General features: G+C 45.8%; 4 protein-coding genes and 2 long non-coding RNA genes across 7 annotated transcripts; 3 read left to right on the plus strand and 3 right to left on the minus strand.

Annotated features, from left to right (window-relative positions):
• Window positions 1-8,361: 8,361 nt before the first annotated feature.
• On the plus strand, window positions 8,362-30,978 carry LOC128822401 (serine/threonine-protein kinase PAK 3-like). Its single transcript, XM_054004101.1, has 13 exons — window positions 8,362-8,382; window positions 23,172-23,303; window positions 23,783-23,917; window positions 24,336-24,452; window positions 24,826-24,991; window positions 25,298-25,361; window positions 26,069-26,117; window positions 26,868-26,980; window positions 27,609-27,726; window positions 28,571-28,670; window positions 29,112-29,308; window positions 29,443-29,600; window positions 30,966-30,978. Exons 2-13 carry the CDS (start codon window positions 23,214-23,216, stop codon window positions 30,976-30,978), a joined length of 1,320 nt encoding a protein of 439 aa, XP_053860076.1. The 5' UTR covers window positions 8,362-8,382; window positions 23,172-23,213.
• Window positions 30,979-31,035: 57 nt separating this feature from the next.
• LOC128821623 (uncharacterized) lies at window positions 31,036-32,703 on the plus strand. Its single transcript, XR_008441165.1, has 2 exons — window positions 31,036-31,103; window positions 32,476-32,703. It is a non-coding gene; the product is annotated as an uncharacterized LOC128821623 (long non-coding RNA).
• A 9,851-nt stretch (window positions 32,704-42,554) lies between these two features.
• On the plus strand, window positions 42,555-64,962 carry LOC128822402 (3'-5' RNA helicase YTHDC2-like). The gene is made up of 25 exons (XM_054004102.1): window positions 42,555-42,833; window positions 43,203-43,396; window positions 45,013-45,212; window positions 45,791-45,957; window positions 47,701-47,803; window positions 49,004-49,160; window positions 51,340-51,447; window positions 52,541-52,689; window positions 53,071-53,206; window positions 53,563-53,689; window positions 54,658-54,723; window positions 55,493-55,671; window positions 55,823-55,919; window positions 55,996-56,083; window positions 56,184-56,264; window positions 57,221-57,303; window positions 58,188-58,293; window positions 58,429-58,548; window positions 58,902-59,174; window positions 59,672-59,798; window positions 60,246-60,451; window positions 61,138-61,333; window positions 62,440-62,549; window positions 64,003-64,292; window positions 64,692-64,962. Exons 1-25 carry the CDS (start codon window positions 42,745-42,747, stop codon window positions 64,960-64,962), a joined length of 3,723 nt encoding a protein of 1,240 aa, XP_053860077.1. The 5' UTR covers window positions 42,555-42,744.
• Window positions 64,963-66,431: 1,469 nt separating this feature from the next.
• LOC128822403 (serine/threonine-protein kinase PAK 3-like) lies at window positions 66,432-79,034 on the minus strand. Its single transcript, XM_054004103.1, has 6 exons — window positions 78,999-79,034; window positions 78,551-78,660; window positions 78,089-78,124; window positions 76,450-76,618; window positions 75,985-76,119; window positions 66,432-66,473 (listed from the first exon to the last, which is right to left on the minus strand). The coding sequence occupies exons 1-6, from the start codon at window positions 79,032-79,034 to the stop codon at window positions 66,432-66,434; spliced, it is 528 nt and encodes a 175-aa protein (XP_053860078.1).
• A 6,014-nt stretch (window positions 79,035-85,048) lies between these two features.
• LOC128821633 (uncharacterized) lies at window positions 85,049-86,853 on the minus strand. Its single transcript, XR_008441175.1, has 3 exons — window positions 86,794-86,853; window positions 86,449-86,642; window positions 85,049-85,090 (listed from the first exon to the last, which is right to left on the minus strand). It is a non-coding gene; the product is annotated as an uncharacterized LOC128821633 (long non-coding RNA).
• Window positions 86,854-138,463: 51,610 nt separating this feature from the next.
• On the minus strand, window positions 138,464-139,586 carry LOC128822239 (3'-5' RNA helicase YTHDC2-like). Of its 2 annotated transcripts, none has more exons than XM_054003890.1 (2): window positions 139,075-139,586; window positions 138,464-138,628 (listed from the first exon to the last, which is right to left on the minus strand). In XM_054003890.1, the coding sequence occupies exons 1-2, from the start codon at window positions 139,445-139,447 to the stop codon at window positions 138,534-138,536; spliced, it is 468 nt and encodes a 155-aa protein (XP_053859865.1). In that variant the 5' UTR covers window positions 139,448-139,586; the 3' UTR covers window positions 138,464-138,533. The 2 variants fall into 2 exon arrangements, with proteins under 2 accessions (XP_053859865.1, XP_053859866.1); XM_054003891.1 differs by having other exon boundaries at window positions 138,469-138,628; window positions 139,273-139,586.
• Between the last annotated feature and the right edge of the window lie 1,127 nt (window positions 139,587-140,713).

Raw genomic sequence — 140,713 nt, forward strand, 5'->3', positions numbered from 1 at the left:
TGTGGAAGTGTTCTGCAGTTTTCTGCAGCAGTTCTTCACTTGTACAGTCTCTTTTGGCTTTTGATAAGCGGCAAGGAGATGATTGCGTTGTCCATGAAGCTGGGGCAGGCCATTCTTGTGGGGTGAGGCCAAAGGAAGCAAGTGCCTTTTAGGGAAGGCTTCTTGCCTGGCAAAAAGCAGAAGGGGCGAGTTTCTGTGGTTGTGTTTTGGGATGAAGCCTGCAGCTTTGGAAATGGCATTAGTGGCTCGGGTGGGGGTGAAGCTGCAAGTCCTTGACTGCTGTCTTGTGTTGCTGAGAAGAGGAAGGACATCTTGGAATTGTGGGTGCTGTATTTGACGTCAAAGGGGCAAGTTTGTGGTGGGGGAGCTGCGTGGGCCCAAAGGACCCAGGGGTGCCGGTCAAGAGCAGCTGAAGGTGGGCCAGCGCATGGCCAGGGAGCCAAGAAGGCCAAGGGCGTCCTGGCCTGTGTCAGCAAGAGTGGGGCAGCAGGAGCAGGGCAGTGAGCGTCCCCCTGGGCTGGGCAGCGCTGCGGCCACAGCTGGGAGTGCTGTGCCCAGTTGTGGGCCCTTGTGAAGCAGAAAGTCCTTGAGGGGCTGGAGCGTGTGCAGAGGAGGACACGGGAGCTGGGGAAGGCTGTGGAGCGCAAGGCCAAGGAGGAGGTGCTGAGGGAGCTTTAGCCTGGACAACGGGAGGCTCGTCAGGGCCCTTCAGGCACACTTCCATAGATCCATAGAGGACAGCGCTCACCCCAAGGCCTGCTTCCCTGCCAAACCTCCCCGCTCTGCATCCATGTGCTTTAGCCACCTGAGCAGGTGACACTTCCAATTTGTGGTTTCTTGGCTTGCTAGGAGGAGAAGCCCTGCTCATTTTCTCTCTTCCCAGCAAGCAAAGATGCTTCTGCACAGGCTTTCCTGCCCTTTTCCTGCACCGAATGGGATTCTGATCCACTTTTAGTTTTCCATGTCTGACGCAGCAATAGCAAAGGCCTTGCTGGCTATTTCCTACTTTTCCATTTCACAGCTTTCAAGAGCTAAAAGCTCCCTTGTGCAGAGGCACTGTGCCTTGCAGATAGCAGCCATGGAGGACTATCAAATTCCTAGGCAAACAGAGTTCTCTTGAATTAGCCCATTTTAATCTGGCCGGAGTGACTTAGAATGCCGTTGCTAAGAATGCTGATGATTTCTCCTTCAAAGAGGTGGTTGTAGATGCCAGGAGAAAGGAGGTGCTAAACGATAGGTAACGGCCTGTCCCTCATGTTTCTCTCTTGCCACAGATGACAGAAGCAGCAGCAGTCTCCGCCCCGGCTCCCTCTGCTCCTGGAGAAGAAGCCAAAGAGGAGCAAAAGGAGCAAGACGACCACGAGCCTGCAGCTGTGGTCACAGCAGAGCCTGATGCTTCCAAGAGAGTAAGTGCCAGTTGTGGCTGGTGCTGTCTTTAGTGCAAGGCAGAGCTGCAAGTTTCTGAGCAGCCAGCACTTGCTGTTGCTGGCTGAGGATGCTGAGTGCTGGAATCCCGCAGGACGCGGCCATTTCCTGCAGGCAGGGACAGCTAGAAATTGGCCCTTGGCCTGTCACCTTGAGGCACCCAAGAGCTGGGGGCTGCGGCTCAGCTTCTGCCTGCTTGGCTCAGTGAAGCTCTGTCTCTGGGCTTCTGCAGGGCCGTGGCCAAGGGCACAGGTGCTCGTGCTGGAGGTCACGGGGCTTTCTTTAGTTGTTTTCCCTTTGTGCAAAGGTGTGTTTGGCTTGTGGAAGTGTTCTGCAGTTTTCTGCAGCAGTTCTTCACTTGTACAGTCTCTTTTGGCTTTTGATAAGCGGCAAGGAGATGATTGCGTTGTCCATGAAGCTGGGGCAGGCCATTCTTGTGGGGTGAGGCCAAAGGAAGCAAGTGCCTTTTAGGGAAGGCTTCTTGCCTGGCAAAAAGCAGAAGGGGCGAGTTTCTGTGGTTGTGTTTTGGGATGAAGCCTGCAGCTTTGGAAATGGCATTAGTGGCTCGGGTGGGGGTGAAGCTGCAAGTCCTTGACTGCTGTCTTGTGTTGCTGAGAAGAGGAAGGACATCTTGGAATTGTGGGTGCTGTATTTGACGTCAAAGGGGCAAGTTTGTGGTGGGGGAGCTGCGTGGGCCCAAAGGACCCAGGGGTGCCGGTCAAGAGCAGCTGAAGGTGGGCCAGCGCGTGGTCAGGGTGCCAAGAAGGCCAAGGGTGTCCTGGCCTGTGTCAGCAAGAGTGGGGCAGCAGGAGCAGGGCAGTGAGCGTCCCCCTGGGCTGGGCAGCGCTGCGGCCACAGCTGGGAGTGCTGTGCCCAGTTGTGGGCCCCTGTGAGCAGAAAGTCCTTGAGGGGCTGGAGCGTGTGCAGAGGAGGACACGGGAGCTGGGGAAGGCTGTGGAGCGCAAGGCCAAGGAGGAGGTGCTGAGGGAGCTTTAGCCTGGACAACGGGAGGCTCGTCAGGGCCCTTCAGGCACACTTCCATAGATCCATAGAGGACAGCGCTCACCCCAAGGCCTGCTTCCCTGCCAAACACCCCCGCTCTGCATCCATGTGCTTTAGCAACCTGAGGAGGTGACACTTCCAATTTGTGGTTTCTTGGCTTGCTAGGAGGAGAAGCCCTGCTGATTTTCTCTCTTCCCAGCAAGCAAAGATGCTTCTGCACAAGCTTTCCTGCCCTTTTCCTGCACCGAATGGGATTCTGATCCACTTTTACTTTTCCATGTCTGCCGCAGCAGCAGCAAAGGCCTTGCTGGCTATTTCCTACTTTTCCATTTCACAGCTTTCAAGAGCTAAAAGCTCCCTTGTGCAGAGGCACTGTGCCTTGCAGTTAGCAGCCATGGAGGACTATCAAATTCCTAGGCAAACAGAGTTCTCTTGAATTAGCCCATTTTAATCTGGCCGGAGTGACTTAGAATGCCATTGCTAAGAATGCTGATGATTTCTCCTTCAAAGAGGTCGTTGTAGATGCCAGGAGAAAGGAGGTGCTAAACGATAGGTAACGGCCTGTCCCTCATGTTTCTCTCTTGCCACAGATGACAGAAGCAGCAGCAGTCTCTGCCCCAGCTCCCTGTGCTCCTGGAGAAGAAGCCAAAGAGGAGCAAAAGGAGCAAGACGACCACGAGCCTGCAGCTGTGGTCACAGCAGAGCCTGATGCTTCCAAGAGAGTAAGTGCCAGTTGTGGCTGGTGCTGTCTTTAGTGCAAGGCAGAGCTGCAAGTTTCTGAGCAGCCAGCACTTGCTGTTGCTGGCTGAGGATGCTGAGTGCTGGAATCCCGCAGGACGCGGCCATTTCCTGCAGGCAGGGACAGCTAGAAATTGGCCTTTGGCCTGTCACCTTGAGGCACCCAAGAGCTGGGGGCTGCGGCTCAGCTTCTGCCTGCTTGGCTCAGTGAAGCTCTGTCTCTGGGCTTCTGCAGGGCCGTGGCCAAGGGCACAGGTGCTCGTGCTGGAGGTTACGGGGCTTTCTTTAGTTGTTTTCCCTTTGTGCAAAGGTGTGTTTGGCTTGTGGAAGTGTTCTGCAGTTTTCTGGAGCAGTTCTTCACTTGTACAGTCTCTTTTGGCTTTTGATAAGCGGCAAGGAGATATTTGCGTTGTCCATGAAGCTGGGGCAGGCCATTCTTGTGTGGGTGAGGCCAAAGGAACCAAGTGCATTTTAGGGAAGGCTTCTTGCCTGGCAAAAAGCAGAAGGGGCGAGTTTCTGTGGTTGCGTTTTGGGATGAAGCCTGCAGCTTTGGAAATGGCATTAGTGGCTCGGGTGGGGGTGAAGCTGCAAGTCCTTGACTGCTGTCTTGTGTTGCTGAGAAGAGGAAGGACATCTTGGAATTGTGGGTGCTGTATTTGACGTCAAAGGGGCAAGTTTGTGGTGGGGGAGCTGCGTGGGCCCAAAGGACCCAGGGGTGCCGGTCAAGAGCAGCTGAAGGTGGGCCAGCGCATGGCCAGGGAGCCAAGAAGGCCAAGGGCGTCCTGGCCTGTGTCAGCAAGAGTGGGGCAGCAGGAGCAGGGCAGTGAGCGTCCCCCTGGGCTGGGCAGCGCTGCGGCCACAGCTGGGAGTGCTGTGCCCAGTTGTGGGCCCTTGTGAAGCAGAAAGTCCTTGAGGGGCTGGAGCGTGTGCAGAGGAGGACACGGGAGCTGGGGAAGGCTGTGGAGCGCAAGGCCAAGGAGGAGGTGCTGAGGGAGCTTTAGCCTGGACAACGGGAGGCTCGTCAGGGCCCTTCAGGCACACTTCCATAGATCCATAGAGGACAGCGCTCACCCCAAGGCCTGCTTCCCTGCCAAACCTCCCCGCTCTGCATCCATGTGCTTTAGCCACCTGAGCAGGTGACACTTCCAATTTGTGGTTTCTTGGCTTGCTAGGAGGAGAAGCCCTGCTCATTTTCTCTCTTCCCAGCAAGCAAAGATGCTTCTGCACAGGCTTTCCTGCCCTTTTCCTGCACCGAATGGGATTCTGATCCACTTTTAGTTTTCCATGTCTGACGCAGCAATAGCAAAGGCCTTGCTGGCTATTTCCTACTTTTCCATTTCACAGCTTTCAAGAGCTAAAAGCTCCCTTGTGCAGAGGCACTGTGCCTTGCAGATAGCAGCCATGGAGGACTATCAAATTCCTAGGCAAACAGAGTTCTCTTGAATTAGCCCATTTTAATCTGGCCGGAGTGACTTAGAATGCCGTTGCTAAGAATGCTGATGATTTCTCCTTCAAAGAGGTGGTTGTAGATGCCAGGAGAAAGGAGGTGCTAAACGATAGGTAACGGCCTGTCCCTCATGTTTCTCTCTTGCCACAGATGACAGAAGCAGCAGCAGTCTCCGCCCCGGCTCCCTCTGCTCCTGGAGAAGAAGCCAAAGAGGAGCAAAAGGAGCAAGACGACCACGAGCCTGCAGCTGTGGTCACAGCAGAGCCTGATGCTTCCAAGAGAGTAAGTGCCAGTTGTGGCTGGTGCTGTCTTTAGTGCAAGGCAGAGCTGCAAGTTTCTGAGCAGCCAGCACTTGCTGTTGCTGGCTGAGGATGCTGAGTGCTGGAATCCCGCAGGACGCGGCCATTTCCTGCAGGCAGGGACAGCTAGAAATTGGCCTTTGGCCTGTCACCTTGAGGCACCCAAGAGCTGGGGGCTGCGGCTCAGCTTCTGCCTGCTTGGCTCAGTGAAGCTCTGTCTCTGGGCTTCTGCAGGGCCGTGGCCAAGGGCACAGGTGCTCGTGCTGGAGGTCACAGGGCTTTCTTTAGTTGTTTTCCCTTTGTGCAAAGGTGTGTTTGGCTTGTGGAAGTGTTCTGCAGTTTTCTGCAGCAGTTCTTCACTTGTACAGTCTCTTTTGGCTTTTGATAAGCGGCAAGGAGATGATTGCGTTGTCCATGAAGCTGGGGCAGGCCATTCTTGTGGGGTGAGGCCAAAGGAAGCAAGTGCCTTGTAGGGAAGGCTTCTTGCCTGGCAAAAAGCAGAAGGGGCAAGTTTCTGTGCTTGCGTTTTGGGATGAAGCCTGCAGCTTTGGAAATGGCATTAGTGCCTCGGGTGGGGGTGAAGCTGCAAGTCCTTGACTGCTGTCTTGTGTTGCTGAGAAGAGGAAGGACATCTTGGAATTGTGGCTGCTGTATTTGACGTCAAAGGGGCAAATTTGTGGTGGGGGAGCTGCGTGGGCCCAAAGGACCCAGGGGTGCCGGTCAAGAGCAGCTGAAGGTGGGCCAGTGCGTGGCCAGGGAGCCAAGAATGCCAAGGGCGTCCTGGCCTGTGTCAGCAAGAGTGGGGCAGCAGGAGCAGGGCAGTGAGCGTCCCCCTGGGCTGGGCAGCGCTGCGGCCACAGCTGGGAGTGCTGTGCCCAGTTCTGGGCCCCTGTGAAGCAGAAAGTCCTTGAGGGGCTGGAGCGTGTGCAGAGGAGGACACGGGAGCTGGGGAAGGCTGTGGAGTGCAAGGCCAAGGAGGAGGTGCTGAGGGAGCTTTAGCCTGGACAACGGGAGGCTCGTCAGGGCCCTTCAGGCACACTTCCATAGATCCATAGAGGACAGCACTCACCCCAAGGCCTGCTTCCCTGCCAAACATCCCCGCTCTGCATCCATGTGCTTTAGCCACCTGAGGAGGTGACACTTCCAATTTGTGGTTTCTTGGCTTGCTAGGAGGAGAAGCCCTGCTGATTTTCTCTCTTCCCAGCAAGCAAAGATGCTTCTGCACAAGCTTTCCTGCCCTTTTCCTGCACCGAATGGGATTCTGATCCACTTTTACTTTTCCATGTCTGCCGCAGCAATAGCAAAGGCCTTGCTGGCTATTTCCTACTTCTCAATTTCACAGCTTTCAAGAGCTAAAAGCTCCCTTGTGCAGAGGCACTGTGCCTTGCAGATAGCAGCCATGGAGGACTATCAAATTCCTAGGCAAACAGAGTTCTCTTGAATTAGCCCATTTTAATCTGGCCGGAGTGACTTAGAATGCCATTGCTAAGAATGCTGATGATTTCTCCTTCAAAGAGGTCGTTGTAGATGCCAGGAGAAAGGAGGTGCTAAACGATAGGTAACGGCCTGTCCCTCATGTTTCTCTCTTGCCACAGATGACAGAAGCAGCAGCAGTCTCCGCCCCGGCTCCCTCTGCTCCTGGAGAAGAAGCCAAAGAGGAGCAAAAGGAGCAAGACGACCACGAGCCTGCAGCTGTGGTCACAGCAGAGCCTGATGCTTCCAAGAGAGTAAGTGCCAGTTGTGGGTGGTGCTGTCTTTAGTGCAAGGCAGAGCTGCAAGTTTCTGAGCAGCCAGCACTTGCTGTTGCTGGCTGAGGATGCTGAGTGCTGGAATCCCGCAGGACGCGGCCATTTCCTGCAGGCAGGGACAGCTAGAAATTGGCCTTTGGCCTGTCACCTTGAGGCACCCAAGAGCTGGGGGCTGCGGCTCAGCTTCTGCCTGCTTGGCTCAGTGAAGCTCTGTCTCTGGGCTTCTGCAGGGCCGTGGCCAAGGGCACAGGTGCTCGTGCTGGAGGTTACGGGGCTTTCTTTAGTTGTTTTCCCTTTGTGCAAAGGTGTGTTTGGCTTGTGGAAGTGTTCTGCAGTTTTCTGGAGCAGTTCTTCACTTGTACAGTCTCTTTTGGCTTTTGATAAGCTGCAAGGAGATGATTGCGTTGTCCATGAAGCTGGGGCAGGCCATTCTTGTGGGGAGTGGCCAAAGGAAGCAAGTGCCTCGTTGGGAAGGCTTCTTGCCTGGCAAAAAGCAGAAGGGGCAAGTTTCTGTGGGTGCGTTTTGGGATGAAGCCTGCAGCTTTGGAAATGGCATTAGTGGCTCGGGTGGGGGTGAAGCTGCAAGTCCTTGACTGCTGTCTTGTGTTGCTGAGAAGAGGAAGGACATCTTGGAATTGTGGGTGCTGTATTTGACGTCAAAGGGGCAAGTTTGTGGTGGGGGAGCTGCGTGGGCCCAAAGCACCCAGGGGTGCCGGTCAAGAGCAGCTGAAGGTGGGCCAGCGCGTGGCCAGGGAGCCAAGAAGGCCAAGGGCGTCCTGGCCTGTGTCAGCAAGAGTGGGGCAGCAGGAGCAGGGCAGTGAGCGTCCCCCTGGGCTGGGCAGCGCTGCGGCCACAGCTGGGAGTGCTGTGCCCAGTTGTGGGCCCCTGTGAAGCAGAAAGTCCTTGAGGGGCTGGAGCGTGTGCAGAGGAGGACACGGGAGCTGGGGAAGGCTGTGGAGCGCAAGGCCAAGGAGGAGGTGCTGAGGGAGCTTTAGCCTGGACAACGGGAGGCTCGTCAGGGCCCTTCAGGCACACTTCCATAGATCCATAGAGGACAGCGCTCACCCCAAGGCCTGCTTCCCTGCCAAACATCCCCGCTCTGCATCCATGTGCTTTAGCCACCTGAGCAGGTGACACTTCCAATTTGTGGTTTCTTGGCTTGCTAGGAGGAGAAGCCCTGCTGATTTTCTCTCTTCCCAGCAAGCAAAGATGCTTCTGCACAAGCTTTCCTGCCCTTTTCCTGCACCGAATGGGATTCTGATCCACTTTTACTTTTCCATGTCTGCCGCAGCAATAGCAAAGGCCTTGCTGGCTATTTCCTACTTCTCCATTTCACAGCTTTCAAGAGCTAAAAGCTCCCTTGTGCAGAGGCACTGTGCCTTGCAGATAGCAGCCATGGAGGACTATCAAATTCCTAGGCAAACAGAGTTCTCTTGAATTAGCCCATTTTAATCTGGCCGGAGTGACTTAGAATGCCGTTGCTAAGAATGCTGATGATTTCTCCTTCAAAGAGGTGGAGGTAGATGCCAGGAGAAAGGAGGTGCTAAACGATAGGTAACGGCCTGTCCCTCATGTTTCTCTCTTGCCACAGATGACAGAAGCAGCAGCAGTCTCCGCCCCGGCTCCCTCTGCTCCTGGAGAAGAAGCCAAAGAGGAGCAAAAGGAGCAAGACGACCACGGGCCTGCAGCTGTGGTCACAGCAGAGCCTGATTCTTCCAAGAGAGTAAGTGCCAGTTGTGGGTGGTGCTGTCTTTAGTGCAAGGCAGAGCTGCAAGTTTCTGAGCAGCCAGCACTTGCTGTTGCTGGCTGAGGATGCTGAGTGCTGGAATCCCGCAGGACGCGGCCATTTCCTGCAGGCAGGGACAGCTAGAAATTGGCCTTTGGCCTGTCACCTTGAGGCACCCAAGAGCTGGGGGCTGCGGCTCAGCTTCTGCCTGCTTGGTTCAGTGAAGCTCTGTCTCTGGGCTTCTGCAGGGCCGTGGCCAAGGGCACAGGTGCTCGTGCTGGAGGTCACGGGGCTTTCTTTAGTTGTTTTCCCTTTGTGCAAAGGTGTGTTTGGCTTGTGGAAGTGTTCTGCAGTTTTCTGCAGCAGTTCTTCACTTGTACAGTCTCTTTTGGCTTTTGATAAGCTGCAAGGAGATGATTGCGTTGTCCATGAAGCTGGGGCAGGCCATTCTTGTGGGGAGTGGCCAAAGGAAGCAAGTGCCTCGTTGGGAAGGCTTCTTGCCTGGCAAAAAGCAGAAGGGGCAAGTTTCTGTGGGTGCGTTTTGGGATGAAGCCTGCAGCTTTGGAAATGGCATTAGTGGCTCGGGTGGGGGTGAAGCTGCAAGTCCTTGACTGCTGTCTTGTGTTGCTGAGAAGAGGAAGGACATCTTGGAATTGTGAGTGCTGTATTTGACGTCAAAGGGGCAAGTTTGTGGTGGGGGAGCTGCGTGGGCCCAAAGCACCCAGGGGTGCCGGTCAAGAGCAGCTGAAGGTGGGCCAGCGCGTGGCCAGGGAGCCAAGAAGGCCAAGGGCGTCCTGGCCTGTGTCAGCAAGAGTGGGGCAGCAGGAGCAGGGCAGGGAGCGTCCCCCTGGGCTGGGCAGCGCTGCGGCCACAGCTGGGAGTGCTGTGCCCAGTTGTGGGCCCCTGTGAAGCAGAAAGTCCTTGAGGGGCTGGAGCGTGTGCAGAGGAGGACACGGGAGCTGGGGAAGGCTGTGGAGCGCAAGGCCAAGGAGGAGGTGCTGAGGGAGCTTTAGCCTGGACAACGGGAGGCTCGTCAGGGCCCTTCAGGCACACTTCCATAGATCCATAGAGGACAGCGCTCACCCCAAGGCCTGCTTCCCTGCCAAACATCCCCGCTCTGCATCCAAGTGCTTTAGCCACCTGAGGAGGTGACACTTCCAATTTGTGGTTTCTTGGCTTGCTAGGAGGAGAAGCCCTGCTGATTTTCTCTCTTCCCAGCAAGCAAAGATGCTTCTGCACAAGCTTTCCTGCCCTTTTCCTGCACCGAATGGGATTCTGATCCACTTTTAGTTTTCCATGTCTGCCGCAGCAATAGCAAAGGCCTTGCTGGCTATTTCCTACTTCTCCATTTCACAGCTTTCAAGAGCTAAAAGCTCCCTTGTGCAGAGGCACTGTGCCTTGCAGATAGCAGCCATGGAGGACTATCAAATTCCTAGGCAAACAGAGTTCTCTTGAATTAGCCCATTTTAATCTGGCCGGAGTGACTTAGAATGCCGTTGCTAAGAATGCTGATGATTTCTCCTTCAAAGAGGTGGAGGTAGATGCCAGGAGAAAGGAGGTGCTAAACGATAGGTAACGGCCTGTCCCTCATGTTTCTCTCTTGCCACAGATGACAGAAGCAGCAGCAGTCTCTGCCCCGGCTCCCTCTGCTCCTGGAGAAGAAGCCAAAGAGGAGCAAAAGGAGCAAGACGACCACGGGCCTGCAGCTGTGGTCAAAGCAGAGCCTGATGCTTCCAAGAGAGTAAGTGCCAGTTGTGGCTGGTGCTGTCTTTAGTGCAAGGCAGAGCTGCAAGTTTCTGAGCAGCCAGCACTTGCTGTTGCTGGCTGAGGATGCTGAGTGCTGGAATCCCGCAGGACGCGGCCATTTCCTGCAGGCAGGGACAGCTAGAAATTGGCCTTTGGCCTGTCACCTTGAGGCACCCAAGAGCTGGGGGCTGCGGCTCAGCTTCTGCCTGCTTGGCTCAGTGAAGCTCTGTCTCTGGGCTTCTGCAGGGCCGTGGCCAAGGGCACAGGTGCTCGTGCTGGAGGTCACGGGGCTTTCTTTAGTTGTTTTCCCTTTGTGCAAAGGTGTGTTTGGCTTGTGGAAGTGTTCTGCAGTTTTCTGGAGCAGTTCTTCACTTGTACAGTCTCTTTTGGCTTTTGATAAGCTGCAAGGAGATGATTGCGTTGTCCATGAAGCTGGGGCAGGCCATTCTTGTGGGGAGTGGCCAAAGGAAGCAAGTGCCTCGTTGGGAAGGCTTCTTGCCTGGCAAAAAGCAGAAGGGGCAAGTTTCTGTGGGTGCGTTTTGGGATGAAGCCTGCAGCTTTGGAAATGGCATTAGTGGCTCGGGTGGGGGTGAAGCTGCAAGTCCTTGACTGCTGTCTTGTGTTGCTGAGAAGAGGAAGGACATCTTGGAATTGTGAGTGCTGTATTTGACGTCAAAGGGGCAAGTTTGTGGTGGGGGAGCTGCGTGGGCCCAAAGCACCCAGGGGTGCCGGTCAAGAGCAGCTGAAGGTGGGCCAGCGCGTGGCCAGGGAGCCAAGAAGGCCAAGGGCGTCCTGGCCTGTGTCAGCAAGAGTGGGGCAGCAGGAGCAGGGCAGTGAGCGTCCCCCTGGGCTGGGCAGCGCTGCGGCCACAGCTGGGAGTGCTGTGCCCAGTTGTGGGCCCCTGTGAAGCAGAAAGTCCTTGAGGGGCTGGAGCGTGTGCAGAGGAGGACACGGGAGCTGGGGAAGGCTGTGGAGCGCAAGGCCAAGGAGGAGGTGCTGAGGGAGCTTTAGCCTGGACAACGGGAGGCTCGTCAGGGCCCTTCAGGCACACTTCCATAGATCCATAGAGGACAGCGCTCACCCCAAGGCCTGCTTCCCTGCCAAACATCCCCGCTCTGCATCCAAGTGCTTTAGCCACCTGAGGAGGTGACACTTCCAATTTGTGGTTTCTTGGCTTGCTAGGAGGAGAAGCCCTGCTGATTTTCTCTCTTCCCAGCAAGCAAAGATGCTTCTGCACAAGCTTTCCTGCCCTTTTCCTGCACCGAATGGGATTCTGATCCACTTTTAGTTTTCCATGTCTGCCGCAGCAATAGCAAAGGCCTTGCTGGCTATTTCCTACTTCTCCATTTCACAGCTTTCAAGAGCTAAAAGCTCCCTTGTGCAGAGGCACTGTGCCTTGCAGATAGCAGCCATGGAGGACTATCAAATTCCTAGGCAAACAGAGTTCTCTTGAATTAGCCCATTTTAATCTGGCCGGAGTGACTTAGAATGCCGTTGCTAAGAATGCTGATGATTTCTCCTTCAAAGAGGTGGTTGTAGATGCCAGGAGAAAGGAGGTGCTAAACGATAGGTAACGGCCTGTCCCTCATGTTTCTCTCTTGCCACAGATGACAGAAGCAGCAGCAGTCTCTGCCCCGGCTCCCTCTGCTCCTGGAGAAGAAGCCAAAGAGGAGCAAAAGGAGCAAGACGACCACGGGCCTGCAGCTGTGGTCACAGCAGAGCCTGATGCTTCCAAGAGAGTAAGTGCCAGTTGTGGGTGGTGCTGTCTTTAGTGCAAGGCAGAGCTGCAAGTTTCTGAGCAGCCAGCACTTGCTGTTGCTGGCTGAGGATGCTGAGTGCTGGAATCCCGCAGGACGCGGCCATTTCCTGCAGGCAGGGACAGCTAGAAATTGGCCTTTGGCCTGTCACCTTGAGGCACCCAAGAGCTGGGGGCTGCGGCTCAGCTTCTGCCTGCTTGGCTCAGTGAAGCTCTGTCTCTGGGCTTCTGCAGGGCCGTGGCCAAGGGCACAGGTGCTCGTGCTGGAGGTCACGGGGCTTTCTTTAGTTGTTTTCCCTTTCTGCAAAGGTGTGTTTGGCTTGTGGAAGTGTTCTGCAGTTTTCTGCAGCAGTTCTTCACTTGTACAGTCTCTTTTGGCTTTTGATAAGCTGCAAGGAGATGATTGCGTTGTCCATGAAGCTGGGGCAGGCCATTCTTGTGGGGTGTGGCCAAAGAAAGCAAGTGCCTCGTTGGGAAGGCTTCTTGTCAGGCAAAAAGCAGAAGGGGCAAGTTGCTCTGGGTGCGTTTTGGGATGAAGCCTGCAGCTTTGGAAATGGCATTAGTGGCTCGGGTGGGGGTGAAGCTGCAAGTCCTTGACTGCTGTCTTGTGTTGCTGAGAAGAGGAATGACATCTTGGAATTGTGGGTGCTGTATTTGACGTCAAAGGGGCAAGTTTGTGATGGGGGAGCTGCGTGGGCCCAAAGGACCCAGGGGTGCCGGTCAAGAGCAGCTGAAGGTGGGCCAGCGCGTGGCCAGGGAGCCAAGATGGCCAAGGGCGTCCTGGCCTGTGTCAGCAAGAGTGGGGCAGCAGGAGCAGGGCAGTGAGCGTCCCCCTGGGCTGGGCAGCGCTGCGGCCACAGCTGGGAGTGCTGTGCCCAGTTGTGGGCCCCTGTGAAGCAGAAAGTCCTTGAGGGGCTGGAGCGTGTGCAGAGGAGGACACGGGAGCTGGGGAAGGCTGTGGAGCGCAAGGCCAAGGAGGAGGTGCTGAGGGAGCTTTAGCCTGGACAACGGGAGGCTCGTCAGGGCCCTTCAGGCACACTTCCATAGATCCATAGAGGACAGCGCTCACCCCAAGGCCTGCTTCCCTGCCAAACATCCCCGCTCTGCATCCATGTGCTTTAGCCACCTGAGGAGGTGACACTTCCAATTTGTGGTTTCTTGGCTTGCTAGGAGGAGAAGCCCTGCTGATTTTCTCTCTTCCCAGCAAGCAAAGATGCTTCTGCACAGGCTTTCCTGCCCTTTTCCTGCACCGAATGGGATTCTGATCCACTTTTACTTTTCCATGTCTGCCGCAGCAATAGCAAAGGCCTTGCTGGCTATTTCCTACTTCTCCATTTCACAGCTTTCAAGAGCTAAAAGCTCCCTTGTGCAGAGGCACTGTGCCTTGCAGATAGCAGCCATGGAGGACTATCAAATTCCTAGGCAAACAGAGTTCTCTTGAATTAGCCCATTTTAATCTGGCCGGAGTGACTTAGAATGCCGTTGCTAAGAATGCTGATGATTTCTCCTTCAAAGAGGTGGAGGTAGATGCCAGGAGAAAGGAGGTGCCAAACGATAGGTAACGGCCTGTCCCTCATGTTTCTCTCTTGCCACAGATGACAGAAGCAGCAGCAGTCTCCGCCCCGGCTCCCTCTGCTCCTGGAGAAGAAGCCAAAGAGGAGCAAAAGGAGCAAGACGACCACGAGCCTGCAGCTGTGGTCACAGCAGAGCCTGATGCTTCCAAGGGAGTAAGTGCCAGTTGTGGGTGGTGCTGTCTTTAGTGCAAGGCAGAGCTGCAAGTTTCTGAGCAGCCAGCACTTGCTGTTGCTGGCTGAGGATGCTGAGTGCTGGAATCCCGCAGGACGCGGCCATTTCCTGCAGGCAGGGACAGCTAGAAATTGGCCTTTGGCCTGTCACCTTGAGGCACCCAAGAGCTGGGGGCTGCGGCTCAGCTTCTGCCTGCTTGGCTCAGTGAAGCTCTGTCTCTGGGCTTCTGCAGGGCCGTGGCCAAGGGCACAGGTGCTCGTGCTGGAGGTCACAGGGCTTTCTTTAGTTGTTTTCCCTTTGTGCAAAGGTGTGTTTGGCTTGTGGAAGTGTTCTGCAGTTTTCTGCAGCAGTTCTTCACTTGTACAGTCTCTTTTGGCTTTTGATAAGCTGCAAGGAGATGATTGCGTTGTCCATGAAGCTGGGGCAGGCCATTCTTGTGGGGTGAGGCCAAAGGAAGCAAGTGCCTCGTTGGGAAGGCTTCTTGCCAGGCAAAAAGCAGAAGGGGCAAGTTGCTGTGGGTGCGTTTTGGTATGAAGCCTGCAGCTTTGGAAATGGCATTAGTGGCTCGGGTGGGGGTGAAGCTGCAAGTCCTTGACTGCTGTCTTGTGTTGCTGAGAAGGGGAAGGACATCTTGGAATTGTGGGTGCTGTATTTGACGTCAAAGGGGCAAGTTTGTGGTGGGGGAGCTGCGTGGGCCCAAAGGACCCAGGGGTGCCGGTCAAGAGCAGCTGAAGGTGGGCCAGCGCGTGGCCAGGGAGCCAAGAAGGCCAAGGGCATCCTGGCCTGTGTCAGCAAGAGTGGGGCAGCAGGAGCAGGGCAGTGAGCGTCCCCCTGGGCTGGGCAGCGCTGCGGCCACAGCTGGGAGTGCTGTGCCCAGTTGTGGGCCCCTGTGAAGCAGAAAGTCCTTGAGGGGCTGGAGCGTGTGCAGAGGAGGACACGGGAGCTGGGGAAGGCTGTGGAGCGCAAGGCCAAGGAGGAGGTGCTGAGGGAGCTTTAGCCTGGACAACGGGAGGCTCGTCAGGGCCCTTCAGGCACACTTCCATAGATCCATAGAGGACAGCGCTCACCCCAAGGCCTGCTTCCCTGCCAAACATCCCCGCTCTGCATCCATGTGCTTTAGCCACCTGAGGAGGTGACACTTCCAATTTGTGGTTTCTTGGCTTGCTAGGAGGAGAAGCCCTGCTGATTTTCTCTCTTCCCAGCAAGCAAAGATGCTTCTGCACAAGCTTTCCTGCCCTTTTCCTGCACCGGATGGGATTCTGATCCACTTTTACTTTTCCATGTCTGCCGCAGCAATAGCAAAGGCCTTGCTGGCTATTTCCTACTTTTCCATTTCACAGCTTTCAAGAGCTAAAAGCTCCCTTGTGCAGAGGCACTGTGCCTTGCAGATAGCAGTCATGGAGGACTATCAAATTCCTAGGCAAACAGAGTTCTCTTGAATTAGCCCATTTTAATCTGGCCGGAGTGACTTAGAATGCCGTTGCTAAGAATGCTGATGATTTCTCCTTCAAAGAGGTGGTTGTAGATGCCAGGAGAAAGGAGGTGCTAAACGATAGGTAACGGCCTGTCCCTCATGTTTCTCTCTTGCCACAGATGACAGAAGCAGCAGCAGTCTCCGCCCCGGCTCCCTCTGCTCCTGGAGAAGAAGCCAAAGAGGAGCAAAAGGAGCAAGACGACCACGAGCCTGCAGCTGTGGTCACAGCAGAGCCTGATGGTTCCAAGAGAGTAAGTGCCAGTTGTGGCTGGTGCTGTCTTTAGTGCAAGGCAGAGCTGAAAGTTTCTGAGCAGCCAGCACTTGCTGTTGCTGGCTGAGGATGCTGAGTGCTGGAATCCCGCAGGACGCGGCCATTTCCTGCAGGCAGGGACAGCTAGAAATTGGCCCTTGGCCTGTCACCTTCAGGCACCCAAGAGCTGGGGGCTGCGGCTCAGCTTCTGCCTGCTTGGCTCAGTGAAGCCCTGTCTCTGGGCTTCTGCAGGGCCGTGGCCAAGGGCACAGGTGCTCGTGCTGGAGGTCACGGGGCTTTCTTTAGTTGTTTTCCCTTTGTGCAAAGGTGTGTTTGGCTTGTGGAAGTGTTCTGCAGTTTTCTGGAGCAGTTCTTCACTTGTACAGTCTCTTTTGGCTTTTGATAAGCTGCAAGGAGATGATTGCGTTGTCCATGAAGCTGGGGCAGGCCATTCTTGTGGGGAGTGGCCAAAGGAAGCAAGTGCCTCGTTGGGAAGGCTTCTTGCCTGGCAAAAAGCAGAAGGGGCAAGTTTCTGTGGGTGCGTTTTGGGATGAAGCCTGCAGCTTTGGAAATGGCATTAGTGGCTCGGGTGGGGGTGAAGCTGCAAGTCCTTGACTGCTGTCTTGTGTTGCTGAGAAGAGGAAGGACATCTTGGAATTGTGGGTGCTGTATTTGACGTCAAAGGGGCAAGTTTGTGGTGGGGGAGCTGCGTGGGCCCAAAGCACCCAGGGGTGCCGGTCAAGAGCAGCTGAAGGTGGGCCAGCGCGTGGCCAGGGAGCCAAGAAGGCCAAGGGCGTCCTGGCCTGTGTCAGCAAGAGTGGGGCAGCAGGAGCAGGGCAGTGAGCGTCCCCCTGGGCTGGGCAGCGCTGCGGCCACAGCTGGGAGTGCTGTGCCCAGTTGTGGGCCCCTGTGAAGCAGAAAGTCCTTGAGGGGCTGGAGCGTGTGCAGAGGAGGACACGGGAGCTGGGGAAGGCTGTGGAGCGCAAGGCCAAGGAGGAGGTGCTGAGGGAGCTTTAGCCTGGACAACGGGAGGCTCGTCAGGGCCCTTCAGGCACACTTCCATAGATCCATAGAGGACAGCGCTCACCCCAAGGCCTGCTTCCCTGCCAAACATCCCCGCTCTGCATCCATGTGCTTTAGCCACCTGAGCAGGTGACACTTCCAATTTGTGGTTTCTTGGCTTGCTAGGAGGAGAAGCCCTGCTGATTTTCTCTCTTCCCAGCAAGCAAAGATGCTTCTGCACAAGCTTTCCTGCCCTTTTCCTGCACCGAATGGGATTCTGATCCACTTTTAGTTTTCCATGTCTGCCGCAGCAATAGCAAAGGCCTTGCTGGCTATTTCCTACTTCTCCATTTCACAGCTTTCAAGAGCTAAAAGCTCCCTTGTGCAGAGGCACTGTGCCTTGCAGATAGCAGCCATGGAGGACTATCAAATTCCTAGGCAAACAGAGTTCTCTTGAATTAGCCCATTTTAATCTGGCCGGAGTGACTTAGAATGCCGTTGCTAAGAATGCTGATGATTTCTCCTTCAAAGAGGTGGAGGTAGATGCCAGGAGAAAGGAGGTGCTAAACGATAGGTAACGGCCTGTCCCTCATGTTTCTCTCTTGCCACAGATGACAGAAGCAGCAGCAGTCTCCGCCCCGGCTCCCTCTGCTCCTGGAGAAGAAGCCAAAGAGGAGCAAAAGGAGCAAGACGACCACGGGCCTGCAGCTGTGGTCACAGCAGAGCCTGATGCTTCCAAGAGAGTAAGTGCCAGTTGTGGGTGGTGCTGTCTTTAGTGCAAGGCAGAGCTGCAAGTTTCTGAGCAGCCAGCACTTGCTGTTGCTGGCTGAGGATGCTGAGTGCTGGAATCCCGCAGGACGCGGCCATTTCCTGCAGGCAGGGACAGCTAGAAATTGGCCTTTGGCCTGTCACCTTGAGGCACCCAAGAGCTGGGGGCTGCGGCTCAGCTTCTGCCTGCTTGGTTCAGTGAAGCTCTGTCTCTGGGCTTCTGCAGGGCCGTGGCCAAGGGCACAGGTGCTCGTGCTGGAGGTCACAGGGCTTTCTTTAGTTGTTTTCCCTTTGTGCAAAGGTGTGTTTGGCTTGTGGAAGTGTTCTGCAGTTTTCTGCAGCAGTTCTTCACTTGTACAGTCTCTTTTGGCTTTTGATAAGCGGCAAGGAGATGATTGCGTTGTCCATGAAGCTGGGGCAGGCCATTCTTGTGGGGTGAGGCCAAAGGAAGCAAGTGCCTTGTAGGGAAGGCTTCTTGTCAGGCAAAAAGCAGAAGGGGCAAGTTGCTCTGGGTGCGTTTTGGGATGAAGCCTGCAGCTTTGGAAATGGCATTAGTGGCTCGGGTGGGGGTGAAGCTGCAAGTCCTTGACTGCTGTCTTGTGTTGCTGAGAAGAGGAATGACATCTTGGAATTGTGGGTGCTGTATTTGACGTCAAAGGGGCAAGTTTGTGGTGGGGGAGCTGCGTGGGCCCAAAGGACCCAGGGGTGCCGGTCAAGAGCAGCTGAAGGTGGGCCAGCGCGTGGCCAGGGAGCCAAGAATGCCAAGGGCGTCCTGGCCTGTGTCAGCAAGAGTGGGGCAGCAGGAGCAGGGCAGTGAGCGTCCCCCTGGGCTGGGCAGCGCTGCGGCCACAGCTGGGAGTGCTGTGCCCAGTTGTGGGCCCTTGTGAAGCAGAAAGTCCTTGAGGGGCTGGAGCGTGTGCAGAGGAGGACACGGGAGCTGGGGAAGGCTGTGGAGCGCAAGGCCAAGGAGGAGGTGCTGAGGGAGCTTTAGCCTGGACAACGGGAGGCTCGTCAGGGCCCTTCAGGCACACTTCCATAGATCCATAGAGGACAGCGCTCACCCCAAGGCCTGCTTCCCTGCCAAACATCCCCGCTCTGCATCCATGTGCTTTAGCCACCTGAGCAGGTGACACTTCCAATTTGTGGTTTCTTGGCTTGCTAGGAGGAGAAGCCCTGCTGATTTTCTCTCTTCCCAGCAAGCAAAGATGCTTCTGCACAAGCTTTCCTGCCCTTTTCCTGCACCGGATGGGATTCTGATCCACTTTTACTTTTCCATGTCTGCCGCAGCAATAGCAAAGGCCTTGCTGGCTATTTCCTACTTTTCCATTTCACAGCTTTCAAGAGCTAAAAGCTCCCTTGTGCAGAGGCACTGTGCCTTGCAGATAGCAGCCATGGAGGACTATCAAATTCCTAGGCAAACAGAGTTCTCTTGAATTAGCCCATTTTAATCTGGCCGGAGTGACTTAGAATGCCGTTGCTAAGAATGCTGATGATTTCTCCTTCAAAGAGGTGGTTGTAGATGCCAGGAGAAAGGAGGTGCCAAACGATAGGTAACGGCCTGTCCCTCATGTTTCTCTCTTGCCACAGATGACAGAAGCAGCAGCAGTCTCCGCCCCGGCTCCCTCTGCTCCTGGAGAAGAAGCCAAAGAGGAGCAAAAGGAGCAAGACGACCACGAGCCTGCAGCTGTGGTCACAGCAGAGCCTGATGCTTCCAAGGGAGTAAGTGCCAGTTGTGGGTGGTGCTGTCTTTAGTGCAAGGCAGAGCTGCAAGTTTCTGAGCAGCCAGCACTTGCTGTTGCTGGCTGAGGATGCTGAGTGCTGGAATCCCGCAGGACGCGGCCATTTCCTGCAGGCAGGGACAGCTAGAAATTGGCCTTTGGCCTGTCACCTTCAGGCACCCAAGAGCTGGGGGCTGCGGCTCAGCTTCTGCCTGCTTGGCTCAGTGAAGCTCTGTCTCTGGGCTTCTGCAGGGCCGTGGCCAAGGGCACAGGTGCTCGTGCTGGGGGTCACAGGGCTTTCTTTAGTTGTTTTCCCTTTGTGCAAAGGTGTGTTTGGCTTGTGGAAGTGTTCTGCAGTTTTCTGGAGCAGTTCTTCGCTTGTACAGTCTCTTTTGGCTTTTGAAAAGCGGCAAGGAGATGATTGCGTTGTCCATGAAGCTGGGGCAGGCCATTCTTGTGGGGTGAGGCCAAAGGAAGCAAGTGCCTCGTAGGGAAGGCTTCTTGCCAGGCAAAAAGCAGAAGGGGCAAGTTTCTGTGGGTGCGTTTTGGTATGAAGCCTGCAGCTTTGGAAATGGCATTAGTGGCTCGGGTGGGGGTGAAGCTGCAAGTCCTTGACTGCTGTCTTGTGTTGCTGAGAAGGGGAAGGATATCTTGGAATTGTGGCTGCTGTATTTGACGTCAAAGGGGCAAGTTTGTGGTGGGGGAGCTGCGTGGGCCCAAAGGACCCAGGGGTGCCGGTCAAGAGCAGCTGAAGGTGGGCCAGCGCGTGGCCAGGGAGCCAAGAATGCCAAGGGCATCCTGGCCTGTGTCAGCAAGAGTGGGGCAGCAGGAGCAGGGCAGTGAGCGTCCCCCTGGGCTGGGCAGCGCTGCAGGCACAGCTGGGAGTGCTGTGCCCAGTTGTGGGCCCCTGTGAAGCAGAAAGTCCTTGAGGGGCTGGAGCGTGTGCAGAGGAGGACACGGGAGCTGGGGAAGGCTGTGGAGTGCAAGGCCAAGGAGGAGGTGCTGAGGGAGCTTTAGCCTGGACAACGGGAGGCTCGTCAGGGCCCTTCAGGCACACTTCCATAGATCCATAGAGGACAGCGCTCACCCCAAGGCCTGCTTCCCTGCCAAACATCCCCGCTCTGCATCCATGTGCTTTAGCCACCTGAGCAGGTGACACTTCCAATTTGTGGTTTCTTGGCTTGCTAGGAGGAGAAGCACTGCTGATTTTCTCTCTTCCCAGCAAGCAAAGATGCTTCTGCACAAGCTTTCCTGCCCTTTTCCTGCACCGAATGGGATTCTGATCCACTTTTAGTTTTCCATGTCTGACGCAGCAATAGCAAAGGCCTTGCTGGCTATTTCCTACTTTTCCATTTCACAGCTTTCAAGAGCTAAAAGCTCCCTTGTGCAGAGGCACTGTGCCTGGCAGATAGCAGCCATGGAGGACTATCAAATTCCTAGGCAAACAGAGTTCTCTTGAATTAGCCCATTTTAATCTGGCCGGAGTGACTTAGAATGCCATTGCTAAGAAAGCTGATGATTTCTCCTTCGAAGTGGTGGTTGTAGATGCGAAGAGAAAGGAGGTTCTAAACCATAGGTAACGGCCTGTCCCTCATGTTTCTCTCTTGCCACAGATGACAGAAGCAGCAGCAGTCTCCGCCCCGGCTCCCTCTGCTCTTGGAGAAGAAGCCAAAGAGGAGCAAAAGGAGCAAGACGACCACGAGCCTGCAGCTGTGGTCACAGCAGAGCCTGATGCTTCCAAGAGAGTAAGTGCCAGTTGTGGCTGGTGCTGTCTTTAGTGCAAGGCAGAGCTGCAAGTTTCTGAGCAGCCAGCACTTGCTGTTGCTGGCTGAGGATGCTGAGTGCTGGAATCCCGCAGGACGCGGCCATTTCCTGCAGGCAGGGACAGCTAGAAATTGGCCTTTGGCCTGTCACCTTCAGGCACCCAAGAGCTGGGGGCTGCGGCTCAGCTTCTGCCTGCTTGGCTCGGTGAAGCTCTGTCTCTGGGCTTCTGCAGGGCCGTGGCCAAGGGCACAGGTGCTCGTGCTGGAGGTCACAGGGCTTTCTTTGGTTGTTTTCCCTTTGTGCAAAGGTGTGTTTGGCTTGTGGAAGTGTTCTGCAGTTTTCTGCAGCAGTTCTTCACTTGTACACTCTCTTAAGACACAGTGGTCTTTTGGCTTTTGATAAGCTGCAAGGAGATGATTGCGTTGTCCATGAAGCTGGGGCAGGCCATTCTTGTGGGGTGAGGCCAAAGGAAGCAAGTGCCTTGTAGGGAAGGCTTCTTGCCAGGCAAAAAGCAGAAGGGGCAAGTTTCTGTGGATGCGTTTTGGGATGAAGCCTGCAGCTTTGGAAATGGCATTAGTGGCTCGGGTGGGGGTGAAGCTGCAAGTCCTTGACTGCTGTCTTGTGTTGCTGAGAAGAGGAAGGACATCTTGGAATTGTGGCTGCTGTATTTGACGTCAAAGGGGCAAGTTTGTGGTGGGGGAGCTGCGTGGGCCCAAAGGACCCAGGGGTGCCGGTCAAGAGCAGCTGAAGGTGGGCCAGCGCGTGGCCAGGGAGCCAAGAAGGCCAAGGGCGTCCTGGCCTGTGTCAGCAAGAGTGGGGCAGCAGGAGCAGGGCAGGGAGCGTCCCCCTGGGCTGGGCAGCGCTGCGGCCACAGCTGGGAGTGCTGTGCCCAGTTGTGGGCCCCTGTGAAGCAGAAAGTCCTTGAGGGGCTGGAGCGTGTGCAGAGGAGGACACGGGAGCTGGGGAAGGCTGTGGAGCGCAAGGCCAAGGAGGAGGTGCTGAGGGAGCTTTAGCCTGGACAACGGGAGGCTCGTCAGGGCCCTTCAGGCACACTTCCATAGATCCATATGGGACAGTGCTGACTACAAATGCTATTTCTTCTGCAAATATCCTCTCACAGCATCCAAGTGCTTTTGACACTTTTTTTGGTGACTCTTTCATCTTGTGGTTTCTTCCTTTTTTAGGAGGAGATTTCCTGTTCAGGTTCTCATTTTTCAGCAAGGCCAGGTGGTTTTCCTCCATCTTTTCTGCCCTTTTCCGTGACTTGTCAAGATTCTGCTAGGTTTTTCTTTTTTAAAAGGTGACATTTCTGGAGGATGCATTATATTTGCATGAGAACACATTGTTTGGGGCTGCGAGCTCGGTGCAGAAGGAGCTGTTCTGGTGCCAGGCCAGTCAATAGGGCCTTTCACTTTGCGTTCATATTGACAGTACCTCTGCCTTTTTGCAGCCCAGGGAATCAGTAAATGTGGTGTTTTGAAATTGAGCGGGAAATCAATGCTCTTGCATTCCAGCTTGTCCTCAGAGATCAGAGGAGCTGGGAGGGGCTGGGCTTTATTTCTGATTACAGCCCCTTTAGCACTCTCAGTGTTGTCAAGTCAAAGAGAAGCACTTGGCCAAGCACAGATGCTGCAAGAATGCCATTCCCAGTGCAATGCTCTGGATCTGGTTGCATTCCATAAGGACCTAAATGCTCCAGATTCCCCGGGAGTGTGGTTTATTGAAGCAATAGGAGAGCAATCTCAGGATTGCTGCTGATCAGGGCAATGGCTACCAAGTGTGTGTAGCAACAGAAACTATAGTTAAGAGAGATTATAAGAGTGAGTTCTATCTTTCTATCTATCTATCTATCTATCTATCTATCTATCTATCTATCTATCTAATCTATCTATCATTTGCATAATTGAATCTTCTTGGCTCTGGTCCAAAGCAGTTGGAGGTGCAAACTTCACCTAAAGCATCCCTTTCAGGAGAGGATTAGAGACACGTTCTGTTGACCGATTCTGAGCAGGCAGAGCTGTTTCCCCCTCCAGATATGGTGGTTTTTTTCCCCCTCAGAGCTGTTTTCCTCCTCCGGCCTCTTCTTCCTGAAGCCCCCAGTTAATTCTTTGATTTTCTGCCTGTCCCAGAGAGGTGGAAGAATTCCATGTTTTAGGTGGTGAAGAGAACATGAACTCCAGAAGTGTCTCTCATAAAGGGTGAGCTCACCCAGGAAGCCACCTGCAGAGGCAGGATGGAGCTGTGGGACTGGGCTGGGTGTCAGTCACTACTGAAAGACAAACAGGACATGGCAGGAGCAGAGGGAGGCCCTCACCAGATCCCTGAGAAATGCCACACCTTCCCTGTCAGCTGCCTGAGAGGCTGTTGGAGCTTCAGCCCCAGATGGCCCCTGATTGTAGTGCCAGGGTCACTTTGGAATCTGTGCCTCCCCACGGGCAGAGAATGACCCAGGAGAGCAGCAGCACAGTGCTCTGGGAACGTGTGAGCCCATCAGTCCTTGAGTCTTAGCCCACAAATGTCCTATGGAAAGTTGAAACCCATCTTCTCTTGCTTTCTGTGCAGATCCTTCCAGAGAAAGAGCAGGAGCAGATTGAGTTATCAGAGATGCCATGCCAGACTCAGGGAGAGCTGAGAGCCCGAGAGCAGGAAGAGCAGCTCAGGCAGCAGGTGGAAGAGCCACAGGAGAATGGCCAGGTAAGCCTGACTCGCCAGGTGTCAGAGGGAAAGGGCAGGAAGAAGGGCATAAAACAGAGCTCTTGGGAGTGAGGAGGCCAGGAGTCCCAGAGGCACTGAAAGCACAGAGCCTTGGAATCTGCAGGGATCAGCACTGAGACAAGAGGGTTCCATTAGAAGCAGGTGTGGGTAGGGAAGCAGAAAGAAGGGGCTGAATAAATGTGATTTTGAGGCTGCAAGAGGAAAAAGCTGAGCCTTATGGCAGCTCCCAGTCACTTGCTCTGCATTTGTGTGTACAGAATATCAAGGCAGAGCCACAAGCAGAGCTGCCCGAAGCTCAGAGTGCCATCAGAGAAGTGAAGAAGAGGAACCAGGAAGAGACAAGAAGAATTCAAAAGGAGATGAATCTCCATCAGCAGAGGGGTGATCAACAAAACCAGGTGACTGAAAGAGTGGCAGTCACTCCACTTGTGAAAGATCCTCTCTCTCGTATTTTAGAGAACTTGAAGGAACAGCTGGACACAGACTTTCAGAAAGCTCACGCTAAGATCATGGCAAGGGAGAAGAGGCAGGAGGAAGAAATGAAAATCATCAGAGAAAAACTTAATCCCCTCCCTCAGGCTCTACAAAAGCAAGTGAGTGAAAGAGGGATAGCCACTGCAGTCACCAAACTGGTGGTTTCTGCCCTTCTGGCCTTCCCAGTGCAGAGCAGCAGGGAGCGGGGTGATGCCTCTGAGTGCCATCCTGCTCTAGTGTGTATCACAGTCACTCAGAAGGACATTTCCTGGTGTGCTGAATCTCAGCTGCTGCCCTGGACAGTGGGACTTGTCCTTTGGCCTTTTGGCCAGCAGTCATCCAAATTGATTCCTGCTGGCCTGTTCCTGCTCTCCTTGTTTCTTGAGGTGTTTTTACAGGGGAATATGGTGACCCAGATGGAGGATTGAAACAAGCTGTCTGTATCCCTTGTAAATCTGTTCTTTCCTCACAGTCAGTGACTCTTGACTGACAGGGACAAGCTGTAGTCTCTGACTGCTTTGTTCTGTTTGACTCGAGGTGCAAGTGTTGACATCTCACCGGGCAGCCGGCAAAGACTTCCGGCAAATGAGTGGCAATGAAGAGCCCCGAGGCGAGCGTGAGGCACAGGAACTGTCCCCACCAAAGGTGCTACAGGTTGGGCATGACCTGAAGATGGTGCAGGAAAAGAAGACACAGTGGGGGGAGGACGAACACTTGAACAAGGAGCTGCACGTGTGTCTGAAGCCCTTGGAGGGGGAAAGGAATCCTTGAGAGGAAGTAGAATGGTCATTGTGGCAGTGATCCTTCAGAAAATCCATTAAAATGGACCATGAATCTGGCCATCCACTCGAGTAGAACTAGCCTTTGGTTTTGACCCATCCAGTCTGAGAAGTGGACATCAGAAAAAACCCACTTAAGAGCGCTGCATGTTGCTGACAGCACCTTCCTAAGGGCTTGCATTTGAAATGGAATCTCAGGCTAATCTCTGCCAGCCACCTTTCTGACATAAACTCATTTCTTGTCCCAGATCTACAAGGGCTTTGTCACCAAACCTGCTGCAGCAGCAGCATGGTCTAAAGGAGCCTTTGCTCTCCACCCTGAGAAGCGGAGCCGGGGCGGTTTGTTCATCTCCAGTGCTGACCCAGCTGCTGCTCAGCAACAGGAGATCAAGGATGACTCCCTGGAGCTACGGAGTACGTCTGCTGTATTTCTTGTCTGAGGGACAGTCTATTGTGTGCAGGTGTCAGCATAGCTGTACCAAATGTTTTTCCTGAGTTTGGTGTCCCAGGGACATTTAGAGACATTTCCCCACAGGAACTGCTGTAGAAAAGCAGTCTCTGTGCTGGCCACCTGTGCTGCAGAGCTGTCTGCCTGGTTGTTGTTGTTACCCAGCCGAACACAAAGGGTTCAAAGCTTCAGGCTCTGGGTCTGTCTTTTGAATCTCCTGGAAGCTGGGATCTCTGCTTTAAAGTGAGCATCTTGCATTTTGTTTCCCTCAGGGAAAATAGTGAACATGGAAAATCCTGTGATGAAATACACGGAACTGGAACATATTGGCAGAGGGTGAGTCCAACCACAGTTACTTCTATATAACCATGGGCCAGGTGTTTTTCTGGTGGAATATCTATGCAGTGTGAAGTCAGAACAGCTGCAAACAGACATCTATCCCCATGTTCAGACACTGGGGATAGATTGTCCCATCTCTCAGTGCTGCTCCGAATTTGTGAGTGTGCCCAGAAGGCATTGGCAGAGACACCTCCATGCTGCCAAGTTCCTGCCTGCAGCAAGGAACAGGACCTGGAAGATCTCCTTGTCTCACAAGTGTGGGACAGTTCTGTGTTGATTTCCTGAGCATTTTTGTATATCTCCAAATCATACAGCCACACTAATAAAAGGGGAAGAAACGTGCTTGCCTGAAAGAGCAACCTACTCCCTGATAGCTGTCAGATAACAGTTCTCAGGAACATTTCTTTCCAAAAGATTGCTGAAGGAAATACTCCATGGTCAGGATAAAAACTGCACAGTTTAGAACCTGAAACCCAAGGTGAAAGAAGGAGCTCTCCTTAGGAGCTGAGGCAGAAAACAGCAACACTTCAGGGACAGGCCCAGTGCCCATGCACTTGAGAGGAAAATGCATCATCTGCCTTCGGGCAGAGCCCGCCTGCATCCAGCAGGTTTTAGGCATTTGCAGCAGAGATCTCCTCTGTGGACTGGCTTTCACTGCAAGATCTAAATGTCTTCTCCTTTCTTTGCTGCTTTTTTGTTTCTAGGACTTTTGGAGATGTTTGCATAGCACTTGACAATGCCACAGGAGAACAGGTAAATGTCAACATCTCCCGCAGGTCCTCTGGTGTGAGCAGCTGTGGCTGGAGCTTTGAGTAGAGCTGTGCTGAAAAGGCACAAGAAGCACAGACTGCTACCAGCCTGCAAAATACATTTGGGACAGTCTTTGTCCTTCTCAGCTGCCAGAAGGAAGGCAAGGAGGGCAGCAGTTCCTTTCAGAGAAGGATGTGCTCATTCGCTCTCCATTGCTAAAACAAAGGTGGTGCCTTTGAGCATCTCACTGCTCTTTGGGGCTACGGCTTCAGAGTCCTGAATTCTCACTTCTGGCTGCCAGGAAATGCATCTGAAAGTTACTGGTAGTTCCTTAGCCACCTGCAGTGCCGCACTTGGCAACTGCACGTAGGGAGAGATCTGCACAGCATCCCTAAAAGCCCTAAGTCCTGCCCATAGCCCAAGATGTATCCACAGAGTATTAAGGCATGGATTACTTCTTCTGAATCCCAGACAAAGCAGCAGGGAGTGTGCTCAGAGCTTTGTGGGTGATAGCTGAGACACCACAGTTACCAAGTGGACAAGGCAAAACCTCAGTGGCCACGTGTCCTGTAAGTGGCCTCCAAGGGAGCAGAGAAATGGGCTGTTGCAATGTCAGTTCCTAATTACTGCAATGCCCAATCACAAGGCAGTTTGGCACAGCTCGGCTGTGGCATTGCAAAATCACTCGCTCCATGTGCCTTGCGGTCTTGTGCCGCCAACTTCTCAAGTTACTCATTTTCAATGTCATTTTAGGTGGCCATAAAGAAAATAAATCTCCAAGAACTGAGGAAGAAGGAACTAAAAGTCAATGAACTCACGGTCATGAAGCCAAATAAGAATCCCAACCTGGTCAACTATTTAGACAGGTGAGTTGTTGTGAATGTTTGTTTACATATTGCAAACATGCATGGTAAAATTCCACTTTGTTCACTGGCAGAAAATAGAGCTGTAATTATTGGTTAAATATTACTGCTCTGCTCATCTCCAGTGGATGGGAAGAGAGTGCATCTTGTCTGCATGAGTCTTCCCTGGTACACAGAGTTTGAAAATGATTCAAAAACCTGCATCTGTCATATCTTACTGAATCAATAGCCTGTAAGTTCACAGCCACCACATTGTTTTGGGGCTTGATTTTTTTCAAGAGTCCTCTTACGTCCAGATAAACTAACATGGATTTCCCTTGGATTGTGTCCCCTCTTTTCCATTACTTTGCATGCCAGGAAGACTAGGTGCTTATTTCCAGAAACACGCAGTTTGACAGGTTTTTGATCTGTTCCTAACCTGCAGTTTTTACTTGCTGGCAATTGAAGACATCTCCTTTTTTCACAGCTGTGCCTTTCTTCTTGAGACAGATTGCAAACAATGCACAGCCTAGAGGGAATGTCTATTCCTTTCATTCTGTCCTAGTCACAAAGGGACTTGGAAACAAGAATCAATCAAGAAAACAACCTAGCCATGCATGTTTATCTCCATGCTCTTGTTTCCTTCTTTCAGCTACCGTGTGGATGGGCAGCTCTGGCTGGTCATGGAGTACATGGACGGAGGCACTCTGAGCGATGTCATCAGCGAGACCTACCTGTCTGAAGACGAGATGGCAGCCATCAGTCGGGAGGTCAGCAATCCCACCTGTGCTGCCCAGGGCGTGGGCAGGATTGTCTGGGAAACAGGGCTCCGACCTGGAGTGATTTCATGTGCCAAGCTTTGTTTCTGTGTTGCTGGTATGCTATGGGCAAGTAAAAGCCTCTCAAGTGAAATGCCTGCCAGTGCCCCTGCACTCACAGTACTCAGTTCTTGTACTCATATCTCCTGCTGTTGTATTCTCGCTCTGTCTCTTGTATTTGTATTTGCTGTTCTCCACCTTGCCTCCCTAAACTTTTATATCCAGCCTGTCTGCACTGCATTCCTTGCCTGTAAAAACAAAGGTGCTGGTGGCAGCATTTGAAATGATCAGCAAAGAAAAAAGACTCATTTCTCTCAGTCCTCAACTGAAAAGGACAGTAGTGCAGCCAAAATGCTCTTTGCTTCAGGAAGGTGACTGTTGTGATACTTCCAAGTCTGTGCTGAGGCCAGCAACAAAACCTTTGTCATGCAGCCTCCCACCCCAAAGTGATCCACTTCACACCAAAGGGAGGGACTTTTTCTTCCTTGGCAAAACCCTCACTTGTCCTCTGCATGGAGAAAGCACATCCACAGCAGCAGCAGCCATGCTGGCTGGTTTGCAGGGGACAGTCTACAACAACAGCAGCTGCTGTTGCTCTTTCAAAAGCTGACATGCCTTTCCTTAGAAAGGTCCTGCTCTGCAAGTGGTGGAGCAGCAAGCTCTTCCTCACAATCGCACTCTGTTCTGCCATTACTCACCATTCCCCTGCAGAGGCAATCTGTAGAGCTGTTTCCTTTCTTGTGTAATGAAATCACATCGCTAATTTTTGCCCTCCTGTTTCTGTTTTCTCTCTCAGTGCCTGCAAGGCCTGGATTTTCTTCACTCGAACCATGTGATCCACCGAGATGTGAAGAGCAGCAACATCCTTCTCAGAACCGACGGCTCTGTCAAGCTGGGTCAGTGTATTCTTGGTCAGGTGCAGCATTCCAGGGACGTGGGCTGTGGGGCTGCTTTGAGTGACTGCCAGCTCCCCAAAATTGGTGTTGGTGGCAGTGCAGGGAACCCTGCCACAAACTGTGGGCACAGTTGCAACATGCACAGAAGTATGACAAGGAACAAGGACTCAAGAGTGGCGTTGCTCTGTGTGTGTCCCTTCCAGAGGGAGGGAGCTACAATGTAAAGCTTCAGAAAAATAAAAGGCTGGAGGTAGTCTAAAAAATGAGGCTTTTTTTTTGAAGTGGCCAATTCCATATTTCCTTGTCTAAAGCCCTGAGGAAACAGAGCGTGGACAGTTCTCCAGGAGACTCAACAGCACATTCTTAGACTGAGAGTGGGGAATTCTTTGGCTTGATTTCCTAACTTGAGCTGGCTTTCATGGTTTGTTTTTTTCTCCACAGCTGACTCTGGCCTCTTTGTTCAGCTCACCCCTGAGCAGAGTCAACGGAGCTCAGTGGCCAGCACTTCTGGGTGGATGGCGCCTGAAGTGGTGACAGGTCAACCATGTGGCCCCAAAGTGGACATATGGTCTCTTGGAATCGTGGGCATCGAAATGGCGGAAGGAGAAGTTCCTTACTGGAATGAAACTCCTGTTTCGGTAAGGTGCAAATACTCACTGATCCTGCTTGTCTTTCTCACCTGTCCCATGGTCAGTGTGCCATTGGACAAAATCCCATTGCCATCTGCTGGCACCACTTCCACCAAGGTCCCCTTCTGAAAATGTCCCTGCAGCACATCAGCATCTGCTGTCGATTTGGTTGCATCAGAAGGGAAGAGGAAGGTAACCAGTTCAGAAACCTAACCAGTTCAGAAACCTGCCATTTTGGCCTCCAGCCATGCCTGACATTTTTCACTTGCTTTTTGAACAATGTTGGAGCTCTGTCTCTGAAGAAAAGGCATTTTTCAGTGGAATGGTTGGATGTGTGATAAATATCCTTCAAAATGGAGATTGAATCTTCCTAGTTTCAATTTTAGAGAAAAAGAAAAAAGAGAAAAAGTAAATGGAAAAGGAAGAGGAAGAGAAAAGGGAAAAGAGAAAAAGAAAAAGTAAGAGAAAAATGGAAAGGAAGAGGAAAAGGAAGAGAAAATAAAAAGAAAAAAAGGAAAAGGAAAAGGGAAAAAAGACAGAAAAAAAAGGAAAAGAAAAAGAAAAAAGAATAAAAAGAAAAAGGAGAAAAAACCACCAAAGCAATGCCCAAGCAAGTTCTGCTTGCTTTTCCTTTCATTTACCACAGCACATCAATTTTCTTCCAAACTGTAGCATCTTTTCCCAATCCTGTGGGTCTTCAAAACTTTCAGGCTTTCAAATCATCTGTACATTGTTCAGTCATGCGTGTGGGTGGCCTGGATAAGTTTAGGATGTGTTTTTCTCCGACTGCAGTTAGAATTGTACACTAAACTCTTGGCTGTTTCTGGGTACTTTAACAAGTTGATGAGCTTGCAGCCAGGTGCCTGGGGCTGGGATCCAACGTGGGCGGTTGACGCCGGTGCTGTGTTCCTTTACCACAGGAGCAGGGCCACCCCTGGCTTGCACAGTTCTAAGGACAGTGAGGACTCCAGCTCCCCACCATGTCCAGTGGCTGAGCTCAGCTGCAGAGAGACAGGATAAAACCCTCTTTGTGACCTCTGGGGGTGTGGGAAAAGTAAAGGAAATTTTCCTCTGGGATGAAGAAGAAAGTAACAAAGTCTCTTTGGTCACCATCTTTTTCAGTGCCACCAGCACAGAGCTGTGACTATTGTGGTGGGCATTTTCATGGAGACTCCCAGGCCTCCTTCCATTGTTATTTCAGTCTATTTTAGATGGATTCTGCATCTGCATTTTTTTCAAGAGGAGAAAAAAAAAAAAAAACAACTCGATGATTTTTGTTTCATGGAAGCTGTGCTAAAGGGACCAACAAGCACTGCAAAGATTCCTTTCATGTAATAATCCTTGGAAATAGTATGGATAGAACAAACTCCCCCTTCCAAATAGCCTGTCAGGCTGGTGCAAATCCTCAGAGAAGCAAAACGTGCTTTTGCTGATGTAGTTCCCACTAACTAGGTCAGTCAATGAAATCAGCTGCCAAGGCAAGATCTGCTGAATGCTGGAAAAGCTGTGGCTGCATCGGGGTTTGGGTTTTTGGTTGGTAAAGGAAAGTCATCTCTGGGTCTCTCCAGGGCAGTTTCTGCAGAGTGGAGCTTAAACAATGGGATCTGAGAGAGCAGTTACAGATGGGAAAGAAGCAGCTGGAGCCTTATGTTTCCTTTTTCCCCAGCCTCAACTCCTGATAGCCATACGAGGGACACCAAAGCTGCGGCAGCCCAACCGGTTCTCGTCTTCCCTGCGTAACTTCCTGAGGCACTGCCTGCGGACAGACGCGGCACGGCGCTGGTCTGCCAAGGAGCTCCTGCAGGTAAAATGCAAAGGGGCTGCAGGTGAAAGAGTGTCTAAGGGATGGGCTCCTGCTCCACTGAAGTGCAAGGCATCAGATGAGCCTCCTTCCTCCCAACCTCCACTCCTGATGTTGTTCAAATGAAAACGGTGAGGAATTCTAGTCTGGGCTGGGCTGGGCTGGCAGGGCCCTGTGAAGGTCATCTGGTCCAAGTGTCCTGCAAAGAGCAGGGAGAGATCAGGTTGTTCAGAGCCCCTTCCCACCTGACCTGGAATGTTTGCCCTATCCCTACCCAGGATGGGGCACCTACCAGCTCTAAGGACAACCTGTGCCAGTGTGGCACCATGCTCCAAGTAAACAAGTTCTTCCTTAGATCTAATCTGACTCAATTCCCATTTTATATTATAAATATTATCCCATGTCCTATTGCAACGGAGCCTGTTAAAAAAGGTATTTCCTACTTCCTGAGAATCCCCTTTGAAGTACTGGAACTCAGCAATGAAGTCTCCCTGGGGCCAGTTCTCCTCCAGGCTGAATAGCTCCAGGTCTCTCAGCCTGTCCTCAGAGGAGAGGTGCTCTGTCCTCTGTTTCTGTCACCCTGTTTTGTAATTTGGTGGGGTGCTCCTTTTTATCGAATGGCAAAAGAACTGAAGTAGAGCAATGCAAGGTACACAGTCATGAAATGGTGGTGGAGGAACCCAAGGAAGCCAGTCCTGGCAGAGCAGTCTGGAGAGATTTGGCTGTGGGCAGGAGGGGCTGTGGGGGCTCACTGTGAGCCTCTGAGGGGCCCTGGTTTCTGCCCCCCACCCCACCCTTAGAGGTTTCTGGCACGCAGACAGGGGCAGCTGAAAGGGACTTGTCCCAGCCCCATCTGCTGCCTGGCACGCTCAGGCAGAGGGGAACTGGCCCAGGCTTACTGCCAGGCTGTGTGGCAGAGAGGGAACTGCAGCAGCCAGCGCCACTCGGCTGGCCCTGCTGGGAAGGAAGGTGCCATCCAGCACAGGAGGGGCAGGGCATGGAAAGGTAGACACTGCTCTGTCTCCCTGTGGAAATTAGCACGGTGCCTGTCTCTCAAAGACAGGGACCTATGTGGCTCATTGGAGTTTCCTGAAAGGAAGAAACCCCAGGGACAGAAAGCACCATTTCTAGAGCACGGGCAGGGCAAAAATCCCAGCTAGATGGAGAAACCAGAATAAAGGGATAAGTGGGATTCTGGGCCAGGTTTGCCTGTGATGGCAAGGTTCTGCACAGGATGACAGGGGAGCAGATGTCCCCGTCACTCCTCTTTCTGGGTCTTTCTAAGTACCAGAGGAATCCTGATTGAGTCTGTGAAGCACTGAGCTTGGAAAGTCATGGTTCACTGTTCTTTTTTTTTTTTTTTTCCTGTGGACAGCATCCATTTGTAACATCAGCCAAGCCAGCGTCCACCCTGGTACCACTCATCAACTCAGTGAAGAAGGAGAAGAAGAAGAAGACAAGAATCTAACAGTCAAGATATTATCTCCATAACCAAGTTAGAGTAGGATTGTAGAGTAGGACTCTAGAGTAGGATTATTGAGTTGTTTTGTAGTATAGGTTTATAGAGTAGGATTGGAATTAAATAAAGTTTCTGAAGCATCAACTCATTTGGAAGATTCCCCTCCTTCTGACCCCTTCAGAAAACTCAACATTTCCTTCTGAATTGCCCGGTGTTTTTGATTGGTGCTAAGACACGCTTATGGCTTCTTTGGTATGGTTTGTAAGTGGAGAAGGCTCTTCTTCATTCATCCTCTCCAGACCACACTGCCTTTGGAATACGGCCCACTGGTCCCTTTTGGCACATCTGGGGCACTTCTAGTTGAGGCAGAAATGGCAATGGCATCTGCAGGAAAAACCAAAGGGGGAGTGGGGAAGCCAAACCATCCTGTGCTGATGCAGGCCTTCAGCTGTGACTCGAGAGCATTTGGGCGCTTGCCATTTGGATTTGTATCCCTACGTGCAATGTCTCTGGCTGGAGGAGAGCCTTGCTCAGCTGAGAAAGCAGCAAGATCAGAGAGGGTGCTCTGAAAGGTCTCCTGCGGTTCAGAGCTGTCAGCGACTGTGAGGTGAGAGCGGGCCCGGCCTTGCCCGGGCTGGAGCCGCAGCAGAGCCCCGGCAGAGCCCGGAGCAGCCTGAGCCTCGGCAGAGGCAGGCTGCCAGGAGGCCCTTGTAGCTGCAGGAGGCAGCAGCCCGGCCCTGCGTGCCTCTTCCTGGTGTCATGAATGAGGTGCCATATGTCAAGTTCAATAAACTGCAAGATTTAAACTTTAGCAGCAATTTTAATTGAGGTATAAAAAAATATAAAATAATATTAAAATCAAATATAATGAAGTAGTTACAAATAGAAATTTGGCAGTGGTTCTGATAAAGCATAAGCAAAACCAACCGGGGGACGGGGAGGACCTCTCACCCTGCCGCACGTACAAAAGGCAAAAGAATCCAAGCACAACTTTTATACTGTATGCTAATACATATTCATCAATAGTTCCTGTAAATCTCCTCCCAGTTTTGATTCTTGAAGTCTACGTCACCATATTACACAGCGCATGTTCCCGTTGTTGCTGGGGGGTCTTCTGGACTCTTCAGGGGTCTTCTTGGATGAAGGCCGATGGTCTTCCTGGCTGTCCTCTGAATAACCTGGCAGGTTGCGCATGCACATGGAGCTTGGTGTTACATAAGTAAGCATTATGTTCCTGTTTTGGGTTCTCTATCTGGAATTATATCAACTGCTTTGTCTTCAAGGCTGTTCTTGCCTCAGAAGAAGCTGCCTGGACTTTTATTTGTCTCAATGTCGATTCCACTCTTGGAGGTTTTCCCAACTTTGTCCTTCCCATGGCCGTTTGTGCTAAAATATCTCAATACTCCATCCTGGATCTTATGAACATCTGCGAACATCTGTTTTGTGATGCTAATGACATATCGCTTTCCCCTGTTACTTTTTAACAAATGTTTTCTAAAATATCAATATAGTTACAATTATTAGCACAAATCATCTTCATTTATCACATCTCTATCTGGCTGTGTTTGAAGGTAGAGGGTCAAAGCAAACTCCCTTGCTTCCTCCCTGAGCCCTGCCCAAGAGGAGGATGAAACCAGATGTGCCTGCACTAGAAGTTATGGTAGCTTGTTTATTCAACAGTATAAAATCTGGGCCTTCTCACAGCAAAGTTGGCAGCCTGGCCTGAGGGTGGGCGAACCACATAGGAATTCCCCGTTACTGGGAGTGCTTCTCCAATCCTTTGGTGTGACAGGGCATCCCCAGCTGACGTGTGTGTCAGGACAATGGTCAAGTATTAGGGTAACTGGTGATGTGTCTTTCTTCATCCCTACAGGCAATCTTTTGTAGCAATAATCGGGTGCATTGCTTAGCTTATCCTTCTGTACTTCTTTGCTGCTTTGCCCTACAGGAAATGACACTTCTTCCTTAAGTTGGTGTGGGTGTCTTTGGTGCTGACCCTGCCAGCAAGCCATTCCCTTCAGAATTGGACTCGGTGGATCCCTTCCAACACAGAACGCTCTGTGATTCTGTGATCACTTCTACAAAGTTTGCTCAGAATGACTTTCAGCTAAAACACTTGAAACTATTTGCTGAAATTAGAGTTGGTAGATAGTTCTTGTTGGTAAACAATGGAGGGAGAGAACAGCTTCATGTGGTTTTTTGGGGCGTTGCTCCAATTTTGTGGGTTCTTCCCTCCATTTTGGGATATCGCACCTCTGTTTTGGGGATCTCCACCCAGCAATTTTGGCTTCCACTCCTTCCACTTTGGGGCCCCCCTTTAATTGTGTGCACCCCATCCCCATGTTCCACCCATGCCCAGCATCCCCAGTGTGCACTGAATGGCCAGCAAGGGACTGGGGAATGCTGGGACCCACAGTGATGTCAGCCATCCCTCCTGGTTACACACAGGACTCCTCGGCCCTTTTTGGGCTGCCCTGGAGTGCCAAGGCCACGGTGAGGAAATGTCTTTGCTGCCATGCTGTGCAGGATCTTGCTTGGCTCATTATGGCCTCATGTCCCCTGTGAAAAGAAGTGACAGCACCAGCACCAATCTGTTTTCTCTCTAATTGGAAACAGCTATTCTGAAACAGTCTACAACAGCATTTCAGTTTACATAACACATTATGTTTCTTACTCCATCATGTCACGTGATTAATTTGGGTGAACTAAGTTTTTTCCTAACCAAATTCTGTGTTTGAAAAAAAGAGTCCTTGTTATTAAGGACATATGAGTTTCCCTCATAGCATCAGGTATTACTCCTTTCCTATTAATGAAGTCTTTGAAGATATCCAGTTCATGCCACAAAACATCTTGTTCTTCCTTGTTGCTGTCAGGGATTAATGAATATATAAATCCAGCAAAGTTATCACACTTGTTGCACAGTGCCTTTAAAGTACATTAACTGATGGCAACAGTTCTAATTGTTAATATTTATTGTACCTTGATTACGTAAGTCATTACAAGGTAAAGAGTTCCTCTGGCATTTTATTAACTAAAACTGCTTGCAAGTTAAGCATGCATACACTCACTGGTCTCATATGGTCTCAGTCTCTGCAGATTTCCGAATTACATCGCTCACATTAGTTCTTGCTGGATGACCAGGGCACTGTAGTATGGAGCCAACACACTTCCATACTCTTCCAAGGCATTTAAAGCAGAAAATATTGCACCTATCCTTTCAGATGCTATTTGCTTAAGCCTCACATTTGGCCAGTTCTCACAATTTTTAAACTAAGCCTCACAGTTGGCCAGTTCTCACAATTTTTAAACTAATCTCCCACTTCTCCTCTAATCTAGATAACACTTTATCTTTTGTTCTCATCTTAGATGCATGCTGCACACACTAGCTTTCTTTCTGGATCAGAAATTCACCCATTCCTTATCTTCTCCCTGCTCATTGTGAACAATTTTTGGTTTGGTTGAATTGAATTTTTCCTGCTATCTTTTCCTTCTGGGCATCAGCTGTAGTTAACTTTTTTGTATTTGTACCAGTCCCAAGAAAACCTGGTGCAGTGGTTTCTGACTTTCCCTGATAACAAAGCAAAGAATGTGAATTGCAGATGGCAAAACCCCCACATTTAAAAGACAAACTATGCTGTGCAGCAGAAAGTACAATTCCGCCTGAAGCATCCCTGGTGGGAGGGGTATGTGGTGCCTAGAGAGTTGTGAAGAGAACAAGGAAGGAGGGCAAGGAGTGAGAGTTCTGTACTGCTGTGAGTAGAAAAATAGATTTGATATTTCTCAAAAGAAATATTTAAAAAGTTTGTATATTTTCTGTTTAAGACTGGGGGTTTTAACTGTCAATCCGTTGGGTATTTCTCTTCTTATGTAAGTTAAATAAATCTTTCGTTTTTCAATATAATTTATAATGCACAATATAAATTTTCCATAATGCCCTGATTTCTAAATTCAAATAAGCATATACAAGACAGTCAATGCCAACGTTAATAACAATGCTGTAGCACTACTAGCTGCACTTAATCTCCAACATTGATATACCTAAAATCAGACATCTCTGAAAGATGAGCAGGAGACACCTGATTTCCAGAGATGCTGGATTTTTCGGAGTTTTCACCAAATCAACAGGACACCTAAGTTCTTGTGATCTCTGAAAGTCAAGTCTACCTCAAATCAGATGTTGAACAATAGAAAAAGAAAAGCACTGTAAACCTCTCCAAATTTACCTAGAAGTGGTTTTGCAGTAGAAAACAGCTGAAGTCACTGCATAAAAAGATGCCAAATGACCAAAATCAACTGACCAAAAAAATGGAAGAACTTCCTTCTAGATAACATTCAGCCCTAGCATTTTCAATTAATCTCTTTCAAAACCCACTAATAAAACAGTAAGTTAATTTGCAAGCAGAAGTTTTAATTTAATAATATTCCTTTGAGCAAGTTAGCCAGGGTGTGCAATGCAGAATTTTCTCAGCATCCAGAGCCCAACTGTCCAGAATACCATCTCTTTCAATTTCCTAAATACTACATCCAGCCCTTTTCACACACTTGCTAAAAAGTTCCCTGTTGCTCCAAGAGGTTCTCGGTTAATAGACATGTCAGGGTTATCCGAGTGACACTGTCACCCAGCACAGATGGGTTCTCTTGGGGATATTGGCAGAGTGAGGATAGCACTAAACCATAGGTACAATTCAAACTTTGTTTTCTTAACAGGATGTTATGATTGATACAGAAGAGAATTTATTATTAGAATGGCACAGGATTTCTACAAGCAGAGTCAACATAGTACAATCTGTAACTAGCACAGTAGGGAATTTATAATACAATTTAACTTATAATTTCTCATCACCTGAATCTCTGCAGCTCAGGTCAGATCCCAATCCATGGTTTGCTGTATCAGTATTACAATGACAATCTCGAGGGGCTGGGGAGCCAGAAGTTGCAGGGGCTGCCTGGGAAGTCAGAGCAGGGCCTGGCAGCCAGGACCACCCAGCCATGGCAGCCAGATCAGCCCAGGGTATCAGACACTTCCCTGGGACAACAAAGGGCAGGCTGGGACACGGGACCAGGGTGGAGCTGGCTTGGCCACCAGGCACTCACATAACGTGACTTTGCACACGTATACCAAGCTACTAAGATGCAGGTATGCTCAGATCTGAATCTGTGCCTAGCCTATATAAAGCATGCCCAGGTAATATAAGGGCTAAATAGAAGTAATTTCCTATGTAAACCTACTTTTTTTTTTTTTTTTTTTTTTTTTTTTTTTTTTTTTTTTTTGGAAATGAAATTAAAAACATAATTTATTTTCTATAATGCAACTTACAAAACACATATTTTTTGATGTTGCTGTAAGATAGATGGGAGAGTTAGGTATTCTAAGTGCTGCCACTGCTTAGGTATTCAGACTGAAGATCTTTATGTACACTATGATCAAAAGCAATGCCTGATGGTGTCAAAGGAGAGATTATACCGTGTTTCAGTTGGCTTCAGATAAAGACCATCTTTGTTTACTAACCTTCATTGTAAAAAGATTTTTAAGATTTTAAAGATTTTAAGTAACAGACATATAATGTGAGTTCAAATTAATGTTATATAAAACATCACTGTGTACAGCAAACTGCATCTGCTGCCAACAGAGTAATGGTTTAGCTAGGAAATTGCTAGGTTAAATTCTCATCAAAATCTTGTGTCTGAAGTCAGTGTATTACCCTCTTCACATTAGTTTGTTTAGATCCACTTCTCATCACAGATCTATGATTTAAAGCTCCATCTAGAAATATAAGTCTTGTGCAGCCTTTGCTGTGGAATTCTTAGCAAGTAGAGCTGTTTGAAAACTCTTACAACAGTATATTCAAAAGATTTTTTTTTAATCGAGGAATAAAAATACATTAGAGAGAATATTAGTTTTTAGATAGAATATTAATGCCTCTTTTGAGAAGCTTCCTAATAATTTTTCACCTTTATAAATGCTCAACCACCTTGTAAAACTGTTCTGAAAAGTGTACTTTTTTGTGATGATGATGATTAATAGAAATGAGAACAGATTTTCCCCTTTTTCCAAAAATATCCTAAACTGCTCTCCTATTCAGACAGGTTCCTATTCCTGGATCTTACATAAGGATCCACATTTTGGATACAGAAAGTTAGAAGTTCATTTCCTCATTTCTTATATATACATGTAAGCAAAGATATTGAATAGTCCCACTATTTTTTTGCCAAAGTATGCTATTTGAAGCTGTATTTCTGTTAACAAAATACCACTTTGGTCAAAAAAAGTGGGGGCACATGTCAAGATAAATGGTCTTTTTGTAGACTGTGACTAGGAAGTAACCTCAAAACCTTTTGCTGCAAGCTACTGATGACTGCAATAGGTAAATCTGTTCTGTGCTCCAGAAAATTTCTGCAACATAGGTTTTGTTTTCATCAAAATATTTCAGTGAAACAGTATTCTAGTAGGAAATTACATTCTGGATAAATTAATCTCCCTAGGGAGCACATCAGTTCCCGTTTAAGCAAAGACACAAGCACATGAATGACGGGGATGAAATCCTTCTGCCTTCAGTCGACTCCTAAGCTCACAAGACATGGGATCCCTGCAGTTTTCATGCTGCCTTGATAACATGTTGTAGACACAGAAAGATCTGCTAGCACAGGATCATTCAACTCTCCCTCCTGTCCTCTGTCATTTGCTCACCCTGGAAACTAGAGTTTCTCAATTTAGGAGTGAGGAGTAGTGGAGAAAGCTGTGGGAAGACCTGGGGCATATCTGACCCTGTTGGGAATCACGCTCTTCCCAGCCTTCGTCCTGGAGTCGTTGCTGAACTCTCTGGATGCCTTGAGGGCACTGAAGGGTTGCGGCTCAGTTCAGTTCAGCAGTGATGTGGGAAACGGATTTGTAGAGACAAAGACCAAGTTCTGCACTGTGGCAAGTGAGCACCTGAGAGAGGTTGTTTTACAAGGACAGAACTGATCAAAAGGCTTTTTCCTTGATGTCTCAAAAATCAATAAGAACTGAAGTAAGGGAAGTGGAAAAGACAGAGAAGTAAGGAATGATGTGTCAGTAGATGATAGGAGAGGTTCCAGAAATGGGGCAGAGGCAATCACCCACATCAGCAGCCAAAGGTCTGGGGAACTATCAATGGATCAGTGTATCCAGGAGTGTGCAGTAGAGCAAGAAATGCCCATTTTCACTGCAGTTAATTTATTAAACAAATATCTCTCAATAGAATTTGACATCAGTCTTACTTCCCTAAATGTGTATAAATACATAACTTACTTCATGGCAACATTAATGATCACAGCAGCCAACAGCTGTCTGCTTACAAATTTACTATAATGCTTAAACCCCTACATACTGGAATTCCTTTTTTTTTTTTTTTTTCTTTTTTAATAATCAAGGAACTGAAAAGAGAACTAAATCTTGTGCTCTTTCATTAACTTGGTCTTGAAGAATTGGCTCACCAGTGATCCTTGCATCATATTTCAACAGCTACGAAGTCTTACAGCACTTAAAATCTTTAAAAAATCCCAAACAAACAAAAACCAGAAAGACTAATTATTTTGCAGCCAAACCTGACACAATCGAACACAGTACAGAATCGATAATACTGTTTCACTAACTTCCTTTGCAGTTCTTTTTCTGGTAGAACTGGCATCTTTTGTGGAACATAAGAGTGTTTACAAGAGAGAAAATGTTCTGCAAACTGAAAAGAAGCCAGCAAAAGTGCCTCTAGGGAGGGTAAAATAAGAATACCTAATTGTATTTAAACATGCAGATGTATTTTTGCATAAAACTGTGCTGCTTCTTAATTCTTCTTATAAAAAATACATGGGTATTTGGACATATGTTAATACAAGGAAATCATTCTTATTCCAGGGGTTATTTGTTTCGAGTCAACATTAGCCCGAAGGTATTTCTGAGGCCAATCATGAAAACGGAATTTTTAAATCCTTACAGATTGTTATTTTTAATATGAAAAACCACAGCTAGTGATTTTTATTAAGAGAATACGTATAAAGAATAAAACCTCCATGTCTAAGAGCCTGGGTAAGCACAATTCTTTGCTTATTCATATTCTGAGTGCAGACTGCAACTCAGTATTTAGCAGGGCTGCAGCAGGCAGTGCATGCCTGACCACACTCTCCTCTTTTTTCACCCTTCTAATAGCATTGGACAGTCAAAAAAGCAGCGAAAGAAGAAAGGCATGTATTAAGGAATTTGTTATGCAGGATGCACTCAGGCTTGACGCCAGTCTCAGCCATATAGATGAGACTTAACCCAACAGTTAGTTATCTCTGTGCCCTGCTGTATTTACAGGATTGCAAACTGAGAGCAGAATTGAACCTGAGGAATCATTTTTCAGAATCATGGAGCTTTTTGTCTATAGGAAGGCAAGATGATGCTGTTAAGAGGCAAAAACTGTTAAGAGATCTGGGTTCATAATTAAAGATTTCTGATGTGACTCTTTCAAATTAGTTATGAGCTCTCATTTTTTACTGTTGATACCAAGGATGATAAGAGGAATGCTCATCTTATTCAGCTGAAGTGTTTAATTTTCCATAATAACTGTGATGTGCTTTGCGGTGGCAGTACTGAATGTCACAGAAACAGCTATGAGGACCTAGCATTATGTACTTTGATTGAAGATACACAGTCAGATAGCTGAACTGAAAACTGAAAAAAAATTTAAAAATAACCTTAGAACAGATCAATTGTTCCGCTCCAGTGTGATCTCTCAGTGCAGAATTATGCTGAAGTTAGTCTTGTAAAAGCTTTGGTAGAGGTGGCTTAAGAGCTGTTTTTCAGTCAGCTGCATCAGACAGTGAGTGTTTATCTTCTATTTATTTAATTGCTCACTTCAGTTTACAACTGAGGATGTTTGTTCAAACAGAGGAGTAGTTTGTTCTTCTTCCAAGTACTCTCCTTCTGACCGATGATGTTTCCAAAGCAGCAGCCTTCAATCCCGAGCCCTGCGTCAAGCCCAAGAGGATTGGGTTTAGTTTCTACCTCGTGTCCTCAGCGTGGAGTCAAAGGACAGCAGGAAAAGACGATCCAAAACCAAGGGCAAGTAACACTTTACAGAGTGAGGAGTCCGAGGGCCGAGATGACCCTCGCCACAGCTACGTTTAATACCATGAATTAAAGCACGTGATTTATGACCGGACAGGGCACCAGTGCCACGTTTTGGCCACAGCCATACACATACCTCGGTACTAGGCAGGCTTGGCCCTACCGTCGGGAAAAGAGCCAATTTCCTTCCCTTCGAGCCGACGGGGCTGTGGGTGACTCCACGCAGGCCCCGCCCGCCGCCAGCGCCGCCCCTCGGGCCGAGCAGCTGCGGCCCCCGATCCGTGTGGGGCCGTGTGGGGCCGTGTCGGGGCCATGTCGCGACACAGGCGGGTTCTGCGGCGGCAGCCCGGCGGGGCTGCGGGGGACTGGGCTGCCGGCGCCGCGGGGCGCGCCCGGGCCGAGGCCCTCAGGGAGGTCGGCGTGGACGAGGTGGTGGAAATGGCGGTGCAGCTCGCCCTGGAGCGGTTCCGGAGCGGGGACGAGGCGGGTGCGCGGCACAGCCCGGCCCGGGGGCAGCCTGCGGCTGTTGGGAGGGCGCTGGCAGCGGGTCAGGGAGGGGATCCTGCCCCTCTGCCCGGCCCTAGTGAGGCACGGCTGGGGTGCTGTGTCCGGCTCTGGGCTCCCCAGCACAGAGACAGGGAGCCACTGCAGGGGTCCGGCAGAGACCACCGAGATGAGATGAGAGGTCTGGAGCATCTCTTATCAGGAGAGGTGTGGGAGTTGGTCCTGTTAAGCCTAGAGGAGACCGAGAGGGGATCTCACTAATGCATATGAAGATCTTCAAGATGAGTCCCAGGAAGGCGGTGCAGAATTTCTGGTGGCAGGACAAGGAGCCGTGGCCATAACTTAAAACACAAGAACATGAGGGAGAACCTCTTTCCTTTGAGAGTGGCAGAGCACTGAAACTGCTGCCCAGGGAAAGCGCTGAGTTTGCCCCTCTGGAGACATCCCAAACCCTAGATGTGTTCCTCTGTCAGCTGCTCCAGGTGACCCTGCAGGGGGTTGCACTGGCTGGTCTCCCTTCCAATCCTAGCAATTCTGTGGTTCTGTAACACTGAGTTGTCAAGATTAGTGCCTGTTGCATTGTTACTGTTTTCTCATTATTATTTATCATTCTAGAGATGGAATTTCCTTCTAGCTTCACTAGTACTGAAAGAGCATTTGTTCACCGGCTCTGTCAGTCTCTTGGACTGGTATCTAAAAGCAAAGGGTAAGTCAGGGTACAATTTTCAGTTTTTTGGTGCAGACCAATAGAATTTCAAGACTAATGATAACCTGACTGATGTTTTCAACATACTCAACTGTGTTGCAAGGAATAGTATTAGAGAAAAAAGTGTAAAAGAGAAATGAGCATCTGTGTTCATTGCTGTATGCATGCTTGGAAAAGCTTGTGACATGCCTTTTGGGACAGCTTGCTTTTATACTTTGTGGATTTAATGGCTCCATTAAAAAAGCTTCTCACTGTGATTTCTGGTTTTTTTCCCAAAGATTTTGCATAGCATCTCCTACCTTGACAGATCAAAGTCAACCTAGAGCAGGTTCCTTTTTCCTAAAATATGTTTTCTTCTCCCGCCGACAGAAAAGGAGCCAATCGCTACCTGACTGTAAGGAAGAAGGATGTATCAGAGGCACACGCAGGCATGACTTGTGGCTTGGCTCTCCGTACGAAACACGCTGTTCGGAGTCTGATTCAGCGCTTTCCCGTCACAAATAAGGAAGGCACGGAACTCCTGCCAAGGACAGAGCGAGGAAATGCCTGTGCTGTTGAATCTGGTACGTTGGGCGTGTGTTGTGCTTTGGACTTGTCCATCGCCACCACTTGGAAAAACCACCTGCAGCCCAAAGACAAAAGAAACCTCTTTCTCTTCTGTCCCCTCTCGTGTCCTAACAGACACCTTCTTGCAAACGCATTAATTTTCCTTACTTTTAAGGTCTTTTGGAACTGGTGCTGTGAGGAACTTGGGAAGTCATATCATCCACATGGTGATGTCCACCTTGTGTTGTGTTACTTTAGAATCTTTGAGGCAGTTCCAGCCAAACCTTTTTGGAAGCACATTTTGAAATGTGGCTCCATAAAAGTTCTGTGAGGTGGGATTGAAGAGTCAGTGTTCCCCTGCTGCTGTAAGAGCACCCATATGAGAAAATGAAGTTGTCTGTTCTGCTTGTAGAAATTAATGTCCTTGATAAATGAAGAATTTTAATTTTTATTTCTTCATCTCTACAAAATATATTTGGTCCTTAAGAGACTACTGTCCAGACTTCTTGATTTCTTGAATATGGAAGAGTTCACTGAAAGACAAACTTCTGATAAAATGTTGGGTTTTTTTTTTTAAAAAAAGCAAGGTTTTAATCTAGATTATTGCTTTAGCAGCTACAAGTGGAAGAGTTACAGTGTGTTTCTGTGTGCAGAGATGGGTGTAGTGAACAGAAAACACTTGTACCAATATGCCTTGTTTAATGGCATGGTTCTGATAGGTGGTGTCTGTTCCTGAAGTGTTTCCTTTGCTGTTATTTCCAATAGTTTCAGTTGTTTAATAGGATTGTTTAATGAACAGAGGGAAGCTATAATGCAAGGACTGAAATGCAATGTCTTAGGAATGTAAGGGATAAGTTAATGAGCAGTGTAATATTTGCCTTTCTCCGCATCTCAAGAATGTATTTTTAGTTCTCCCGATCTCTTAGTCTGTGTTTGTCTTGGTACAACAGAGGTTGAAATTTAGTATATGAATCTGTTACTGACATTAAATATGTATCATTGACTTTACAGCAAGCTTTTCATTCTTCTGGAAGATAATTCTCAAGGAATTAGAGAGTAGCACTTGCAATGATGGATGTGAAGTAGCTGCCTCAGAAGATGTGCCCGTTTGTTGGCTACTTATGCACTGCTTTGTAACACATCACACTGCTGTGTGGGGGCCAGGACTCTTGATACAGCATGCTTGCATTAGTATGATTTCAGGCAAAGGCGTGGAATAGCTTCAAGGTTTACCCCTGGAAGTGTGTATTTCTAGGGAGAGCTGCAGGTGTGAAATGTGGGCGCAGATACAAGGGCCACCAAAATCCACCGGGCTGTGTTCTCTGGTTTAGTTTCTGTTTCTCCTTTTGCTCTTTGTGGGCTTTTTTGACTTGGAGCAATGCTCTGGAAGAGTCTGGTTTTGTTCAAAATACCTATGAAAGTAATAACTGTTTTGAAAGATATTTATTTCAAGCACTGCAGGAGGACATGTTGCTATAAATATGACTTCTAAATGTGTGATGGGTTTGTCACTTTACCCACAGGGATGCATCAAAAGTCAGCAATGTTAATTTTTCAGTACAGTTTTTGAGCAGTGTTTTTCTGTGACCTTCCTCTGTACCTGCATAAATAAACTTTTACCTTGTCTTCACAGAAAACAAAGAAGTAAACAAGATAACTTTTCGACTTAATGATGGTATCCCCCAGGTCCCAGTGAAAAGAGGGGAATCAGAGTTTGATTCCTTCAGGCAGTCACTACCAGTTCTTGAGAAACAGGAAGAAATTGTCCAAATAATAAAGGACAATAAAATTGTTCTGATCATAGGAGAGACTGGATCAGGAAAAACTACGCAAGTATGTTTCTTTAATTAAATAAAAACTAGAACAGTATTTATGACAATTGTGTAATATTTGTGATATGGGATATTTTGATGCTATTTTAAGGCTTTTCTTTTCCTGTATGATTGAAAATCTTGTTCCAATTCACTTTCTTGCTTTTAAAACACTAAGCCAGTAGATAGGTACTAAAAGCAAAAATGATTCCTCACAATTTTCTGGTTGATACAATTTTTTCATTAAAACAATACAAAATATTGAAGGGAAAGTGATGTTTGTATAGGCCTTTTTCTTCTAAGGTAGTTCTGTTCTTAGTACCCAGAATATTTCTTGTGTTAAAATGAGAGATTATCTACAGGAGTTTTTTTTTAGATTTCTCTGAAGCAGGAGGGAGACACTGCAAGTTTTTTCTTTAAAAAAAGCCTAAAGAGTTTATACGTAGAAATTTATTTTCCACTACTTCAGGTATGCTTGCCATGATAATCCTAATGAAAAGTCTTTTGCAATGTGTAATACTGAGATGCAGTTAAATTGTTTCCCTGTGCTAACAAAGCTGTGACTGTCTCAAAAAGTAAATTTGAACCACTTCTTTACAGATTCCTCAATTTATCCTTGATGACTGCTACAAGAATGGAACTGCCTGTCGTGTGTTCTGTACTCAGCCCAGACGTTTAGCAGCTGTTGCTGTGGCTGAAAGAGTGGCAGCAGAAAGAAGAGAGAAGATTGGCCAGACAATTGGTTACCAGATCCGGTTAGAAAGCAGGTACTAATGGTATTTCTGAGTGCCAGTTGATCTTGTGTTGGTCTTGTGCATCTTGTGCACAGGTAAACTGCAGTGTGTTTGGGTTGCAGCCTCCCAGGTGGGATATGTTACTGCAGGTAAGGAATACGTAAGAGGGAAAAGGATGGCTTTCTTGCTGTGTTTTGCAGTTTCATGTAGTAGGTTGTCTTATAGAACTGAATCTCAGGTATTTTCTGTTGACTTCTTCTGCGGAGTGTATGCAAGGAAATCTTTGTCTGATTTTCAGATCAAGTCTACACTTTCTTTTTTATTTTTTTTTCTTCCCCCCTCTCTACTTGTAACAAGTGTGGATCCAAAAGTTCTGCAAGCTTTGAAGGTAGGTGTGAAGACCAGCATGCTGTAAGAAATGTTATGTAGTGTGAGTTGATAGGAGTCATAAAAGGGAAAACAACAAAATTGGAAAGCAACTGATGAAGATGAGCATTATTGATCAGTCTAGTTTGGGCTAAATTTACTCTTCTTCAGCTTCTGTGTTTAAAACATGAAGTGAAGTAAAAGTAGAGATTTCAGTATCACTTGATGAATTTGTCTGTAAAGCAGAGCATGAATGGATTGTGTGGGGTTTTTACATCTTTGCACTGTGTAGCCAAATGACATTTCAGGGAAGGGCCAGCAGTTGGGATATGAGTGACCAGAAGATGGCAAAAGGTTGTGTTGCTTGAGTGAACAAAGATAACACACAGCTGATGAAAATGAATGTGCTTGAACAACAAAGCCGCAGTAAGAATTCAAATGTGTGTACGAAAGCTCACAAGGATATAAAGAGATTAGAAGAGCTGGTGAAGATGTATCACAAATCAGCTGGATAATTAATATATGGAAGTACTATGCTGGCAGAAGAAGAGCAAAGTCAGGTGAAAATGGAAGAATTGCTGGAAGCAGTGCAGGAAATCCAGCTTGAGAGGAATCAATACAATTGCTGCAGAGAAACACTAAAAGGGAGAAATAACAATATTTTGAGCTGTGGACAAAAAAAAAATCTGGAATGGAGATGTTTAGAGGTGTTTATAGTAAGACAGAAGTATAATTTTTAAGGTTTTCTTTTAGGATGGCAGTACCAGAGGGAGTAGTGACAATTGCTGTTTTTTATTGGGACAGCTTCTCTCAGTATAGAATTGTAACATTTCAGTAGTTTGACCTTCTGAAGGAGCAGAGGATGAAGCAGATGACTTTGTGATTTAGTCAGCTGTACTGTATTGTGTCCTCAAGGCAAGGCTTTGGGAGCTGTGGGGAGGCTTCTGTGAGGAGGTGCCAGAAGCCTCTCCCGTGTGTGACAGAGCCGGTGCCAGCCAAGACAGACCTGCCTGTGGCCGAGGCTGAGCCCATCTGTGATGGTGGCAGTGCCTCTGGGACAGTGGGGAACAGGGGAGGAAAAGCTGCACAACAGAGGCAGCAGTTCAAGAAGAGCAGTGAGAGCATGCAGAATTTCTTCATGCTTCTCTTTTACTTCCTTATTTATTAAAATCTGAATCTTATTTTTTCAATTAATCTGTTGTCCAAAGTTTTGGGGCGCAAGCACTACAAATTGTTAGGAAATGTGTGGGAAAAGGCACCGGTTAAAAACAAGTGGTGTGCAGGAGTCTTTTGGGGAGAGAACTGTAATTCCTCTTGTGGTCAGCAGCTGCTTTAATTTTTGATCCTGGAAAGCTAGCTGCCTTTAAATGGTGCAAAGCCCCTGAGCTGTCTGTGTGATGTGTTCCATAGGGTTTCTCCAAAGACACTGGTAACATTCTGCACTAATGACATGCTCCTTGGCACGCTGATGGCAGGAGACAGCACCCTCTCCACCGTGACCCATGTTATTGTGGTGAGCATCCTGTGGTCTTTCATGTGGGGTGGGGCAATATGTATAGCCTTGGAAAATGAGGTCCTCATTTGTTTTATTTAGATTTGCTGAGCACTTTAGGTGTTTTTGTTTGGTAGAAGATGAATCAGCTTCAGAGACTTTCTGAGTCCTTAGAGTAGCATGATTGTTTTGTGGAGTTTGGTGTTTTTCTGCATGTTTGTGTTTTTTCCTGTAAAAATAGTTTATTTTCATGGCAATGATTACTTGTGGAATCAGGAGGAGTGGAGAAAGACAGAAGTGTAAATTTTTCGGAACTTCCCCTGTCAGCAGCAAATCCTTAGGGAGGCTTACATGGATGTGGTTCAATGTGATTGTCTCAGAATTTCTGTTATCATTTGTTTTAGCATTACCAGGTTTTCAGTCCATTTGTTTGCCCAGAGTTTTCTAGATAATGTGGAGTCTAATGGCTAACAAATTATTCAGATGTGTTCATTTATGAGTATGCTAATATTCCTATTGTGGAATTTAATAAGGAAGGGGAACTAGAATGCTTATGGCAAGATTGAAGTCCTGAAGATTAAAAGATAAGTTTAGGTGCCTGCCTGTTTATCAAAGTTAAAAAGGCATGAGAATGATCTATACATTCTTGATGTCAGCCTACAAGCCTTGTATTTTGAGTCCTTGTTTCCTTCATTCATAATAGAAATCAAAACAGAAGAATGACAAAGATGATGAATCAGTTAGGTGCCTTAATTTATAGGCTTTGTGTGGCTTTGACTTGTCTAAGCAATCTGTCTGTTTTTTCTGATTATGTGGTGTCATCCATTTCTTTAAATGCTCATCAGTGGTGAAGTGAGAATTTATGAAAATAAGATTTGTAGGATTTGTGGTTTGTGGCGTTTTCTTGAAATTTGGCTTTAAATACAAAATCAGAGAGGTCTCAGATATTCACTTTAGCCTCTAAAGTTAAGGTGTGTACAGCTTCAGCATGGCAATGCACTCAGCGCTGATAAAAACTTTTTGAAGTGTTTTTTTTTTTTTGCTTATGGATAGTTTTTAAATAAAACCCTATTACTTAAACTAGACTTACACATTTTAAGGCCTCTGTAATGTGCCACCAAATCATGTATTTTATTTTTTTAGAAAAGTTTGTTTTTGTCAGAAGTTGTGATCCTGAATCTATGATGGTTTTTTATCTCTTTTTTTTTCCTTTTGTTACAGGATGAAGTACATGAGAGGGATAGGTTCAGCGACTTCTTGCTAATAAAACTGAGAGATGTGCTGCAAAACCAGCATAATTTAAAACTAATTCTTTCTGGTGCTGCTGTAGATACAAATCTCTTTATTAGGTATTTTGGAAGCTGCCCAGTAATACATAGTAAGTCTTGATCTTAACTCTTAAATCTGAGTATACCTGCCCTGAGACTCACAGATCTTACAAACTATTCTGAGTAAAAGCACATGGTGAATACACTGAGAGTTCCAGGAATCCTTGTTCTTTGTGTATTCAGGTTTCTTGTTTCTTGACTATTTGCACCTCGTTCAGAGTGAAGTGTTTTAGTCACTGGGAGTTCTGTACATGCAGGTACATCCTGCCCCCCTCCACTGTTAATTGAAGAAGTAGGAAGAGGTTATTGAAGTGCTGTCTTCATGCTGATACAGGACTTAGGAGCTACATGAGTGTGATACATATTAATACATTCCCGTAGAATCTCACTCTTCAGGCTTGGTGAAGGTTGTTACTGGTTGCTGGATGAAACACAGCTAACTGTAGCTGTTCAGCTCAGAAATACAGGCTCAGGCAGATTGGGTTTCACATGAAAAAAGAATGACATGATTCTTTGATTTAAAGAAAATTAGTAGCCCTTCATCTAGGTGAATATTCCGAAAAGGCATCCAGTTTCTCTTCGTTTGTGTTCAGACTCAGTTACCTGCAGTTAGATTACATTCAAATGCAAAGAAAAGTTACCATTATTGCTGTTTTAACTTCATGTGACTGATCTTTAGTAGAGGCAAAATATAAATGTGTGGGAGATGGGGGGTTTTTGTGGGTTTGCGTTTTTTTCCCCACGCTCCTGGCTTGAAGGTTGTTCTGCATGGGCGACCTGCTCTGGCACCTTGCAATCCTCTTACTTTTTCAACAATAATGTCCAAGTTTAATGTAAGCTGTTAAGCTTACATTACTTTACTTAATGTAAAGTAGCTTTTAAGAGAAATGCTTTATTTGACAATCAGGTAGACTCTCTGCATGTCAGCCTTTTTAAAAAAAATCTCAACAATTTTAGGAAGTGGGATTGCTTACTGGTTTATTTTATCAAATGTTTGTGAGAGGAAACCTCTTTTTCCTAATTTTTTTTTTACAGATGGAAGTGTTTAGTTCCCAGTTTTGAATTTCTGCCTAGTAAAATAAGACTTGCAACTTGTTGGAGACAGGAATCTGGAAATTACACATGCTTTCATGTTTTCTGAATTTTTTTTGCAAGCGAGAGCCTCAGTTGTGATTGTTGTGTGGCTTTCCAGTTTACTCATTTTGCAGCTTCCTGTTCTTTCAGATCAGTCAATTTGTGTTGGAAATTCTGATGGCAATCTCTCCAGTTTGCCACAGTGCTTGTGCTGGTTATGTAACAGGCCAATAACAATTGAAAAGATGGTTTCCCCCCCCCTTTTTTTTTTTTTCTTTTTTTGAGAATTTAAGAACTAAAAGAAGCATCTTTGTCTGTTCATGTAATGTAAAAGGTTTGATTCTCCTTCAGCATTATGGCTGACAAAATCCTGACCACAGAAACCAACATTTTGTAGCTGTGGATTGCTGTAGTACACAGAGCTTGTGCTCAGTGTTGGAAGGCTTCCTCTGTGACAGCTTCTAAAAGTATGTGAATTGTGGATTGTTCCTTCTGAAGGAAAATCCAGAGTGATCCTGAGTCAGCTTAAGGGACAAGAAATCAAAATGCAGAGATTTGAATTCTTCATGCAAAAAAGCATCCTTTAATGTCCACAGATAAGGTCTAGAAAACAGTCTTGTTGAAAAAGAAATCAGGATAAATTTTGAGAAGGTAAAGGCCACTGGGATGTCTCATGTGTCAAGAAGTATTCAGTAAAGAAAGCTCAGCTTTGCTGAATAAGTTGAGGACATGGAGATAAGAATCTCTTCTCACATACTTCTGATGAAAAGAAAGTAGTTCAGTACAAAGATGTACTGTCTCCGTGTGGAACCTTGCAAAAAGCTGTATTAATTGCTTATTAATTCATGAAATTTTAAATCCAGGTGGCAGACTTACATGGCGAGTTCTTGTTTGTAACCCTAAACAAAAACGGCTGTTCTCTTTTTCTCAATAAAAACAAATGAATAACTGTCAGTCTTATGAACATCTCCTGCTGTAACACTTGATAAAATTGAAGAGGTTGAGGAGAAACAAGGTGGCATTTTACTTTGGAAATGTTTTGTTTTGTATAATTCTGAGAAAAATAAACTCCAGTGAAGATAGTTTTTGAAAAAATGAATGCTGTAAGTGAAGCTAGTGAATATATAACCTTTTATGGATTTTTTTCTATTTTAGTCCAAGGGAGGCCTTTTGAAGTTAAAGAGTTGTTTCTGGAGGACATTTTACGAAGCACTGGGTATACAAACAAAGAGATGGTGAAGTACAAAGAAGAGAAGCAGCAAGGTCGGTGGACTTGTTAATTGTAAGGGTTGGCCATGAGAATCATTGGTTGATTGAACAAACAATTAACAGGATTCTTTTCTGTTAAAATTCCAAAGTCAGGAGATTAAATGAGATGTGATTAGATGACAGCAAGTATTTTTAAGCTCTCAGTATTTACATTACTGAAATAGTTTATGCAATTAATGAAAAAAATCACTTTGATTTGGTGGTTGCATTCTTTTTTCTTTCAGTTGATAAATGTCATCTGTTTTCTAATTATTACGCTGTAGAGTTATAGAGAACTGGGGGCTGTGCCCACATGAATACTAAAGAAGCATAGGATGCTCTGTACCTTTGGGTGCAAATTAAAGTGCAGCTATTAAAGCAGGCAGGATTTTGTACAGTCTTGCACTAAATGGACAAGTTGTTGCCTTCAGTAACATTTTTCACTGCTTTCTTCAGGCATGGATGTATTTTTTGTGTTAACACTCTTGAGCTAAACATCATTGGTTTTCAGTTGATTAAGTAGATACTGCTTCAGAAGTTTTCCTGGCACCTGAAAGTAATGATCCCAGTGATTATTTAAAGAAATTAAAAAAAAAAAAAAATGCAAACCCCAAAGCTATAACATACAGTCCTAACTGGATATTTATCACAGTGCTCATCTCTGATCACTGGGGGCAGAAAAGTTCAGTTAAGAGACTGGTGTTTTCTAATGTTTCTTCCACTTGTGTAGAAAAATAAGTTGTTATGTGCAGGGACTGTCTCGCTTGTCTTCAGCATTCCATTTCTGGAAAAAGATCTGGGCTGAGATTGTGTGGAAGGTGATTACTTAAGGAAGACCCTTTGAATGCAGTAGTTTGAAATAATGGAGGCTTGGGGGGGTTCAACACCAAAGTGGTGGGTTTTACCTCGTTCTTATAGCCCTTGTTTGCAGTGTGCACTTTGGGTACCCTTAAACATGTCATTTATGTTGGACTGGTAGTAGCATTCTAGATTAAATAAGAGAGGTTGAATAGGTAAAACTTGGACCTGCTGGAACTGTCTTTTTTAGTAGAAAACAATGGATAATAAAGATGACTCAAACTTTCTTGGGGAATATTTTGCATTCTAGAAGAGAAACAGAAGTACGCTCTTGCTGAGTGGTGTTCAGCTCAAGGCAACAGTAACAAAAGGACATCTCGGAGACAAAAATCGGTTCCAAGGGCAAATGAGGAGTACAAATGGTTGGATGATGGTGGTGACACAGTATTTAATCAACTGGTAAGTTTTTTCTTTAGTTGGAAGAGACATTTATATTTGTGTTGTATTACTAGCCATTTAAAATCTGTTTTCTACAGGTAGTTCTGTAGAGTCTTTGGGGATATTAACCTATTTTAAAGATTACTTGATTGGGGTGAACTGCTGTAGCTGAAGTGTGCTCTTCAGTTAGGGTGGTTGTACACAGCTTTTCCTCAGATCAAATGGCTCGACTGCCATTGTGTTAGTACTTGCATCTGACAAAATCAATGCATTGATACCTGAGTGCTGGATTTCTGGTTGCTGCTGGGAAAAATTACCATTCAAATTCTTTGTGGGTAATGTATGAGAATGAAGACAACTCTTGGAAGAGACTAATCTTTCAGTATTGTTTTTTATCTTCAGACTGAAAAAGATGTGAATTGCCTTGAACCGTGGATAGTAAAAGAAATGGATTCCTGTCTTTCTGACATCTGGTTGCATAACGATACTGATTCCTTTGCTCAGGTGTTAAATCTTATTTTAACTGAAAATGTCAGTGGTAAGTTTCATGTGCTATTACATAAGAAAAAAGCAACCTCAAATTTACTTTGATTTTTATGGCTGCTTTTATCTCCAGTTTCAAATGTTGTTACCTTTACATTCTGATGCCTACTGAAAAAATGGATAGGGCTAGCAGAATTAATGAGTTGTTTAGTTAGTTGATGATGTTGTTTTCAAGTATTGACAGAAGTGTGTTTCTAAAAGAGTGTGGAATTCACATGAAGTGACTGCAGAGATAAAGTGAGGAAACAAATTCTCTTTGGGCTGGAATTTGAAAGCAATATTTGTACTATATTTAGATGAAGAAATAACATTTCTACGGGGTTTGCTGGATTTTTTTGTTTTACTTCTCAGTTGATTATAGGCACAGTGAAACTGGTGCGACTGCTCTGATGATTTCTTCAGGGAGAGGCTTTTTGAGTCAAGTAGAACAGTTGATCAGCATGGGAGCAAGTATCCACTGCAAATCATCTAATGGCTGGTAAAAACAGAGAAACCAAAAGATAGATTTATTTGTCAATACAGGAGAAAGAAAGAAAATTCTTTAACATCTAAATTAATTTACTAACTTATCACACTGCTGTAAGAACTGTAGATTTTGACAGCCTAAACAGTTTCTAACTCCTGTTAATCACATTGTTTTCTGTAAATTCTAAATGGAATTCTTAATTACATGGTCTTGATTATGAGCTATAAACTTTGTTTCAGTAGGTCTTATTTAAGACACTGCTTAGCAGAACAACTGTAATCTACTGAATTGGACCAAAATGTTTGGCAGTTCGTATTTTCATGGAGTATCTATATCAGAAGATCTTTCTGTTACGTTTCTAAATATGTTGTAGCATGTAAAAATATTTGTGAATCTGTAGAAGCTCAAGTTCTGTGGTCATGGAGTATGTCTTCATCTAAGCAGGGAAGTACAGTTTGTAACTGTAGTATGGAATGATAAGAATTAGGATTCCAGGGGTCCGATATCTGGTACTAACATTTGAAAAACTTGGGAAGAAATGCAGTTTAAAGGTGTAAAACAGTGAAGTGCATTGTGAGGAGGACAGCTTCTGAAAGACCTGAAATAGCCAAATGTTAAGCCTGGGGTGTGACTTTTGGAGATGACTTCAAGGGTACTGCAAACAGGCAGGTCTGATCTCTGCACGTTGTTGTGGGCTTTTTAAAGGAATGGCACCTCCTTCCTCCTCATTTCCTTGTGCATGTTTGCCGGTGCTCCTGTGTACAAGGACATTCTTTTGTGGTAAAGAACTGTAGTTACCTAAAAGTCAGATAGCTGTTAACACCTATTTCAAATGGGAAGTTGAAGATCCAGCAATAACTGAGAGATAACTGAGAGAAATGGGTACAAAAGTCTGGTGTCAATTGCCTCACCTGATGTGCTCTTCATCTTCATCTTTTGAAGTGAAAAATCTAATGAAACGACTTGTGCAACTCTTTCAGGATGGCTGTGGACTGGGCTAGGCACTTTGGACAGACAGAGGTTGTTGATCTGTTGGAATCCTACAGGTAAGCTGTAGCTATTTTGCAGAAGGAGTTGTATATGATAGTGATGGGGAATCTGAGGTTTGTGTTCTTTGAATCAGAACAGGTTTTAGCTTTTCATGCTGTAAAATCTGGACTGAATAGCAATACCTTTTTTTTTAAGAATAAGAATTTCAAAACCAAACAAGTTTGTACTCAGTATTGTATTGTTTATGTTTGCACAACTTGCTAATTGTATGCTATGTGCCATTTTCTTTTCACATGCTTACTTTGCAAACAAATCTGTCATGTGTTTTTATCTGTATATTTTTTATATGCAATAGGCATGTTAAAGAAAATTGACAGAAGTAATGTGTACACTAGGCCATTCAAGAATGCTTTTCTGATTAACTTACAGTTATCATAGTTGAGGTAGTGTTTTGTAAAGATTATATTTATTATAATTTCTCTTAGTGCAGTTTCTGCTAGTGGGAAATTTTTGGAGAATACGTATCTCTTAAATATTTTTCCTTGAACAGATGAACGAGAAGTATCTTTACACTTTCATTTGCTTATGGTTCTGTTTCAATGAAGTTGAAGAAACCTAAAGTTAGCACTAATAAATGAAGGGGCATCCTTTGTTGGGTTAACATTGAAATCAGTGAACAGCAATAGTATGGTGGTTCCCTTCTGCTACACTTCAGCATTAGAATTCAAGACCAATAGTCGTGTTGGTCGTGATCTAAGTTTGAGCTGATGGCTCAATGCAAACCCGAAGGGGCAGCCTTGACTCTGGTGTATTTTTCTGTTACAGCGCTTCATTTGCATTTGGAAATCTGGATGAAAGTTCCCTGGTCCAAAATAGTGGTAGTGACCTTAGTGCAGAGGACAGAGAACTACTGGCAGCTTATCATCACAGTTTTGATGATGAAAAAGTGGATCTGGATCTGATAATGCACTTACTTCACAGCATCTGTCATAGTTGTGATGCAGGTAGGTAAATACCTAACCAGCTGTTGTGGCTTTGGCTTCTGATGAATCGTGCTCTTTTTTCAGCAATCCCCAAACATTAAAACCTTCTGAGTGCTAGTCGACATGTATTTGAATTTTCTGTTTAACTTTGCAAACCCACTTCCTTTTTTAGGAGCAATTTTAATATTTCTTCCTGGGTATGATGAGATAGTGAGCCTCAGGGACCGCATTCTTTTGGATGACAAGAGATTTGCTGCTAATGCTCACAGGTAAAACCTTTAGTTGCTGTGGCTTTTCATTGCTTCTTTTAAGGAGCCTTAAAATGTTCCTTTTGTCTTGCATTAGATACCAAGTTTTCATGCTTCATTCAAGTGTGCAGACTTTGGATCAGAAGAAAGTGCTTGAAACTCCACCTTTTGGCATCCGCAAAATTGCAAGTATTAGAGGACTTTGTCCGATGCTACAATGATCTGTTTTGCCTTTGCTTTTACAGTGACTCTAGTTTTGGTGGTTTTGGTTTTTTTGCTTTGCAGATTCTTTCTACTAATATTGCAGAAACCAGCATAACAGTCAATGATGTGGTGTTTGTCATTGACTCAGGCAAGGTGAAAGAGGTAGGATTGCCTTAAATTTTCCTAGTGCAATTCTAAAACACACAGTGCATAAACTTTGGGGAACTTGGTTTTTTTTTCTTTTTACTTTACATGAAAATGAAAAAAAGCTTTTACATGCTGAGATCTACTGCCTGTCAGGCAACAGTCCTCGCTGAAAAGTTTCAACATCCATTTGTTTGAAGACAAATACTGTAAATAGCTAGCTGTCTAAAAAACCTTGTAAAAGCTAATCTAGGTTGATGTATTAATGGATCTCTCTCTTTTGCAATTTAGTATTTCTGCTGGATTTTTAAAACAAGTCCTCAGTTTAGACCACCACCTTCCTGAGACTTAGAGAGCACTGGGAGTTCCTTTTGTCCTACTATTGTATCAAGTCCAAAAATAATCCATGAAGTTTTTAAGCAGTTTTTTTTGCTGTGTTCAGTGCCCATTCCTAATTACTTGTTCAAGAAAAGTGAGAACACACAATGAGGCAATTTAAGACCTAGTGTACAGCTTTGAAAATGAAATTGGATTTCATAGGTGATATGCACACCAAATTTCTGAGGTTCTCATAAAGTGGTTTTTTTTGTAATTGTACATCAGTCTTAAGAAAACAAGTAGGTAATTTCCAAGAGAGATAAAAAGGAAAACTTTATTTGGTATAATAATGTAGTTTTACCTGCTTTGTGATATCTCAGAACACAGATTTGACATAGCTTTTACTGACTTGCAATTACCTATTGACTAGAAAATGGTGACTTTCACAAACTGTGGAGCATTAAGATACTACAAAGGAGATACCATCATAAATTCACTTGAAACTGAGAAGGTACCTTTGTTGCAGAAGCTACTGTATCTCTATTAGTGTTTCATACTTTTTAGGAAACTTCTGTTGGTAATCTAAATAACTAGTAACTTTTATTTCATGTACCCTATTGACTTTTCAGTTTATATTCCTTTCTTTGTTTTTCTAGAAGTCTTTTGATGTGCAGAGTCGTGTTCCAGTGCTAAAAATGGGCTGGATTTCAAAAGCCAGTGCTGTCCAGAGAAAAGGCAGGTAATAAATGCCTCATACTGGTTTCCATTTTGCAGATATCCACAATCTGTGTTTCGAATAAAGCACACAATGTAGTAACTGTTTCTAGCCTAGTCCAGTGTGTAGGGTCAGTATGTATTTCCTTGGAATAATTTCCCAAGTTGTAGAAGAGTGATGCTCAGGCATTTCCCAAAGGTCTGGGTTGTTTTCCCCCCATTAATTTGTTCTCCTTCCTCTTTCTCCCATGTAGCACCAGCAGTCACAGTGTCCAGTGGGGTGTTTTCACATCTTGTCTGTGGGCAGAGGACTGCCTGTTTCACTTTCTCCAAGCTATCCATGACTTAACAGGCCATGATTATATTCTTCCCAACACTGTGGGTGAGGGCTCAGAAGTTTGTGTAGCAACAAATGCCTGTTTAATCAGTCATACTGGCATTAAGCTGCACATTTGCACATAGATGTATATCAATGAGAGAACTGGCTGTCTCTCATTCACTCACAAGTTATTTAATCTTTATTCTGCCTTTTACTCCAAGCATCACTTCTGTTTGGGGGATGTGAGAGGAAACAATAAAGTTTGCAACTGATTCCTTACAACAAAGGATGATTGAGATTTGGACTGGTCTTAAGTTAGCAAAAACCCCACAGCACTTTACATTAGATAAGCCTTGTTTTTCTTTCTCCAGATTTCTCAGTGGTGGGTTAAAATTACCGTAAAAAATTGCCACACTCTCAAAAATAACTCACGATTGGAAAACTCTCACTTTGCATGTGACTGACAACACTGTCTTCATAGAACTGCTTCTTCTTTTCCATTCTGAGTTTCTGTGTCTGTCTGTTGGCTTTAGGTTTTGTTTTTAGAAAGAAATCCTCATTTTCACCACTTCCCATATTTTATTTTCAAGGGCTGGGCGCTGTCAGCCTGGAGTCTGCTTTCGTCTCTTCAGCAGGCTGCGATTTCAGAATATGTTGGAATTTCAATCTCCAGAACTTCTAAGAATGCCGCTTCAGGTGCATGTTCAGTTAGAAACTGTAACTTTAAAAAATACAATGTCCTCAAACCATACTATTAATTGCAACAAATCATGGGTTTGGGGTTGTTTCCAAATCTTGGTAATCTTTTTTGTTCTGCCTTTTACCTTGCAGGAGATTTGTTTGTACACAAAACTTCTGACTCCAATTAATTGTCCAGTTGTAGACTTTCTTATGAAAGCTCCTGATCCGCCGCCTGCTGTAACTGTGAGAAATGCTGTGCATATGCTTAAGGTCAGAGAAGGAATAGGTTTAGATGGTAATTGTGTTTGAGCCCAAATTTGTGGTGTAGCAGTCTGTCTTACTGACTTCAGTTTGTACTGAAGCCGTTTTTAATTACCTAAGGATGTTCTGAGTTTTTGTTTATTGTCTGTTTTCATTTTGTGTGTGGGATGTGGTTTTCCATGTCAAGGGAAGAGAGTGCTTTGAAGTCTTGTCTCTGTTAATAGTTTCACTTGCTTTTTTAGTGTTTGGAAACAAGTCTAGTTAATGTCCAGTATTCACATCCTTTCTGCTTTCTCTGTAAAGTGATTTTGTCCACCGTACCCGTCCCCCTCTCCTTTGTTTGTTCATTTGTTTATAAACAGACCATAGATGCCATGGACCCTTGGGAAGATCTCACTGAGCTTGGTTATCACCTCACTGAATTGCCTGTAGAGCCACACCTCGGTAAAATGGTGTTGTATGCTGTAGTTCTGAAGTGCCTGGACCCCGTTCTGACCATTGCCTGTGCTCTTGCCTGCCAAGACCCTTTTGTGCTGCCCACGCTGGCCTCCCAAAAGCGAGCAGCCGTGCTGTGCAGGAAGCGTTTTGCTGCCGGGACCTTCAGTGACCACATGGCCCTGCTCAGGGCTTTCCAGGTAGAATTTCATTTCAGAGAGTTCTGATCACAGCACACCAGCCAAGCAATGCAAATGTACCAAGCCACTTGGATGTAGAGTGGTGGACTGTGCTTAAGTCCTCGGAGAAGACTTTCTTTTTGCCTAGTGGCTTTCCTGGGTATTGGACTCATAAATTTGTGAGGGAACCCTTTTTGTAGTATGTTTTGTTGATATTTTCAAACCTTATAAAATTCTAAATGTTCTAACCATGTGCCTCTTTATATCCTACTACACTGAGCTTCAAATCATGATCTTAATGTAATGATCTTTATTTCTTGTTTTAACTTGACATAATCATCATTCTAGTGAACACGTAAAGAGAATCTAATTCTTGAACAGGAAAAAAGTATTTGGTTTGATACATTAACTTTTGGAGTGGGTTTTGCATTTTATTGACATAAATGTAATCTTTTTTTAAAAATGCAGTTTTAGTTTAAGCCCTTCAAATTAATAGGCAAATGTAAAAACGTTGTCAGGCATGGCAGAAGGCCCGCAGTGACGGCTGGGAGAGAGCCTTCTGTGAAAAGAACTTCGTATCCCAAGCCACAATGGAAATCATTGCAGGAATGAGAACACAGTTGCTTGGCCAGCTTAGAGCCTCAGGTAAAGAAGTTGGAAACTTCTTTAACCTTGTTTTAAAGTCAGGCATTTAGAAATTGTAACAAAAGTCATGTTCACTGGTGTAATTTTCCTTACTTAATTTGAAATACACCTCCATGTACACATTCATGCAGGGTATGGAGTAGATGAGGAAGTGTGGCTGATCTAACTGAAAGCACCCTCATCTCCACATGCCACTGCATTTCGTGTTTTAATAAATTATTCCCATCGGAAATGTCTTTCAATTGTAGAAAATAGTGATATTCTGTGTTAGTATGAAACCCCTTATCAGGAAGGATTTCAGTGTAATGGTTTCTTCTTGCTGCTGTTAAGGTTGGCAGTGGTGAAAAATGAAACAAATAAGTTGTTTGTTTCACCTTTAGTTTCTAACTCCTTTTGAGAACCAAAGAGAAGCTAACGTGGTGCTGTTTTGTCTTTTTCATTTGTCAGGTTTTGTGAGAGCCAGAGGAGGAGCTGATATTAGAGATGTTAATGCTAACTCTGAGAACTGGGCTGTGATTAAAGCTGCCTTAGTGGCCGGGATGTATCCCAATCTGGTGCATGTAGACAGAGAAAGCCTGCTGTTGACTGAACCAAAGGAGAAGAAAGTGCGATTTCATCCTACCTCTGTTCTTGGCCAGTCTCAGTGTAAAAAGGTAAAATCACTTGGAATTCATAGTTCAAAAAACACAGCACTAAAATCTCTCCCATGTTTTAGAAATGTCTTTTCCTAGTTGTCAGTACGTTAAAAGCACTATGGGCATTTAACACTACAGCTTTAGAAAATACTGTTCTACTCAGCTGATAGAATTGAAATTGTTTCATTTTTCCATTGTTTCAATTAGTCCTTTCTCTAGATGGAACAAGGTAAAATGGCAAAAAAAAGGTCCCAATTATAAAATTGTTTTAAAGATATAATGATCCCTACTCTTAAAAGCAAGTTTTTCTCTGAAACTTTTTTTTTAACATTTCTTTTTAAAGCAAAATATTTTGTTTTTTCATGGTAGGATAATTTGTGAATCTGGTTGAATTCTCTCACGCTTTTTTATTTGCATGTATATTTTTATATGTATCTAATTATACATGTATTTATTTCTCAAAATACAGAATCATAGAATGGTTTGGGTTGGAAGGGACCGTAAAGCTCATCTCATTCCAACCCCTGCCACGGGCAGGGACACCTTCCACTAGTCCAGGTTGCTCAGAGCCCCCCCAGCCTGGCCGTGAACACTGCCAGGTTGAGGCATGCACAATGTCTGTGGATAAAATGAGAAATATGTTCAAATTTACATTCATTACAGGTAGAGGGTATAATAGCCTGGTCTTACCTGCTCTTGCACAGATTGCCCCAGCAAATGGACAAGCTGCAGCCATCCAGGCCCTCCCTACAGACTGGCTTATATACGATGAAATGACGGCAGCTCACAGGACAGCAAACATCAGGTGCTGCTCTGTTGTGACACCTGTCACCGTGTCCCTCTTCTGTGGACCAGCCAGACTGCCAAGTAATGCCTTGCAGGCATCTTCATCCTTTCGAGGTACACCGGAGTCTGGATTTGGAATGTTTCCGTTGGTGTCCATCAGTGTGTGACAAGGAAAGCTTACTTTTCAGTAATATTTAATACATATATTGGCTGATTCTGGAAACAGCGCTGTTATAATTCCTGTAGTTATTCAGGAAGAGTTTGTCGGTTCTGTAAGAAATCTCTCCGTTTTGGGATTCCTTACATATTCAAGTCCATAAATGACACAGTTCCAGGGTATCAGAAACTGCAGTATAGTTCATAAGGAAAGAATGCAGCCACAATGTCTAATGATCATACTGGTACTGAGAAGTGTAGTATGTGTGTTCTTTTTCTACAGACTACTTTATTTGATACATTGACCCAGATTATTGAAACGGCAAGAATAATTTAGAAACAATCAATATGGCAAACAAGTCATGTTGCTTCTAGCTGACACATACATTTTCAAGATAGGTTCTATTGATAATTTTTAATGTCAGGTAACTGCACTATGAACTGTAAGTAATAGAGAAGATATAGAAATTTCCCTTTTTTTCCTCATTTCAATTGAGTCCTGCTGGAATGGAAGCAAAAATAACTGCAGCTAGTTGTCATAGTTTGAATCAAACTAAAAGTCCAACTTATTTCTGAAGCTTTCCTGTCTTGCTTTTAAACTGTGAACCTTAGAGTAGTGTTTATGCTGATTGAATTGCATTTTAGAAAAATCAGGAATTCTAATTAATAGCCATGTCTGTATATATATATTTCCTTACTAGGTCTTTAAATCTGCTGTTTTACGAGGAAATAGAGCCACGTGTGGTTTTGCAAACAGCTTTAGGCAAAAGTTGGATAGTGGCCTCTGAATACTGGGGAAGGTACATGAGTTGAGTCACATCATATCAGTACAGGTTTTTACATAGCAGGACTTTCAGCAGGTCTGGCTACTTGATTGCTGCTATCTGGAGCAAAGACTTTCCAGTGTATTTGCAGAAAAGAAGAGGTAGTTTTACAAATGGTTACATTTAAAAGTCAATTTTAGAAGGAAAAATATTATTGCTGGTAACACAGTAGTATGCAGGTTTTTGTGTGTAAGCAGAAATAATATAGAGATGCTAATGCACCTTTTGTCTTTAATTCAGGGGGATGGGTATCTAATGATAGCAGTGACAGTGAGATGGAGGACAAAACAGCTGCTGATCTGCCACTGCTGAAGCTGGATGAATGGCTCCATCTCAAACTGGACCCTGAAGTAAGAAAGAAATTACTCCTGGGCTTGCTTCATGTAGAAGAATTGTAAAAAGATATGAAAAGGTGTTTGTAACATTTGAGTAGCCCAGAATTTTCTCCAAGAACGTCATGGTCCATTTGGGTCTCTCAAACCATGTACTCTGTGATTTAACCTTTACTTGACGAGCTCGTCAGGAATTGAAGGGCTTCAATCCCCTTTGGCACAGAGTTGTCTGTCACGTGAATTCGTGTATTCAACATCCGGGCTGCAATGCTTCATCACCTATCACCCATACCTTTCTGTTCTTTTACCTGTGAGCAAAAAGAAAGAAAATAATTAGTCACCTAAGTCAACAGTGAGAGTGCTCACCCCTCTTCCTCCCTCTTGGTGTGGGTGTCCTGTCTCTCACACAAGGGAGCAGGAAAGCCTCTGCAGTCCAGATGCTGTTGGATCTGCTTCACAAACTTTCTGGGCAGTGCGCTGTTTTAAATGTCTGAGCTTGGCAGATTTGTCCCTTTCCACAGGTCAGCAGATTCTGAAGAGATTCTGCCAGACAAAAGATAATGGCTGCAAGGGACAGCAAGCTGCAGGTGACAGTGGCTGCGTAAGGGCCCTTCTGCTCCTTCTGGCCTCCTGTCCTGCCTGCATGGTGCTCCATCAGGCCATAGCATGAGCTGGGATAGCCAAAATCTGAACAAGAGCTGAGAGAACAGTCACATTGGCATATTGTGCTCTTCTTTCTCTGAGAGAATAACCAAAATCAGATCAAAAAAGGAGCACTTGAAGCTGGAGTTGCTGAAAGAAAGTTGCTGTCAGATTTTGGAAGGAGAAATTTCAAAACCTCTTTGAAATAGAAGCCTTTATGTCATTGAGGAGCTGTGGCGATGGTAGGAGGTAGTTTATGGGTCATGAAACATACAGCTTTACCAGCTCTAATAATAACACTGTCTCTCCTAGATGTGTCCAAAAGAGTAATTTTTAAAAACTGATTTCAATGGAAGCATTTCGGATAACATGGGAATTAGACTACAGTCTTCTGAACTTAGTCATCACACTTGAGCAGGTGTCTCTTTAAGAAAAATGTCACTTAGAGCTCTTTTCCCTCAAGTATGACTGAAGAGTGCATGAGTAGAGACTGATTTGAGAGGAAGGGCATAAAGCATGAAAGGATTGGGTTTTCTCAGAAGATAAAAAGGAAAAAAAAAGTCTGTGGGTTTACAGTACAAAGCTAAGTTTAGTACAGAGCTAAATGAAATGTTTCAAAAATTACCTTGCACCCAAGGCAAAGAAAGTAAATCAGCATCTTAGTTTAAATATGGATTATTCCCCTTCCCCAAGACCTTAGTCTTGCCTTTCATTGTGGGCCCTGTTTATATTAGAATGCCAGGTGCTGCCTGCTGTGAAAAAGACAGGGTCCTCTTACCTGTGTGATCTAATTTTCATCAGTATTTAACAGAACTGGAATTCATTGCAGGCTGCTGGTATGCTGCTGCAACTCAGGCAGAAGTGGCACAGCTTGTTCCTGCGTCGTATGCGAGCTCCTTCTAAGCCGTGGTCTCAGGCTGATGAAACAACTGTAAGAGCAATTACAGCTGTTCTGAGTGCTGAAGAACAGTCTGCAGGTCTGCAGCAGCCTTCAGGAATTGGCCAGAGACCAAGACCTGTGACTTGTGAAGAGCTTCCTTTGGCATCTACATGGAAGTCAACCAACAGCAGAAAAAGCTCAACACAAACTGAATTGTCTGCCTCCTCTCATGCTGAAAAGTAAGATGTTGAGGTCTTCCGCTCACTGTAGGTTGCAATTGATGTATACAAGCTTCACTTAAATTTCTGCTAGTCATAGGAGGTGGAAACCATGGAAATACAGTTGAAAGGTGTTATACTGTTGTGTGCTGCTTTGTAATCCCATAAAGAAGTGTTTCATACCTGGGCCTGCTGTTTGAGAGAGCAGTCAGGAATATTGTCCATGAATTGTGATGCTTGAGAAGTAGCAGAAGAGGTTTAACAGTAGCATTAAAAAGCAATGCATGATCAGTATGGGATTTTTAGTTAGGGTTTAATAGATTTTGTAGTTGCTGTAATACGTGTGGTCATGCAGTAGCTGACAGGTCGATGTAAAATGTTCAGTGACTGCTTGTGAAACTCAAGGTATGTCCTTTTTAGGGTTTCAGTGAAATCTGCTTCTCCTGCACTCCGCCAGCCAAAGAAGTACAAAGAAAAAGACATTTTGCTGTCCAGACGATCCTCAGCTGACAAACCAGCTCAGTCCTCAGTGAAGCCTGCAGAGAGCAGTAGCTATTCCAGCCCCTGTGCTAGTCCTCCTTCTCCAGTGTCTGGAAAGGTAGAGTTCTCTAACATATCACCCTGCTCTTCCAAAGTAATAGAATTTCTTGCTGATCTCATTCTGCAATTCGGTATTTTACTGATAAATTAAATTTTACTGATACAAAGTAATAGAATTTCTTGCTGATCTCATTCTGCAATTCGGTATTTTACTGATAAAACTTTCCATTTATAACAGCTGCATAATACTTCCTTCTGGAACTTAAAATCTAGACGAAATATCCTTGTTTCACTAGTTTAATACAGCAAAAATAATTTGTGGACTGCTGAGGTAAAGCTATGCAAAGTAGAAAAAATGAGATTTTAAAACAAAACTTGTTCTAATAAACGTGTATTCGTTTTTTCCAACTACATGAGTATATTATACGCACACTTTGAAGTTTTTGGATTCTGCCTTACTATGACTGATTAGGGTTTTTTGATGGTTATTTTAACAAAGCACACATTTTTAATGAGAGTATTGTGGTAGTTGTCCCTGTATAATTGAATAGTAGACTGCAGTAGCACTAAAGAGATCATTGAGAGGAAACTTCATGGACTCATTGGAGGATTTAGTAATTCCTCTTGAATCTTTCAGCTTTTCAATAAAGACAGTGTAAAAGGAAGAAACTATGTTTCCTGAATGCAGAAATGCGGGTAGTGGGCTGTAGGCTGCACTCTAGGATGATTAATTTTGGTGTCATCTCAAGGTGTGTCAGACTTAAACCAAGTCTAATTAATCACCAGACTTTTTAATCCTATTCTGTTCTACTTGTTTTCTGCCCCTCATGGATGAATTACTGCGGAAGGGGCTAACGGCGGGCCTGTCAGCTAAAGGAGCGAGGAGAAGCTGAGAAGCAAGAAGCTGATAAGGAGCTCTCTCCAAGGCTGTTACCAAGGAGACCGAGAGAAGAGAGGAATTGAAGAAAGATAAGGAGAGAACTTCGTAGCTGGACAACGTAGTTTTAGAAAGTTAGCTGAAGTCACTGTTACTTTTCACCAGTGGTGTTATGTTGATTTATTGATGCCAATAGTTGGGGCAGAAGAAGTATAAACAATTAGAAAGTATATAAAAGGTCAGCCACTGTCGATAATAAAGAGTTGCCATCTGAGACTGCGTGTGGTCTCTGCTTTGTGTCGCGACCACCTCGACAGCGACATGTGGTGATCAGCGAGTGGAACAGCCCAGTGTGAGTGCTCAGTCGAATCCATTTACAAGCAGTGCTTGAAATAATGTCAAATCAAACTCTGACCATGGATCTCTTAAACAGCAGCAACAGCAAACGCGATCAGTAATTTACCAGATTCGATTGGCAGTAGACTACCTCCTCGCAGAGGAAGGAGGGATCTGTGGAAAATTTAATACTTCAGAATGCTGCCTAGAGATCGATGACCACAGTCATGTAATTAAAAATGTTACTCAAAATATTAGAAAACTAACCTGTGTTGGAACACTTGTTTGGAGAATCTGATTAGTGGGACAACTCGTTCACCTGGAATGGCAAATTGTGGAAGAAATTGGTCTTCTTTGTGGTGTGTGCACTAGCAAGTGTAATATTTCTACCATGTGTAATTCCATGTCTAGTCCAGATAGTAACCAGCATTGTCCAAAGCAGCATCATGCTGCAAGGTAACGTGGAAGGGAAAAATGGTGAAAAAGTAACCGTAATAAAAGAACAGAGTGATCAGAATGCCAGAGATATGCTTGAACATCTCATTTTCCACAAGCAACTGAGAAAAGTAGAAGTGGAACTTTAAAAGGTTGATGCAGGCTAGAAGCCTGATCAAATAGTTAGAGGGGGGAATTGTTAACAATAGGTTAGAAAGGGTTGTAAAATAGTTGATAATTGTTAAGCAGGTGCTGTTAGTTTGGTTATGGTAAAAGGGGTTAAAAGGGTATTTATAAGAAACTCGGTACTCAACATACTGTATTACACCTGTGAAAAACGCCAATCACTTGTGTTAAAATTTTAGAAGTTTAATAGTAAAGAATAGTAATAAAAACAGGACAATAAGAATTTGGAGAATCAAAGTTAGGACAACAAAAGACAATAAAAAGCAAAGAATAACAGACATCCGTATGCTCTTGGGCACTAAGCCACAAAAGCATACCTCGCTAACAAAGGATTAACCCTTCAAACCCAATATGCCTGTTGCATATTCATCTATCTCATACATGATTCACAAATTCTTTCCAAACAAAGGGTATTTTCTGGTTATTGTCAACTTCCCCCCTCATCTTGTAAATCAGTGTTTTGGCTCCAAGAAGTCTGGAAGAAGTCTGGTTCTTCCTGATAAGGAGGCAATAATTCTTCTTTTGAAATGTTGGTGTCTTGTTGCTGTTATTTCTGTGCAAAGAATTTCATGATGATCTTATCCATTCCTTGAGCTAGTTAAAAAAAGTATCTTACATCGCATCGTTTCTATTTTAATATTATCTTAGAGCCTAAAACTATATTTACCACACTACTTAAAAGGATTAATACAGCACTAAAAAAATTAATACAAAATTAATAAGTTAATTAACATAACTTTCCAACATAACACGTATAGTATTCATTTTGATATTTGTGAAAAGACAATCACATAATATGCATTTTTCACACACCTAAGTAAAGTGCACCACCCCCCAAGTGAAACCAGCCAGCCTGGACAGAACTGTAATGGGCCAATGAAGCCCCTTAAACTTTCATGCAAATGAAGGATCCAAAAAGAAACAAATCCAAAGGGACAAAAAACAGGATAAAAAGGGGCATCTGACCCACTGAATTCGTGCCGCTCCACCTGGAACATTGAGGACATGGCTGTTCAAGAAGACCCAGTGCCAGCGCCGCGGCATCCTCAACGGGAACGCTCCTGCTCGGCCTGCGGGCCCCCTTGCTTTAGGCCTTTTTATTATAATAAATGCTGAAATCACTTTTAGTACCGGGAGTGTGGTCCCATTTTTAACTGTACTATATCAGAAGAATTTACTAAAGCCAATAATAGTGGAAGTCAATAACTACATCAATTATTCATAACAATCAGTTAACAAATGTTTTCTGAATATGGGACTGGGAAGGCAGTGGACTTGGACGGGCGTCCTGGTTGGGAATGGGAGGAAATTCAGGGAAGTGATGCAAAGCTTTTTTGTAAGTGACAGTCTGTTGAACCACTGAGAAGCTGGACACGGCTCTGTGAAACACGCATGTTAAAGACAAAAAAACCCGGGAACTGTCTCTTGCGATGGGTGAGGAGGTGGAGGGCCCTGGCCCCCGTCTCGGCCAGGCCGGGCCGGGCGGTCCTGCCGCGAGCCAGGCCCCTTTCCCCCTCCCCGGCCACCCGCCGGTCGCCTCATCGGCTCCGCCCTGGCCAGGCCAGTTTTGGATTGTTTTATGGGACTTTTTCTATGTTTGTCCCCATTTATGAAGGGATTAAACCAAAGCGTAAACATAAATGTTAAAAACAGGCAAAATGAGGCTAGGATCTTTTAAAAAGCTCCGGCCTGTTTATGAAAAATCAAAGCAACTGAAGACGAGAGCCCAGGGTAAGCCTGTGGCCTACGCAGCAAGTCAGAGATACAAGTGTCAGCCTGTAGGCAGCACAGGGTGCTTCCTTGGACACTGAGAGAGTGTCCTCTCTCAGTCAATTCCCAAGTCTTCTGCCCTGGCCATGGCAGTGACTAGCTAGCATAGAGTAGTCCTCCTGGGAGTAAAAGACAGATTCCCCCATGGACTTCTGGCTCTTTGACCCCTGGTTTCTCCATTCCCTGTTCCCTCATGGGTTGGATATATTGTTGCCCGTCTACTAATTCTAAAATATCAAAGATGATATTTTTACTAATTTCTTTACTTACATTCATACCAATGCCTGATCTCCTTTTCCCTTTTCTCCTAGTTTCACTCAGTTTTAGCCTTCCATATGTTTTCCCCTGACCCCTTCTTTGTTTTTTTAAACAAATAAAATGGGGAAAGCGGAGTGGAGGAAGGGGGAACAGGGGAAAGTGGAATAGAGGCATGCACATAGAAAAGGGGAGAGAGAGGGATTCATGTAATTGTTACAATAAATAAGGTGCCTTATTTATTGTAACAATTTTTAGGTTACAGCCCAGTACCCGGACAAACATCAAGATGCTCTCCAGCATGATTGTGAGGCTGCCCTGGATCATTGTCAGCACCAGCACTGCCTGGATCATCCGACAGCCCAAGCAAAATATATGGGTCACTCTTGTGAAGTCTTTACAACAGGACAGTTTCTGCATGGCCATGGGCAGCGTGGAAGAGCCTTTATCCCCATGCCTGCTGGGAATCCCTTTGGCATCCAAAGATTATCCCTATACAGGTAAGAGGCCCAACCCTGTGGGCACCTGGGATGAGTGGACAAAGATTTTACCACATGCACCACAAGAAGCCCAAGAACTGGGGTCTTCCAAAGCAACATTGTGTGTTCAGTTTTACTATAAGCAATCTAATTAGCTATGGTCTAAAGCCACGCAGGCCCAATTAATTCCTAGAAGAGATGTGACACCAATTTGAAAAGAACATAATTCGGCCAACTGGTGCAATTACACAAGTCCCATATTGTCTACGTCCTCTCCATACCCCAGAGTGCTCCCCAGGGGAGTGTTTCTTATCTGTGGGGATGGAGTGTGGGCAGGGTTCCCCTCACGACTCCAAGGGCAGCAGTGCCCACCATCCACCTCCCCCATTTTTAGTGGTTCCCTTATGAAATCAGGTATTTATTGCCTTCAATGGGTTTGTATTTTTCCCAAAGCTGTTTGTATTTGTTTGGGAAGCAGGAGTGCCTGTATGTGATCCTGTTTACTCCATTGAGACAGCTTTGACTTTGCTTCCCAAAATGAAAAAGCAGAAGACTGTAGCAGGAACTAAGTATAGATAACATATAATATATTGCTGTTGGTCTTTGCTATACCCGTGCCAAAATTGTGTGAAAATGTCAGTGTGTTCTCTTCCCTTCATGTTCACTTCCTGCTTTCCTGACCTATACAGTGTTTTTTCATCTTGTATACCACTTTTATGCTCCCTGAATATGTTCTTTCCACTCTAGTCTGAGAATCTTATCTTGATCTCTGACTGTACTGATACGGTGGTTTACATACTTTGTCCTCATGGCATTTGAGAAACAGCTTTCTATTAGCTTAATCAAAGTTTCTATGTCACTTGTATGTTCTAAAATTAGGAAGAATTGAATTTCTACTGCATGCTGTTGTAGCTGAAATTTATTTATAACCTGAATCCATTTATTCTGCCACTGATTAAAATCACTGTAAAGCAATGAGGCATGGCTTGTGGAGTTTGACTGATGGAGCTGTAGGCCTGTTTTGGCCAGCTATTTAATCGTATATAATCCATGCAAAACCAATTTTTAAACAAATTCAGAGTGTGTTGTGCTGCCCAGCCAACTGGACCGTTTTCTGTGTGCTGTGCAGTTGTGTGGGGGCACAGTTGGAATGCACCTCACAGTATTAACAAGGGAGAATGAATTGCATCCACTAAGAGCACGGAAATTTTTATCTGTGCCAGGTCACGGCTGTGGCCCCGACAGCACTGGGATTTATCCACATACTTTATAGACATACTGTGTCTAATTAGATACATTTTGTGAAATCTCTTTTCTTACTCTGCTGTAAGATTATGCAATGTTATGGCTGCAATCATTAGAAATGAACTGAGGAATTTTGTAAAGCTGTGAGAATGAACTTTGAGGGCTTGTTTTCAGCTGCATGCAGCACCGCTACTGCACATATGATGCATCTCTTTTGATTTTAGCATTGCCCAGCTACAGCAATTAATTTTTCTTTGTGTTCCAGAGGGTGCTGTCCATCCTCCTAAACTTATACCAGAGCGTGGCAAACGCCCATGTGCCTGCCAAACATTCAGACGTCGCCCTGGAAGAGTTACCTTGGACAGGGCTTTGTGCACTCTTGCGTGAGAATGTTGAAGCCCTGATCTTGAACTTCCACCAGGCTAACGGGAGGCTGAGTGTCCCCAGGCATCAGCTGCCTCTGCTGAGCTCAGGGACATTTGTGCACACTGCAGTCTCGTTACAAAGGAGAAGAAGGAGTGGTATTCATCCCCCCAAGAGGATTTGGACATTAACAAATTAACACCATTAATTATGGCTGGTCCACTGCTCAGTTTGATGCTGTTGCTGTGAGCATTTAGATGGGACTGGAGTGTGCATCAAGTCTCTCAGCTCCACTTTCTGTGCAGGACATTCTGAAAGGACTGTCTGATACCCGCCACAGGCACCTAATTCAAGGATAATAAATTCATCTTACTGATGAAGAAACTCACAGAATGTAGTCATTTCCAGTCATAAAGCAAGTCTTTATTTTACCATAATCCATAGGCAAAATACACTTTCTCCAGGAATACCATCTTTAAATGATGTGTTTACGACTCAGATGCACTATTTGAAAGATTGCCAGTCTGGGGTTTTCTGTTTAATTGCAACTTTCGGATTATGGCATTTTTATTCAGAAACACAATAGAAATACCTGACATCTAAAACATGTCAGTATTTGTGTGAAGGAGGAGCTGTACTTTTCTGAGTGATATTAATGCAAGTGAGCTTACGTGGCCTTTCTTCCCAGAAAACCTTGTATTTTTAGGAAAAAAAAAAAAAAAAAACAAACAACCCTTTCTAAATAGATCAGCTGGGTCCTGAGACTAAGCTAAGAGTGGCTAAGCCACTCTTCAGGGTTCCACTTTGTTTTCTGGTTTATTTCTCTTTTGAAGTAAAAGAGGAAAGGGAGAAGGAAAGACATGGGAAGGGAAGGAGATGGATATTGTTGGCAGTGTTTGTGGGGATTGTGTCTTACTGTTCTTGCTTTTTGATTAAGCCTTGTTACTGAGACTGATTGTGAGGTCTCTAGGGATCTTCTCATGTACTTAGCAGCTTTTCTGGGATTTTAGACTGTGTTGCACCAAACGTTTTTCCTACAGCTCAGCGTGATCTATCTGGAAGTGTCTTGCTGATATTTTCTAGTAACAAAGTGCAGGTGTGTGCATTTGGAGATCATTGTTGGCTTGGTTCATTCCTCCATGTAATTTGCATGGGAGGTGCAGTGTTAAACCACAAGAGTGAATCCCTTCATGCTTGTTGAAAACACATCGTAAACTTAGGAGCTACTTGTAAGGAAAACATTCTCTATGCTAGAATTCCCTGAAATTGTTTCAAAACTTAATAATAATCTGGAATGTCTTGGCTTTTCAACAAAACAAACAAAAGAAAAAACAAACAAACAAAAACCAAACAAAGACAAACAAAAACCGCAAATAAAACAAAAAATTAAACGCTGTTTTTTAATTATTGCTTGCAATCATCACAAATTTCTAAAGGATATACTTGATTATTAATTTACGAATATACTAAATTTTAATACAGTTGTTTAAAAAAATGTTCGAAGTGTCTGGCTTAGGTTTCCTACAAAGAAGGTGACAAATATCTGCAAGGTGGTAAAAGGATGGCAGAACCCAAACCAAATAAAATATTTTGTTTCAAAATATATTTCAGTTTTGTTTTGAGAACCAAGTAATTCATCTGCTGTGCAAGGGTTTTACTTAGTTTTAATGAAAATTTTGAAGAAATTACAGTTTAGATTTTATGCTGGAATAGTCTGTGCTTGACTCAAAGTGAAAAGGTAAATAATAATTTCTTCTTAAATTCTTGTCACACAGATATCTCACCTAGAATACATTTGCAAGCACAAGACTGACACTATAAAAAACCTTCAGCAGAAGCAGGAGGAGGCTTTTGAGAAAATGTCTGAACAGTTAAAAGCACAGGAACATTGCAGGCAGAAAGAAAAGCAATATCTTGAAGAGCAGGACTCAAATATCCTTGTAGAAGTTCATGCAAGAGCACAGGTATGCTGCTGGGAACTTCTAATTTTTTTTCTTGTACCATTTAATGGATTCTTTCAGTAGTTTAACACCCTTAGCAGTTTAAGGTCATTTGGGAATGTTAGTATATTTTTAAAGTAAAAAAAAAACCCAAACAGCAAACCAAGCCATCACTGTGCTGATATTAACATCATTTAAAATAAGGCCTGAGGGTGTATAGGACTTTTATTGTGAGTCCAGCTCCGAGCTGCCTTTGGAGGAAGTAATCCTGAAGTGGTCCTGGTCATCTCTTCTGCTTCCTCGATTGCTTCGCTGCAAGTTTCCTTCCTTTTCATTTGAAAAGCCCTTAGAGTTGGGATTTAGATGGCAGGGGCCCATGTGATCTGGAGAAGGAATAATAGAAGTACAAACAGTCATAGAAACAACAGCAGTATGAAACCAGCCCTACAGCCAATCAATTTCTCTGAAGTATTTTGTCTCCAAAGACTGGTGACAAGTCTGGAGTCTAAAGGGAATCCAGGAAGCCAACTGTTCTGATCAGTGTGGCCAGACTAGCACACACACCTTCTCTGAGTCATTGGCTAGGTCACAGCCATCTGCTGCTCCCAAAACAATCCCTGCTTTTGTCTTTACTGTAGAGGGAAGCTCAGGCAAAGCCCACCCACTGCCAGCTGCCCTCAAAGGCAAAAGGAATGCCCCAAGTGCTCCCTGCCTGCATCCAAGTGCCACAGTGGCTTCTGTAGGGAGTCCAAAATGTCTCTCCCAACACCAAAGGAGGAGGAACGTGTGTTACAGCCCGTGCTGAGGCACACACACTATAATACACTGCTCGACTGGACAAGGAATGCACAGGACGTACTCAGCAGCTTCAGGCACCTCCTCAGCAGCCTGACAGCCAGCCCTCTCCCACAGCTCCAGCCTGGCTCTGCAGGGCTTCCCGTGGCACCTCCCTCCTTCTGAGGGGAAGCTCTGGCCTTCCCTTTCTCTTTGGGCCTGCAGCGCCATTCCTGCCTTCCTCAAACCTGCGCTCTGGTAGCCTCTCACCAGACCGCTCCCTGAAGACACAAAAATCTCTCCAGCACTGTTTGCCAAGGGCCAGCTAAGAGACAATGCCACCCAGACAGACAGTGTCCAGAGAAACAGTGCCCATAAGGAGCCCAGAGGAGTCCAAAACAACACACAAACTCTCTTTTCACACTCTGTGCCTCTTGACTCTCTCTGGTTCTTATCTTTTCTTGCCCAGGCTGCATGATGGCAATTTACTGCATCATCTCAAGCAGCCTGTTCTCCTGCTCCTTCTGTACCTCTGTCAGGAAATTTTCCCCTTGTGCCAGCAGCTGCTGTGCCTCCAGACGCTGCCCTTCTGTCTCCTGGTGAGGGGAGGAAGACACTTCCACATGAAGTGCCAGCCAAGCTCCCCAAATAATCAGTGGACACTTCATGCCTCACACCACCCCCCACCTGAAAAGTGCACGTCAGTAGTGACTTTGTGCCCTCCAGCAATGCTGTCCCAAGCAGAAATTCAAAAGCAGGACCAGCAGGTGAGAGGAAAAGGAGATGCCACCTTCCTTTCCTGCTCTGATGGCTGCCTGTTTCCTGGCCCCTCTCCCCTCAGGATTTCTACCTGTTCTCACAGGTTCAGTTCTCCAAGTGCTCAAGTGGTCCTTGTCATCTCCTTTGCTTCCTGCATGACTTGGCTGCAGGGATGACAGCGATCAGGCTGTCAGAAGAGGCTTAAGAGAGGCTCCGCTGACTGGAGAAATGGATGCTGCCCAAAGGGGAAAAGGAACAAACCAAATTAAAAGAGACAAAGGAAAAAGGAACCATTCTTTTCCAAACTGACTTCCTAACAGGGTCAAGCTGGATTCCTCTAGCCCCCAGAAATACACAAACATAGGCGGCCTGAGGGCACCATCAGCACATGAGCCTTCATGTCCAGGATGCTGCTAGCACAGGCAAACATGGCCCAGAACTGCACTAGTCCGTTCCTCAAGGTGTCATCACTTGCTGGCATTTTTGTCCTGACAGCACTGTGGGATTGCTGCTTGCTGTCCAAAGGTTTTGTTCCTTTCAGGAAACTCAACAGACTTTTTCCAGCTCCTCTTTTCTACAGACATGGGCTATTTGAGTGTCCAAAAGAGATGTGGGGCATTGGGCAGTCCTCAAGAGACTCCCAAGGGCTCTGAAATTATTGACCGCACGTGTTGTTCTCAGGAGCGCTGGACACGCAGGTTTTCAGCAGCAAGCCAGGAGCAAGGACACAAGCAGCAGGGCACAGATGGGCTGAGCTCTGGCTTGCAGGAAGAGCAGTGTCTGCCTTGGCATGCCCCCCGCTCCTGTGCTGGCTGCCATCTTCCTTCTCAGCAGGAACAGCCAAGGAAATGGCCTGGTCACCAGCTCCTTGTCTGCCACAAAACCTGGCAGCAAAGCCGCAGCAATTCTCATCTACTTGAGCGGGCCAGGCAGCACATGGGGCTGGCACAACTCCTGCTCAGCTGTCCCCGTCTGGCTGGCAGAAACCTCTAAGGCTGGGGCAGGAGGGACAAGCTGAGTGCCCTCGGATGCTCACAGTGAGCTCCCCCACAGCCCCTGCCTTCCCACGGACCAATCTAGAACCGCTTGGTTCTAGACTGCTTTTGTTGTGTTCTTCAAGCCCCCGTCCCTGGCATTGCAATACTTCAGTTCCTTTGCTACCAGGTAAACATGAATACACCACCTGAGAACAAAAGAGGGTCACAGAAATGACCAGAAGCTGGGAGCTCTCCTCTGAGGAACGGCTGGGAGAGTTGTGCTTGTTTAGCCTGGAGAAGAGCAAGCCCCAAGGAGACCTTTCAATATTTGTAGGGCCTTCTAAGAAGAATGGGGACAAATCTTTTCGTAGGGCCAATTGTAAGAGGACAAGGGTGAATGGTTTTAAGCTACAAGACACTCGATTGGCTCTAAGGAAGAAAGCGTTTACGAGGAGAGTGCTGAAACACTGGCACAGGCTGCCCAGAGAGTTGGGAGGAGCCCCAAGCCCGGCAACATTCAAGGTCAGCTTGGATGGGACCCTGAGCAACCTGATCCACTTGAAGATGTCTTTGCCAGTGACTGGGGTTTTGGACTAGATGACCTTCACCGGACCCTTCTAATCTCAACCAGTCTTGGATCCTGCTTGGTTTTCATTGGAAAAGCACCCAGAGTGGATATTGCTATGTGGGGGGGGCCATCGGAAGCCCTGGAGTTTGGCCGAGGAACAAACCCTGACAGGGAACAGCTCTTTGGGCGGCAGCCGCTTTGCCTTGTACCTGCAGAAGTTCCTTGGCAGAGCCTCGCCTGTCCACATCCATCTGCAGGCAGCAGCCCAGAAATTCACACAAGCCAGAGGGCAGCCTGAGCTTGTGCAGGTCTGGTACGCCTTGCTTGCCTATCAGGTAGTTAGCCTGAAGCCAAAGGAAACATGAGACTCTACGTGATTCTTCCATATCCTTCAGTGCTCACCTAGACCCCATCTTTTAAGCTCCAGGCTGCAGTGGCAATTTCTTGCCTAGCAGATGCTTAGAGATGAGCCTTCCCTCCCAAAGGAAAAAAGGCTCCAGTGCAGCCCCAGCTCTTCCAAGCTGCAACAGGTCTTGCCTTGACAGCTGATGCGAGCCCCAAGGACGTTTTCAAAAGTGGGCCTTGGTGGAAGCACTTTAAGCTGTGGGCATGGGATTTTGTCTAATGGACACACAGGAGAAGGACACCGCTCTCTGAGCGTATTTGCACCTTACCCTCTCACTGGTTTCCCGAATATAAGGAGCCTCTCCTTTGGCCATTTCTATTCCCACGATGCCAAGGGACCAGATGTCCACTTTGGGGCCGTATGGCTCTCTTCTCACCACCTCGGGTGCCATCCAGCAAGTGGTCCCGACCATTGACCTCCGTTTACTCTGCTCAGGGCTGAACGGAGCACAGAGGCCAAAATCGGCTGAGGAGAAAAACAAACACTGCTTCAAGTAGGGAACCAAGGAAAAGGCTTCCTCACTCTACGTCTCAGAATGCAGTGCTGAATCGAGCTGGAAAAGCAGCTGGGCTCTCATTCCTCAGGGCTGCAGCCAAGGACATGGGCAATTGTCCACTTAGCAACCCCCCCACCCCAGGATTCCCACCCTGGCTTTTCCTCAGGCACTGGAACGTTTACACTGTAACTCTCTCCCTTTGGAAGGAACACACACACAAACCAAAGTTACTCTTGCTACCTTCTTGCTCTCTAGACCACTCAGCCCCTTACAGCTGCGCCCTGGGCTCCCAGAGTGCTCCCTGCCCTCTCACCAGCGCCACTGCTGGGCACCCGGCAGCCGCTCAAAAGCAGCCCCACACCGCCTCCCCGGAGCGCTGCGCCTGACCCAGAACACCCACCCAGCTTGACGGAGCCATCCTGGCCCAGAAGGATGTTGTCACTTTTGAGGTCTCTGTGGATCACCTGGTTGGCATGAAGGAAAGCCAGGCCTTGCAGGCACTGGGAGAGAAAAAGAAACAGGAGGCCAAAAGTTAGCCTGATCTGATTTCATCACACACAAAAGGAGACTGCTCCTGAAGATTCACAGATCTCAAAGGAGCAGTGAGCGCTGGCAAGAGGAAGTGCTTGCTGCTGCAACACGAGGAGGAGAGCAGGATCTTTCCAAGGGAAGGCTTATTAGCGCTTGAGAGGGAAACATCAGTCCTTGCTCAAGACTGTCCCCTGCAAAGCCAATTAGAATGATCCCTGCTGCAGTGGATGCGCTCTCCCTGTCTGGAGGACAAGCAATGGTTTGCCAAAAAAGAAAAAGTTCCTGCCTTGGGTACCAAGGGGATCACTGTCGGGTGGGAGGCTGGAGGACAAGGGTTATAGGGCCTCCTCGACAGCAGACTTGAAAGGAGCTCATTTGTCAGTTTTCAGTAGCAAGCAGCATGGTGGGTGCCGTGCCATCCTTTGAAGTTGGGACTGTGACAGATGAGTCTCTCTTTGGCTTTGCTGCTGGTTTAAAACTTGGACACCAGCACCTTTGCACTTACAGGCAAAGAAGGCAATGCAGAAAGGGTTTGGGCAAAGGCTTGGAGAGGCAAAGTGCAGAACAGAAAATACAAATGAAATCGAGACAGGGAGTTCAACAATGGTCTAGAAGAGTAAAGAACAGACTATAGTAAGGGCAGGGACACTGGCAGGCAGTTCACTCCCAATGCTCTTTCTTCTCCAAAGCATGAGAGCAACACAGAAAGAAAGCTCTGAACATGGAATCACTCGCTTTGCAGCGCTTTTGAGGGACGAGCCTGTCCAAGCCATCCCAAGCACAAGCAGGACCCCTTACCTCCCGACACACTGTTGCTATGTGTCCTACAGCCATCCTTTTCATGCTGACCACATCAGCTAAGGAGCCTCCATCCATATACTCCAACACCACCAGGACATCCTCATTGACAAGGTAGCTGCAAGATGAAAGCAACAGCGTGGAGCTGAATGTGAGCAGCAGAATTGCCGGATGAAGGAAAGACTGCAGCTGAGTTTTGTTTCCAGGTCACTGGTAAATGAAGACGGAATCAAATGAAGACACACTCCACCCAGGCTATCCAGTGCTTGCCATCTGTGCCATCTGAATGAGGAAGGCACATCCGTGGAAAAGCAGGCTGTGGGTATTCTCAGCTCAGTCAGAGAGAAAGAGAAAGGTTTTCTAATCAGGCAAGAGCCTGGGAAACATGCTGATGGCTTAGTAAGAGAGCCAGGTTTCTGAGATCGATCTCCAAGCTATTTCTGCCATGAAGCATTCATGGGGACAAAATGCAATCTCCTCCCATGCCTTGTGCAGGACTAGATTGATGTTAATTGAAAGATCCATTTTCTGCCAGAATATTTACCTTTCTAGGTAGGTGACAATATTGGGGTTCTTATATTCCTTCATGACCAAGATTTCCTTCAACACATCCTCGCAGCCCTGGTGCTGGAGATTAACTTGCTTTACGGCCACCTACAATGACATTGAAAAGCCATCAGGAGTGGACATTACGACAGCCTCTTACTCCATGCACTCACGGGCCTGGATGCCTTGTCACCTCGGTAGAAATGGACACTAAACCATCAACCACAAAGCGCTAACAGCACTCTCTGCACCTGCAGACTTCTCAAACAGGCTTTGTTTATCACTACTATTATCATTCACACATCTTTTGCAAGCCAAAAGTAATTTTGCTCCTGTGAAGGTAAATTGAAACCACTGGAAATACGTTAGCATTTCTAGGGGCTTTCACCAGCCTTTTGGAGATGGCTGCCATTCTTGACTGGGTGCCAAAGGAAACACACACCTACATGACGGGGAACATGCTGTCCAAAAAAGAACTCCATGGCGACTCAGAGTAAAGTTACAATCCTAGCACATCCTAACTTCTTCAGTTTGGGTTTCGCAACTCTGAAGAACAATCTTGAACATGGTTTACACCGTGGAATTATTGTCATTTGTAATTCTTTAGTGGCTTTAAGAATGAATAACCCTTTATGTGGTACCCTATGGATGCACGGCAGGTCATAAGCAGGGCTTCGGGCTTTCGGACGCCTCCTCCACCTCCCTCCAAGTGCAGTTCCTGAGCGCAGCACTGCAGGTGGATAATGAACTACCAGAAAGATGCAGTTGTATTTGCCGAGAGCCAAAAACAAGAATCAAGGACTATGAACTTATCACCCCAAAGAGCAGCGGCACTCTCCAAGACACCATGTCTTCAACACAGGATCAACACAAGGTTGTATTATTTAAGGCTCTTCATCGATTTCTTCTCATTGATCTGTGCCTCTGTGTGTGTGTGTGTGTGTGTGTGTGTGTGTGTGTGTGTGTGTGAACTAGGTTCCCTAGGACTGAAAGGCAAAACTGTGCTCCAGGCAAGATCTCTCCTTCTTTAGGACTTGCATTATATTTTCAAACTGAACCATGTGATGGAAAACAATGGGAAATCCTATCTGTGTCTGAACCTGGGCTTAAGAGGAGTTGGGCTGGAATGACGGCTCTTGCCATCTGCTAATCTATGCATGTTTATCCAGGAAGTCCAAGCCAGCGTGTCCTTCTCCGAAAGGCACCACCGCCATCCTTGCATTCATTCAGGTAGGGAGGGAGGACAAAGTCTGTCCCAAATGCATTTTGCAGCCTGCCTCTGGACAGGCTGCTTCTGTGGGACAGACTTTGCAGCAAAGAGTCAGGTGGCCCAAAGCTTTGGCCACGGATCACATCACAAGGGAAAGCACTCAAGGGCTGCAAAATCTGAATGGGCTGTTGGCACTTACTGCTCGTCCTGTGGCAGCGTTGAAGGCCTTATAAACGGTTCCAAACCCCCTGGAAACAGAACAGTGGCAAGAACAGAGAAGTTGGTCAGTGCTGAGAAGCAAAAGGCAGCCCAGGCAGGAGCTCTCTGCTGCCTGCAGTGTCTCAAAACCACCGGGCTTTGTCTACTCTTCAGCCAAAGGCACAGCAGCCCAGCAGCCCTCTGCCACGCAGAGTGTCCAAGGGAAAAGCTGGGTGCAACCGGAAGAGAAAGGGCTGCTACAAATCTCAAATGTACACACTAGACTGTGCATGCGGGTGTTTTCTTCGCCTTTTCCTTCTGGCATCTGTGCCTGTGGCATGCCTTTCCAGGCAATGAAACATACAGTCCTGCTGGGCCTTCTCACCACTCCCTTTTCATCCTACCTGCCAAACTCAGGCAACACCACACAGCCTTTCTTATTTTCCTGACCACGGAATTTTGTTTTCAGCCAAATACTACTAAGAAATGCTACTGACAGCTGCTATCTGACAGCTATCAGGTGGGACATTGCTCTCTCAGGTTCTTCTTCCTTCATGAGTGTGGCCAAATTACTTTGAATCATACAAAACCATGTCTCCTGGGAAAATAGGCAAACTGGCGCCACATGTTTGAGGGACAGGAAGGCTTCCAGGTCCTGCTCCTTGAGGCAGGCAAGATGTCGTCAGCATCCAGTGATCTTTCATGATGCCTTGAACTGCCTCAGCACTGAGACAGGGACAGACTAAAGACAGGGGCTGAAGATGCTTGCAGCTTGCCTGACTTCCCATGTGATATTGCAGCACCAAAATACCTGGCCCATGGTTCTGTAGAAGTAAGCGTGGCTGCACTCACCCACTGCCAATAGGTTTCCATCCAGTGTACTTCTTCTCTGGATCTCCCACACTCACCACACGCCCTGAAAAACAAAATGCAAGAAGCACACTTCAAAACAGAGATCCTGACTTCCAGGAGATATGAAACTCAGTTCCACTCACATCAACAAGAACAACAACAGCAGCCCCAGCAAGACAGGCAGCTCTGCAGCACACCTGGCCTGTACAGAGCCTGATTCTCCACACTCCATTGAAGGGTTGCCTTGAGAGGAAACTAAGCCCATGGAAAAAGCATCAGAGCAGACAGAGACCAGAAAAGGACAGGCACCAAGGCAGAAAGAATATTGCAAAGTGAATTCCGGGAGAGGAGGGCAACTTCTCGACCTCTCGGCATTTTGCCTAAAGAATGCCTTGACATTTTTAGAGAGCAGCAGCTCATGCTATAACCGAGAACAGTGGCTCTAAGAATTAGGACCCTCTTCATTGATGAGCAGGCTAAGTTCTGAAGATGACTTTGCCCATTCCCCCTTTAGTGAAGAACTACAAGTCCTTGTCTTCAGCCTGGCGTGCAGCAGTCACTGGCACTGGACTCAGCCCCTTGAACACCACCCACGTGCCCCATCTTCCCAAATGGGCACAGCCCAGACGGGGAACAAGGACAGCGCCGCTCCTCAGGCGCTGCCATGACACAGACACCTGCACAAATGAGATGCTGATCCTTTCATCAGTCCAGGCAAAGCTGCAGCAACGGGACGGCAGCTGCAACCTCACAGCTAAGGAAGGCTCCAGCCTCTGCAGTCACACCAGCTGTCAGTGGCAGGGCAGGTATGACAAAAAGCTCGGCAAAGCCCACAAATGGCCACTGACAGCCACTGTGAAGAAGACAGAGCCAGACTGAGCCCCGTTACAAGCTGCTGACCTCACTCAGGACAGAACATGATTGTCTTTGACTTCAGACCCTGGAGCAGTAGATCAATCCACCTTTTGTCCCAACAGCTGGTGGCAGACGCTGAGTAAACCGGGCTCTGTTCTGTACCTGACTGGTTATTCTCTGACAGCACTGCACTGGCAGCTATTACCAGTGGCAAGAAGCAACTCAGTTGTACTGCAGAATCAGCAAGGCCTTGGTGTGCTTTCCTAGACTACGATCTGTGCAGGGATTGAGGCCAATGCTTAGTATTCCAGGAGTATTTACCAGCGGGCAGTAGCAGTACAGCGTGCCTGGTACCAGAGGAACATGCAGCAGAGGCTTCCTTCTTTGATGCATCTTCCTAAGCATACAACTAAGATATCAAAGAGGGACTGTAAAAAGAGTATCCTGTTTTGTTTCTTTTGGGGCACTTTGAAAAGAACTCTTCCTCTCTGATTCCTCAAGATTCTTCTAAGAATATCATTTTTTAACTTTTAGGGAAAAGACCTCTTCCCCTCTTAATTGTGCCTGATGTTCATTTCAAGGAGGTCAGGCTAACCAAAATGGAGGATTCTTATCAAAAACAACTGTAGAAGGAATAGGAGAAGTACTAGGAGTCATAAAAACAACACCAGCATTAAACAAGCTGCACAGCCAATCAAATTCACTGATGTATTCTGTCTCCAATGACTGCTGACAAGTCAGGAGTCTAAAGGGAATCTAGGAAGCCAACTGTTCTGATCAGTTTGGCCAGACTAGCACACACATGTTCACTCGGTCACTGCATAGGTTGCAGGCTACTGCGGCTCAGGACACAATCCCTGCTTTTGTCTTTATTGCACAGGGAAGCTCAGGCAAAGCCCACCCACGCCCAGCTGCCCTCAAAGGCAAAAGGAACGCCCCAAATGCTCCCTGGCTGCCTCCGAGCACAACAATGGCTTCTGTAGGGAGTGCAAAAGGTCTGTCTGACACCAAAGCGAGGAAGAACATGTGCTACAGCTCATGCTGAGGCACACACTATAATGCGCTGCTCGATGGCACAAGAAATCCCCAGGACGTACTCAGCAGCTTCAGGAACTGCTTCTCTTTCTCCCGGCTTGAGAGGGCCGAACTGCTCACGCTCGGGTTTTCGGGCTGCGGAGAGGAGGCTTCTTCGGAGGATGCTGCTGCAGCGGCAGCTTTGATGGCAGATCCTGCGTCCATCTGGGACAAGAAATTTGTGTGTGTCAGAAAGGTGCCTGGCAGAGATGCCCCAGACAGAGCATTTCAAAGGCAAGCCCTTAGGAACAGCACTGGTGCTGTTAGGCTGCAAGCTGAGCTGCCAACTCTTCCACCTCCAGTCAAACCCAAACGAGCAGTCAGAGACCACAGCTTGTCACAGTCAGCCGTAGTAGAGAGTGCAAAAGGGAAAGAACAACTTCACACTTCACCCCGTTCTGAGGACTGCATTCACCATGGACAGGGACAACTTGCTCAGAATCTGTGTGGGTCACCATGCTCGCCTGAGCAAACCCCTCAAAAAACAAAGCGAGCACTAAGAGGCCAGCAGAAATACATTCAGAGGATTGCTGGCCCACCGGCCAAAGCACTAGCCCTGCTGCCCAGGGCAGCAGCTGAGATTCAGCGGCCCAGTAAGTGTCCTTCTCACCAGCTGCCATGGAGACCACAGAGCATGGCGGTCAGAGACATTGCCCCCATCCACCTGCTGCTCTGCAGGGGAAAGGCAGCAAGGGCAGACACCACTTGTTGCACCACTGCAGTGCCTCCTGCTCTTTCACTCACCTGCTTTTCTTCAGCTGGGCTGTACTGCAGCAGGACCTTATGCATCCTTTCCATTTCTTCTTTGTGCCTCTTCTCCATGGCCTTCATCTTCCCCTGAGCTTCCTGCAGCTCTGCCTGCAGCTTGATATTCTGTCAAGAGGAATCTTACTGGCATCTGCATGCTCGCTCAGGTTTCCTCTTTTGCAGTCTCAAAAGCACTTGTGTTCAGCCACTTCCTTCTGCTTCTCTACCCAGCTCTAACCCTTCCATCCTAGCTCTTCTGCCTGCTGCTCAGCACTGGAGCCTGCCAGGCTCTGTGCTTCCAGTGCCTGATGAGGGAAGACACACTTCCAGATGAAGTCCCAGCAATGCTCCCCAAAGAAAAAAATGGAAGCTTCATCCCTGCAACAACCCCCGTACCTGAAGAGTGCACACTAGTGACTTTGTGCCCTCCAGCACTCCTGCCCTAACAAGAAACCTAGGAGGAGGCCCAACACGTGTAAGGAAAGGAGAGGTCACCTTCCTTCCCTGCTCTGATGGCTGCCTGTTTCCTGGCCCCCCTCTCTTCAGGATTTCTGTCTGTTCTCAGAGACTCTGGTCTCAAATTCCCCCTGCCCTTTGATCAAGGAAAAGCTGCAGATGGACTGCAGGACGAGGACGAGGCCAGCACCTCGATGACCCAGTCACAAGACAGGCCACCAGCTGAAATACCAGCAACACGGGGCCTGTTGCAACTGCTTCAGGCTCAAAGGGAAGACTTCTGTCCACTGTGGAAGGACAGAAAGCAAGGAAGCCAGTTGCTGGCACTGCACTTGGCAGCAAGGTCAGCAGCAGTCTGCTGCATGGCACGAGGCTGTGGGGAAGACGCTGCCCCTTCGCTGCCATGCTTTGGGTGGCGACCACCCAGCCTCCTGGGGAACTTGGCTTATGCCCGTGCTCAACCTGTGGCTGCATATACTGTCCCAGCATTGTCCTCTGGGTCTTCACAGGCCTTCAAGTAGGAGCCCTTGAAGCCCTCTGCTGCCCGGCCCAGCAACGTGTAGCCTACAGCAGATGCTTACGACCATGTCACAGACTCAGGCTGCTCTTCTGCTAAGCCAGCCCTCCAAACTTGCCTGAAAACTTCAGGGATGTATTGTTCTTACCAGTTCTTCCTTCGCTTTCTCAGCAGATTGCCAGAGTCTCAGAGCCTTGCTGCACTGCTCTTCTGCCCAGCGGAGCTGTTGAGCCATGTCTTCACATTGCTGCTTGCTGAGAGATCTTACAGCCAGCAGCTCACGACGAAGGCCCCTCACATCCTCTGCAAACATGACACACGGCAACAGTCAGAGACTACACAAGCAGAGGAATCTTCTGACCTTAAGCCCTTTCAGTTTCAGGCCAGGAGGAACCTGCCCTCAGCTCCTTCGCTCCTCAGAAGCCCTGCAGACAGAGCTGGCTTCGCAGCAGCTGCACTAGGCAGGGCGATCCCCAGAAACAAAGCGCACGAGCCTCTCACCCAGTATCGCCTCCTTGGCCTGCGTGGCTGTGCGCACTTGGGCTTCCACACGGCTCCTGGCTATCTCCAGCTCTGATACGTGCTGCTGAGCCTCCAGCAGGCTGCTTTGCAGGCTCTCCTTCTCTGACCTACAAGTTGTGAAGACGAAGAGCAATTGTTCCTGGCACACAGGGGCAGTTTCTCCAGTATGATGTGCCTTAAGAACCCTACACCTTAGTATGGAAAACAGCTTGCATGGAAACTCAGGTACAGCAGGACAATTTTACCACTTCAAATAGCAAAGCAAGCCCCTCCAGGTGACTGGGCAGCCTTTCCTCATGATCTAGCCCAGCACAGAAAGCCCAGCTGCGTTTGAGCTCAGCGGACAAAGCTCAGATTGCCGTTGCCTGACTTATCACACACGGGTGGCTGTGCCCACAAAGTCTCTGCCAACGAGCAAAAGCCCAGCCTCTGCTCACAGCCCTCAGCTCATCAGCACTTCCAAGTCCCTCTGCAGGGGGACAGAACAGTGTTCTCCTGGCCGACCCGTCAATGTTTCATGCTATCCACGGTGTACCTATAGGTACTTTGTTTGCCAGGCACTCTCTAAGTAAAAGGGACTGAAGGAATTCATCAAACAATATTATTGGAGTGAAACCTCCAGCTTCTAGCAACATGAGTAGGAAACCAGAACCAGGTTTTTATCTGAACAAGAACTGTGTAGGAAAGGGAGAGATGGACAGGTATCCTGCCATTTAAATCATTGGAAGTTTGTGAACAAGAACACTTGCTACCTTTATTTATGGCTAATTAAGCCAGTAGTGCCCAAATGACTTGGCACTCTTTAAAAAGGAAGAGGGACCAGCCAAAGGGACCTTGACAGAGGTTACAGAGGTGGGTGGACAAGTGGGCTCAGTGCTCAGCAAGAATCCCTAGAGACTGTTGAGAAGTCACAAGACCTTTCCCTGCTGCTGCTGCTGCTGCTGCTATTAAGCTACTCTAGGTCCTGCATCATACTCCACAAGAGTGAGCTCTGAAGAGTCTCAAGATTTTTTTCCTTCCATCTTCAGCTGAAGCATCAGCACCCTACTCACAACATTCCCATGTAAGAGCCTTGAATTCTGAAAATCCCATGTCAAACTTCTTGGCAAAGAAAAAATAATGTTTAGATGCACCGAAGGAGAAAGCAAAACCAGAGGGAAACTTCTGGTTTCAGGAAACATCTGCACGGTTTCCGTGGTACTCAATTCAGTGCCAAGTTGGTTTGCTTTGCACTTTTCACAGGAATGTGCAAGAGGTCCCAAGCAGGCACCCAAAAGAGCTTGGAGAGCTTGAGTTGGCAGAAAAATAACATTCAGATCACAGTATCCTTTACTTTTTTCTCATGTCTCTTTGCCTCCCTGTCTGAGAAACATCAAGAGAGCACACAGGAGGCAGTAAATCCTGACATAATGCTCACCACCTTTGTAATTCCAGACCTTCAATCATGTCCCCTCCCTGCCTTTACCTGGCCTCTGCCAGCTGCTCTGAAACGCCTCGTAGGTCCCGCTCCGTGGCTGCCAGTCGGGCTTCCAGGGCAGCGTTCTCTTGTGCCAGCACCGCCTTCTCTCTGCACACCTGGGACAGTGCGTGCCCTTGGCGAGAGAACTCCTGGAGCAGCTTCTCCAGACCCCTGTGGGCTGGCCGCTGCGGGTGGCAAACCTGCAAGTGGGGGGCACCATTTTTCAAGAGGAACAACAACAACAACAACACAGTCTCGCTCTTAGCTTGCTGCCAGAAGCAGCATTCAGGGGGGCCTGGCTAGGACCAATCCCTCTCCCACAGGTGCTGCCTAGGATTAAGGTGAGTGTACCTTTGGCGCTGCCAGAGGAACTGCTTCCTTCAGCAGATCCCTCTGAGGCTGTGATTCCTCTGTTGTCTGTGCCGCCACTTCAAACACCCTCTCTAGTGAGGAGTGGTGCTTTCCCTCAAATGCAGACAACTGCTTCCATCTACAACAAGGGGACGGACAAACAAGCCTTTAATTGCAACACAGTCTCCTTGCAAAACCAGCACTACGTACCATGCCCCACATAAGGCAGTCTCGGGGCTTTCCAACAGCCCTCTACTTCCACCTCAAGAGAATGTTGCAATTCCCTCTCTAGACCAGCATCTCTCTTTGTCATTCGTGCAGGTGAAAGAGTCGCCACTGAGGAAGTCAAACAAGCTTCCAGAAGCCACGGAACATTTGCAGAAAGCTCAGGTACTCTCAGCGTAACAGCTTCCTGCCTGCTAGGTCTAACGCTCCTTTCCCATACAGTGGATACCGGACTTGCAAAAGCTTTTCTTTGGCTAAGACCCTCTTGGTAAGTCCAAATGAGTAGTCCCACAATTACTCTTGCTTTCCCTAGTGAAACAAGGAAAGAGCCTGCAAGTTGCAGCTTGGGGAGGTGGTGGGTACGATTTTCCAATTCAATAATCACAGGATCCCAAGATGGTTTAGGCTGGCAGAGACCCCAGGAAGCCTCTAGCCTAGTCTTCAGCTCCAAGCAATTGGGGTCAGCATCTGGACAGGCTGCTCAAGGCTCTATGCACCTGGGGCTTCCAAATTTCAAGGGGTGGAATCTGTACATGCTCTCTGAGGCACTTGTTCTGCTGCATGATTGTCTTTCCAGGTCAATGCTTTGCTTTCCTTAAGCTCAGCCTGAACCTCCCTTGTTTTTACTCTTGTCTAGTTCAGAATGCTTTTAGTCAAGGTTCAAGAAGTGAGTCCCAGGAGGCAGCTATGCTCTAGGTCAGTCGGCAGCCAGACCTGCCCTGGGCTGCCTTCTCCTGGCTGTGCTGAGCAAGTCAAACTATGAGAAAGCCAAATTTGTTCTTCGACCCTGGGCCTCCGAAAGCCCAGCAACGCCCACCCCTGCTCAGAGGAAGCGAGAAAGCTTAACACATACCTGAACTCCTGAGCGCCGCGCACTCTATCCGTGCTCTCCTGCCGCTCCGCCTTTCCTGCCTGGACCGAGGAGTCCTGACTGGCGAGGACCTCTCCTTGAGGGACCTGCAAGGAATGGGCAGGGAAAACCACAAAGCAGCAATAAGGAGCAGGGAAGTTGGCTCCTGAGAGCTGGCAGAAGCAGCAAGCAGAGACACAGCTCATGTGAAGGCAAAATCTGTTGTGTGTGGGGCTGTTGAGGTGGTGTTTAGGTGGTGTTTATGTCCCAACTAACCCTTGAGTTGCTCTGGAAGTGTCTGAGTAGAAGCAGGGAATACTTCCCTGCTCAGCTCTGGTCAGCTGGCTTCCCCTCAGGATTTCAGGCCTTGGAGAGCAGCCAATAGGAACTGCATTCCAGCCCTTCACAGACAGACCTTGTCTCTGCCATGCAGAGCAGCTCAGGATTCTTCTCAACAAACTTGGCTCATGTCACAGTTAAGGGTGTAGTCGAAGCAGTGACTGTAGCTACCTGGACAGGGCATGGAGAGGGGTAGGTCCCTGCAGGCAACAGTGGCTCCTCCGTAGCCCACAAGGCGGTGAACTGCGCCTTGGGACCTCTCCCTCTGCTGACAACAGGGAGCCTGCACAGGCTCTGTGCACAAAGGGGCTGACTTTTGCACCAGTAGCACTAAGGGACATCATGCTACCGCTTATCTCACAGCAAGGGAAGTTCCCAGTCCCTGTGAGAATGCCAGGAAAATGGTGCCTGCATGGGAAAGTTCAGATCCCATTTCCCACGGGTCAGTGGCTGGGCTGAAGAGCTAGGTCATGGCAGGACTCCAGCCCACAGCATCTTCAGCCACAAAGGGCAAGTGCTGCCTGCTCACAACCTTGCAGCTCTGCACTGCACCAAAGCTTTGCACTGACCCAACCAAAGCTGCCACTCCTTGGTGCAGGATGCTCAGGCCCTGCACTGACGACACGTGGAGGTTTGTTGTCCTTTGACAGGACACCTCCCCTTTAGCCTCCAGAGGAAGAGAGAGAGCCAGAGGAGGTGCTCTGCAGACAGGCAGCAGCGTGAGGGACAGGGAGTAACCTGTCATTTAGAACCTTATGTCTCCTGAGCTCTATCCTCAGCTCTCTTCAGCAGAAGTCATGAATTTGGAGACAAGTGGGATGCTCAGTCATTCAAACTCAATTCAAGTGCACTAATGAGACTAATGTTTGGACAGGATTGCATATGCTTCTGAAGGAGATGTTTCAGCCTGCCTACAATCAGCATGCAGCCTCCTGTCTGCAAAGCTTGACTTTCATTAATTATAACCTCTTCCGTGGAAAAGGAGGAAACGGATGGAATCCTTTTGGTAGTGTTCATGCACACATCGACTTAGTGGACTTTCTTTCGGCCTGCCAGGCTGGCACTCTACTGCAACAGGCCAAGGCCACAGCTTTCTCCACAATCCTCAGACACCAGGAATGTCAAGGGTGCCCATCCCACTCACCAAAACGTGCACTCGATTCCTTCCACGTCTGAGGCGACCTGCCGGGGACAAGGGAAAATGAACCAGGTGCTGTTAGAAATCTGTTTGTGCTGAGGAATCCCACAGAACAAGTCCACCCAAGCAGAGAGCATTTTCCTTTCGCAACCAATCCCTCCAGGAGCAACACTTCTTTAGCACAGCAAGCGAGACTGCAGGCCAATACCCTAGGCTGTGTCTACCTTTTGCTCGGCTTTGCCACTAAGGACCTAGAAACTTGGCTGAGAAGATGCAAATTGTTCCTTAGCAGTCAGTGCCTACATTGAAGCTCATTGTGCAGCCTGCAGCTAAAGCAGCTTTTTTCTCCTCTCTTTCCTGGACTTGCTCTTTCTTTTTGTAAACTGCATGCAGCATGTCCCACACGCTTGCTGTAAACAATTCCCCACAAAAGCTCCCACCAAGCCCCTCTTAGCGCTTGCACTTCTGTTGGGACACAGCACAGGCCCAGCTCCGGGGTTCAGGAGCACACACAAACTGCTCGGCACTTTGCCCTTCAGCGCAAAGCCAGTCGCTCTGGTAGCACACACAGGGGGCCCACTTAGACAGGCACGTCCTTGAAGGATGGTATGCAGAAAAAAGATGCTTTTCCTCAGCTCTGGAGAGAACCAAACAGTTTCTAGAAGGACACCTGCAAAGCTCCCCCAGTCTGCGTTTGGGAGGTTCCCACACCCTGCTGGGCAAGAGACACCCCCTTTTTAGGTGAAGCTGTTGACAGGAGCTTTACCAAACACACGGCATCTTTATGCCATTTTTATTTCAACGTGCTGCCCCAAGGAAAAACTTCTATTTACCAGTCAAACGATGAAAAGCTTTCCGAGAAGCCGCCAATGAAAAGGCGCTGCTGACTGCTCTACGGACTCGCTCCATCGTTTGAGCAGTGCTGCTCGAGTCCGTAGGCCAGGAAAAAAATAGAAAAAAACCCCCTCTTGCACAAGTCCCCAGACTGTGCAAGGAAAAAGGGGAGCAACAGGACACTTGCACGACTCTACGGACTGTGCAAGAAAATACAGAAGCAAAAGGACACCCGCTGTAATCTGAGAACAGCACAGTCGAGGTGATCCTCCTGCCACGAGCGTGCCAAGGGCTGCTCTGGACGCTGAGGCCTTGCGGGCACCAGGAAACCTCCTGCTGACAGCGCTGTGACGTGGCAGCCCTCTGCTGACATCACAATAGCAGCTGCTCTGGGTTGGTCTGTGAATTCATGCATGGCAACCCAACCTTCTCAGCAGCTAAGACAGAAGAAAAGCCCGGAAAATTCTCCTCTGCCCCAAAGCAGCACAAAACCCCCTTGCAGTCCAAAACCCACAGCTCAAAGGAACCAAGAGTAACACAAAACAGGCACCAAGCCCATACACACACCCTGTACACCAAGCTGAACACTGAGAGACAACCAGGATGTGAGGAAACCAAAGGCCACGTGCCCTTTTGGCCAGCAGTGCTTCTGACTAAAGCCAGTTTTAAATTTGCTTTTAAATTCTGTGAGTGAAATCGTGCTTTGCTAATATCCCAGAGAGTTCCCTACATTGGAATGCCTGCCATTCCTGCCCATTTCTGCATGGCTGACATCAACCAGCAAATTGTAGGGCTCGCTGAAGGAAGAATGACACCTAAGTGGGGAGAAAAAGCCAAGTAACCAACCTGCTGCACACACAGCACACTGCTGCTGCACAATCACAGCACCTCAAAGAAGCCTTTGGGGCCTGTGACTCACTTCTGGCAGCTTTCTTGGGCACACATCTGGGAGTCACAGAGATCTGACTCTAATGGACACACAGAAAGAAGGAACAGGAAATCAAATCCCCGTGCGGGACACCGGAGAAGCTGGTGGGGGGAGGAAACCAATGTGGCAAAATGGGCAAGTCCCACCGAAAAAGGAGGAGACCCTGAGGCAGAGACCAAATAGCTCAGCTGGTGGGCACACCTTAGGAAGGCAGGCTCAGGAAAACAGAGCAACCACAAGCCTTCCAAAGTTCAGAAGCTTCCTTCCAGGCTGCATATTGTCCTGATGCAAATTTCCTCTGTGTGTCAGACTGGAAGTCAGGACAATTCTCAAGAAATGACTGATTCGATGACGAATGCCTTTGCATCTACAGACACCACATTTGCACCGTCCTAGTGTCCTAATCCCAAAGCTTTAAAATGTTGGTGGGTGACCCTCATTTCCTCAGGGCTAGAGATCAGGGAGTAGTTTCAAGCATGCACTTCTTACAGAACAGTCCACAGAGCTATGCATACCGTTTTCTGCCCCCCAGTCACAAAACACTGCTGTTTCCTCAAATGAAAGCAACAGAAAGCTCTGGCAGCCTGCCCCCACCCCAAGAGTTTCCAACCAATTTTTTCCTCTACTTTCTACATCCTACATCTTAGCAAAAGTGCTTTCTGCCTGCACAGTGAACTGGAGACAGACCATTTGTTCAAGTGCAACAGCACGGGTTGGTGCTCCAGCCTGAGAGCTGGAACACAGGAGCTTGGGCAACTGAGCTTTGAGATGCAACAGAGCCAGAGAACGAAGCTGGCGGTGACTGCTTGGGGAGGAAAGTGGCCCAGCAATGGTACTGCACACAAGCTGTGGAGGAGGCACTCACTATCAGCATGACAGCCCTCATAATAGCACACAAACCCCCATAGTTTTACACATGTATTGGACGCTGGTTGCTCTGCATGTATGTCTATACTGCTGCCTTTATAACCTTTTGGAAGCAGTCAGAGCTAGCAGGATTCACCCAGCATCAGGAGCCGATGCAGCCTGGGAACCTGCTGATTTATGGAGGCTTCTGGCTTCCCAGGTGAAGCCAAGGCAAGCCCTGCTGCTGCTGCTGCTGCTGCTGCTCTGCCAGAGAGCTCCGGCTGGGCAGGGATGGCACCACTGTGCCGCGGGCTGTTTCTCCTTCCAGAGCTGGGCGCTGCTTTTGAGCCAGTAGTGGCAGCTGGTGGGAGAACAAATGGGCCTTTTCCTGCGTCAGCACTTATGGACGCACTAGGCCCACCTTCAGGGGAGACTTTCGGCCCCCTCAAAGGAAAGCAGAGGGACACAGTTGGAAAAGGCTTCCTTTCAAGCCGCGCTCGCTCTTGGAAAAGGGAGCCGAGCGCCAGGACGAGCAGCAGGGCCCGATCCCGCCCCCGTGCCTGCAGTGAGGGGCGGCTGCCGCTGGGGGGCGCCATGGGAAGGGAGCGCCCCTGCGCGGGCCGGGCGGGGCGGGGCAGCCGCCAGGGGGCGCCTGGGGCGGGGCGGGGCCCCTCTGTGAGGGGGGAGAGCCTCGGGCAGCTGCGAAGCAGCGCGGAGCCACAAACGGGACTGACCGTCCGCAAGGACAGCGCCAGGGCAATGGACAGCGCCCGGGCACAGCACAGCTTAAGCGCAGGCTGACCGGGAAGGCAATCTTCCCATGCACTGCAGGATTTAGGCGTTTTGATTCCACAGCCCCGCCATGAGCTGGCTGGGCACAAAGCCGCCCCGAGCACCGGTGCCTCCTCTCCAGGCTTGCCAAGGTACGAAGTGTTCTTGTTCACAAATTTCCAATGATTTAAATGGCAGGATACCCGTCCATCTCTCCCTTTCCTACACAGTTCTTGTTCAGATAAAAACCTGGTCCTGGTTTCCTACTCATGTTGCTAGAAGCTGGAGGTTTCACTCCAATAATATTGTTTGGTGAATTCCTTCAGTCCCTTTTACTTAGAGAGTGCCTGGCAAACAAAGTACCTATAGGTACACCGTGGATAGCATGAAACATTGACGGGTCGGCCAGGAGAACACTGTTCTGTCCCCCTGCAGAGGGACTTGGAAGTGCTGATGAGCTGAGGGCTGTGAGCAGAGGCTGGGCTTTTGCTCGTTGGCAGAGACTTTGTGGGCACAGCCACCCGTGTGTGATAAGTCAGGCAACGGCAATCTGAGCTTTGTCCGCTGAGCTCAAACGCAGCTGGGCTTTCTGTGCTGGGCTAGATCATGAGGAAAGGCTGCCCAGTCACCTGGAGGGGCTTGCTTTGCTATTTGAAGTGGTAAAATTGTCCTGCTGTAGCTGAGTTTCCATGCAAGCTGTTTTCCATACTAAGGTGTAGGGTTCTTAAGGCACATCATACTGGAGAAACTGCCCCTGTGTGCCAGGAACAATTGCTCTTCATCTTCACAACTTGTAGGTCAGAGAAGGAGAGCCTGCAAAGCAGCCTGCTGGAGGCTCAGCAGCACGTATCAGAGCTGGAGATAGCCAGGAGCCGTGTGGAAGCCCAAGTGCGCACAGCCACGCAGGCCAAGGAGGCGATACTGGGTGAGAGGCTCGTGCGCTTTGTTTCTGGGGATCGCCCTGCCTAGTGCAGCTGCTGCGAAGCCAGCTCTGTCTGCAGGGCTTCTGAGGAGTGAAGGAGCTGAGGGCAGCTTCCTCCTGGCCTGAAACTGAAAGGGCTTAAGGTCAGCAGATTCCTCTGCTTGTGTAGTCTCTGACTGTTGCCGTGTGTCATGTTTGCAGAGGATGTGAGGGGCCTTCGTCGTGAGCTGCTGGCTGTAAGATCTCTCAGCAAGCAGCAATGTGAAGACATGGCTCAACAGCTCCGCTGGGCAGAAGAGCAGTGCAGCAAGGCTGTGAGACTCTGGCAATCTGCTGAGGAAGCGAAGGAAGAACTGGTAAGAAACAATACATCCCTGAAGTTTTCAGGCAAGTTTGGAGGGCTGGCTTAGCAGAAGAGCAGCCTGAGTCTGTGACATGGTCGCAAGCATCTGCTGTAGGCTACACGTTGCTGGGCCGGGCAGCAGAGGGCTTCAAGGGCTCCTACTTGAAGGCCTGTGAAGACCCAGAGGACAATGCTGGGACAGTATATGCAGCCACAGGTTGAGCATGGGCATAAGCCAAGTTCCCCAGGAGGCTGGGTGGTCGCCACCCAAAGCATGGCAGCGAAGGGGCAGCGTCTTCCCCACAGCCTCGTGCCATGCAGCAGACTGCTGCTGACCTTGCTGCCAAGTGTAGTGCCAGCAACTGGCTCCCTTGCTTTCTGTCCTTCCACAGTGGACAGAAGTCTTCCCTTTGAGCCTGAAGCAGTTGCAACAGGCCCCGTGTTGCTGGTATTTCAGCTGGTGGCCTGTCTTGTGACTGGGTCATCGAGGTGCTGGCCTCGTCCTCGTCCTGCAGTCCATCTGCAGCTTTTCCTTGATTAAAGGGCAGGGGGAATTTGAGACCAGAGTCTCTGAGAACAGACAGAAATCCTGAAGAGAGGGGGGCCAGGAAAGAGGCAGCCATCAGAGCAGGGAAGGCAGGTGACCTCTCCTTTCCTTACACATGTTGGGCCTCCTCCTAGGTTTCTTGTTAGGGCAGGAGTGCTGGAGGGCACAAAGTCACTAGTGTGCACTCTTCAGGTACGGGGGTTGTTGCAGGGATGAAGCTTCTATTTTTTTTCTTTGGGGAGCATTGCTGGGACTTCATCTGGAAGTGTGTCTTCCCCTCATCAGGCGAGACAACAGCTGGAACAACAGAGGTTGGAGGCGCAGAAGAAGATGGAGCAGCTGGCAAAAGCCCTGACAGAGGTACAGAGGGGACAGGAGAACAGGCTGCTTGAGATGAAGCAGTAAATTGCCATCATGCAGCCTGGGCGAGAAAAGATAAGAACCAGAGACAGTCAAGAGGCACAGAGTGTGAAAAGAGAGTTTGTGTGTTGTTTTGGACTCCTCTGGGCTCCTTCTGGGCACTGTTTCTCTGGACACTGTCTGTCTGGGTGGCATTGTCTCTTAGCTGGCCCTTGGTAAATAGAAGAAAGAGAACAAACTGCTTTTGGAAAGCGTCAGCACGTCAATCTTGGTTGCCACACAAGTGATGTGTGGGACGTTTAAAGCCGTCTTCTCTTTGTTTCTGTGCAGCTCCAGTGCCAGAATGCTGCTCTGTGTGATAACATGTGCCAGCTGAGGCAGGAGCTGAACAAGCTGAAGAAAGGGCAGGTGAGCCTGACTAGCCAGGTAGCAGAGGGAAGGACAGGGATGGGGGCATGAACTGGAGATGTCAGGAAAGGGGAAGCAAGGACTACTGCAGGCACTGGAAGCACAGAGCCTGGCAGGCTCCAGTGCTGAGCAGCAGGCAGAAGAGCTAGGATGGAAGGGTTAGAGCTGGGTAGAGAAGCAGAAGGAAGTGGCTGAACACAAGTGCTTTTGAGAGTGCAAAAGAGGAAACCTGAGCGAGATTGCAGATGCCAGTAAGATTCCTCTTGACAGAATATCAAGCTGCAGGCAGAGCTGCAGGACGCTCAGAGGAAGATGAAGGCCATGGAGAAGAGGCACAAAGAAGAAATGGAAAGGATGCATAAGGTCCTGCTGCAGTACAGCCCAGCTGAAGAAAAGCAGGTGAGTGAAAGAGCAGGAGGCACTGCAGTGGTGCAACAAGTGGTCTCTGCCCTTGCTGCCTTTCCCCTGCAGAGCAGCAGGTGGATGGGGGCAATGTCTCTGACCGCCATGCTCTGTGGTCTCCATGGCAGCTGGTCAGAAGGACACTTACTGGGCCGCTGAATCTCAGCTGCTGCCCTGGGCAGCAGGGCTAGTGCTTTGGCCGGTGGGCCAGCAATCCTCTGAATGTGTTTCTGCTGGCCTCTTAGTGCTCGCTTTGTTTTTTGAGGGGTTTGCTCAGGCGAGCATGGTGACCCACACAGATTCTGAGCAAGTTGTCCCTGTCCATGGTGAATGCAGTCCTCAGAACGGGGTGAAGTGTGAAGTTGTTCTTTCCCTTTTGCACTCTCTACTACGGCTGACTGTGACAAGCTGTGGTCTCTGACTGCTCGTTTGGGTTTGACTGGAGGTGGAAGAGTTGGCAGCTCAGCTTGCAGCCTAACAGCACCAGTGCTGTTCCTAAGGGCTTGCCTTTGAAATGCTCTGTCTGGGGCATCTCTGCCAGGCACCTTTCTGACACACACAAATTTCTTGTCCCAGATGGACGCAGGATCTGCCATCAAAGCTGCCGCTGCAGCAGCATCCTCCGAAGAAGCCTCCTCTCCGCAGCCCGAAAACCCGAGCGTGAGCAGTTCGGCCCTCTCAAGCCGGGAGAAAGAGAAGCAGTTCCTGAAGCTGCTGAGTACGTCCTGGGGATTTCTTGTGCCATCGAGCAGCGCATTATAGTGTGTGCCTCAGCATGAGCTGTAGCACATGTTCTTCCTCGCTTTGGTGTCAGACAGACCTTTTGGACTCCCTACAGAAGCCATTGTTGTGCTCGGAGGCAGCCAGGGAGCATTTGGGGCGTTCCTTTTGCCTTTGAGGGCAGCTGGGCGTGGGTGGGCTTTGCCTGAGCTTCCCTGTGCAATAAAGACAAAAGCAGGGATTGTGTCCTGAGCCGCAGTAGCCTGCAACCTATGCAGTGACCGAGTGAACATGTGTGTGCTAGTCTGGCCAAACAGATCAGAACAGTTGGCTTCCTAGATTCCCTTTAGACTCCTGACTTGTCACCAGTCATTGGAGACAGAATACATCAGTGAATTTGATTGGCTGTGCAGCTTGTTTAGTGCTGGTGTTGTTTTTATGACTCTTAGTATGTCACCTATTCCTTCCACAGTTGGTTTTGATAAGAATCCTCCATTTTGGTTAGCCTGACCTCCTTGAAATGAACATCAGGTGACAGCACAATTAAGAGAGGAAGAGGTCTTTTCAGTACGCCCTAAAAGTTAAAAAATGATATTCTTAGAAGAATCTTGAGGAATCAGAGAGGAAGAGTTCTTTTCAAAGTGCCCCAAAAGAAGCAAAACAGGATACTCTTTTTACAGTCCCTCTTTGATATCTTAGTTGTATGCTTAGGAAGATGCATCAAAGAAGGAAGCCTCTGCTGCATGTTCCTCTGGTACCAGGCACGCTGTACTGCTACTGCCCGCTGGTAAATACTCCTGGAATACTAAGCATTGGCCTCAATCCCTGCACAGATCGTAGTCTAGGAAAGCACACCAAGGCCTTGCTGATTCTGCAGTACAACTGAGTTGCTTCTTGCCACTGGTAATAGCTGCCAGTGCAGTGCTGTCAGAGAATAAGCGGTCAGGTACAGAACAGAGCCCGGTTTACTCAGCGTCTGCCACCAGCTGTTGGGACAAAAGGTGGATTGATCTACTGCTCCGTGGGTCTGAAGTCAAAGACAATCATGTTCTGTCTTGAGTGAGGTCAGCAGCTTGTAACGGGGCTCAGTCTGGCTCTGTCTTCTTCACAGTGGCTGTCAGTGGCCATTTGTGGGCTTTGCCGAGCTTTTTGTCATACCTGCCCTGCCACTGACAGCTGGTGTGACTGCAGAGGCTGGAGCCTTCCTTAGCTGTGAGGTTGTAGCTGCCGTCCCGTTGCTGCAGCTTTGCCTGGACTGATGAAAGGATCAGCATCTCATTTGTGCAGGTGTCTGTGTCACGGCAGCGCCTGAGGAGCGGCGCTGTCCTTGTTTCCCATCTGGGCTGTGCCCATTTGGGAAGATGGGGCACGTGGGTGGTGTTCAAGGGGCTGAGTCCAGTGTCAGTGACTGCTGCACGCCAGGCTGAAGACAAGGACTTGTAGTTCTTCACTACATGGGGAATGGGCAAAGTCATCTTCAGAACTTAGCCTGCTCATCAATGAAGAGGGTCCTAATTCTTAGAGCCACTGTTCTTGGTTATAGCATGAGCTGCTGCTCTCTAAAAATGTCAAGGCATTCTTTAGGCAAACTGCTGAGAGGTAGAGAAGGTGCCCTCCTCTGCCAGAATTCACTTTGCAATATTCTTTCTGCCTTGGTGCCTGTTCTTTTCTGGTCTCTGTCTGCTCTGATGCTTTTTCCATAGGCTTAGTTTCCTCTCAAGGCAACCCTTCAATGGAGTGTGGAGAATCAGGCTCTGTGCAGGCCAGGTGTGCTACAGAGCTGCCTGTCTTGCTGGGGCTGCTGTTGTTGTTCTTGTTGATGTGAGTGGAGCTGGGTTTCAGATCTCCCAGAAGTCAGGATCTCTGTTTTGAAGTGTGCTTCTTGCATTTTTTTTTTCAGGGCGTGTGGTGAGTGTGGGAGATCCAGAGAAGAAGTACACTGGATGGAAACCTATTGGCAGTGGGTGAGTGCAGCCACGCTTACTTCTACAGAACCATGGGCCAGGTATTTTGGTGCTGCAATATCACGTGGGAAGTCAGGCAAGCTGCAAGCATCTTCAGCCCCTGTCTTTAGTCTGTCCCTGTCTCAGTGCTGAGGCAGTACAAGGCATCATGAAAGATCACTGGATGCTGACGACATCTTGCCTGCCTCAAGGAGCAGGACCTGGAAGCCTTCCTGTCCCTCAAACATGTGGCGCCAGTTTGCCTATTTTCCCAGGAGACATGGTTTTTAATGATTCCAAGTAATTTGGCCACACTCATGAAGGAAGAAGAACCTGAGAGAGCAATGTCCCACCTGATAGCTGTCAGATAGCAGCTGTCAGTAGCATTTCTTAGTAGTATTTTGCTGAAAACAACATTCCGTGGTCAGGAAAATAAGGAAGGCTGTGTGGTGTTGCCTGAGTTTGGCAGGTAGGATGAAAAGAGAGTGGTGAGAAGGCCCAGCAGGACTGTATGTTTCATTGCCTGGAAAGGCACGCCACAGGCACAGATGCCAGAAGGAAAAGGCGAAGAAAACACCCGCATGCACAGTCTAGTGTGTACATTTGCGATTTGTAGCAGCTCTTTTCCTTCTGGTTGCACCCAGCTTTTCCCTTGGACACTCTGCGTGGCAGAGGGCTGCTGGGCTGCTGTGCCTTTGGCTGAAGAGTAGACAAAGCCTGGTGGTTTTGAGACACTGCAGGCAGCAGAGAGCTCCTGCCTGGGCTGCCTTTTGCTTCTCAGCACTGACCAACTTCTCTGTTCTTGCCACTGTTCTGTTTCCAGGGGGTTTGGAACCGTTTATAAGGCCTTCAACGCTGCCACAGGACGAGCAGTAAGTGCCAACAGCCCATTCAGATTTTGCAGCCCTTGAGTGCTTTCCCTTGTGATGTGATCCGTGGCCAAAGCTTTGGGCCGCCTGACTCTTTGCTGCAAAGGCTGTCCCACAGAAGCAGCCTGTCCAGAGGCAGGCTGCAAAATGCATTTGGGACAGACTTTGTCCTCCCTCCCTACCTGAATGAATGCAAGGATGGCGCTGGTGCCTTTCAGAGAAGGACACGCTGGCTTGGACTTCCTGGATAAACATGCATAGATTAGCAGATGGCAAGAGCCATCATTCCAGCCCAATTCCTCTTAAGCCCAGGTTCAGACACAGATAGGATTTCCCATTGTTTTCCATCACGTGGTTCAGTTTAAAAATATAATGCAAGTCCTAAAGAAGGAGAGATCTTGTTTGGAGCAGAGTTTTGCCTTTCAGTCCTAGGGAACCTAGTTCACACACACACAGACACACACACACACACACACACATATGCACGCACAGATCAATGAGAAGAAATTGATGAAGAGCCTTAAATAATACAACCTTGTGTTGATCCTGTGTTGAAGACATGGTGTCTTGGAGAGTGCCGCTGCTCTTTGGGACGATAAGTTCATAGTCCTTGATTCTTGTTTTTGGCTCTCGGCAAATACAACTGCATCTTTCTGGTAGTTCATTATCCACCTGCAGTGCTGCGCTCAGGAACTGCACTTGGAGGGAGGTGGAGGAGGCGTCCGAAAGCCCGAAGCCCTGCTTATGACCTGCCGTGCATCCATAGGGTACCACATAAAGGGTTATTCATTCTTAAAGCCACTAAAGAATTACAAATGACAATAATTCCACAGTGTAAACCATGTTCAAGATTGTTCTTCAGAGTTGTGAAACCCAAACTGAAGAAGTTAGGATGTGCTAGGATTGTAACTTTGAGTCGCCTTGGAGTTCTTTTTTGGACAGCATGGTCCCCGTCATGTAGGTGTGTGTTTCCTTTGGCACCCAGTCAAGAATGGCAGCCATCTCCAAAAGGCTGGTGAAAGCCCCTAGAAATGCTAACGTATTTCCAGTGGTTTCAATTTACCTTCACAGGAGCGAGATTACTTTTGGCTTGCAAAACATGTGTAAATGATAATAGTAGTGATAAACAAAGTCTGTTTGAGAAGTCTGCAGGTGCAGAGAGTGCTGTTAGCGCTTTGTGGTTGATGGTTTAGTGTCCATTTCTACCGAGGTGACAAGGCATCCAGGCCCGTGAGTGCATGGAGTAAGAGGCTGTCGTAATGTCCACTCCTGATGGCTTTTCAATGTCATTGTAGGTGGCTGTAAAGCAAGTTAATCTCCAGCGCCAGGGCTGCGAGGATGTGTTGAAGGAAATCCTGGTCATGAAGGAATATAAGAACCCCAATATTGTCACCTACCTAGAAAGGTAAATATTCTGGCAGAAAATGGATCTTTCAATTAACATCAATCTAGTCCTGCACAAGACATGGGAGGAGATTGCATTTTGTCCCCATGAATGCTTCCTGGCAGAAATAGCTTGGAGATCGATCTCAGAAACCTGGCTCTCTTACTAAGCCATCAGCATGTTTCCCAGGCTCTTGCCTGATTAGAAAACCTTTCTCTTTCTCTCTGACTGAGCTGAGAATACCCACAGCCTCCTTTTCCACGGATGTGCCTTCCTCATTCAGACGGCACAGAGGGCAAGCAGTGGATAGCCTGGGTGGAGTGTGTCTTCATTTGATTCCGTCTTCATTTACCAGTGACCTGGAAACAAAACTCAGCTGCAGTCTTTCCTTCATCCGGCACTTCAGCTGTGCACATTCAGCTCCACGCTGTTGCTTTCATCTTGCAACTACCTTGTCAATGAGGATGTCCTGGTGGTGTTGGAGTATATGGATGGAGGCTCCTTAGCTGATGTGGTCAGCATGAAAAGGATGGCTGTAGGACACATAGCAACAGTGTGTCGGGAGGTAAGGGGTCCTGCTTGTGCTTGGGATGGCTTGGACAGGCTCGTCCCTCAAAAGCGCTGCAAAGCGAGTGATTCCATGTTCAGAGCTTTCTTTCTGTGTTGCTCTTATGCTTTGGAGAAGAAAGAGCATTGGGAGTGAACTGCCTGCCAGTGTCCCTGCCCTTACTATAGTCTGTTCTTTACTCTTCTAGACCATTGTTGAACTCCCTGTCTCGTTTTCATTTGTATTTTCTGTTCTGCACTTTGCCTCTGCAAGCCTTTGCCCAAAACCTTTCTGCATTGCCTTCTTTGCCTGTAAGCACAAAGGTGGTGGTGTCCAAGTTTTAAACCAGCGGCAAAGCCAAAGAGAGACTCATCTGTCACAGTCCCAACTTCAAAGGATGGCACGGCACCCACCATGCTGCTTGCTACTGAAAACTGACAAATGAGCTCCTTCCAAGTCTGCTGTCGAAGCCCTATAACCCTTGTCCTCCAGCCTCCCACCCGACAGTGATCCCCTTGGTACCCAAGGCAGGAACTTTTTCTCTTTTGGCAAACCATTGCTTGTCCTCCAGACAGCGAGAGCGCATCCAGTGCAGCAGGGATCACTCTGACTGGCTTTGCAGGGGACAGTCTTGAGCAAGGACTGATGTTTCCCTCTCAAGCGCTAATATGCCTTCCCTGGGAAAGATCCTGCTCTCCTCCTCGTGTTGCAGCAGCAAGCACTTCCTCTTGCCAGCGCTCACTGCTCCTTTGAGATCTGTGAATCTTCAGGAGCACTGTCCTTTTGTGTGTGATGAAATCAGATCAGGCTAACTTTTGGCCTCCTGTTTCTTTTTTCTCTCCCAGTGCCTGCAAGGCCTGGCTTTCCTTCATGCCAACCAGGTGATCCACAGAGACATCAAAAGTGACAACATCCTTCTGGGCCGGGATGGCTCCGTCAAGCTGGGTGGGTGTTCCGGGTGAGGAGCAGCGCTCCGGGGAGGCGGTGTGGGGCTGCTTTTGAGCGGCTGCCGGGTGCCCAGCAGTGGCGCTGGTGAGAGGGCAGGGAGCACTCTGGGAGCCCAGGGCACAGCTGTAAGGGGCTGAGTGGTCTAGAGAGCAAGAAGGTAGCAAGAGTAACTTTGGTTTGTGTGTGTGTTCCTTCCAAAGGGAGAGAGTTACAGTGTAAACGTTCCGGTGCCTGAGGAAAAGCCAGGGTGGGAATCCTGGGGTGGGGGTTGCTAAGTGGACAATTGCCCATGTCCTTGGCTGCAGCCCTGAGGAATGAGAGCCCAGCTGCTTTTCCAGCTCGATTCAGCACTGCATTCTGAGACGTAGAGTGAGGAAGCCTTTTCCTTGGTTCCCTACTTGAAGCAGTGTTTGTTTTTCTCCTCAGCTGATTTTGGCCTCTGTGCTCCGCTCAGCCCTGAGCAGAGTAAACGGAGGTCGATGGTCGGGACCACTTGCTGGATGGCACCCGAGGTGGTGAGAAGAGAGCCATACGGCCCCAAAGTGGACATCTGGTCCCTTGGCATCGTGGGAATAGAAATGGCCAAAGGAGAGGCTCCTTATATTCGGGAAACCCGTGAGAGGGTAAGGTGCAAATACGCTCAGAGAGCGGTGTCCTTCTCCTGTGTGTCCATTAGACAAAATCCCATGCCCACAGCTTAAAGTGCTTCCACCAAGGCCCACTTGTAAAACTGTCCTTGGGGCTGGCATCAGCTGTCAAGGCAAGACCTGTTGCAGCTTGGAAGAGCTGGGGCTGCACTGGAGCCTTTTTTCCTTTGGGAGGGAAGGCTCATCTCTAAGCATCTGCTAGGCAAGAAATTGCCACTGCAGCCTGGAGCTTAAAAGATGGGGTCTAGGTGAGCACTGAAGGATATGGAAGAATCACGTAGAGTCTCATGTTTCCTTTGGCTTCAGGCTAACTACCTGATAGGCAAGCAAGGCGTACCAGACCTGCACAAGCTCAGGCTGCCCTCTGGCTTGTGTGAATTTCTGGGCTGCTGCCTGCAGATGGATGTGGACAGGCGAGGCTCTGCCAAGGAACTTCTGCAGGTACAAGGCAAAGCGGCTGCAGCCCAAAGAGCTGTTCCCTGTCAGGGTTTGTTCCTCGGCCAAACTCCAGGGCTTCCGATGGGCCCCCCCACATAGCAATATCCACTCTGGGTGCTTTTCCAATGAAAACCAAGCAGGATCCAAGACTGATTGAGATTAGAAGGGACCAGTGAAGGTCATCTAGTCCAAAACCCCAGTCACTGGCAAAGACATCTTCAAGTGGATCAGGTTGCTGAGGGTCCCATTCAAGCTCACCTTGAATGTTGCCAGGTCTGGGGCTCCTCCCAGCTCTCTGGGCAGCCTGTGCCAGTGTTTCAGCACTCTCCTCGTAAACACTTTCTTCCTTAGAGCCAATCGAGTGTCTTGTAGCTTAAAACCATTTACACTTGTCCTCTTACAATTGGCCCTACTAAAAGATTTGTCCCCATTCTTCTTAGAAGGCCCTACGAATATTGAAAGGTCTCCTTGGGGCTTGCTCTTCTCCAGGCTAAACAAGCACAACTCTCCCAGCCGTTCCTCAGAGGAGAGCTCCCAGCTTCTGGTCATTTCTGTGACCCTCTTTTGTTCTCAGGTGGTGTATTCATGTTTACCTGGTAGCAAAGGAACTGAAGTATTGCAATGCCAGGGACGGGGGCTTGAAGAACACAACAAAAGCAGTCTAGAACCAAGCGGTTCTAGATTGGTCCGTGGGAAGGCAGGGGCTCTGGGGGAGCTCACTGTGAGCATCCGAGGGCACTCAGCTTGTCCCTCCTGCCCCAGCCTTAGAGGTTTCTGCCAGGCAGACGGGGACAGCTGAGCAGGAGTTGTGCCAGCCCCATGTGCTGCCTGGCCCTCTCAAGTAGATGAGAATTGCTGCGGCTTTGCTGCCAGGTTTTGTGGCAGAGAAGGGGCTGGTGACCAGGCCATTTCCTTGGCTGTTCCTGCTGAGAAGGAAGATGCCAGCCAGCACAGGAGCGGGGGGCATGCCAAGGCAGACACTGCTCTTCCTGCAAGCCAGAGCTCAGCCCATCTGTGCCCTGCTGCTTGTGTCCTTGCTCCTGGCTTGCTGCTGAAAACCTGCGTGTCCAGCGCTCCTGAGAACAACACGTGCGGTCAATAATTTCAGAGCCCTTGGGAGTCTCTTGAGGACTGCCCAATGCCCCACATCTCTTTTGGACACTCAAATAGCCCATGTCTGTAGAAAAGAGGAGCTGGAATAAGTCTGTTGAGTTTCCTGAAAGGAACAAAACCTTTGGACAGCAAGCAGCAATCCCACAGTGCTGTCAGGACAAAAATGCCAGCAAGTGATGACACCTTGAGGAACGGACTAGTGCAGTTCTGGGCCATGTTTGCCTGTGCTAGCAGCATCCTGGACATGAAGGCTCATGTGCTGATGGTGACCTCAGGCCGCCTATGTTTGTGTATTTCTGGGGGCTAGAGGAATCCAGCTTGACCCTGTTAGGAAGTCAGTTTGGAAAAGAATGGTTCCTTTTTCCTTTGTCTCTTTTAATTTGGTTTGGTTTGTTCCTTTTCCCCTTTGGGCAGCATCCATTTCTCCAGTCAGCGGAGCCTCTCTTAAGCCTCTTCTGACAGCCTGATCGCTGTCATCCCTGCAGCCAAGTCATGCAGGAAGCAAAGGAGATGACAAGGAGCACTTCAGCACTTGGAGAACTGAACCTGTGAGAACAGGTAGAAATCCTGAGGGGAGAGGGGCCAGGAAACAGGCAGCCATCAGAGCAGGAAAGGAAGGTGGCATCTCCTTTTCCTCGCACCTGCTGATCCTGCTTTTGAATTTCTGCTTGGGACAGCATTGCTGGAGGGCACAAAGTCACTACTGACGTGCACTTTTCAGGTGGGGGGTGGTGCGAGGCATGAAGGTTCCACTGATTATTTGGGGAACTTGGCTGGCACTTCATGTGGAAGTGTCTTCCTCCCCTCACCAGGAGTCGGAAGGGCAGCGTCTGGAGGCACAGCAGCTGCTGGCACAAGGGGAAAATTTCCTGACAGAAGGAGCAGGAGAACAGGCTGCTTGAGATGATGCAGTAAATTGCCATCATGCAGCCTGGATGAGAAAAGATAAGAACCAGAGAGAGTCAAGAGGCACAGAGTGTGAAAAGAGAGTTTGTGTGTTGTTTTGGACTCCTCTGGGCCCCTTATGGGCACTGTTTCTCTGGACACTGTCTGTCTGGGTGGCATTGTCTCTTAGCTGGCCCTTGGTAAACAGTGCTGGAGAGATTTTTGTGTCTTCAGGGAGCGGTCTGGTGAGAGGCTACCAGAGCGCAGGTTTGAGGAAGGCAGGAATGGCGCTGCAGGCCCAAAGAGAAAGGGAAGCCCAGAACTTCCCCTCAGAAGGAGGGAGGTGCCACGGGAAGCCCCTGCAGAGCCAGGCTGGAGCTGTGGGAGAGGGCTGGCTGTCAGGCTGCTGAGGAGGTGCCTGAAGCTGCTGAGTACGTCCTGTGCATTCCTTGTCCAGTCGAGCAGTGTATTATAGTGTGTGTGCCTCAGCATGGGCTGTAACACACGTTCCTCCTCCTTTGGTGTTGGGAGAGACATTTTGGACTCCCTACAGAAGCCACTGTGGCGCTTGGATGCAGGCAGGGAGTACTTGGGGCATTCCCTTTGCCTTTGAGAGCAGCTGGCAGTGGGTGGGCTTTGCCTGAGCTTCCCTCTACAGTAAAGACAAAAGCAGGGATTGTTTTGGGAGCAGCAGATGGCTGTGACCTAGCCAATGACTCAGAGAAGGTGTGTGTGCTAGTCTGGCCACACTGATCAGAACAGTTGGCTTCCTGGATTCCCTTTAGACTCCAGACTTGTCACCAGTCTTTGGAGACAAAATATTTCAGAGAAATTGGCTGTAGGGCTGGTTTCATACTGCTGTTGTTTCTATGACTGTTTGTACTTCTATTATTCCTTCTCCAGATCACATGGGCCCCTGCCATCTAAATCCCAACTCTAAGGGCTTTTCAAATGAAAAGGAAGGAAACTTGCAGCGAAGCAATCGAGGAAGCAGAAGAGATGACCAGGACCACTTCAGGATTACTTCCTTCAAAGGCAGCTCGGAGCTGGACTCACAATAAAAGTCCTATACACCCCCAAGCCTTATTTTAAATGATGTTAATATCAGCACAGTGATGGCTTGGTTTGCTGTTTGGGGTTTTTTTACTTTAAAAATATACTAACATTCCCAAGTGACCTTAAACTGCTAAGGGTGTTAAACTACTGAAAGAATCCATTAAATGGTACAAGAAAAAAAATTAGAAGTTCCCAGCACCATACCTGTGCTCTTGCATGAACTTCTGCAAGGATATTTGAGTACTGCTCTTCAAGATATTGCTTTTCTTTCTGCCTGCAATGTTCCTGTGCTTTTAACTGTTCAGACATTTTCTCAAAAGCCTCCCCCTGCTTCTGCTGAAGGTTGTTCATAGTGTCAGTCTTGTGCTTGCAAATATATTCTAGGTGAAATATCTGTGTGACAAGAATTTAAGAAGAAATTATTATTTACCTTTTCACTTTGAGTCAAGCACAGACTATTCCAGCATAAAATCTAAACTGTAATTTCTTCAAAATTTTCATTAAAACTAAGTAAAACCCTTGCACAGCAGATGAATTACTTGGTTCTCAAAACAAAACTGAAATATATTTTGAAACAAAATATTTTATTTGGTTTGGGTTCTGCCATCCTTTTACCACCTTGCAGATATTTGTCACCTTCTTTGTAGGAAACCTAAGCCAGACACTTCGAACATTTTTTTAAACAACTGTATTAAAAGTTAGTATATTCGTAAATTAATAATCAAGTATATCCTTTAGAAATTTGTGATGATTGCAAGCAATAATTAAAAAACAGCGTTTAATTTTTTGTTTTATTTGTGGTTTTTGTTTGTTTTTTGTTTGTTTGTTTTTTGCTTGTTTTTTGTTTTGTTTGTTTTGTTGAAAAGTCAAGACATTCCAGATTATTATTAAGTTTTGAAACAATTTCAGGGAATTCTAGCATAGAGAATGTTTTCCTTACAAGTAGCTCCTAAGTTTACGATGTGTTTTCAACAAGCATGAAGGGATTCAGTCTTGTGGTTTAACACTGCACCTCCCATGCAAATTAAATGGAGGAATGAACCAAGCCAACAATGATCTCCAAATGCACACACCTGCACTTTGCTACTAGAAAATATCAGCAAGACACTTCCAGATAGATCACGCTGAGCTGTAGGAAAAACGTTTGGTGCAACACAGTCTAAAATCCCAGAAAAGCTGCTAAGTACATGAGAAGATCCCTAGAGACCTCACAATCAGTCTCAGTAACAAGGCTCAATCAAAAAGCAAGAACAGTAAGACACAAACCCCACAAACACTGCCAACAATATCCATCTCCTTCCCTTCCCATGTCTTTCCTTCTCCCTTTCCTCTTTTACTTCAAAAGAGAAATAAACCAGAAAACAAAGTGGAACCCTGAAGAGTGGCTTAGCCACTCTTAGCTTAGTCTCTGGACCCAGCTGATCTATTTAGAAAGGGTTTTTTTTTTTTTTTTTTTTTCCTAAAAATACAAGGTTTTCTGGGAAGAAAGGCCACGTAAGCTCACTTGCATTAATATCACTCAGAAAAGTACAGCTCCTCCTTCACACAAATACTGACATGTTTTAGAATAGGTATTTCTATTGTGTTTCTGAATAAAAATGCCATAATCCGAAAGTTGCAATTAAACAGAAAACCCCAGACTGGCAATCTTTCAAATAGTGCATCTGAGTCATAAACACATCATTTAAAGATGGTATTCCTGGAGAAAGTGTATTTTGCCTATGGATTATGGTAAAATAAAGACTTGCTTTATGACTGGAAATGACTACATTCTGTGAGTTTCTTCATCAGTAAGATGAATTTATTATCCTTGAATTAGGTGCCTGTGGCGGGTATCAGACAGTCCTTTCAGAATGTCCTGCACAGAAAGTGGAGCTGAGAGACTTGATGCACACTCCAGCCCCATCTAAATGCTCACAGCAACAGCATCAAACTGAGCAGTGGACCAGCCATAATTAATGGTGTTCATTTGTTAATGTCCAAATCCTCTTGGGGGGATGAATACCACTCCTTCTTCTCCTTTGTAACGAGACTGCAGTGTGCACAAATGTCCCTGAGCTCAGCAGAGGCAGCTGATGCCTGGGGACACTCAGCCTCTCGTTAGCCTTGTGGAAGTTCAAGATCAGGGCTTCAACATTCTCACGCAAGAGTGCACAAAGCCCTGTCCAAGGTAACTCTTCCAGGGCGACGTCTGAATGTTTGGCAGGCACATGGGCATTTGCCACGCTCTGGTATAAGTTTAGGAGGATGGACAGCTCCCTCTGGAACACAAAGAAAAATTAATTGCTGTAGCTGGGCAATGTTAAAATCAAAAGAGATGCATCATATGTGCAGTAGCGGTGCTGCGTGCAGCTGAAAACAAGCCCTCAAAGTTCATTCTCACAGCTTTACAAAATTCCTCAGTTCATTTCTAATGATTGCAGCCATAACATTGCATAATCTTACAGCAGAGTAAGAAAAGAGATTTCACAAAATTTATCTAATTAGACACAGTATGTCTATAAAGTATGTGGATAAATCCCAGTGCTGTCGGGGCCACAGCCGTGACCTGGCACAGATAAAAATTTCCGTGCTCTTAGTGGATGCAATTCATTCTCCCTTGTTAATACTGTGAGGTGCATTCAAACTGTGCCCCCACACAACTGCACAGCACACAGAAAACGGTCCAGTTGGCTGGGCAGCACAACACACTCTGAATTTGTTTAAAAATTGGTTTTGCATGGATTATATACGATTAAATAGCTGGCCAAAACAGGCCTACAGCTCCATCAGTCAAACTCCACAAGCCATGCCTCATTGCTTTACAGTGATTTTAATCAGTGGCAGAATAAATGGATTCAGGTTATAAATAAATTTCAGCTACAACAGCATGCAGTAGAAATTCAATTCTTCCTAATTTTAGAACATACAAGTGACTTAGAAACTTTGATTAAGCTAATAGAAAGCTGTTTCTCAAATGCCATGAGGACAAAGTATGTAAACCACCGTATCAGTACAGTCAGAGATCAAGATAAGATTCTCAGACTAGAGTGGAAAGAACATATTCAGGGAGCATAAAAGTGGTATACAAGATGAAAAAATACTGTATAGGTCAGGAAAGCAGGAAGTGAAAATGAAGGGAAGAGAACACACTGACATTTTCACACAATTTTGGCACGGGTATAGCAAAGACCAACAGCAATATATTAAAAGTTATCTATACTTAGTTCCTGCTACAGTCTCCTGCTTTTTCATTTTGGGAAGCAAAATCAAAGCTGTCTCAATGGAGTAAACAGGATCACATACAGGCACTCCTGCTTCCCAAACAAATACAAACAGCTTTGGGAAAAATACAAACCCATCGAAGGCAATAAATACCTGATTTCATAAGGGAACCACTAAAAATGGGGGAGGTGGATGGTGGGCACTGTTGCCCTTGGAGTCGTGAGGGGAACCCTGCCCACACTCCATCCCCACAGATAAGAAACACTCCCCTGGGGAGCACTCTGGGGTATGGAGAGGACGTAGACAATATGGGACTGGTGTAATTGCACCAGTTGGCCGAATTATGTTCTTTTCAAATTGGTGTCACATCTCTTCTAGGAATTAATTGGGCCTGCGTGGCTTCAGACCATAGCTGATTAGATTGCTTATAGTAAAAGTGAACACACAATGTTGCTTTGGAAGACCCCAGTTCTTGGGCTTCTTGTGGTGCATGTGGTAAAATCTTTGTCCACTCATCCCAGGTGCCCACAGGGTTGGGCCTCTTACCTGTATAGGGATAATCTTTGGATGCCAAAGGGATTCCCAGCAGGCATGGGGATAAAGGCTCTTCCACGCTGCCCATGGCCATGCAGAAACTGTCCTGTTGTAAAGACTTCACAAGAGTGACCCATATATTTTGCTTGGGCTGTTGGATGATCCAGGCAGTGCTGGTGCTGACAATGATCCAGGGCAGCCTCACAATCCTGTTGGAGAGCATCTTGATGTTTGTCCGGGTACTGGGCTGTAGCCTAAAAATTGTTACAATAAATAAGGCACCTTATTTATTGTAACAATTACATGAATCCCTCTCTCTCCCCTTTTCTATGTGCATGCCTCTATTCCACTTTCCCCTGTTCCCCCTTCCTCCACTCCGCTTTCCCCGTTTTATTAGTTTAAGAAAACAAGGAAGGGGTCAGGGGAAAACATATGGAAGGCTAAAACTGCGTGAAACTAGGAGAAAAGGGAAAAGGAGATCAGGCAAAGTAAGGTATTGGTAAGAATGTAAGTAAAGAAATTAGTAAAAATATCATCTTTGATATTTTACAATTAGTAGATGGGCAACAATATATCCAACCCATGAGGGAAGAGGGAAAGGAGAAACCAGGGGTCAAAGAGCCAGAAGTCCATGGGGGAATCTGTCTTTTACTCCCAGGAGGACTACTCTATGCTAGCTAGTCACTGCCATGGCCAGGGCAGAAGACTTGGGAATTGACTGAGACAGGAGAGTTGATGGGATGCTACAGCTTTGTCCCAGACAGATGCCTGAGGCATTTGCAGGCTGCAGCAGTTTCTGGCGGGCCCTTTTTATAATTTTCTGATGTCACTGCTATCCTGCAAACCCCAGAGACACGTCTGTGGAGGCATGGCCAGTCATGACTTCTAGTTGTTACTGAACCTTGACACAGCTGGCACCTCTCTACTTAATCAACTGAAAACCAATGATGTTTAGCTCAAGAGTGTTAACACAAAAAATACATCCATGCCTGAAGAAAGCAGTGAAAAATGTTACTGAAGGCAACAACTTGTCCATTTAGTGCAAGATTGTACAAAATCCTGCCTGCTTTAATAGCTGCACTTTAATTTGCACCCAAAGGTACAGAGCATCCTATGCTTCTTTAGTATTCATGTGGGCACAGCCCCCAGTTCTCTATAACTCTACAGCGTAATAATTAGAAAACAGATGACATTTATCAACTGAAAGAAAAAAGAATGCAACCACCAAAGGATTCATGATCTGGATGACATAATAAGGGGGAAACTTTCTTAAATCTGAGATGACATCAAGCTAGGGAAAATTGGAGGCTTGCTGTGGGATAAGAGTCACAATTGGTGCTGACAGATGAAGCTGTTGCTTGAAAAAAATCAAGTGACATAAAGTAGGGATAAGCAGACATTAGCACATTTGGTGGTAGACATACAGGATGTGAGCTGGATGAAAAACTTTATGAGATTTATCGTGGTTCTCAAGTTAAACTTGAATTAACAGAATTGTGCTGTTGCAGAGCGGGACTTCTGCTTTTGCCTTCCAGTCTCTTTTCAGTGACGCTTTAAGCTGGTGTCTAGTTCTGTGTGCTGTCATCCATTCAGTTGGTGGATCATTTAGAGAAAGACAAGAGCAGCTTAAGATGATTGGAGATACAAAACATGGGGTTCTTTATTCAAAAGAAGGTGGAACATCACATTCTGGGCTTTAAATATGTAAAGACTGTTTTTCTTACCCACTCTAATGGCAGAAATCAGTGTGTTAACTTCCTTTTTGAAGCAGCAATCTGAATTGTATCTGGGAAAATTGAAATTAGGAAACTTGCAGAAGAGAACAGTGAAGTGCTAGGACAGAGCACACGTGGAGGTTGTGGCATTCTTAAAAAGTAGCTTAGACACCTATGCATGAGGGATGACACTTTTTTGAGTCTGGTATGTTTTCTACACTGGTAGGACTTCCTTGCCTCTCTTCCTCTGTTTAAGAGTTTGTCTGCTGAGTTACACAATTTGTCTCTTGTGCTGATAATCAGGCAAACGTGCAAGATCCCATATAGTGCCGTAGAGACTTCCATTATACAGAGCTCAGTGGTCACAGAGTAAATATCTGTGAAAAATGCGTATTTTATAATTGGCTCTTGGCAAATATTGAATTGAATGCTCTATGTATTATGGAGGGTTATTTTGTAATACTGTATTAATCCTTTCTAAGTAGTGTGTTAAATATAGTCTTAGGTTACAACATAATGGTAAAATAGAAACTCTGCGATGTAAGATATTTTTTACTAGCTCAAGAAAGGGATAAGATAATCAAGAAGCTCTTCGCACAGAGATAACAGCAACAGGACACCTAATGAGTTACTGCCTCCTTATGGGAAAAGACAAACATTCTTCCACCTTCTCTCCATCTTTATGGAGCCACCAGGATTAAGAGGAAGGAGTTGACAAAAACCAGAAAAATTCTTAATTTGCAAGGAATTTCTGCATCATGTATGAGATATATGAATATGCAACAGGCTGTTGCTTTTAAGGGCTATTCCTTTGTTCGCAAGGCATGTTTTTGGCAGTTTAGTGTCCAAAAAGATCCAGACGTCCATAGTTCTTTGCTTTTTATTTTTTATTTATTTTTATTTGTATTTTTATTTTTATTTTTATTTTTTAATTTTAATTTTATTTAATTTTTAATATTTCATTTCATTTTATTTTCTCGTAGTGTCCTAATCCTCATTGTCCAAATTTTTATTACTCTAATTTTATTACTATTTATTTATAATTATTTTATTACTAATAAACTTTTAAGATTTTAAAAAACAAGTGATTGGTGTTTTTCACAATATCCCCTTGTAGGACTGCAGTCTGGTCTAGAGAACCTTTTCCCCCATTTCTTTCAACGTTATTGTTATAAATAAAATTGGCTTTCGTAGGTGGGGTTATAAATTGTTAATGATGTCATGTTGTTATGAATTGTTAATGAATGTAATGAATTGTTATGCCTAATTAATGCAGTAAGTTCTGAAGTTAAATGTACTGTAGCATGAGCATGTGCCCGCTAGAGGAGGGTGGTAAGAACTTTCCAGAAGGTTACCTCACGGCCTGATGACAGCAGCCCGGACTGTAATCGGACAACGAGCCAGCCAGTGACATCGAAGCATCCCAGAATGACTGGCCAGGAACGCACCGCAAATTGGACCAACCGGTGACCGGAAAAAGGCCAATCTATGAAAGGATCAAGAGCGCACCAATCCGGCAGCTTTAAGAGACTTTAAAACCCCCGGGTGCTGAGCGCCTGGGTCTTTCTGCGGAGCCAGTGTCCAAGGAAGCACCCTGTGCTGCCTACAGGCTGACACTTGTATCTCTGACTTGCTGCGTAGGCCACAGGCTTACCCTGGGCTCTCGTCTTCAGTTGCTTTGATTTTTAATAAACAGGCCGGAGCTTTTTAAAAGATCCTAGCCTCATTTTGCCTGTTTTTAACATTTATGTTTACGCTTTGGTTTAATCCCTTCATAAATGGGGACAAACATAGAAAAAGTCCCATAAAACAATCCAAAACTGGCCTGGCCAGGGCGGAGCCGATGAGGCGACCGGCGGGTGGCCGGGGAGGGGGAAAGGGGCCTGGCTCGCGGCAGGACCGCCCGGCCCGGCCTGGCCGAGACGGGGGCCAGGGCCCTCCACCTCCTCACCCATCGCAAGAGACAGTTCCCGGGTTTTTTTGTCTTTAACATGCGTGTTTCACAGAGCCGTGTCCAGCTTCTCAGTGGTTCAACAGACTGTCACTTACAAAAAAGCTTTGCATCACTTCCCTGAATTTCCTCCCATTCCCAACCAGGACGCCCATCCAAGTCCACTGCCTTCCCAGTCCCATATTCAGAAAACATTTGTTAACTGATTGTTATGAATAATTGATGTAGTTATTGACTTCCACTATTATTTGCTTTAGTAAATTCTTCTGATATAGTACAGTTAAAAATGGGACCACACTCCCGGTACTAAAAGTGATTTCAGCATTTATTATAATAAAAAGGCCTAAAGCAAGGGGGCCCGCAGGCCGAGCAGGAGCGTTCCCGTTGAGGATGCTGCGGTGCTGGCACTGGGTCTTCTTGAACAGCCATGTCCTCAATGTTCCAGGTGGAGCGGCACGAATTCAGTGGGTCAGATGCCCCTTTTTATCCTGTTTCTTGTCCCTTTGGCTTTGTTTCTTTTTGGATCCTTCATTTGCATGAAAGTTTAAGGGGCTTCATTGGCCCATTACAGTTCTGTCCAGGCTGGCTGGTTTCACTTGGGGGATGGTGCACTTTACTCAGGTGTGTGAAAAATGCATATTATGTGATTGTCTTTTCACAAATATCAAAATGAATACTATACATGTTATGCTGGAAAGTTATGTTAATTAGCTTATTAATTTTGTATTAATTTTTGTAGTGCTGTATTAATCCTTTTAAGTAGTGTGGTAAATATAGTTTTAGGCTCTAAGATAATATTAAAATAGAAACTATGCGATGTAAGATACTTTTTTTAACTAGCTCAAGGAATGGATAAGATCATCAAGAAATTCTTTGCACAGAAATAACAGCAACAAGACACCAAAATTTCAAAAGAAGAATTATTGCCTCCTTATCAGGAAGAACCAGACTTCTTCCAGACTTCTTGGAGCCAAAACACTGATTTACAAGATGAGGGGGGAAGTTGACAATAACCAGAAAATACCCTTTGTTTGGAAAGAATTTGTGAATCATGTATGAGATAGCTGAATATGCAACAGGCATATTGGGTTTGAAGGGTTAATCCTTTGTTAGCGAGGTATGCTTTTGTGGCTTAGTGCCCAAGAGCATACGGATGTCTGTTATTCTTTGCTTTTTATTGTCTTTTGTTGTCCTAACTTTGATTCTCCAAATTCTTATTGTCCTGTTTTTATTACTATTCTTTACTATTAAACTTCTAAAATTTTAACACAAGTGACTGGCATTTTTCACAGGTGTAATACAGTATGCTGAGTACCGAGTTTCTTATAAATACCCTTTTAACCCCTTTTACCATAACCAAACTAACAGCACCTGCTTAACAATTATCAACTATTTTACAACCCTTTCTAACCTATTGTTAACAATTCCCTCCTCTAACTCTTTGATCAGGCTTCTAGCCTGCATCAACCTTTTAAAGTTCCACTTCGACTTTTCTCAGTTGCTTGTGGAAAATGAGATGTTCAAGCATATCTCTGGCATTCTGATCACTCTGTTCTTTTATTACGGTTACTTTTTCACCATTTTTCCCTTCCACGTTACCTTGCAGCATGATGCTGCTTTGGACAATGCTGGTTACTATCTGGACTAGACATGGAATTACACATGGTAGAAATATTACACTTGCTAGTGCACACACCACAAAGAAGACCAATTTCTTCCACAATTTGCCATTCCAGGTGAACGAGTTGTCCCACTAATCAGATTCTCCAAACAAGCGTTCCAACACAGGTTAGTTTTCTAATATTTTGAGTAACGTTTTTAATTACATGACTGTGGTCATCGATCTCTAGGCAGCATTCTGAAGTATTAAATTTTCCACAGATCCCTCCTTCCTCTGCGAGGAGGTAGTCTACTGCCAATTGAATCTGGTAAATTACTGATCGTGTTTGCTGTTGCTGCTGTTTAAGAGATCCATGGTCAGAGTTTGATTTGACATTATTTCAAGCACTGCTTGTAAATGGATTCGATTGAGCACTCACACTGGGCTGTTCCACTCGCTGATCACCACATGTCGCTGTCGAGGTGGTCGCGACACAAAGCAGAGACCACACGCAGTCTCAGATGGCAACTCTTTATTATTGACAGTGGCTGACCTTTTATATACTTTCTAATTGTTTATACTTCTTCTGCCCCAACTATTGGCATCAATAAATCAACATAACACCACTGGTGAAAAGTAACAGTGACTTCAGCTAACTTTCTAAAACTACGTTGTCCAGCTACGAAGTTCTCTCCTTATCTTTCCTCAATTCCTCTCTTCTCTCGGTCTCCTTGGTAACAGCCTTGGAGAGAGCTCCTTATCAGCTTCTTGCTTCTCAGCTTCTCCTCGCTCCTTTAGCTGACAGGCCCGCCGTTAGCCCCTTCCGCAGTAATTCATCCATGAGGGGCAGAAAACAAGTAGAACAGAATAGGATTAAAAAGTCTGGTGATTAATTAGACTTGGTTTAAGTCTGACACACCTTGAGATGACACCAAAATTAATCATCCTAGAGTGCAGCCTACAGCCCACTACCCGCATTTCTGCATTCAGGAAACATAGTTTCTTCCTTTTACACTGTCTATTGAAAAGCTGAAAGATTCAAAAGGAATTACTAAATCCTCCAATGAGTCCATGAAGTTTCCTCTCAATGATCTCTTTAGTGCTACTGCAGTCTACTATTCGAGTATACAGGGACAACTACCACAATACTCTCATTAAAAATGCATGCTTTGTTAAAATAACCATCACCAAAACCCCAATCAGTCATAGTAAGGCAGATAAGACAGAATCAGTATTGATACTGAAAATCTATTAGAGAAGCCGAGAAAGGCAGAATCCAAAAACTTCAGGTGTGCGTATAATATACTCATGTAGTTGGAAAAAACTAATACACGTTTATTAGAACAAGTTTTGTTTTAAAATCTCATTTTTTCTACTTTGCATAGCTTTACCTCAGCAGTCCACAAATTATTTTTGCTGTATTAAACTAGTGAAACAAGGATATTTAGTCTAGATTTTAAGTTCCAGAAGGAAGTATTATGCAGCTGTTATAAATGGAAAGTTAAGTTAGGTTCCTAATTTATCAGTAAAATACCTAATTGCAGAATGAGATCAGCAAGAAATTCTATTACTTTGGAAGAGCAGGGTGATATGTTAGAGAACTCTACCTTTCCAGACACTGGAGAAGGAGGACAGGGGCACAGGGGCTGGAACAGCTACTGCTCTCTGCAGGCTTCACTGAGGACTGAGCTGGTTTGTCAGCTGAGGATCGTCTGGAGAGCAAAATGTCTTTTTCTTTGTACTTCTTTGGCTGGCGGAGTGCAGGAGAAGCAGATTTCACTGAAACCCTAAAAAGGACATACCTTGAGTTTCACAAGCAGTCACTGAACATTTTACATCGACCTGTCAGCTACTGCATGACCAGACGTATTACAGCAACTACAAAATCTATTAAACCCTAACTAAAAATCCCATACTGATCATGCATTGCTTTTTAATGCTACTGTTAAACCTCTTCTGCTACTTCTCAAGCATCACAATTCACGGACAATATTCCTGACTGCTCTCTCAAACAGCAGGCCCAGGTATGAAACACTTCTTTATGGGATTACAAAGCAGCACACAACAGTATAACACCTTTCAACTGTATTTCCATGGTTTCCACCTCCTATGACTAGCAGAAATTTAAGTGAAGCTTGTATACATCAATTGCAACCTACAGTGAGAGGAAGACCTCAACATCTTACTTTTCAGCATGAGAGGAGGCAGACAATTCAGTTTCTGTTGAGCTTTTTCTGCTGTTGGTTGACTTCCATGTAGATGTCAAAGGAAGCTCTTCACAAGTCACAGGTCTTGGTCTCTGGCCAATTCCTGAAGGCTGCTGCAGACCTGCAGACTGTTCTTCAGCACTCAGAACAGCTGTAATTGCTCTTACAGTTGTTTCATCAGCCTGAGACCACGGCTTAGAAGGAGCTCGCATACGACGCAGGAACAAGCTGTGCCACTTCTGCCTGAGTTGCAGCAGCATACCAGCAGCCTGCAGTGAATTCCAGTTCTGTTAAATACTGATGAAAATTAGATCACACAGGTAAGAGGACCCTGTCTTTTTCACAGCAGGCAGCACCTGGCATTCTAATATAAACAGGGCCCACAATGAAAGGCAAGACTAAGGTCTTGGGGAAGGGGAATAATCCATATTTAAACTAAGATGCTGACTTACTTTCTTTTCCTTGGGTGCAAGGTAATTTTTGAAATATTTCATTTAGCTCTGTACTAAACTTAGCTTTGTACTGTAAACCCACAGACTTTTTTTTTCCTTTTTATCTTCTGAGAAAACCCAATCCTTTCATGCTTTATGCCCTTCCTCTCAAATCAGTCTCTACTCATGCACTCTTCAGTCATACTTGAGGGAAAAGAGCTCTAAGTGACATTTTTCTTACAGAGACACCTGCTCAAGTGTGATGACTAAGTTCAGAAGACTGTAGTCTAATTCCCATGTTAACAGAAGTGCTTCCATTGAAATCAGTTTTTAAAAATTACTCTTTTGGACACGTCTAGGAGAGACAGTGTTATTATTAGAGCTGGTAAAGCTGTATGTTTCATGACCCATAAACTACCTCCTACCATCACCACAGCTCCTCAATGACATAAAGACTTCTATTTCAAAGAGGTTTTGAAATTTCTCCTTCCAAAATCTGACAGCAACTTTCTTTCAGCAACTCCAGCTTCAAGTGCTCCTTTTTTGATCTGATTTTGGTTATTCTCTCAGAGAAAGAAGAGCACAATATGCCAATGTGGCTGTTCTCTCAGCTCTTGTTCAGATTTTGGCTATCCCAGCTCATGCTATGGCCTGATGGAGCACCATGCAGGCAGGACAGGAGGCCAGAAGGAGCAGAAGGGCCCTTACGCAGCCACTGTCACCTGCAGCTTGCTGTCCCTTGCAGCCATTATCTTTTGTCTGGCAGAATCTCTTCAGAATCTGCTGACCTGTGGAAAGGGACAAATCTGCCAAGCTCAGACATTTAAAACAGCGCACTGCCCAGAAAGTTTGTGAAGCAGATCCAACAGCATCTGGACTGCAGAGGCTTTCCTGCTCCCTTGTGTGAGAGACAGGACACCCACACCAAGAGGGAGGAAGAGGGGTGAGCACTCTCACTGTTGACTTAGGTGACTAATTGTTTTCTTTCTTTTTGCTCACAGGTAAAAGAACAGAAAGGTATGGGTGATAGGTGATGAAGCATTGCAGCCCGGATGTTGAATACACGAATTCACGTGACAGACAACTCTGTGCCAAAGGGGATTGAAGCCCTTCAATTCCTGACGAGCTCGTCAAGTAAAGGTTAAATCACAGAGTACATGGTTTGAGAGACCCAAATGGACCATGACGTTCTTGGAGAAAATTCTGGGCTACTCAAATGTTACAAACACCTTTTCACATCTTTTTACAATTCTTCTACATGAAGCAAGCCCAGGACTAATTTCTTTCTTACTTCAGGGTCCAGTTTGAGATGGAGCCATTCATCCAGCTTCAGCAGTGGCAGATCAGCAGCTGTTTTGTCCTCCATCTCACTGTCACTGCTATCATTAGATACCCATCCCCCTGAATTAAAGACAAAAGGTGCATTAGCATCTCTATATTATTTCTGCTTACACACAAAAACCTGCATACTACTGTGTTACCAGCAATAATATTTTTCCTTCTAAAATTGACTTTTAAATGTAACCATTTGTAAAACTACCTCTTCTTTTCTGCAAATACACTGGAAAGTCTTTGCTCCAGATAGCAGCAATCAAGTAGCCAGACCTGCTGAAAGTCCTGCTATGTAAAAACCTGTACTGATATGATGTGACTCAACTCATGTACCTTCCCCAGTATTCACAGGCCACTATCCAACTTTTGCCTAAAGCTGTTTGCAAAACCACACGTGGCTCTATTTCCTAGTAAAGCAGCAGATTTAAAGACCTAGTAAGGAAATATATATATACAGATATGGCTATTAATTAGGATTCCTGATTTTTCTAAAATGCAATTCAATCAGCATGAAACCAGTATGATCATTAGACATTGTGGCTGCATTCTTTTCTTATGAACTATACTGCAGTTTCTGATACCCTGGAACTGTGTCATTTATGGACTTGAATATGTAAGGAATCCCAAAACGGAGAGATTTCTTACAGGACCGACAAACTCTTCCTGAATAACTACAGGAATTATAACAGCGCTGTTTCCAGAATCAGCCAATATATGTATTAAATATTACTGAAAAGTAAGCTTTCCGTGTCACACACTGATGGACAGCAACGGAAACATTCCAAATCCAGACTCCGGTGTACCTCGAAAGGATGAAGATGCCTGCAAGGCATTACTTGGCAGTCTGGCTGGTCCACAGAAGAGGGACACGGTGACAGGTGTCACAACAGAGCAGCACCTGATGTTTGCTGTCCTGTGAGCTGCCGTCATTTCATCGTATATAAGCCAGTCTGTAGGGAGGGCCTGGATGGCTGCAGCTTGTCCATTTGCTGGGGCAATCTGTGCAAGAGCAGGTAAGACCAGGCTATTATACCCTCTACCTGTAATGAATGTAAATTTGAACGTATCTCTCATTTTATCCACAGACATTGTGCATGCCTCAACCTGGCAGTGTTCACGGCCAGGCTGGGGGGGCTCTGAGCAACCTGGACTAGTGGAAGGTGTCCCTGCCCGTGGCAGGGGTTGGAATGAGATGAGCTTTATGGCCCCTTCCAACCCAAACCATTCTATGATTCTGTATTTTGAGAAATAAATACATGTATAATTAGATACATATAAAAATATACATGCAAATAAAAAAGCGTGAGAGAATTCAACCAGATTCACAAATTATCCTACCATCAAAAAACAAAATATTTTGCTTTAAAAAGAAATGTTAAAAAAAAAGTTTCAGAGAAAAACTTGCTTTTAAGTGTAGGGAGCATTATATCTTTAAAACAATTTTATAACTCGGGCGGTTTTTTTACCATTTTGCCTTGTTCCATCTAGAGAAAGGACTAATTGAAACAATGGAAAAATGAAACAATTTCAATTCTCTCTCAGCTGAGTAGAACACTATTTTCTAAAGCTGTAGTGTTAAATGCCCATAGTGCTTTTAACGTACTGAAAACTAGGAAAAGACATTTCTAAAACATGGGAGAGATTTTAGTGCTGTGTTTTTTGAACTATGAATTCCAAGTGATTTTACCTTTTTATACTGAGACTGGCCAAGAACAGAGGTAGGATGAAATCGCACTTTCTTCTCCTTTGGTTCAGTCAACAGCAGGCTTTCTCTGTCTACATGCACCAGATTGGGATACATCCCGGCCACTAAGGCAGCTTTAATCACAGCCCAGTTCTCAGAGTTAGCATTAACATCTCTAATATCAGCGCCTCCTCTGGCTCTCACAAAACCTGACAAATGAAAAAGACAAAACAGCGCCACGTTAGCTTCTCTTTGGTTCTCAAAAGGAGTTAGAAACTAAAGGTGAAATAAACGACTTATTTGTTTCATTTTTCACCACTGCCAACCTTAACAGCAGCAAGAAGAAACCATTACACTGAAATCCTTCCTGATAAGGGGTTTCATACTAACACAGAATATCGCTATTTTCTACAATTTAAAGACATTTCCTCTGGGAATAATTTATTAAAACATGAAATGCAGTGGCATGTGGAGATGAGGGTGCTTTCAGTTAGATCAGCCACACTTCCTCATCTACACCATACCCTGCATGAATGTGTACATGGAGGTGTATTTCAAATTAAGTAAGGAAAATTACACCAGTGAACATGACTTTTGTTACAATTTCTAAATGCCTGACTTTAAAACAAGGTTAAAATTGTTTCCAACTTCTTTACCTGAGGCTCTAAGCTGGCCAAGCAACTGTGTTCTCATTCCTGCAATGATTTCCATTGTGGCTTGGCATACGAAGTTCTTTTCACAGAAGGCTCTCTCCCAGCCGTCACTGCGGGCCTTCTGCCATGCCTGACAACGTTTGTACATTTGCCTATTAATTTGAAGGGCTTAAACTAAAAGTGCATTTTTTCAAAAAGATTACATTTATGTCAATAAAATGCAAAACCCACTCCAAAAGTTAATGTATCAAACGAGATACCTTTTTCTGCTCAAGAATTAGATTCTCTTTATGTTTTCCCTAGAATGATGATTATGTCAAGTTAAAACAAGAAATAAAGATCATTACATTAAGATCATGATTTGAAGTTCAGTGTAGTAGGATACAAAGAGGCACATGGTTAGAACATTTAGAATTTTATAAGGTTTGAAAATATCAACAAAACATACTACAAAAAGGGTTCCCTCACAAATTTATGAGTCCAATACCCAGGAAAGCCACTAGGCAAAAAGAAAGTCTTCTCCGAGGACTTAAGCACAGTCCACCACTCTACATCCAAGTGGCTTGGTACATTTGCATTGCTTGGCTGGTGTGCTGTGATCAGAACTCTCTGAAATGAAATTCTACCTGGAAAGCCCTGAGCAGGGCCATGTGGTCACTGAACGTCCCGGCAGCAAAACGCTTCCTGCACAGCACGGCTGCTCGCTTTTGGGAGGCCAGCGTGGGCAGCACAAAAGGGTCTTGGCAGGCAAGAGCACAGGCAATGGTCAGAACGGGGTCCAGGCACTTCAGAACTACAGCATACAACACCATTTTACCGAGGTGTGGCTCTACAGGCAATTCAGTGAGGTGATAACCAAGCTCAGTGAGATCTTCCCAAGGGTCCATGGCATCTATGGTCTGTTTATAAACAAACAAACAAAGGAGAGGGGGACGGGTATGGTGGACAAAATCACTTTACAGAGAAAGCAGAAAGGATGTGAATACTGGACATTAACTAGACTTGTTTCCAAACACTAAAAAAGCAAGTGAAACTATTAACAGAGACAAGACTTCAAAGCACTCTCTTCCCTTGACATGGAAAACCACATCTCCACACACAAAATGAAAACAGACAATAAACAAAAACTCAGAACATCCTTAGGTAATTAAAAACGGCTTCAGTACAAACTGAAGTCAGTAAGACAGACTGCTACACCACAAATTTGGGATCAAACACAATTACCATCTAAACCTATTCCTTCTCTGACCTTAAGCATATGCACAGCATTTCTCACAGTTACAGCAGGCGGCGGATCTGGAGCTTTCATAAGAAAGTCTACAACTGGACAATTAATTGGAGTCAGAAGTTTTGTGTACAAACAAATCTCCTGCAAGGTAAAAGGCAGAACAAAAAAGATTACCAAGATTTGGAAACAACCCCAAACCCATGATTTGTTGCAATTAATAGTATGGTTTGAGGACATTGTATTTTTTAAAGTTACAGTTTCTAACTGAACATGCACCTGAAGCGGCATTCTTAGAAGTTCTGGAGATTGAAATTCCAACATATTCTGAAATCGCAGCCTGCTGAAGAGACGAAAGCAGACTCCAGGCTGACAGCGCCCAGCCCTTGAAAATAAAATATGGGAAGTGGTGAAAATGAGGATTTCTTTCTAAAAACAAAACCTAAAGCCAACAGACAGACACAGAAACTCAGAATGGAAAAGAAGAAGCAGTTCTATGAAGACAGTGTTGTCAGTCACACGCAAAGTGAGAGTGTTCCAATCGTGAGTTTTCTTTGAGAGTGTGGCAATTTTTTATGGTAATTTTAACCCACCACTGAGAAATCTGGAGAAAGAAAAACAAGGCTTATCTAATGTAAAGTGCTGTGGGGTTTTTGCTAACTTAAGACCAGTCCAAATCTCAATCATCCTTTGTTGTAAGGAATCAGTTGCAAACTTTATTGTTTCCTCTCACATCCCCCAAACAGAAGTGATGCTTGGAGTAAAAGGCAGAATAAAGATTAAATAACTTGTGAGTGAATGAGAGACAGCCAGCTCTCTCATTGATATACATCTATGTGCAAATGTGCAGCTTAATGCCAGTATGACTGATTAAACAGGCATTTGTTGCTACACAAACTTCTGAGCCCTCACCCGCAGTGTTGGGAAGAATATAATCATGGCCTGTTAAGTCATGGATAGCTTGGAGAAAGTGAAACAGGCAGTCCTCTGCCCACAGACAAGATGTGAAAACACCCCACTGGACACTGTGACTGCTGGTGCTACATGGGAGAAAGAGGAAGGAGAACAAATTAATGGGGGGAAAACAACCCAGACTTTTGGGAAATGCCTGAGCATCACTCTTCTACAACTTGGGAAATTATTCCAAGGAAATACATACTGACCCTACACACTGGACTAGGCTAGAAACAGTTACTACATTGTGTGCTTTATTCGAAACACAGATTGTGGATATCTGCAAAATGGAAACCAGTATGAGGCATTTATTACCTGCCTTTTCTCTAGACAGCACTGGCTTTTGAAATCCACCCCATTTTTAGCACTGGAACACGACTCTGCACATCAAAAGACTTCTAGAAAAACAAAGAAAGGAATATAAACTGAAAACTCAATAGGGTACATGAAATAAAAGTTACTAGTTATTTAGATTACCAACAGAAGTTTTCTAAAAAGTATGAAGCACTAATAGATATACAGTAGCTTCTGCAACAAAGGTACCTTCTCAGTTTCAAGTGAATTTATGATGGTATCTCCTTTGTAGTACCTTAATGCTCCACAGTTTGTGAAAGTCACCATTTTCTAGTCAATAGGTAATTGCAAGTCAGTAAAAGCTATGTCAAATCTGTGTTCTGAGATATCACAAAGCAGGTAAAACTACATTATTATACCAAATAAAGTTTTCCTTTTTATCTCACTTGGAAATTACTTACTTGTTTTCTTAAGACTGATGTACAATTACAAAAAAAAACACTTTATGAGAACCTCAGAAATTTGGTGTGCATATCACCTAAGAAATCCAATTTCATTTTCAAAGCTGTACACTAGGTCTTAAATTGCCTCATTGTGTGTTCTCACTTTTCTTGAACAAGTAATTAGGAACGGGCACTGAACACAGCAAAAAAAACTGCTTAAAAACTTCATGGATTATTTTTGGACTTGATACAATAGTAGGACAAAAGGAACTCCCAGTGCTCTCTAAGTCTCAGGAAGGTGGTGGTCTAAACTGAGGACTTGTTTTAAAAATCCAGCAGAAATACTAAATTGCAAAAGAGAGAGATCCATTAATACATCAACCTAGATTAGCTTTTACAAGGTTTTTTTAGACAGCTAGCTATTTACAGTATTTGTCTTCAAACAAATGGATGTTGAAACTTTTCAGCGAGGACTGTTGCCTGACAGGCAGTAGATCTCAGCATGTAAAAGCTTTTTTTCATTTTCATGTAAAGTAAAAAGAAAAAAAAACCAAGTTCCCCAAAGTTTATGCACTGTGTGTTTTAGAATTGCACTAGGAAAATTTAAGGCAATCCTACCTCTTTCACCTTGCCTGAGTCAATGACAAACACCACATCATTGATTGTTATGCTGGTTTCTGCAATATTAGTAGAAAGAATCTGCAAAGCAAAAAAAACAAAACCACCAAAACTAGAGTCACTGTAAAAGCAAAGGCAAAACAGATCATTGTAGCATCGGACAAAGTCCTCTAATACTTGCAATTTTGCGGATGCCAAAAGGTGGAGTTTCAAGCACTTTCTTCTGATCCAAAGTCTGCACACTTGAATGAAGCATGAAAACTTGGTATCTAATGCAAGACAAAAGGAACATTTTAAGGCTCCTTAAAAGAAGCAATGAAAAGCCACAGCAACTAAAGGTTTTACCTGTGAGCATTAGCAGCAAATCTCTTGTCATCCAAAAGAATGCGGTCCCTGAGGCTTACTATCTCATCATACCCAGGAAGAAATATTAAAACTGCTCCTAAAAAAGGAAGTGGGTTTGCAAAGTTAAGCAGAAAATTCAAATACATGTCGACTAGCACTCAGAAGGTTTTAACGTTTGGGGATTGCTGAAAGAAGAGCACGATTCATCAGAAGCCAAAGCCACAACAGCTGGTTGGGTATTTACCTACCTGCATCACAACTATGACAGATGCTGTGAAGTAAGTGCATTATCAGATCCAGATCCACTTTTTCATCATCAAAACTGTGATGATAAGCTGCCAGTAGTTCTCTGTCCTCTGCACTAAGGTCACTACCACTATTTTGGACCAGGGAACTTTCATCCAGATTTCCAAATGCAAATGAAGCGCTGTAACAGAAAAATACACCAGAGTCAAGGCTGCCCCTTCGGGTTTGCATTGAGCCATCAGCTCAAACTTAGATCAGGACCAACACGACTATTGGTCTTGAATTCTAATGCTGAAGTGTAGCAGAAGGGAACCACCATACTATTGCTGTTCACTGATTTCAATGTTAACCCAACAAAGGATGCCCCTTCATTTATTAGTGCTAACTTTAGGTTTCTTCAACTTCATTGAAACAGAACCATAAGCAAATGAAAGTGTAAAGATACTTCTCGTTCATCTGTTCAAGGAAAAATATTTAAGAGATACGTATTCTCCAAAAATTTCCCACTAGCAGAAACTGCACTAAGAGAAATTATAATAAATATAATCTTTACAAAACACTACCTCAACTATGATAACTGTCAGTTAATCAGAAAAGCATTCTTGAATGGCCTAGTGTACACGTTACTTCTGTCAATTTTCTTTAACATGCCTATTGAGTATAAAAAATATACAGATAAAAACACATGACAGATTTGTTTGCAAAGTAAGCATGTGAAAAGAAAATGGCACATAGCATACAATTAGCAAGTTGTGCAAACATAAACAATACGATACTGAGTACAAACTTATTTGGTTTTGAAATTCTTATTCTTAAAAAAAAAGGTATTGCTATTCAGTCCAGATTTTACAGCATGAAAAGCTAAAACCTGTTCTGATTAAAAGAACACAAACCTCAAATTCCCCATCACTATCATATACAACTCCTTCTGCAAAATTGCTACAGCTTACCTGTAGGATTCCAACAGATCAACAACCTCTGTCTGTCCAAAGTGCCTAGCCCAGTCCACAGCCATCCTGAAAGAGTTGCACAAGTCGTTTCATTAGATTTTTCACTTCAAAAGATGAAGATGAAGAGCACATCAGGTGAGGCAATTGACACCAGACTTTTGTACCCATTTCTCTCAGTTATCTCTCAGTTATTGCTGGATCTTCAACTTCCCATTTGAAATAGGTGTTAACAGCTATCTGACTTTTAGGTAACTACAGTTCTTTACCACAAAAGAATGTCCTTGTACACAGGAGCACCGGCAAACATGCACAAGGAAATGAGGAGGAAGGAGGTGCCATTCCTTTAAAAAGCCCACAACAACGTGCAGAGATCAGACCTGCCTGTTTGCAGTACCCTTGAAGTCATCTCCAAAAGTCACACCCCAGGCTTAACATTTGGCTATTTCAGGTCTTTCAGAAGCTGTCCTCCTCACAATGCACTTCACTGTTTTACACCTTTAAACTGCATTTCTTCCCAAGTTTTTCAAATGTTAGTACCAGATATCAGACCCCTGGAATCCTAATTCTTATCATTCCATACTACAGTTACAAACTGTACTTCCCTGCTTAGATGAAGACATACTCCATGACCACAGAACTTGAGCTTCTACAGATTCACAAATATTTTTACATGCTACAACATATTTAGAAACGTAACAGAAAGATCTTCTGATATAGGTAACTCCATGAAAATACAAACTGCCAAACATTTTGGTCCAATTCAGTAGATTACAGTTGTTCTGCTAAGCAGTGTCTTAAATAAGACCGACTGAAACAAAGTTTATAGCTCATAATCAAGACCATGTAATTAAGAATTCCATTTAGAATTTACAGAAAACAATGTGATTAACAGGAGTTAGAAACTGTTTAGGCTGTCAAAATCTACAGTTCTTACAGCAGTGTGATAAGTTAGCAAATTAATTTAGATGTTAAAGAATTTTCTTTCTTTCTCCTGTATTGACAAATAAATCTATCTTTCGGTTTCTCTGTTTTTACCAGCCATTAGATGATTTGCAGTGGATACTTGCTCCCATGCTGATCAACTCTTCTACTTGACTCAAAAAGCCTCTCCCTGAAGAAATCATCAGAGCAGTCGCACCAGTTTCACTGTGCCTATAATCAACTGAGAAGTAAAACAAAAAAATCCAGCAAACCCCATAGAAATCTTATTTCTTCATCTAAATATAGTACAAATATTGCTTTCAAATTCCAGCCCAAAGAGAATTTGTTTCCTCACTTTATCTCTGCAGTCACTTCATGTCAATTCCACACTCTTTTAGAAACACACTTCTGTCAATACTTGAAAACAACATCATCAACTAACTAAACAACTCATTAATTCTGCTAGCCCCATCCATTTTTTCAGTAGGCATCAGAATGTAAAGGTAACAACATTTGAAACTGGAGAGAAAAGTAGCCATAAAAATCAAAGTAAAGTTGAGGTTGCTTTTTTCTCATGTAATAGCACATGAAACTTACCACTGACATTTTCAGTTAAAATAAGATTTAACACCTGAGCAAACAAATCAGTATCTTTATGCAACCAGATGTCAGAAAGACAGGAATCCATTTCTTTTACTATCCACGGTTCAAGGCAATTCACATCTTTTTCAGTCTGAAGATAAAAAACAATACTGAAAGATTAGTCTCTTCCAAGAGTTGTCTTCATTCTCATACATTACCCACAAAGAATTTGAATGGTAATTTTTCCCAGCAGCAACCAGAAATCCAGCACTCAGGTATCAATGCATTGATTTTGTCAGATGCAAGTACTAACACAATGGCAGTCGAGCCATTTGATCTGAGGAAAAGCTGTGTACAACCACCCTAACTGAAGAGCACACTTCAGCTACAGCAGTTCACCCCAATCAAGTAATCTTTAAAATAGGTTAATATCCCCAAAGACTCTACAGAACTACCTGTAGAAAACAGATTTTAAATGGCTAGTAATACAACACAAATATAAATGTCTCTTCCAACTAAAGAAAAAACTTACCACTTGATTAAATACTGTGTCACCACCATCATCCAACCATTTGTACTCCTCATTTGCCCTTGGAACCGATTTTTGTCTCCGAGATGTCCTTTTGTTACTGTTGTCTTGAGCTGAACACCACTCAGCAAGAGTGTACTTCTGTTTCTCTTCTAGAATGCAAAATATTCCCCAAGAAAGTTTGAGTCATCTTTATTATCCATTGTTTTCTACTAAAAAAGACAGTTCCAGCAGGTCCAAGTTTTACCTATTCAACCTCTCTTATTTAATCTAGAATGCTACTACCAGTCCAACGTAAATGACATGTTTAAGGGTACCCAAAGTGCACACTGCAAACAAGGGCTATAAGAACGAGGTAAAACCCACCACTTTGGTGTTTCACCCCCCAAGCCTCCATTATTTCAAACTACTGCATTCAAAGGGTCTTCCTTAAGTAATCACCTTCCACACAATCTCAGCCCAGATCTTTTTCCAGAAATGGAATGCTGAAGACAAGCGAGACAGTCCCTGCACGTAACAACTTATTTTTCTACACAAGTGGAAGAAACATTCGAAAACACCAGTGTCTTAAGTGAACCTTTCTGCCCCCAGTGATCAGAGATGAGCACTGTGATAAATATCCAGTTAGGACTGTATGTTATAGCTTTGGGGTTTGCTTTTTTTTTTTTTTTAATTTCTTTAAATAATCACTGGGATCATTACTTTCAGGTGCCAGGAAAACTTCTGAAGCAGTATCTACTTAATCAACTGAAAACCAATGATGTTTAGCTCAAGAGTGTTAACACAAAAAATACATCCATGCCTGAAGAAAGCAGTGAAAAATGTTACTGAAGGCAACAACTTGTCCATTTAGTGCAAGACTGTACAAAATCCTGCCTGCTTTAATAGCTGCACTTTAGTTTGCACCCAAAGGTACAGAGCATCCTATGCTTCTTTAGTATTCATGTGGGCACAGCCCCCAGTTCTCTATAACTCTACAGCGTAATAATTAGAAAACAGATGACATTTATCAACTGAAAGAAAAAAGAATGCAACCACCAAATCAAAGTGATTTTTTTTCATTAATTGCATAAACTATTTCAGTAATGTAAAAGAGCTTAAAAATACTTGCTGTCATCTAATCACATCTCATTTAATCTCCTGACTTTGGAATTTTAACAGAAAAGAATCCTGTTAATTGTTTGTTCAATTAATCAACGATTCTCATGGCCAACCCTTACAATTAACAAGTCCACCGACCTTGCTGCTTCTCTTCTTTGTACTTCACCATCTCTTTGTTTGTATACCCAGTGCTTCGTAAAATGTCCTCCAGAAACAACTCTTTAACTTCAAAAGGCCTCCCTTGGACTAAAATAGAAAAAAATCCATAAAAGATTATATATTCACTAGCTTCACTTACAGCATTCATTTTTTCAAAAACTATCTTCACTGGAGTTTATTTTTCTCAGAATTATACAAAACAAAACATTTCCAAAGTAAAATGCCACCTTGTTTCTCCTCAACCTCTTCAATTTTATCAAGTGTTACAGCAGGAGATGTTCATAAGACTGACAGTTATTAATTTTTTTAAATGAGAAAAAGAGAACAGCCGTTTTTGTTTAGGGCTACAAACAAGAACTCGCCATGTAAGCCTGCCACCTGGATTTAAAATTTCATTAATTAATAAGCAATTAATACAGCTTTTTGCAAGGTTCCACACGGAGACAGTACATCTTTGCACTGAACTACTTTCTTTTGATCAGAAGTATGTGAGAAGGGAGCCTTATCTCCATGTCCTCAACTTATTCAGCAAAGCTGAGCTTTCTTTACTGAATACTTCTTGACACATGAGACATCCCAGTGGCCTCTCCCTTCTCATAATTTATCCTGATTTCTTTTTCAACATGACTGTTTTCTAGACCTTATCTGTGGACATTAAAGGATGCTTTTTGCATGAAGAATTCAAATCTCTGCATTTTGATTTCTTGTCCCTTAAGCTGACTCAGGATCACTCCGGATTTTCCTTCAGAAGGAGCAATCCACAATTCACACACTTTTAGAAGCTGTCACAGAGGAAGCCTTCCAACACTGAGCACAAGCTCTGTGTACTACAGCAATCCACAGCTACAAAATGTTGGTTTCTGTGGTCAGGATTTTGTCAGTCATAATGCTGAAGGAGAATCAAACCTTTTACATTACATGAACAGACAAAGACTCTTCTTTTAGTTCTTAAATTCTCAAAAAAAGGAAAAAAAAACCAAAAAAAAAAGGGGGGAAACCATCTTTTCAATTGTTATTGGCCTGTTACATAACCAGCACAAGCACTGTGGTAAACTGGAGAGATTGCCATCAGAATTTCCAACACAAATTGACTGATCTGAAAGAACAGGAAGCTGCAAAAAGAGTAAACTGGAAAGCCACACAACAATCACAACTGAGGCTCTTGCTTGCAAAAAAAATTCAGAAAACATGAAAGCATGTGTAATTTCCAGATTCCTGTCTCCAATAAGTTGCAAGTCTTATTTTACTAGGCAGAAATTCAAAACTGGGAACTAAACACTTCCATCTGTAAAAAAAAAAAACCTAGGAAAAAGAGGTTTCCTCTCACAAACATTTGTTAAAATAAACCAGTAAGCAATCCCACTTCCTAAAACTGTTGAGATTTTTTTAAAAAAGGCTGACATGCAGAGAGTCTACCTGATTGTCAAATAAAGCATTTCTCTTAAAAGCTACTTTACATTAAGTAAAGTAATGTAAGCTTAACAGCTTACATTAAACTTGGACATTATTGTTGAAAAAGTAAGAGGATTGCAAGGTGCCAGAGCAGGTCACCCATGCAGAAAAACCTTCAAGCCAGGAGCGTGGGGAAAAAAAACACAAACCCACAAAAACCCCCCATCTCCCACACATTTATATTTTGCCTCTACTAAAGATCAGTCACATGAAGTTAAAACAGCAATAATGGTAACTTTTCTTTGCATTTGAATGTAATCTAACTGCAGGTAACTGAGTCTGAACACAAACGAAGAGAAACTGGATGCCTTTTCGGAATATTCACCTAGATGAAGGGCTACTAATTTTCTTTAAATCAAAGAATCATGTCATTCTTTTTTCATGTGAAACCCAATCTGCCTGAGCCTGTATTTCTGAACTGAACAGCTACAGTTAGCTGTGTTTCATCCAGTAACCAGTAACAACCTTCACCAAGCCTGAAGAGTGAGATTCTACTGGAATGTATTAATATGTATCACACTCATGTAGCTCCTAAGTCCTGTATCAGCATGAAGACAGCACTTCAATAACCTCTTCCTACTTCTTCAATTAACAGTGGAGGGGGGCAGGATGTACCTGCATGTACAGAACTCCCAGTGACTAAAACACTTCACTCTGAACGAGGTGCAAATAGTCAAGAAACAAGAAACCTGAATACACAAAGAACAAGGATTCCTGGAACTCTCAGTGTATTCAGCACCTGCCTTTACTCAGAATAGTTTGTAAGATCTGTGAGTCTCAGGGCAGGTATACTCAGATTTAAGAGTTAAGATCAAGACTTACTATGTATTACTGGGCAGCTTCCAAAATACCTAATAAAGAGATTTGTATCTACAGCAGCACCAGAAAGAATTAGTTTTAAATTATGCTGGTTTGCAGCACATCTCTCAGTTTTATTAGCAAGAAGTCGCTGAACCTATCCCTCTCATGTACTTCATCCTGCAACAAAAGGAAAAAAAAGAAACAAAAAACCATCATAGATTCAGGATCACAACTTCTGACAAAAACAAACTTTTCTAAAAAAATTAAATACATGATTTGGTGGCACATTACAGAGGCCTTAAAATGTGTAAGTCTAGTTTAAGTAATAGGGTTTTATTTAAAAACTATCCATAAGGGAAAAAAAAAACCACTTCAAAAAGTTTTTATCAGCGCTGAGTGCGTTGCCATGCTGAAGCTGTACGCACCTTAACTTTAGAGGCTAAAGTGAATATCTGAGACCTCTCTGATTTTGTATTTGAAGCCAAATTTCAAGAAAACGCCACAAACCACAAATCCTACAAATCTTATTTTCATAAATTCTCACTTCACCACTGATGAGCATTTAAAGAAATGGATGACACCACATAATCAGAAAAAACAGACAGATTGCTTAGACAAGTCAAAGCCACACAAAGCCTATAAATTAAGGCACCTAACTGATTCATCATCTTTGTCATTCTTCTGTTTTGATTTCTATTATGAATGAAGGAAACAAGGACTCAAAATACAAGGCTTGTAGGCTGACATCAAGAATGCATAGATCATTCTCATGACTTTTTAACTTTGATAAACAGGCAGGCACCTAAACTTATCTTTTAATCTTCAGGACTTCAATCTTGCCATAAGCATTCTAGTTCCCCTTCCTTATTAAATTCCACAATAGGAATATTAGCATACTCATAAATGAACACATCTGAATCATTTGTTAGCCATTAGCCTCCACATTATCTAGAAAACTCTGGGCAAACAAATGGACTGAAAACCTGGTAATGCTAAAACAAATGATAACAGGAATTCTGAGACAATCACATTGAACCACATCCATGTAAGCCTCCCTAAGGATTTGCTGCTGACAGGGGAAGTTCAGAAAAATTTACACTTCTGTCTTTCTCCACTCCTCCTGATTCCACAAGTAATCATTGCCATGAAAATAAACTATTTTTACAGGAAAAAACACAAACACGCAGAAAAACACCAAACTCCACAAAACAATCATGCTACTCTAAGGACTCAGAAAGTCTCTAAAGCTGATTCATCTTCTACCAAACAAAAACACCTGAAGTGCTCAGCAAATCTAAATAAAACAAATGAGGACCTCATTTTCCAAGGCAATACATATTGCCCCACCCCACATGAAAGACCACAGGATGCTCACCACAATAACATGGGTCACGGTGGAGAGGGTGCTGTCTCCTGCCATCAGCGTGCCAAGGAGCATGTCATTAGTGCAGAATGTTACCAGTGTCTTTGGAGAAACCCTATGGAACACATCACACAGACAGCTCAGGGGCTTTGCACCATTTAAAGGCAGCTAGCTTTCCAGGGATCAAAAATTAAAGCAGCTGCTGACCACAAGAGGAATTACAGTTCTCTCCCCAAAAGACTCCTGCACACCACTTGTTTTTAACCGGTGCCTTTTCCCACACATTTCCTAACAATTTGTAGTGCTTGCGCCCCAAAACTTTGGACAACGGATTACTTGAAAAAATAAGATTCAGATTTTAATAAATAAGGAACTAAAAGAGAAGCATGAAGAAATTCTGCATGCTCTCACTGCTCTTCTTGAACTGCTGCCTCTGTTGTGCAGCTTTTCCTCCCCTGTTCCCCACTGTCCCAGAGGCACTGCCACCATCACAGATGGGCTCAGCCTCGGCCACAGGCAGGTCTGTCTTGGCTGGCACCGGCTCTGTCACACACGGGAGAGGCTTCTGGCACCTCCTCACAGAAGCCTCCCCACAGCTCCCAAAGCCTTGCCTTGAGGACACAATACAGTACAGCTGACTAAATCACAAAGTCATCTGCTTCATCCTCTGCTCCTTCAGAAGGTCAAACTACTGAAATGTTACAATTCTATACTGAGAGAAGCTGTCCCAATAAAAACAGCAATTGTCACTACGCCCTCTGGTACTGCCATCCTAAAAGAAAACCTTAAAAATTATACTTCTGTCTTACTATAAACACCTCTAAACATCTCCATTCCAGATTTTTTTTTGTCCACACCTCAAAATATTGTTATTTCTCCCTTTTAGTGTTTCTCTGCAGCAATTGTATTGATTCCTCTCAAGCTGGATTTCCTGCACTGCTTCCAGCAATTCTTCCATTTTCACCTGACTTTGCTCTTCTTCTGCCAGCATAGTACTTCCATATATTAATTATCCAGCTGATTTGTGATACATCTTCACCAGCTCTTCTAATCTCTTTATATCCTTGTGAGCTTTCGTACACACATTTGAATTCTTACTGCGGCTTTGTTGTTCAAGCGCATTCATTTTCATCAGCTGTGTGTTATCTTTGTTCACTCAAGCAACACAACCTTTTGCCATCTTCTGGTCACTCATATCCCAACTGCTGGCCCTTCCCTGAAATGTCATTTGGCTACACGGTGCAAAGATGTAAAAACCCCACACAATCCATTCATGCTCTGCTTTACAGACAAATTCATCAAGTGATACTGAAATCTCTACTTTTACTTCACTTCATGTTTTAAACAGAGAAGCTGAAGAAGAGTAAATTTAGCCCAAACTAGACTGATCAATAATGCTCATCTTCATCAGTCGCTTTCCAATTTTGTTGTTTTCCCTTTTATGACTCCTATCAACTCACACTACATAACATTTCTTACAGCATGCTGATCTTCCCACCTACCTTCAAAGCTTGCGGAACTTTTGGATCCACACTTGTTACAAGTAGAGAGGGGGGAAAAAAATAAAAATAAAAAAGAAAGTGTAGACTTGATCTGAAAATCAGACAAAGATTTCCTTGCATACACTCCGCAGAAGAAGTCAACAGAAAATACCTGAGATTCAGTTCTACAAGACAACCTACTACATGAAACTGCAAAACACAGCAAGAAAGCCATCCTTTTCCCTCTTACGTATTCCTTACCTGCAGTAACATATCCCACCTGGGAGGCTGCAACCCAAACACACTGCAGTTTACCTGTGCACAAGATTCACAAGACCAACACAAGATCAACTGGCACTCAGAAATACCATTAGTACCTGCTTTCTAACCGGATCTGGTAACCAATTGTCTGGCCAATCTTCTCTCTTCTTTCTGCTGCCACTCTTTCAGCCACAGCAACAGCTGCTAAACGTCTGGGCTGAGTACAGAACACACGACAGGCAGTTCCATTCTTGTAGCAGTCATCAAGGATAAATTGAGGGATCTGTAAAGAAGTGGTTCAAATTTACTTTTTGAGACAGTCACAGCTTTGTGAGCACAGGGAAACAATTTAACTGCATCTCAGTATTACACATTGCAAAAGACTTTTCATTAGGATTATCATGGCAAGCATACCTGAAGCAGTGGAAAGTAAATTTCTAAGTATAACCTCTTTATGTTTTTTTTAAGAAGAAACTTGCAGTGTCTCCCTCCTGCTTCAGAGAAATCTAAAAAAAAAACTCCTGTAGATAATCGCTCATTTTAACACAAAAAAACCTCTGGGTACTAAGAACAGAACTACCTTAGAAGAAAAAGGCCTATACAAACATCACAGCTACTTTCCCTTCAATATTTTGTATTATTTTAATGAAAAAATTGTATCTACCAGAAAATTGTGAGGAATCATTTATGCTTTTAGTACCTATCTACTGGCTTAGTGTTTCAAAAGCAAGAAAGTGAATTGGAACAAGATTCTCAATCATACAGGAAAAGAAAAGCCTTACAATAGCATCAAAATATCCTGTATCACAAATATTACACAATTGTCATAAATACTGTTCTAGTTTTTATTTAATTGAAGAAACATACTTGCGTAGTTTTTCCTGATCCAGTCTCTCCTATGATCAAAACAATTTTATTGTCCTTTATTATTTGGACAATTTCTTCCTGTTTCTCAAGAACTGGTAGTGACTGCCTGAAGGAATCAAACTCTGATTCCCCTCTTTTCACTGGGACCTGGGGGATACCATCATTAAGTCGAAAAGTTATCTTGTTTACTTCTTTGTTTTCTGTGAAGACAAGGTAAAAGTTTATTTATGCAGATACAGAGGAAGGTCACAGAAAAACACTGCTCAAAAACTGTACTGAAAAATTAACATTGCTGACTTTTGATGCATCCCTGTGGGTAAAGTGACAAACCCATCACACATTTAGAAGTCATATTTATAGCAACATGTCCTCCTGCAGTGCTTGAAATAAATATCTTTCAAAACAGTTATTACTTTCATAGGTATTTTGAACAAAACCAGACTCTTCCAGAGCATTGCTCCAAGTCAAAGAAGCCCACAAAGAGCAAAAGGAGAAACAGAAACTAAACCAGAGAACACAGCCCGGTGGATTTTGGTGGCCCTTGTATCTGCGCCCACATTTCACACCTGCAGTTCTCCCTAGAAATACACACTTCCAGGGGTAAGCCTTGAAGCTATTCCACGCCTTTGCCTGAAATCATACTAATGCAAGCATGCTGTATCAAGAGTCCTGGCCCCCACACAGCAGTGTGATGTGTTACAAAGCAGTGCATAAGTAGCCAACAAACGGCCACATCTTCTGAGGCAGCTACTTCACATCCATCATTGCAAGTGCTACTCTCTAATTCCTTGAGAATTATCTTCCAGAAGAATGAAAAGCTTGCTGTAAAGTCAATTATACATATGTAATGTCATTCACAGATTCATATACTAAATTTCAAGCTCTCTTGTACCAAGACAAACACAGACTAAGAGATCGGGAGAACTAAAAATACATTCTTGAGATGCGGAGAAAGGCAAATATTACACTGCTCATTAACGTATCCCTTACATTCCTAAGACATTGCATTTCAGTCCTTGCATTATAGCTTCCCTCTGTTCATTAAACAATCCTATTAAACAACTGAAACAATTGGAAAGAACAGCAAAGGAAGCACTTCAAGAACAGACACCACCTATCAGAACCATGCCATTAAACAAGGCATATTGGTACAAGTGTTTTCTGTTCACTACACCCATCTCTGCACACAGAAACACACTGTAACTCTTCCACTTGTAGCTGCTAAAGCAATAATCTAGATTAAAACCTTGGTTTTTTTAAAAAAAAACCCCAACATTTTATCAGAAGTTTGTCTTTCAGTGAACTCTTCCATATTCAAGAAATCAAGAAGTCTGGACAGTAGTCTCTTAAGGACCAAATCTATTTTGTAGAGATGAAGAAATAAAAATTAAAATTCTTCATTTATCAAGGACATTAATTTCTACAAGCAGAACAGACAACTTCATTTTCTCATATGGGTGCTCTTACAGCAGCAGGGGAACACTGACTCTTCAATCCCACCTCACAGAACTTTTATGGAGCCACATTTCAAAATGTGCTTCCAAAAAGGTTTGGCTGGAACTGCCTCAAAGATTCTAAAGTAACACAACACAAGGTGGACATCACCATGTGCATGATATGACTTCCCAAGTTCCTCACAGCACCAGTTCCAAAAGACCTTAAAAGTAAGGAAAATTAATGCGTTTGCAAGAAGGTGTCTGTTAGGACACGAGAGGGGACAGAACAGAAAGAGGTTTCTTTTGTCTTTGGGCTGCAGGTGGTTTTTCCAAGTGGTGGCGATGGACAAGTCCAAAGCAGAACACACGCCCAACGTACCAGATTCAACAGCACAGGCATTTCCTCGCTCTGTCCTTGGCAGGAGTTCCGTGCCTTCCTTATTTGTGACGGGAAAGCGCTGAATCAGACTCCGAACAGCGTGTTTCGTACGGAGAGCCAAGCCACAAGTCATGCCTGCGTGTGCCTTTGATACATCCTTCTTCCTTACAGTCAGGTAGCGATTGGCTCCTTTTCTGTCGGCGGGAGAAGAAAACATATTTTAGGAAAAAGGAACCTACTCTAGGTTGACTTTGATCTGTCAAGGTAGGAGATGCTATGCAAAATCTTTGGGAAAAAAACCAGAAATCACAGTGAGAAGCTTTTTTAATGGAGCCATTAAATCCACAAAGTATAAAAGCAAGCTGTCCCAAAAGGCATGTCACAAGCTTTTCCAAGCATGCATACAGCAACGAACACAGATGCTCATTTCTCTTTTACACTTTTTTCTCTAATACTATTCCTTGCAACACAGTTGAGTATGTTGAAAACATCAGTCAGGTTATCATTAGTCTTGAAATTCTATTGGTCTGCACCAAAAAACTGAAAATTGTACCCTGACTCACCCTTTGCTTTTAGATACCAGTCCAAGAGACTGACAGAGACGGTGAACAAATGCTCTTTCAGTACTAGTGAAACTAGAAGGAAATTCCATCTCTAGAATGATAAATAATAATGAGAAAACAGTAACAATGCAACAGGCACTAATCTTGACAACTCAGTGTTACAGAACCACAGAATTGCTAGGATTGGAAGGGAGACCAGCCAGTGCAACCCCCTGCAGGGTCACCTGGAGCAGCTGACAGAGGAACACATCTAGGGTTTGGGATGTCTCCAGAGGGGCAAACTCAGCGCTTTCCCTGGGCAGCAGTTTCAGTGATCTGCCACTCTCAAAGGAAAGAAGTTCTCCCTCATGTTCAGGTGGAACTTCTTGTGTTTTAAGTTATGGCCACGGCTCCTTGTCCTGCCACCAGAAATTCTGCACCGCCTTCCTGGGACTCATCTTGAAGATCTTCATATGCATTAGTGAGATCCCCTCTCGGTCTCCTCTAGGCTTAACAGGACCAACTCCCACACCTCTCCTGATAAGAGATGCTCCAGACCTCTCATCTCATCTCGGTGGTCTCTGCCGGACCCCTGCAGTGGCTCCCTGTCTCTGTGCTGGGGAGCCCAGAGCCGGACACAGCACCCCAGCCGTGCCTCACTAGGGCCGGGCAGAGGGGCAGGATCCCCTCCCTGACCCGCTGCCAGCGCCCTCCCAACAGCCGCAGGCTGCCCCCGGGCCGGGCTGTGCCGCGCACCCGCCTCGTCCCCGCTCCGGAACCGCTCCAGGGCGAGCTGCACCGCCATTTCCACCACCTCGTCCACGCCGACCTCCCTGAGGGCCTCGGCCCGGGCGCGCCCCGCGGCGCCGGCAGCCCAGTCCCCCGCAGCCCCGCCGGGCTGCCGCCGCAGAACCCGCCTGTGTCGCGACATGGCCCCGACACGGCCCCACACGGCCCCACACGGATCGGGGGCCGCAGCTGCTCGGCCCGAGGGGCGACGCTGGCGGCGGGCGGGGCCTGCGTGGAGTCACCCACAGCCCCGTCGGCCCGAAGGGAAGGAAATTGGCTCTTTTCCCGATGGTAGGGCCAAGCCTGCCTAGTACCGAGGTATGTGTATGGCTGTGGCCAAAACGTGGCACTGGTGCCCTGTCCGGTCATAAATTACGTGCTTTAATTCATGGTATTAAACGTAGCTGTGGCGAGGGTCATCTCGGCCCTCGGCCTCCTCACTCTGTAAAGTGTTACTTGCCCTTGGTTTTGGATCGTCTTTTCCTGCTGTCCTTTGACTCCACGCTGAGGACACGAGGTAGAAACTAAACCCAATCCTCTTGGGCTTGACACAGGGCTCGGGATTGAAGGCTGCTGCTTTGGAAACATCATCGGTCAGAAGGAGAGTACTTGGAAGAAGAACAAACTACTCCTCCGTTTGAACAAACATCCTCAGTTGTGAACTGAAGTGAGCAATTAAATAACTAGAAGATAAACACTCACTGTCTGATGCAGCTGACTGAAAAACAGCTCTTAAGCGACCTCTACCAAAGCTTTTACAAGACTAACTTCAGCATAATTCTGCACTGAGAGATCACACTGGAGCGGAACAATTGATCTGTTCTAAGGTTATTTTAAAACTTTTTTTCAGTTTTCAGTTCAGCTATCTGACTGTGTATCTTCAATCAAAGTACATAATGCTAGGTCCTCATAGCTGTTCCTGTGACATTCAGTACTGCCACCGCAAAGCACATCACAGTTATTATGGAAAATTAAACACTTCAGCTGAATAAGATGAGCATTCCTCTTATCATCCTTGGTATCAAGAGTAAAAAATGAGAGCTCATAACTAATTTGAAAGAGTCACATCAGAAATCTTTAATTATGAACCCAGATCTCTTAACAGTTTTTGCCTCTTAACAGCATCATCTTGCCTTCCTATAGACAAAAAGCTCCATGATTCTGAAAAATGATTCCTCAGGTTCAATTCTGCTCTCAGTTTGCAATCCTGTAAATACAGCAGGGCAGAGAGATAACTAACTGTTGGGTTAAGTCTCATCTATATGGCTGAGACTGGCGTCAAGCCTGAGTGCATCCTGCATAACAAATTCCTTAATACATGCCTTTCTTCTTTCGCTGCTTTTTTGACTGTCCAATGCTATTAGAAGGGTGAAAAAAGAGGAGAGTGTGGTCAGGCATGCACTGCCTG

Source organism: Vidua macroura, chromosome Z, assembly GCF_024509145.1.
Source record: "Vidua macroura isolate BioBank_ID:100142 chromosome Z, ASM2450914v1, whole genome shotgun sequence".
Lineage (NCBI taxonomy): Eukaryota > Metazoa > Chordata > Aves > Passeriformes > Viduidae > Vidua > Vidua macroura.

Bases quoted from the DNA above. Each gene is read 5' to 3' on its own strand.
- LOC128822403 (XM_054004103.1), bottom strand. From the start codon at position 79,034: ATGGAGTTCTTTTTTGGACAGCATGTTCCCCGTCAT. The intron at 78,661-78,998 runs GTAGGTGTGTGT...ATGTCATTGTAG, and splicing joins GACAGCATGTTCCCCGTCAT to GTGGCCGTAAAGCAAGTTAA. The intron at 78,125-78,550 runs GTAAATATTCTG...TTCATCTTGCAG, and splicing joins ATTGTCACCTACCTAGAAAG to CTACCTTGTCAATGAGGATG.
- LOC128822402 (XM_054004102.1), top strand. From the start codon at position 42,745: ATGGAATTTCCTTCTAGCTTCACTAGTACTGAAAGAGCATTTGTTCAC. The intron at 55,672-55,822 runs GTAGGTAAATAC...TTCCTTTTTTAG, and splicing joins CTGTCATAGTTGTGATGCAG to GAGCAATTTTAATATTTCTT. The intron at 57,304-58,187 runs GTAATAAATGCC...TTTATTTTCAAG, and splicing joins GCTGTCCAGAGAAAAGGCAG to GGCTGGGCGCTGTCAGCCTG.
- LOC128822401 (XM_054004101.1), top strand. From the start codon at position 23,214: ATGCCATGCCAGACTCAGGGAGAGCTGAGAGCCCGAGAGCAGGAAGAG. The intron at 24,992-25,297 runs GTACGTCTGCTG...TGTTTCCCTCAG, and splicing joins TGACTCCCTGGAGCTACGGA to GGAAAATAGTGAACATGGAA. The intron at 25,362-26,068 runs GTGAGTCCAACC...TTTTGTTTCTAG, and splicing joins CTGGAACATATTGGCAGAGG to GACTTTTGGAGATGTTTGCA.
- LOC128822239 (XM_054003890.1), bottom strand. From the start codon at position 139,447: ATGTCGCGACACAGGCGGGTTCTGCGGCGGCAGCCCGGCGGGGCTGCG. The intron at 138,629-139,074 runs GTCTGGAGCATC...TTATCATTCTAG, and splicing joins CCACCGAGATGAGATGAGAG to AGATGGAATTTCCTTCTAGT.